The 140893-nt window shown below is 42.0% G+C and overlaps 4 protein-coding genes across 8 annotated transcripts; 2 read left to right on the top strand and 2 right to left on the bottom strand.

The window, feature by feature from the left end:
- Positions 1-4918: 4918 nt before the first annotated feature.
- ADM (adrenomedullin) lies at positions 4919-9064 on the top strand. The gene is made up of 4 exons (XM_029582944.1): positions 4919-5056; positions 5606-5719; positions 5910-6047; positions 6320-9064. The coding sequence occupies exons 2-4, from the start codon at positions 5619-5621 to the stop codon at positions 6678-6680; spliced, it is 600 nt and encodes a 199-aa protein (XP_029438804.1). The 5' UTR covers positions 4919-5056; positions 5606-5618; the 3' UTR covers positions 6681-9064.
- Positions 9065-36758: 27694 nt separating this feature from the next.
- AMPD3 (adenosine monophosphate deaminase 3) lies at positions 36759-97897 on the top strand. 3 transcript variants are annotated; one of them, XM_029582662.1, is made up of 16 exons: positions 36759-36984; positions 39494-39719; positions 42758-42856; positions 47768-47975; positions 62556-62721; positions 66488-66707; positions 68157-68286; positions 73000-73194; positions 73655-73786; positions 75582-75745; positions 77966-78092; positions 81313-81476; positions 88371-88491; positions 89765-89938; positions 91908-92018; positions 93077-97897. In XM_029582662.1, the coding sequence occupies exons 1-16, from the start codon at positions 36963-36965 to the stop codon at positions 93251-93253; spliced, it is 2436 nt and encodes an 811-aa protein (XP_029438522.1). In that variant the 5' UTR covers positions 36759-36962; the 3' UTR covers positions 93254-97897. The 3 variants fall into 3 exon arrangements, with proteins under 3 accessions (XP_029438522.1, XP_029438523.1, XP_029438524.1); XM_029582663.1 differs by lacking the exon at positions 42758-42856 and having other exon boundaries at positions 36761-36984; XM_029582664.1 differs by lacking the exon at positions 36759-36984 and having other exon boundaries at positions 39582-39719; positions 42718-42856.
- RNF141 (ring finger protein 141) lies at positions 83316-123744 on the bottom strand. Of its 3 annotated transcripts, XM_029582668.1 has the most exons (7): positions 118659-118827; positions 116486-116693; positions 112000-112108; positions 109939-110120; positions 103567-103674; positions 101963-102116; positions 83316-83711 (listed from the first exon to the last, which is right to left on the bottom strand). In XM_029582668.1, the coding sequence occupies exons 2-6, from the start codon at positions 116626-116628 to the stop codon at positions 101966-101968; spliced, it is 693 nt and encodes a 230-aa protein (XP_029438528.1). In that variant the 5' UTR covers positions 116629-116693; positions 118659-118827; the 3' UTR covers positions 83316-83711; positions 101963-101965. The 3 variants fall into 3 exon arrangements, with proteins under 3 accessions (XP_029438528.1, XP_029438529.1, XP_029438527.1); XM_029582669.1 differs by lacking the exons at positions 83316-83711; positions 118659-118827 and adding an exon at positions 123553-123744 and having other exon boundaries at positions 99389-102116; XM_029582667.1 differs by lacking the exon at positions 83316-83711 and having other exon boundaries at positions 99389-102116; positions 118659-118825.
- A 1875-nt stretch (positions 123745-125619) lies between these two features.
- On the bottom strand, positions 125620-140195 carry LYVE1 (lymphatic vessel endothelial hyaluronan receptor 1). Its single transcript, XM_029582666.1, has 6 exons — positions 139813-140195; positions 134702-134870; positions 134480-134619; positions 129867-130136; positions 128905-128983; positions 125620-126964 (listed from the first exon to the last, which is right to left on the bottom strand). The coding sequence occupies exons 1-6, from the start codon at positions 139895-139897 to the stop codon at positions 126787-126789; spliced, it is 921 nt and encodes a 306-aa protein (XP_029438526.1). The 5' UTR covers positions 139898-140195; the 3' UTR covers positions 125620-126786.
- Positions 140196-140893: the final 698 nt, after the last annotated feature.

Here is a 140893-nt window from a genome sequence, read left to right as displayed (position 1 = left end):
AAAGTTGATCCTGATAAGTAGCTCACATATCAGTATTTGACTACTGTCATGTGTGTGCCCAAAATGAATGATAAGCCCTCAAAACACCTATTAATCCTTTCAATTCTGTTTTACCAATGAGACCAAATAGTGTTCAGCACATAAGGATAATATTAAGGCTGTTGGTTTATTTTCAGTATAGCTGAAAGACCAATAAATCAATATTCAAGGAAACTAGGAATAGTAATGTATGTTTTCTTGTATGTTGCATGGCCATGTTTTATATTGGTACTTTTTAAATGCTATTTAACAGAGGGGAGCATGTGTCCTGTTTATAAACAGATGCTAAATGTTTAAAGAATTCAAAAGATTATAGCGTGACCTTACAAATCATTCTTTATGCTACTTTTGTTTTGAAGAAGCACACTTATGCTCTGATAGGATTGGGTCAGATGTACCAAAGGGTGTTTTTTCCCATCTTCTATCTAGGGGAAAAATGCTTAGAGTCAGATGTACCAAGAATTTTTCTCATAAACACATAGGACTTGATTCATCATTGTCTTTGTAGATGGGGAAAAAAAAGATGTAATGAATCAGGCCCAAACTTAGAAAAACCCGTGTACATCTGGCCTTTAATTAGTTTAGTCCCAGAAAACAGAATGGAAGATGGTCTATGAGAGCCACTAAGCAGGTAAAAAAAACATAGACCAAAATGTCTTCGTTCTTAGAATAAATTTATTGAGAAGATCAAGCTGAAATCAGACTGGGACCGACTTCTGCTAAAACCGAAAAAGTGATTCTCAAGTACTAACCCTGGAGATGAGGAAATTTATGTTTTAATAGAGGTGCAGATGTGCAAGACAATAATAGAGATATATTCATTGAGAAATCAACAGAGTTGGACAAAGTGAGCCAGTTTGCACACACATAATCAATTTCATACATAAAGCCCCTGATGCACCCATACCATAGGCGGAACTCGGCCAGAGTCAGGCGTTTTAGATTATTGTTTTTTGTGTTTCTCAACTTGATCTCCTCAATAAATTTATTCTAAGAACTAAGTCGACTGGTCTACATTTTATTTACGTCTTTAGTTGGTTTATGCATAATGTATGATTTCCAATTAAAATCCTTCTCATCAATTTCTTTCATAAAATTTATCACCAGAGAAACCTGAGTTACACCTGGAAGTGAATCAAATGAGTATCACATCACAAAAGATTCAGGGGGTCTATGCATTAAAATATATGCTAAAAGGAGAGTATGAAGTCAGATGGTGCCATTTTGGATCTTGACAGCAGCAGGGTAGGAGGAATTCATGCTCTCTCCTGCCCCCATTTTCTGATTCATGACTTTGGAAGGAATGAGGGGCAGGCATCTGTCAGGGGGGGGGGGGGGAGGACAACTGGGAGTGCTGGGGCAGGGAGACCTCTTGATGTTCAAGTTGGAGGGAGTAACAGTACATGGAGGCCCCAAGAAATGGAGGTGGATGGGTGGGGGCCTGGACTTGAGGCCTCTTGGTTCTTGCGTCAAGGATTGGGAGGATGGCGTTAACGGAGAGGGCCTATATGATGGAAGAGAACCTTCCCTTGGTGTCGCCTATTCCAAACAGGTATTACATTTCAACCTTTAGCAAGCATATACAAAATCACGTGAAGGACAGCATACCGCACTGTTTAGCATGGACCTGCTAAATCCTAAATTGCATCTGCCATAGGTAATTTTTATGTGCATTTGTGCTTATCTCAGCATGTACCCAGTAAAAGATCTTCTGTTTGTATGCTAGGGCCTTAGTGCAAAGTGTGCTATGTAGTGTGCATGTTAAGCTTTAATGCTGAAGCCCCTAAATCCATAAAATTCTGTGAACAAAAGTAAGGTCTTACAGGACTTTTTGTAGTTTAGGGACTATGATCTGCTTCTGTTTTCATTTTTAGAAAGATATCAACTCAGAACAAGTGAAGGAAGTGAAAAAACCATGCTTATGCATGGATACTCTAGCATTTTTTTCCAACTAACCCAACAGAAACCTACCTCACCCTTATTGATCAAAGTTATTTTCAGTAGGGTAGATGTCAGACCAATGTTCCACTTTTCCTACCTTCCCCACCCAAGTTATCATGCTCTCTGACAGATGTACAGATTGAATCAGTGCTATCAGTCCTGGCTGAAAAGTGCCTGAAAAGCAACAATCTGAATTCTAAAATTTAAAACTAATGAAGAAAAACCAGAAACATTCAATGAAACATTCTAAATATGAAGCATTTAATACAGCAGTGGAAGGGGCTTAGAAGCTGGTGTAACACTTTGAAGAAAGCACAAGGAAAACCTGCTCCTTGGCAATGCATAGCCCACCCTCCATTATGCTTTGGAAAGGACTGGATTATAGCTGTTCCTTTATGTTTATTTATTTTATTTAGAGAATCTGTAAATGGGCATAAAATCTGACCTCTAAGCATGAGATGAAATTTGCTGTCTAAGCTGTCTTTACATAGGGCATAATGTATACAATGGGTGAGGCTGCAGCCAATATGTAAGGTACAGGGAATCATGAACCTTGCAATTGAGCATAGGGACTCCAGGGAAGACGCTGGGTACTCATCAGTTAATATCCATATCCATGCGTTCAGCAGATGGGCGAGGGTAGAGTTTGTCTGCCGGCGGTTGGCTTGCAGGTAGTCCACGGATACGAGAGCCAGGGGTGAGATGTTTAGTGCAGGTAGTCCACGGATACGAGAGCCAGGGGTGAGATGTTTAGTGCATCCTGCAGTCATGCAATATGCAGGGGGGTCTGGCTTTGAGATTAATGAAACGGGAGCTTGATACCTAGGTCTGGGAGAGTCCTGAAGCAACAGGGTTCCGTCAAGGATCAGGAAAGACTGTATAGCCATCGTGATGAAATCCAACTTTCTAACCTAAGCGGTGGGAGGGAGTCTCCCCTCAAATACCTCCAAGATGGCTTGACAGCTTCCTGATGTGGAACAGTTTGGCATATATGCTCTCTATCAATTAAACATGCTTTCTAAAATCTGCTGATGTTAGTCCTTGGCTGATCAGTACCCTCTGCAGGGACAGCGTTAACGTGGCCAAAACTCAGAGGCAACGAGAACTTTACTTTACAGCTTAAACCAAGGATTTACCAGCATAAACCTTTCATTGCTTATTTTTCGAATCTGAAATTCCCGACTGCTCCTGCCTAGTGCAAAATTGTAGCACCTCATTGCCTTCCTCGTGCCCCTCGCTTCGGACAATAGATCTGGGTGGACATGGACTGTATGATCCGCCTTCAAATTCTGGTCATTCTTAAAAAAAAAAAAAAAATTCCAGCGGGATAATGACGTCGAGGGATGCAATAAAGAGGCCACCTCCAACAGGTATCATTGCTCTTCCGAGAGATGCAGAGAAGCTCTCAGTGCGCGCAGAGGGTTAGATTTGAACGGGCAAAATCAGTGCTGGAGCTCGACGTCATTCACAGTCATACCAGCAATAAAGAAATGTAAAAAATAAATAAATCTATAAAAGTACAGTTCTGAATAAAAGGATCAACCTAATCATTATTGGCCTTCACGAAGCAGACCACAATTGTTCATGTGCTTGTAAGGAATAATCCGCGTCTATTGCTAGTTTATAGAAATGCTGCTTCAGCTGAGCATCACCCTTGCTGACGAAATTGTGATTGAGTTTTAGTCTACGACGGTTTTCCGGTTCACTTTATTGCTAGGATATTTGAGGAAAAAAAGTTCACCTTTAGTAAGTGCATGGATGCCCTAAGGATTACAAATAAATAAAGAGAGGTAGTCATTTGAATTATAAGAATATAGAAAGGTAAAAAAAAAAATATTTCCCACAAGGTTGAAAAGTATCCTATACATTTGGGATATTTTTTTATGCCTCTCACAATCTCTGCAGGTTGTACAGCTACAATGGCTGGGAGACGTTATCTCCCTTCCCAAAGAGCTTACAAGGTGGGTCGTGCACTTTTCTTATTCCTGTCTCCCGATCTCTGCTTCAGGAGAAATAGCTGAAACTCGTTTTTCAGTTCTCCACAATAATTTTAACCCGTCGACTTCAATTCAATTTTCATTTCTCTCAGGACTGTTCTCTGATTTGCCTACCATTTCGGTTCTGGTAAACGAAGGCAGTTTGCTGTTTGAAATTCTGGGAGTTTCCACTGCATGGTATCTGCTTCCTGAAGTTGACCGTGCAGTTTATGGAAAGAGCGCATCGATTAAAACAAAAGGACGAATGCAGTTTTTGCTGAGGTGTCCATATTCGACTTTTTTTTTCGAAATCCTTTTAAAGGAGAACATAGTCGTTTTGTGTTCAACTGTCTTCCAATGTGTAGTTTTAACAAGTTTCCTATAAGCAATTAGCACCGATGACAGTTTTATACTTACAGATTTATGATCGAGAAAGAATTCTAATCATTGATCCACTCATTACACGTTAATGGCTGTTTAAGGCCAATGTGTACTTATCCCCTACTGATAACATTAAAGCAAGCATATTGCTGCCTAGCAAAATCGTCCAGGTACATAACTTATCAAATGTTAAAAACCGTTTCCGCTTTCATAATGAACTTTTTTTGTGTGTGTGTCAGTGCTCCCATTTAAGAAAAAAAAAAAAAAAAAGGATCTCTTCCATTCATCCTCTTCTACATTTTAAAGTCTAAGCGAGTATTTTCAGACCTCCACCTCCTTTTTCTGCACTGTTGTTTAAGGTGCTGGTTTGTGGGCTTGTTGACCAGACTTGACGAGTAGCCCTTAAGGTGACTAACCGTGTAAAAATGTCTTTGGGGGGTCCTCGGGCAGGAGGTGCAAGCCAGCAGAAAGAGGGCTCGCCAGGAGCGCGCGAGTGGCACGCAGCGCAAGCCCCGCCCCCTCCGCCGGGCTGTTCCATAAAAGGCTGCACCGCGACTCCGCACACCCAGTGGTGGTTTTTTTTTTCCAGGGCTCCAGGAGGGAGTTATTTTTTTTTCCGCGCTCTGTCGGACGCGCGCTAGCACTTGTTGGACTATTTGTGATCGCGGGATTGATCATTTAGAAGGATCTTTGTCTCTGTGGATTATCGGCATTTTCAGGTATGGTTTTTTTGTTTTTTTTTTTGCACAATTAGGCGGGAGTAAACTTGCCATAAAAAAAAAAAGTTGGAAGGAATTTTTGTGACTTTCAATTAATTGATAGTGCTTGCGCTTTTGCTTGACTTTAATAGCACATGCTACTAATTATACAGTATGTAAATTAAAAGAGAGTAACTCTTCCATGCAGCATAAAATCACTAAAATCTCAAAGCAATGACAAATATGTAGATACCCCTATGTATTTCAGATTTCTAGTGCAGGTAAACATGACACGGAATATATTGTCATAAAATAGTTAAGTCCTCTCTTCCCATTTGAGTCAGAGATTTGGCACTGCTGTAGCCCTGGACTGTTTCAGTTAGCAAACAGATGACACGTGAACTCGAGAGTAGTGTTTGGTTTTTTTTTAACCTGATCTGTTAGAAATTGCTGAGTAAATATGAGGAAGAGAGCGCAGAGACTGTGTTGCGGTTCTTGGGCTTCGGGAGTGCGGAGCAAAGTCTTCCCTGCCAAAGCGTCTCCTTATTTTCTCCTGCCTTTCTCCACTAGGATCACTGCCGACATGAAACTGGTTCCAGTAACTCTGCTTTATCTCAGCTCTGTGACCTTCCTGGGAGCCAATGCTGTGAGACTGGACTTGGCTTCAGAACTGAAGACAAAAAAGTGAGTAGGAATCCTCCTCTGCCGGCGCGTTAATAAATACCAGCGCGCGCGCGCGTTAGAATCGTGCGTTGTGGTAGTCTAGTACGATCCCTAGCCTGTGCGGGTTTTTCCCCTCTCCTGCGTTTTGATGTGCGCGGCTAAAGTGTGTGAAGCGCCTGTGTTGAAAGTGCCACTTTTTGCGTGTTTTCAGGTGGAGTGCCAGGGCGCTGGGCAGAGTAAGGCGAGAAGTAAGGACGCCGAGCAAAGCTAACGCCGGAGTCCATGCAAGTGCGAGATCCTCTTTCGTCAGCATAGAAGACGCCAAGGATCCATTGAGTCCCCGTTCCAGGTAATTTTAGAATTAAAGTAGACGGAGCCTGCAGATGTTTGAGACATGGAAAGCATTCAGCAGCACTGGAGGGATTTCACGATGCAGGGGGGAGAGGAGGTGGTGCAAGGGTTGCATGGCTTGCATTATAAATATGTTGAGGGAGAATGAAGTGCAGTGAGGCAGAAGTGGGGGGGGGGGGGGGGGGGGGAAAGGTAGTTTTAGAAGATCCAGTAAAATGAGCCACCTGGTGTTTCTTGCCTGCTAATGTCTCTCGCCTCCTTCTCTTGCAGCAGCCCCGGTGCTCACCTGCGGGTAAGAAGGCAGCCTCCCAGCCCCGAAAACGTGGTGAAAGTGGGCTGCAGGCTCGGGACGTGCACGCTGCAGAATCTCGCCCACCAGCTCCACCAGTACAACGACAAGGACAAGGACTCCACAGCCCCGGCCAAGAAGATGGGCTCGAAGGGCTACGGCAGGAGACGGCGCTCGCTGCCGGCACGCAGGCTCCTCTTTCGAGTTACCAGGGGCAAGCTGAGGCCGCTGTGGCTCCCCGGCGGCAGCTGGACAGCGGTGAAGAGACAGGAGCGGCAACGGAGGAACGCCGTGGCCCCCAGCCCCAGGGCACAGCCTGTCCCCGCCTTCCTGAGGACGTAAGCCAGGGCTTCCCAAACCTTTAGCCAAATGTGACTCTATCTTAGCACTTGAAAATTCACACGACTCCAGAGGACATTGTTGAACTGCACCCCTGCTAGTTTTCAATCACTCCACTCTCCCTCTCCAGTCAGTCCTTTCTCTCAAAACTTGCACCTCTTCCATCTCCTAGCTCATCCTGTCTCACCCCTTTTTATATCTCCCAGCTGATCCTCTCTCATCCCCCCTCTCTCATCTTCCAGTCTCTGCTCTCATATTCCTCACCATTGATTCCCTTTCACCCTGTAACTCCCCTTGCCTCTGGCATGGCGTCCTATTCCTTTTAGCAGCACGAGCCAGGAGCCCTCTTTTATAAGCTCTGCTGCTGGCATTTTGTGGGGTGCTGGCTGATAACATCACATGTCGTCTAGCTCTATAAGCACGTCCTCTGCTTTCAGCCAGCGCCTCGTCTCCTGTTATGCTCTTGCCTGCAGTGTGTGGTGCCTTGGCGTGGTCCTGTCTCCGTCCAGCCTTGGCGTGGTCCTGTCTCTTGCTCCGTCTTGCCTTGTGCTGTTCCTGCCATGCTTCGCCTTGCTTTACCCCTCCTCTCAGCCTTTCCTCGGAGTATTCTTCTGTTACTGACCTGGCTTGACCTCTGCCTGGACATCGACGCTGCTTTCGGCTACCTTTCTGGCCCATTGCCTGGTACACCCTCTAGCCTAAGTTCTGATAGCCCTCACAATCCAAGGGCTGAACTGGCAGAGGAGGGTTTGGTATAGGTGAAGACTGATTCCTTGGGTCTTGCCTGTGGGGGTGACTGCTACCATTTTGTCGAGGCCTGACCCGTGCTGCACAGGTCAGATTGTGACATCTTGGTAGTAGACAGGGGCTCACTTTCCCTAGTTTGTGACACCCTCAACTACTCTCTTAAATACTCCAGTTGATCTTCTATCATTGCCCCTGCTCATTCTCCACACCTAATGTCTCCCCAGCTGCTCCAACCCTCCAACCCCCTCCCTTAAAACAGCCCCACTTTTGGTTATGGTCAGCAGCATCATTTTTCTTTAGATCCTGGGCCAAAAGTGGATGACAAGTGGTGGGAAGAGGGGCCAGGCTGCTGACAGGAGCAACCTTTATCTCTTGGGTAGGTTCAGTAGTGGGTGTGGAGAGAGAAGCAGTGGCAGTCTCCCTGTGCACACTCAGTACACTCCCTACCCTGACTGAAATCTGAACGCGGCAGCGTATTAGTAATGAAAGTTGGCATCGGGCCTGTGCATTAGTACAAGTTCATAGACCCTGCAGTGGTCCTGATCTCTCCTCGTACAGGGCTTCCTATAACCACAGAAAGCCCTGCAAGGGCAGGGCCACCACAGGACACCCCATGCCGACTTTTACGACTAATGCTGGTGCCTGAAGAGTGCTGCCCTTCGTGACACCCCCCCCCCCCAGCTAAATGTTCTCTGACCCCATTTGGGGTCCCAACCCTCAGTTTGGGAAGCCCTGACTTAAGAGCTGGAGCCAGGGAGGATTGTGTGGGGGGAAACCCTCCGAGACGAGGGGGACGCCTCTACACCCCCTCCCCAGCCGGTAGCTGGCATCCAGCCCGATTTGTGTGGGGAGCTTCCGGGGAGGGGTGCTGCTCTCCTGGCTCCAGGGCACTGCAGGCTATTGCACGCTTCCCATGGTGGCGGTGGGCCAAGGACTTGATTGGGTCGGGATCCTAACGACTAGAAGGAGCTACTGCTGGCCTCTGGGCTAGCAGCACATCCCCCCCCCCCCCACCACCCCCCTCTCTCTGTCCGTACATCAGGGTCTGCGGGAACTGTGAACTACTCACCGAAACTGGCCACGGGAGCCAGATCGGGGCTATGGACGGATCCGCCATCGGCCAGCGAGAACCCAGTGCTTTTGAAGCTGATTAATGAAAAGCTGAAGCTTGGTGCAGGATTTCGGGGGACTCCAATCGCTTCACCAGTCCTGGTTGGTTGAGCGTGGACTGAGTTAGGGGCGGACTCCTCTGGATTACCTGCACAAGGGATCCGACAGACTCTCTAGCTGGTCCATTAAGGATTGTCTTATACTTGAATGTAAATCTCCTAAAAGCAAAGTGCAATCTATATGTTTTACCATGGTATGTGTATATAATGAGGTAAATAACAATATTTAAATTCTGTTTTGTTTCTCGTCTCCTGTAACTATACTTTTGAAATCAGAATTATTTTTGTACGTGGTGTATAAGGGCATTTTAGCTTTGTATCCTATTTTAATGTTGTGGATGCCGCCTGTCTCAAAAGGGGTATCTATCCATCTCTCTCTCTCTTTTTTACATTCCAGATGTGTGAAAGAAAATGTATGTATTATCTATTTTGTTCAAATGGGTAACGGGACATAATAAAAATCGATGATTACTTGCAATTTGCTATTTTTGGCACAATTTAAGTGACTCATTTTTCATCCATGTTTGCAATCCATGCTGACCTGACGTCATTTGTCCTAGCAGGGCGGCACAAAGGTAAATACAATTCAGGTAATTTGTCAGCATCCGCACTGAAAATACAAACAAGCCAAGAAAAAGCTCCCATACTGCAAATAGAGAAAAAAAAAACAAAACCCAAAGCGAGCTCCTTACCAATTCACTGAGATCATCACATCAAGCAACCTATTTTGGAAAATTGCAAAGGAATTTTCCACATGCTATAAACAGGCTGCAAAGTGTCAAAAGTTGGACTTACCAGGCAAGCTTACTTTACCCTACAATTAATCAAAGAAACAACTGCAGCCTTCAGCATTACACAAGAAAGCAAAAGATTTATTGGCTGCACTTCCCCCTCCCCCCTCCCAAATAATGTCAGTTTCCAAGGCTGTTTATGTGAAGGATTTCCTGGGCCACGGTTTAGGTTAAAGTTAGACGCCAACCGGATCAATGCGGTCGGACTTTGCCGTTAAATCTGATTTTTTTTTCTCACTGAAAAAAACATCCAAACCACAGAGCACAAAAAATACAGCTGAGGTTTCTACGCCCCCTAGTGCTCGCACTTATTATTGCTTTAATTAACCAGTACACGGGCTAAATTCTTTTGGTGTTATAAAACTTGTTCTCTTGTGCCAAAAAACCACAACTGACTTCATTACTAATGGAAAATAAGAACTTTATTTTATATTTACATCAGCATCTTAAGAGATAGAAGAAGAAAATAAAACGTCTCTGTATTCAGATGGGGCTAAAGCTTGTTCCAACATTTACAGTCCTTCCGGAGAAGACTGTGGGTACGTTTATTTACTCCCCCCTGAATCAATGACAATGCTAAAGAATACTACAGTGATATTAAATTAGTCTGTCTGATATAAATAACCAAAGCATTTTGTATAGTTAATTTTTTTAAATAAATAATAATTGATATAGCTATTATGCTATATTTAATTGCACTGATATGTTCTCCTGATGCATGGGAACTCTTATTTCATTAACTAGATACTTTGTAAATAGTAGGTTTGGACAGTTTTCTGGAGGACAGGTCCATGAACAATTATTAGCCAGGTAGTCCTGGTGATCGCCATTGGATGGGCATGAAGGGAATGGATCTCCCCATTGGCATCTGCCAGGTACTTCCCAGTGGCCAGGACAGGCCACTGTCAGGGACAGGATGCTGGGCTCCAGGGATCATTGGCCTGACCCAGCATGGCACTTCGTATGTTCTTCTGATTTTCCCAGCCATTTGCGCACATCCCACAAGGTAGAGACTTACCCACACAGGTTTTGATTTTCAAACGTAGGTGTCTAAGTTTACCCACACAAGTTACGCTCTGTGATGAGCAGGTGGGATTTTCTGCAAGCTATCGTTTGTGCATTTAAGGCTACTTGCAGGTGAGTTTTCAAAGTGAATGTGTGCGCATAAGCTGGCTTTGAAAATTTAGGGTCAAGTCTGCATGTCACTGGTACAACACAGAAGTTACTGCAAAGCACACAATTATAAAATTATGCAATCCACCTTTTAAAAAAAAAGGTAGAACATCAAAGACCTTCATGGGCAGTCTCCTTAAACTAGACTTTATCCTGTGAATTCTGGAGACCACACATTAAGTTGAGGTACTGACACCTTGCACCTTCATCCTGCATGTATAGCCTTCAGCATCACCCTCAGCTTGTACAATGCAAGTACAAATTAAAAAAAAAATATATATATACATATATATATATAAAATCCTAGATCTCCCTCAGGAGCAACAACAACAGCAGCCATGCCAGATGGGTGGCTGAAACAATATTCTTCTTGTGGTTTATAAGGAGGCGGATCAGGGAATATTTTTAATTTCTCAAGATACCCATAGCTCCTGCTGAAATGATCTATGTAAAAGAGATGTCATTTACTTGCATGCTTAAAAAATCTGTATAATTTCATGACTATATTTAAGAACTTAATTTGTGTGCCAGAAACAAGAACAATGGCAAAGAAGGGAATAATAATGAATATTTTGGCTCGTAAGTGCAGCTTTCTGGCTGATTCCATACCCTAGAGGCACTAGGTCATAATTAAAGCCAATAATGGCAACTCCAGACAACTATTCAAATATTTTCCTTATGCTGTCAATACACCATTTTTATATTTTATAACATCACACTCGGACACGCACAAACAGTGCTAGAAACGCAGCTGTTGATAGACTGAAAAAAAACAAAAAACTTGCACATATGCATTTCAGGATGATCCTTTCATCGGTCTTTGGTTGCTGGGATTCTTCCCATCTAAATGTCAAACAAAGGTTAATAATCTTAAGTGAGATAAGTGTTCCAACAAAACATTCCACATGCAAAGAGCTGAATTGGCAGTCCCACAAGGATGCTGACATAGCAGTTTATGGGGCAAATGATTTTATTTAATCAGTTACTACATATTCACAATAAAACGTGAAAGCTACAGCTCAAATTCATTTCTAGTTCGTATTCCTAATGACCTTTTGACACTGGTACCCATCCTCAGAACAGTCACAAGTCCTATAAGAACTCTATTACAATTAGGAGCTACCATGTAAGGGTTTTTTGTTTGATCTTGGGGATAGTATCCACAGAAGCTGATAGCTGATTAGGTGCTGCTCTGTTCCAGGCTATTTAGCATAACTTAGCCAAGTGCATAGGCTCATTGGGACCTAATTCATTACACAGTTTCCCCATAGAACCAGGAGAAAAACCTTAGTGACAAGTGATAATATGTAGCTCACTTGGAGAAATAAGAAGATGTCTTCATTTTGAACGTTTACATTGCCTATCATGTCAACACTGTAAAAACTTTAATCATCAATTTGTCAGTTCAGGACTTGAAACGTTTGACTCAAGTCTTTGTGGCAGACTATAGCAGGGGCGGCCAGCTCTGGTCCTCATGACCGCCACAATGAATATGCATGAGATAGATTTGCATGCACTGCCTCCACTGTATGCAAACCAATTTCATGCATATTCATTGTGGATATCCTAAAAACCTGGCCTGTTTGTGGCTCTCAGGAACTGGAATTTTCTACCCTTGCAATATAGAATAGAGCAAATAAGTTGTGAAGGTTTTATTTAAAAGAAAATTCAAGGCATCTGTGCCATTCTTACAAAGAATTTGTTGACCTATGAGGTAAGACCCAAGTACTTAAATATGTACTCTTGAGAAAAGGGAGAGAAAGGATACGATTGAATCTAACTCCTTCATGCTTTAAAGTACAAGATGCAAAAACATTTTTTTTGGGAAAAAGATTCTAGAACAGTGGTTCTGGGGACTCCCTGCCAATTGGGTTTTCAGGATATCTGCAATGAATATGCATAAAATAGATTTGCAGACGCTTTCTCCATTGCACACACATTTATCTTATGCATATTCATTGCAGATATCCTGACAACCTGACATGCTGGAGGTTACCCAGGACAGGCTTGGGACCCACTGATCTAGAACGCAGTTTGAGCCTGGAGGGCAACGGGTTCAGAGGTGACCTGGGGATGCACTTCTTCACATAAAGGGCAGTGGATGCATGGAACAGCCTCCCTTTAGTGGCAGGTCAGGTGCAAAAATTGTATCAGAATTTTAAAAAGCAGGTGATGTATCAGTTCAGAAGATTCTTAACTGGAAAAGTAATTTCAAAAGTGAAAATTAAATAGTATTATGGTAGGTAAAAAAAAGTTAGCTGACTAGATAGGCCTTGCGGCCTTTAAGTACCATCAATTTCTAGACTTCAATTGGCATGTCTTATGATGATGGTGTCTGCTTGGCCATGCAAGCTATTAAAACACATTAGGTGGTTGTAACTGTCATAGTCATATACTCTTGTCCATCAATAAAGTCACAGGAGAACTGAACCTGATTGCAAGGCTGTTGAAAGAGCATGACAAGAAGTTCTATGTATATCTAACAAAGCCTAATTTCTGGCACATGCACAGGTGTCCACATACATAATGGATCTGAAAAAAATACCCCTATCAGGATCCTCATGGACTCCTTGACATGCTTTCAAATTTGGATAGGACACTGACTACAAAGGTTATTGGGGAGGAAGACACATGAACAAACACAGACTGACATGGTGATCTCATATGCCTTCTGAAAGTAGAAAAATAAATCACGGTAAGCTCGCAATTCAATAGTGTAATGAGTGACAAAGATGTGTAGCTGACTGGTAGATGTGAAACACAATTGGTAGGCATGTCTTCTTCAGAGCAAAATCAAGAGGAGCTTATTCTTATGTTATAAGATTTTATTTACTTTTCTGTTATTCTATATTTGTAACCAGCTCTGATGCTTTTGTGAAGGGCACGATAATCATCTTTTAGTAATAAATACATTTTTTTTTCTGTGTTGAAACCATGATCGCAGTGATGGATACCGGCAGTTTAGAATTTCATGGTCAATGGTTTTTCAGCTTTGTTATTATATGTGTATTCCTGATTTGCTGTTTGAATTCATACTTCTCATTGCAAAGGGAGCTAGGTTTCTTCCATTTGAACATAGTTGTGTCTTGTCTTCCAAAGATGGCTACTTTTCATCATCTGATCCAGCTGGCTCCCCCTCACTCAGGGTATAGACATTGCAAAACATTTGGTAGAAAAGTGAGGGGTATGTGAGCAATAAGCCTCGACAGGATTGTCTGGTGAAATAGATTGTACTACATACATATCCAGGGTAGAAGGAGGTGAAATCAAGCACAGTAACATTTGTATTCTGTGCAAGACTTAATTTTGTAAGTGCTCATTCAGTTTATATTAGCTTACAAATGTTCACTGAAATGAATAGAACTATTTAGGTATCTAATAATTTTATCAACAATTATCCCAGTGTCACTTCAGGAATATATGAGATTTCAACCGTAAAATACTTTTTTTTTTAGACTCTGTCTAGATTGTTGCAAGCTATAAGTTACCCAGTGCCTCATTTACAAATGATATCCAGATCTCCATATGATTTCAAAACTGGCAATCAAAAGCAGCGTATACAGAACTCTAATGGCTAATTGTTGAGTTCTAGTGTATGAGGGTCAATAAGCATTATTTGTTGTACATTGCAAAATGGTTACAATTTAGATTTGATATGAAATGCTTCAGACCTAATATTTAGATATGCTACACCAAAAGTGTATTTTTTTTTCTGTGGATGTGGTTTAATTTTAAAACTCTGCTGCCATCTACTGCTTTCTTAAAATACTCATTTATAAAAATAGAAGAGAGAGCAAACCGTGTATCTGAATGGATTTGGACGGCTTTAAAAATGGCCTCATTCTTATCATATGCAGGTAATTTTCAATAAGGTAGAAGCCTCTCCAGTTTTACTCCGACCGATCCACTGGCAGTTCCTCGTCCGGGTGGACAGCTGAACAGACGGATTTAACTACCGTATTAGCTCAGAGTTACAGAGCCTAGAGCTGATCTCTGGATGATCAAGTGCTGGCACAAAGAATATAACACTGTGGAGATAAGCTATTGGGACAGATTTAAGATCTGGTTAAAAGTGAGCGTAGGAACCCTTACAAAAAAACCTGTTTTCTTGCATAATTTTGAAACTGCACATCTATTGGCCAAGAATAGCATCCCTTGCGACTACAGCTAGGGGGAAAATTCCACAGGCAAAACTGTGCAAATCGAATGCTTGTACAGAAATGTAGAGCATTTGCTTGAAAGTGCAAAATGTAAGAATAAGGAAAACATCCTACATTTGTTGCACACGTTTTTTTTTTCTTTGCATCATGTCCTCAGTGATTTTTTTCCCCTTTTCTGAAGTTGCAGGAAATTAATTCCTTGGTTCCGAGAGGTGCTATTTCAGATCAGTATAATCAAAGGGACTTGTAGGCTTTCTGTACTTTTTTTTTCTCTTCTTTTGACCAAAATGTAAATGTTTAGTATTTCAAATCTCTGAACTATTTCCTCCTCTTTGGATTTTAAATTATCTCAGGTCAAAAAACACCAAAGAAGTCAAATCAGAATTTGCAACTAACCCCAGCACTGGGATCCAGCAGAGGAAAACCCATTTGTGAAGAGTTTCAAGACCCAGTTGTGCTGTGTATAACACACTAACACAGTCCCTTGCTGGGGGTTTCAGGAAGTTGGGCCAAAGACATGGGTCTTAGAGGGAAGGCCGGGCTGAAAAGCAGTCTTAGCTGTTTTATGGGGATAGACTTAAAGATCTAAACATGTATGCACTAGAGTAAAAGTGAGATAGGGAGATATGATAGAGCCATTTAAATATCCCCAAAGTTTCCATGCACAGCTTCTTTCAATAAAAAGGAGGCTTTAGAACAAGGAGTCATGGGATGAGGGTGAAAGGGGTTAGGAAATATTTCTTTACAGAGAGGGTGGTGGATGTGTGAATCAGCCTCCCACTTGGGGTGGTGGAGACAAAAACAGGACCTGAAATTCAAGAAAGCCTGGGAGAAGTACAAGGGATCGCTAAGGAAGTGGTGAGAAATGTAAAGGTAAATTAGTTGGTTGGATGGGCAGACCACATGGTCTTTTTGTGCCATCATATTTCTTGTTTAAGGTAGCATGGCTATTGGTTCTTTGCTTCAAATGTTTGGTGCATAACAACTGCAGCAGTCAGCAGAGGAGAAGAAAGAAAAGCCATTTCGGCAGGTTGGAGTGCCCTTGAGAGTATGTAAGGGAGAGAAGTATTCAGGGCCCTGTCTATTCAAGCATTTGAAGACAAAGCAAAGAGTTTTCAATTGTGTCCTTTCTATTTTCCTTCCCCAGAGAGCTTACAATCTAAATTTAGAGGTGACGGAGATTGAAGTGACTTGCCCAAGGTCACAAGGAGCATCAGTGGGAGACGTGAGACTTGAACGCTGACTTCCTGCTTCTGAGCCTGTTGCACCAAGCTCTAGGCTATTCTTCATCATTCCATGGATCTATGGGTGCACCTTTTTGTAACAAGGCTGGCAAACCAAAACTAGGCATGTGTTTGCAGGCTTATTTGTCAGACACAGATGTGCTGAAGTTGCATGTGCACATCTATCTGTATGCTTCTACAAATCAAACTTACCATGGTTGATGTTTTCTCTGTGAGAATTTCTGCTTGCCTATTGTACTCTAAATATATTTTTTTAGGGCAATTGGCTACTTGTTCCATGTTTCATCCTGATTCTTTTGGCCAAGCATCAGAGATGGTACCATTTCTCTTATTGTGATTTCATTTCCTTTGCAAGGCACAATTTTCTTTAAAATAAAAAAAAAAGAGGTACCAGATCTGGACCAGTGGCAGCTTTCATCTTCCATTCCAGCTCTAATGGGGAAAGCGAAGCAAATTCAAACAGGTCCCAGGTTGGTGCCCTGGTGTGACCTGGCAGAAAATCACTACTGCCCTTTGATCTCTATCCTACCAAAACACTTGGGCCATTTTGAAGACACCAGCAAACTTCTTTGTTCAGCCTTTGTTATATATTTATCACCAAAAGTCTGCTTATTCCACTCTCCTGTAGAGTTAACCCTTCTTGTGGCAGAAATTCCTTTAGTACGATGTCAGCATAGAAACATTACCATCGCAAATAAGACGCTCGTATATGCTGAGATGCTGAGAGATAATTTAGTTTAGTTATATTGCAGTAGGAACATAAATAATGGAATGATGGCCCTAAATACATAATTGCATCACTGTAGAGGCAACAGTCACAGTCCCTAGGAGGACAGTGTTCTAGGTAACCTCCCTAGTGGTTGAATGATTTCAGGGTCCCAGAAGGAGTCCTGGTGTATGGACTCCTTCTGGGACCCTGAAGGAGTCCTGGTGTATGGAATCTCCGTCGCTGTGATGACTGGGTTAAGAGGGGTTGGAGACAGATATAAAAGAAGGGGAAAAAAATCTCTGGGATCGGATCCTGGCCCCAATACTATTTGAGCCAAAAGTCCAGAAGCAGAAGTAAATTGCTGGGTCAAACCTCACCCCTCTCTCAAATGTGATCTGCTAGAGCTGTAAGACAGGGCATGAATCAGCCCAAATGAAACCTCTTAACCCAATGGATTGCAAAGGTAGTCCAGCTTCTGCTGCACAATAGCACTAGTCTAGCAACGCCTGACCTGCTCCCATATTTAATTTTTGTGACAGCTCCACGATAAGCAAGAATGGGCACGGCAATCTCTTACAGCTGGAAATGCTGTCTTCTTGGCCAGTAGCATGCAGGTTTCTAATCATTAACATCACTCTTTCAGCACTCGGGGAAGTAAGCGTTCCAAAGCTCCTTTTCAGTAACACATGTCCAGCCAGAATGATTGCAGACATCTGACATACAGTGCTGAAGGGCATTTGTATTGCTCGAGTCCATGCTAATGAGCTTCATCTTAATGGATAGGATCATTTAGGCATCTTCTCGCACAGGATGCATCTGAGAAATGTGTGCAGAGTTGCAGTAGCCACGTGGGTCCTAGAGCAACATAGATTCCTTGCAGGATGTGATGCTTGCACAGTTAAACTAACATCAGACTTATCCCAGAATGATGGTCCACCGGAGCTTTTGACACTACCTTAAGTTCCTTCTTTGGAGGATGTTGCCACTTGCAGAGGACCCAGTGTGCAAGAGGGAGATTATTTACACCAAGAATTGGCAATTTTGGTCCTCGAGTTCCATAAACAGGTCTGGTTTTCAGGATATCCAGAATGAAGATGTCTGAAATAGATTTTCATGCAATGAAGGCACAGATAAGGTGAATCTCTGGTGCATTGCTGTAGACTTTGTGTGCAGAGAGGTTTTGATCCTATGTTTGCAAATAAGTTGTTTTTAGATCTACAGCAAGGATTGACATGGATGATCTTTCTGCCAACAGAGATGTTTGCCCTATGATTGAGCAATATGAAGCATTATATGGACAAAGATCTATAAATTGAATTGTATTCACAATTCTTGTATTCACAGATTAGTTTTAGGAACCATTCCATACCTCTACCAGGTGACATCTTGCTTTCACCAACAAACCTTGTTCTTTCTGATGAGGTACACTGGTTATCCAGATTTTCTTAAAAATGTGTGTTTTTTAAGTAATGTATAATGTGGTGACTGTTGACCACTGATGCAGACATTATTGCCGAAAAATGGCCATCGGGTCTTAAGTTTTAATATGTGGGCCTTACATTTTAATATATGCATATTACTTATTTAATAAAGTAGTATATTTTTACCTCTCTTTTGGATATTTATTTCTTTTAAAAAAAACTGATATTCTGCTGATCCATAAATCTCAGCAAATTCCAAAATACCACACATAGGCAAAAATAACAATACAATCTATACAAATCAATCAGAACAAACAAAGACATTAAAAATACATTAAAAATGTATTAATCAAAGTATATATATATATATATATATATATATATAAAACTGTTTAAATGTTTATTTATTATTCTTTGCACAGTGTACCTATTTATTTTTGTTCATTACTACTAGCATATACCCTTGCATTAGTTTGCACTTTGTGCCACTTTCTGTGTGCCAGGCTTGAATTTGTGTGACTGCATGTCTCCCCCCATCCAATGGGTGTTTAAATAATAGACACAAGCAAAGTGTGAGCTATCTTACCCTGGAGATGGTGCCTCCTTGCTGATGTTGGCAGCACCTCCTTTGTGAGGAATGATTCCTACAAATGCTTACCGCTGCTGGCGGTGGGGAGGAGGAACTAGCTAGTATCATTACTTGCATACTGTCACATAAAGCAGATACTCCCAGTAACCCAGTAATAGAAGTCAGCTCATGAATGGTTTTGTTGGAGAGATGGGAGATTTCAGTTCATGAAAAGGACTGGCTGAAATGGTCTGGCTTAAGCCACCTGGGTTCTCTAATCTAGATTCACTGTCAGTAAGAAGCTGTTAGTTGCACAGCTGCTCTATTATTCTATATGATCATTATCAAAGGCCACATATGCAACAGGCAGAAGGGATAATGAGAAACATGATTTAAATTCAGTAGGTGGCACCAGAGAGCTTTAAGCTATTATCTGCAGAATATGATATGACAGGAGCCCTTTGTAACATCCTTCGTGATGCATGGAGAGTGGAGATTAGAAGTTAAATGATCAACTGTGAGACACCATGGATTCTCTTCCAAATTATAAAGGAAAGACTAAAGAGTTTGGGGGCTATTCAGCATGGAGAAGAGATGGCTGAGACAGAGTAAGATATGATAGAGGTCTATACAATCATGAGTGGAATAGAAGGGATAAATGTGAATTGGTTATTTACTCTTTCAAAAAAACTCAGACTAGGGGACACATCATGAAATTAGTAAGTAGCACATTTAAAACATATTGGAGAAAATTCTTTTTCACTCAATGCTCAGTTAAGCTCTGGAATTCATTGCTGAAAGATGTGGTAAATGTAAGTATCCATTGTTGGATTTTTCTCCAACCTGCAAGTGGCGCCATGAGCTGTTTTGGACTATCTATCCAGACCTCCCAACCCAGTGCCCCTCACTTCCCCCTGGTGATCATCTTGTTTCCTGTATAGACTTGTATTTATACTGAGGAAGTTTCATAAGACAGTTGCCAGAGTTTGCTCCTACATTTTGGTCCTTGTACTCTGGTTCTTTTCCTGTGTGAGAGATTTCTTCACCTCCAGGTTCTATGTACAGTGTTCCTGCCAAATGGCCCAGTCAGCAGTTTGCAAGATGGCCCCGCAAGCCAGCTCACTCACCCCTGATGCAGCACAGCTCCTCTGTGGCCGAGACGCCATTTCCTGTGACTGGGCCTGCTTTGCGCGGTTCACACATCAGCACTGCAGCTGGACGCCGTCATCTTCCAACTCCTCTGGACCATTCCCTTAGGTGCACGCATGAGGTACGCAGTTACATTTAAAGAGGGCCTTTGGTGGGAAAGGCATCAAGGCACCCTATTTAAGCACAGCCTGTGCTCCCTGCCATTGCCTCAGCAATGGATCTCCTGCCTAGTAGCAGTGCGTGTTGCCTCAGCATTCCAGTGTTCCTGATTCCTTGCCTCTCCAGTCTTGCCATGTCCAGCCTTGTCTCATTCAGCCTTGTCTCTACAACCTCGCCTCGTTCAGCCTTGTCTTCCTTAGCCTTCCTTGTCCAGCCTTGTCCTGTCCATCTTGTCCTGTGTCTCTCCTGTGTGTCTTCATCCACCCTTGGCCTAATTCTCTGAATCTCGACTTCTTGCTTGGATTTGACCACGATTCCCTGCCGCCTGGATCTGATTTCATGCCTGGATCTGACCATTCGTGTTAGCTGCCTGCTCCGACCTTGTCCTGTCTCCAATTCAATTAGTCTGTTGCCTGCCCTGATCCCTGTACGCCTTTGGACTCTGACCTTCTTTACCACCCTAGGGACCTACCTAAGTCCTGCCAGCCACCAGAACCCAAGGGCTCAAGCTGCAGAGAAGATGGCTGGTTTAGGTGAAGCTCCAGACTGTCCCACTACAGGGCGCATTTGCCAGCTGCCAAAATAGACCTCATAGGTTTGCCTATGATGCTGTGTCAACTACGCCACAGCTCAAAAGGCTACGCCTCCGCTACCCATCACACCTAATCTCTGTCCTTCCTGGATACCTGGTTTGCTCCAGCTCCTCGCTCTGTTCTAGACCTCTTGCTCCGTGTCTTCACTGGAGGCTTCCCCTAATTCTCATGCCTCACCAGCCACCAGCATCAAAGGTCTCAATCTGAAGGCAATGTGGCTGGCATAGGCAGAAGACTTATTACCGTCAGTGACCTGTATTTGGCTTTCCTGATGCTAGGCTGTTCATTCCTAGGGCAACTCACAGACAACAACCATCACAGTAAAGGCAGTTAGCATAGCTGGATTTAAAAAAAATTTTGGACAAGTTCTTGAAGTAAAAATCAATAAACTCTTATTAACAAGATAGACTTATCCTTGGGCATAATCAGCATAGGATCTAGCTACTGTTTGGGATCCTGTCAGGTATTTGTGAATTGGATTGGTCACTGTTGGAAACAGGATACTGGGTTAAATGGACCCTTGTTCTGACCCAGTATTGCAATTCTTATGTTCTTATTCACATTACTATTACAAATTAGCATGCCGATCTCACTTTTGGTTTGTTACTATCATTCATAATCCTAATAATGAAATATAATTATATTCTCAAATCTGACCTGTGTTCTTCCTTTGATATATTTCTTGGCATCCAAGCTTAAGTTGTATGATGTTACTAAATTGTCTGGATGGTATTACAGCCTTTTAAAATTGTTTTTTTAACTAAATTTGCAGATGCCACTTGTAAACACGCAGCCATCACTACTCCATGGAAAGAAAAAAATTATTAAACCATTATGCCATCCTATTCCATGATGAATTCTTCAGGTATAGCATGCATTACCATTAGGAGTTATGCAAACATTTTTGTTCTGTGTGTTACAAATGACTGGTGCTCCCAAGTGGCAGAGCCACGAGTCAGTGACTTAGTCATGTAGAAGTGAATCAAAAACATTTATGTAACCTTTGCTCACTGTAAAATATAAATATTATGGCACAAGGGAAACTGAGAGAGGATTCAAAATAAACCAATCATCCATTTCCAAATGGATTGGAAAGGTAAATATATACCAGAAGTTAATGAATTAACTGAGCTCTGGTAGTTGGCCATGAAATAATTATTTATTTAGTTCAATTTCTAGTCCACTAAGTCTCTAACAGCATTCTTAGAGGATTATGACAATAATCCCATGCCTACTCAGTTTATCCTCTATGGGTTTCTCCAGGTGGCTTGATCTAAGATAGTTCTTACAGGAGGGGTTCATAAAGAGGTGGGAATTCCATGACTGGTCATTTTTTTAACTCCCACTTTCCCACTTGCTACAAATTTACATTTTATTGGAGACAGTGCTGCTTTAAAATGAGACTTGATTCTTCATATCTCATTTTTATTCCTGGTAGTATTGTAGCAGTTCTTGATAGACACTTTCATCCAATGAGACTTAGGGTCACTGGTTGAAATCTGTCCTAGGCTGGTAGACCTTGAAAGTTATTACTACCTCTATGCCATTTCATAATCTATGGTCAAGGAGTTGGTGGACTCAATCCATGACAGTTAAACCTTCATTAAAATTTGGCACAAATTGGCCCCAATGTCGGCAGTCTTTGTGGCAGTGGAAGACTTAATCCTTCAGCTACCCCTATGAATTTAGACAGCTGATTGCTTCTCTCCAATTCTGTGGCAGGCCAGGGGACTCCCTCCAAAGTTGTGATTTGTGGTTGACCTGGTAAAGATCCTTCATCTATGATGATTTGGCTAACTGTCTCAATATAATAATGCGGCCGTTGAAGCTACTTCTTGTAGGCAGTTGCTTATTTTGCCTATTGAGAAGTTCAACCTTGGTTAGGAGACCAAATGTTGCTCAGGCCTAGAAACTGATTTACCCTCTTACTCTCTGAGATGGGTTCTCCAGAGCACATCAGAGACACACTGGTAGGATACTTTGGGGAAGCTTGCATTGCCACTACCTGTACTGCACTTGCTTTGTGGATAAATAGATGTCTTCCTTTCTAGTGCTGTCTGTCTGAAATTGTTCATGAATATGATGCATGTAAGAGATCATGTGTTTTCCACAGCAGGTCCAAAACTTTGGAATACCTTACCTGAAATGTTACATTTGATACCAGATAGAAAGAAATTTAAATGTAAGCTAAAAACATGGCTATTCAAAAATGCATACAACCTAACTTAAAAACATCAGAATAAGGAGATCTACAATAACAAGAAGAACAAGAGATATTAATTGATGCATGAAGAACAAATTTAGCGAGAGATTGTAAGAATCTCAATACAACATACTGACTAATATGTGAAATGTATTTTATTTTAGTTTCTGTACTTCACATCTTGCGTCCTAGATCTTTAGTTAATATGTATTGGAACATTTCATTTGATAGATGTTAATGCCTGTTTATGAATACTACCTCTGTAACCCATCATTATTTGCTGATTTATAGCTATGAATGTTATTTTTGTAAACCATTGTGATCTTTACAATCTTTACATGGAACGACGGTATATAAAATGTCTAATAAATAAATAACTAAATAAATAAATACACTTGAAAAATTAAAAATAAGTAAAACAATTTAAAAAAAATGGCTACAATAATACAATGGATAGAAAAAGAATGAAGAAGGAACTAGATATGTCCTTGTCCTTAGATTTTACATATTCCATTTAGAGCCTCCCACTTCTTTTCTGCCAGTTGTCCACCTCCCCCTCCCTGTACATTGTAACTTTCCATCTCTCTAGTTGAAATGTAAACCGATATGATGTGTACTTTAATGTCGGTATAGAAAAGTTGTTAAATAAATAAATAAATAAAACAAAGTGAAGTTTTCAGTGTAGACATCTTTTTACAAATGACCACATAAACTCGCTGGACAAAGATTAGACCCTTCCTTTTGTGGACCAGCCAGATAAATTCTTCTTCATTTGTAGGGAGGAAAGCTTTATTGCCTCTCAGGAATGGATGTATAGGGCTGAGCGGGGGCATCTCATACTGATGTCCATACTTTTACTGGAAAAAGTTATTTGATTGATTGTGATATGTTGATGGTCAATAGCAGAGGTTTTATAGCAGGGCCTTCACAGATCCAAATATGATGCCTCTTAGGGTCCGAAATCCTAACCAATATAGAAGTTAGATGCGTTCTTCCTGATGAATAGGTAGTAAAACCTGCTTGGGATAATTTTGTGTCCTAGGAAAGAACACCTTGCTCTTTCTTCTCTGCTGTGGGGAAGGTTACTGAGACAAAGGTGTTTTCTTCCTTCTAATTAATGCTTCCCTAAGGCGTAACTGCAGCAGCTTGAGCAGCAAAGACTTGCTGTTTTGGATGGATTCACATGGAGTGTGAGTCTGATGTCAGGAATGTGAAATATACCTGTGGGAGTTTCTTTAAAAAACAAAACAAATAAACACTATAAAGTTATAACACTACTCATAAACTATGTAGCCAGTTGAACAATTATAATTCTCAGCAGAAAGAGTCCTTTTTGCATGTATATTCACTACTTCACACAAATGCAAAAAGACTTCTTTTAATGACTTAAAATTGTATTTATATTTTGGATTTGTAGACTGCCCTTTCAGTCAAATTGCTCAAGATGGCATTGAGTAACATAAGCATTCAAATAATACAAAATAAATATAGAAATCCAGACTATGTGCTGTAGTCCATGACCTGTTCAGCACATATCTGCCTTCAGAGGCTAGTTGGAAACATGCTGGGCTGCACAGAGAGAGGAATAACCAGCAGGATAATCCTCGAGTACAGGTCCTTGGTGAGGCCTCACCTGGAGTACTGTGTTCAGTTCTGGAGACCGTATCTCAAAAAGGATAAGGACAGGACAGAGGTGATCCAGAGAAGGGCGACCAAAATGGTGTGGTGTCTGTATCTGAACACTGTTGAGGAGAGGCTGAAGGATCTATAATATGTACACCCTGGAAGAGAGGAGGTGCAGGGGAGATAGGATACAGACCTTCAGATGCCTGAAAGCTTTAATGATGCACAAACATGAAGCCTTTTCTGGTGGAAAGGAAACTGCAAAACTAGGGGTCACTATATGAAAATCCAAGGGGGAGGACTCAGAACCAAGATCAGCAAATATTTCTCCACAGAGAGGGTGGCGGATGCCTGGAATGTCCTCCCAAAAGAGAAGGTGAAGATGAGAACAGTAATGGAGTTTAAGAGGGCATGGGATAATCACTGCAGATCCCTAGATCCTAGAGGCTGGAAATGAAGAAAGGGGGTAACCTATGTTAACTTTGTGTGTAACATTTCTGCCTGAGGATACCCTGCTCAGGAGCGGCAGTTACTACGCTTAGCCAAAGGCTTGGGGGTAACCTGCACAGAGCGGCAGACTAAATGGGGCACTTTGTCTTTATTTGCCATCATTTACTATGTTCCTATGTTACGATAGGTTTAAAAAAAAATCACAAGTACCAACTTTACCTCTGAAATATTGTACAGCAAACAATGGGAGCAGGTTTTAGTTTTCAAGAGATGAAATGGAAATGAAATATACTTGTGCTGAATGGGTCAAGATTGCAAGCCAAGAATAAAAACAGAAAGAGATCATTTCTATTAAAACCTCATTGCATTCCATTGCTTTAGTCTGTCCTGCCTGTGGAATTTATCTTTCTGGCAGAAGAGTTGTGAGATCATTTTTTCTGAAAATACTTTGAAGTTAAGGGTTGAAGGCTGGGTAACAGACTGCACCTGGTATGGCACGCTGAAAGAAATAATGCAGTATTATTATATTGGATGGAAGATGTCTCACTGCGACAATGAATAACTGTATCATAGATTCTCAGTAATTTCCTGCCACAATAATAGAGAATGTTTCAAGATTCACAAGGGCGACATGATCCCTGGTATTATATGGCTTATCCTGGTCTGATGGACTCCAATAATAAATTCCGTCCAGCTATCTCATAACATGAATTAAAAAATTTCACTCTACTTCAAATAAAACCCTTTTTAAAAAGCATTTTGGTTGAACTTCATTGAAGATTCTAGTCTTGAATTTATATGGAAAGCACCTATTTTGCACCTCCTGGGCTGGTATTTTGTCTTGTCACAGATCTCAGTTCTTCTAGGTTACAGCTGAAAACAAGGTGTTTATCTTTGTATGATTTGATTCAGCTAATAAATATAAAAAACAAATTGAAATAAAGCTATGTTAAGTAGGAGCAGACTAGGTCAAGCTACATATTTACCACCTTGATCTTCTGTATCAAAAGAGCCTCTCCAATTACCAGATAAAAACAAAATAAATTCACAGAATGAGTGATGATTATTGTGTCATTGATGACCCACTCAAACTGTTGGTGCCTAAGAACAGGATGATTCAAATAGTGAATCAACATACAGTTCACATTCTTTCATCCTGGCTGGAAACAAGAGGTCAAGATATGACGCTCAAAGGGGGTAGACTCAGGAAAACATTTGTTCACTAAGAGGGTGGTGGGTGCATGGTTTGACTTTCGATGGAGGTGATAGAGGCAAAATTACTAACAGTGAAGAGAAAGAGAGAGATCAAGTGTGGTCCATGGCACTGCAGAAGGACGCAAATTAGGAAGATTAGATGGATCTCATGGTTGTTATCTGGTGTCATATTCTATGCTTCTATTTTAGTACCCAATAGCAAATTAATAACAAATGACTTCACTGTTTCCATATAAAAAATGTAGAAGATATAATTACCAATATTATCAAAATTGAAAAAAGTGCCTCCCCACAGCCTTCCAACTACCCTCCCACCCTACAACTTAATGGCACCAAAGACAGGTGCCTACGTGAGGTCACTCCAGATGGTTGGAGTCATTTTTAAAGACCCAGGCACCAGGATCAGAGTAAGCTGACTTTGCTTCGGCCCTTAGTACCTTTTTACCCAGACCAGCAAGGGTGAGGGGGGGTAAATGGAGGCCGGGAAGGGAGGTATCTAATCCCAGACCTTGTTTTTGAGGGATAATTGAAAATGCCAGCTGGATTACTCTTAGATTGAATTTGCTGTGCCTAACTTTTATTAGCTGTGAGATGCTTTTATCATCACAGATCGGTCTTTCAGAGCAAATGTTCAACGGAGGCCTTGTCAAGCTGTCTACACTCTGGATGCTGATGGCTTTTCAGCATTTTTTTTGCAATGATGGGATCAGTAATAGAATCCCAGTATCATAACTAACCCCTAGATTCATCAAAATGCTATGAATATAGCAAAAATGTTGCCTGCAATAAAAAAATGGGTGTGGTTAGGCTAGAGAGCGAGCAATTTAATAGGGAGAATGGGACTCTCTGTATATCTGGCACTGTAGATGGGCACATTCAATTCAGGGTGGGTTCGGGGGGGGGGGGGGGGGGTTGGTGTTACATTCACAGTCAGAGGAATTAACTGCAAATCTGAAATCACTGAAGAATTTCTATCATTCGAATTGATGAGTCTCTAGAGACTCTTGTTGTACCTTTCCTTTTTTTTTTTTAAAGGAAGTCTTTTCCCCATTCTGTGCCTATGGAAAAAATGATGGAATTAAAAACCCCCATTTTTTTGGAGGCAGTGTCTTTAGTTAGCTTTGTTTCGCCATTTGTCATAACTTCCTAACTCATTTTTATGTCTACGACTATCTGATTTCTTCCTTGGCTTCTTTTTTTCTTCCTTCCCTTCACTACCCGTTTTCAGTTTATTTTCTTTACACTCCCCCCCTTCTTGTCTCCTTCTCTATCACATGCAGTCCAAGCCTCCGGTGCTCTCCTGGTCTCTGATATTATTTGGCATCGTCGCCAGCGCTGCCTTCCTTTACCTCTTGCTCCCTTCTGTCTATTCTTTTCGTGTTCCGAAGGGTTGTCATGCCACATTATGAAAATAGACCTGCTTGTATTGCATTCGTCGGTCATGTGCTACAAACCAGAGCACCTGACGTCTAGAAAACAAAATATCATATTTCAAATGTGATACTGACAGCCAGCAAGCTGCCTCACATGAAACCCAGATAATGTTCAGAATGTTCCTTCCACTTCGCATATTCTTTGTAGCTCTTGGGTAACACCGCATTATTACTTAAAGAGAGCCGAGACAATTTAAGCACTGTTCCTGATCACTCGGGATCTGGAATGACACCAGCGTGCAATAAGCCGACTGGTGTGGGAATGATCTAAAAGGCTCTGTTGAGGCTTGTGTGGTTTCCATCTGCAGTGGGGGGAGACCACAAACCATGTGGGTGAGGGAAACCGTCAAATGGCTGGTTTTTCCCAAAGGCAGGGCTTGACAACTCGTTTTAAAGATGAATTATTACAAATTTGACAGCAATCATGGGGGCTGATAGATGGCAGTAGGAACACAGCTAGGAAGCCCGAGATTGTGTCACTTTTTCGGGGGGGGGGGGGGGGGGGAATGGGCTCAATGAAATCGCTCAATGGTGAGACCGCACCTTGAATACTGTGTGCAATTCTGGTCGCCGCATCTCAAAAAAGATATAGTTGCGATGGAGAAGGTACAGAGAAGGGCTACCAAAATGATAAGGGGAATGGAACAGCTCCCCTATGAGGAAAGACTAAAGAGGTTAGGACTTTTCAGCTTGGAGAAGAGACAACTGAGGGGGGATATGATAGAGGTGTTTAAAATCATGAGAGGTCTAGAATGGGTAGATGTGAATCGGTTATCTACTCTTTCGGATAGTAGAAAGACTAGGGGGCACTCCATGAAGTTAGCATGGGGCACATTTAAAACTAATCGGAGAAAGTTCTTTTTTACTCAACGCACAATTAAACTCTGGAATTTGTTGCCAGAGGACGTGGTTAGCGCAGTTAGTATAGCTGTGTTTAAAAAAGGATTGGATAAGTTCTTGGAGGAGAAGTCCATTACCTGCTATTAAGTTCACTTAGAGAATAGCCACTGCCATTAGCAATGGTAACATGGGATAGACTTAGTTTTGGGGTACTTGCCAGGTTCTTGTGACCTGGATTGGCCACCGTTGGAAACAGGATGCTGGGCTTGATGGACCCTTGGTCTGACCCAGTATGGCATTTTCTTATGTTCTTAAAAGAAACGCGGACTGTAATAATAACAATGGGAAGAGCTCCTGTCAAAAAAAAAAGAGGCTGACTTGAACCCACACTGCTGGATTTTGCCAGAGCTCCTGTCTGCCACCTCTCTTTGGCCAGTCTGTCAGCCAGAGATGCCAAGGCCTGCATGTGTGAAGCAGGGTTATTGCGCTCATGTCACATAACAAAACAGGAAAGCAATTTGTGTCAAGTTCATGAAATATTCACGGAACCACGCAGTGAAGTGGAAGGTTCAGCTCATTCCCTTAGTGCTTCACAAATTTACTGTCAGTCCCCCAGCGGCCTGAAAACGCAGCTGAGGCATTACAAGCTCAACCCTGAGTTGCAAGAAAATAGTTGATGCGTTTCGAGGAAAGTCTTAAACATGACATATTTCTTCTTCTTCAAGTTGAGCAGACCCACCACTGTTCTACGGGGAGACAGAGAAACTTCTAGCATCATGATCCTAGGCATCTGAAACTATGCCGAGGGTCCTGGAGCACGGTCAGATCATGTCACCCCACCCCCCCCCACCCCCCCAAAAAAAAAAGAAAAGAAAATCTCTTCCTTCCAGGTGCAGGGAAGCAGATACAAAGCGACACTGGCAGAATGGAAATTTGTGAACTTATTTGCTGTACTGCTGCGGGAAATATGGAATTGAAGAAAGGGCGACAATAGTGTGTCAAGTGCAACAAAGCTGATATGATTATTCTGTAGCAGTCAAAGGCAACCTTGAGCTGCCTGTCGTGACTCTCTTTGAGCCAAAGTAGGGAATGATCCTCCTATGCTTAATGGCAGTGAGAAGATGGACTGCTCCGCCTCGTAGTCAGTGACTACCTCGGGACTGATAAGAGACTTAGCATACTGGTATGAAAAATTAAGCTGAGCCCTTCCCCCACACCACCACTTACCATTATGAGGCTGGATTGTTGCTTTCTCAATAGAGATGGCAGATTTCTGCTGTGTTGCTATCTGTCTTGTGTGTGGCTGATTGACTTAGCTAAAAAGAAAAAAAAAATCTCAACAGACAGTGTTTTATTTCTGCTGTTTATTGTTTTGCGTGTTGCTGGAATCTTACACTTGCTATTTAGGTGGAATTATAATTGCTACTTATTATTTTAATTTCCAAGTCTGTTATTTAAGAGAGGAACCCAGAGCACTAGTATCTGCTAGATATTTGGGGGTGGTTTGAAACTATTGCACAGCTAGAGGTATCTATAATCTGGCTAGAGGCAGAATTTCAAAGCACATGGTGACCTGGCTGAGAGGCTGAGCATTTTACCTGAGTCCTGCTTCAGCTAAGTTTAAAGTCTAAATTAATCCAACTTTCTTCTATATTTTTCCCAAGATATAGTGCTTTTCTCACTGTTGTTTGAATCTCAGGGGAATATCACCTGGAGTACTGTGTTCAGTTCTGGAGACTGTATCTCAAAAGAGACAGAGACAGGATGGAGGCCGTCCAGAGAGAGGCAACCAAAATGGTGGTGGGTCTCCATCAAATGACTTATGAGGAGAGGTTGAAGGTCCTCAATATGTATATCCTGGAGGAGAGGAGATGCAGGAGAGATATGATACAGACCTTCAGATACCTGAAAGGTTTTAATGATGCACAATCAACAACAAACCTTTTCCATTGGAATGAAATCAGTAGAACTAGAGGTCACAAAATTAAACTCCAGGGAGGATGACTCAAAACCAACATCAAGAAATATTTCTTCATGGAGAGGGTAGTGGATGCCTGGAATGCCCTTCCAGAAGAGGTGGCGAAGACAATTTATTTATTTATTTATTTATTTATTTAATGTTTTTTAAAGGCCGACATTTGTTGGGAACATCACATCAGTTTACATGGAACATGAATGCAGCGTAAAAGGCTTTACAGGGAACTAAAATTGAAACATTTTAGAACTAATTTAGAACAGTGACTGTGAGAAACAGTGTCTAATTATTTACAGTACAGTGTCTGAATATTTACAGTAACAAAAGGTATAGCAATAGAGGGGAATGCATATCTATGATAAGGATTGGGTTTGGAGATGAAGTATGGTATAAAAGGTCAGGAGAGGTCAAGGTGGGATATGAAAAGGCAGTTCTCCAAATGGAGTAATATGGTGAAGACATGGGATATTTCGAAGGGCGGAGTTGGGTATAAAGGATGTAGGGTATAGATAAGGATGTCTTGAGAGAGGAGGGTAGGAGAGAGAAATTCAGGTATATGCCTGCTTGAATAGCCAGGTCTTTAGTTTCTGTTTAAATTTTTTTGGGCAGTGTTCTTGGCACAGGTTGGTAGGCATGGTATTCCATAGTGCAGGTACTGCAATAGAAAGTGCACGATCTTTGGTGGTGGTAAGATGCGTGAGTTTGGGTGACGGAGTGTGTAGTGTTGCCACATATTGATTTCTGGTGGGTCTTGTGGGGGTGCGAAATAGTAAGGAATCGTTGAACCATTGCATATTTTGATTATGTAGGGATTTATGTATGATGTGAGGGTCTTGTATAGGATACGGGATGAGATTGGGAGCCAGAGTAGTTCCTTGAGGACAGGGGTGATATGTTCGTTTTTGCGGGTGCTGGTGAGAATTCAGGCAGCAGTATTTTGTAGCATTTGGAGGGGGTAGGTCATGTTTTTGGGAAGGCCTAGAAGGATGGCATTGCAGTAGTCAATTTTCGAAAAGATGGTAGATTGGAGTACTGTACAGAAATTGTTGAGGTGTAGGAGGGGTTTTAATTTTTTTAGGGTGTGAAGTTTGAAAAAGCTTTCTTTTAGTGTGGAGTTAATAATTTTTTTTAGGTTAACTTGTTTGTCTAGTGTAACGCCTAGGTCACATACATGTTGTGAAAAGGAAATTGTGTGGGGGGGGGCATGTAGAGGGGGGGGCATGTAGAGGGGGGGGGGAATTGATAGTGACGTTTTGTGGAGATATGGTCATGAGTTCTGTCTTGGCTGTGTTGAGAGCAAGGTTGATGTTAGTGAGTAGGTTGTTGATTGAGAGGAGGGCAGTTTCCCAGGTATTAATGGCTTTAGGTAAGGTGTCGGTCACAGGTATGAGGATTTGTACATCTTCCGCATATATGAAGTGCAGAAGACGAAGCTGAGAGAGGAGATGGCAGAGGGGTATTAGGTTTATGTTGAATAAGGTGGATGACAAAGAGGAGCCTTGTGGGACACCTCGTGTTAGTTTGATTGCTTTAGACTCACTGTTTCCTATTTTAACTTTGTATTGCCTAATAGTGAAACAATTCAAAGGGGCATGTGATAAACACTGTGGATCCCTAAAGGCTAGAGGATGGAAATGAAGAAAAGAGTATATGGGGGTAACTTGCTGGTATGGCAGTTACTACCCTTAACCAATAAGCCTTCATACTGTTGATGCAACTCCAACATTGCTCTCTGCTTCAACAGCAGGGAGAGAAAAGGAAACATAGAAACATATAGAAACATAGAAACATAGAAGTGACGGCAGAAGAAGATCAAACGGCCCATCCAGTCTGCCCAGCAAGCTTTCACACCTATTTGTTTTCATACTTATCTGTTACTCTGACCGCTGAGGTCAGGGCCCTTATTGGTAACTTTTTGGTTCCAATTCCCTTCCACCCCCACCATCTATGCAGACAGCAGTGCTGGAGCTGCATCTAAGTGAAGTATCTAGCTAATTGGTTTGGGGTATTAACCGCCGTAATAAGCAAGCTACTCTCGTTTGTTTACCCTGCCTTTGCAATTCAGTCCTTGTTGGTTGTCTGAATATAAATCCTCTTTACTTCATTCCCCCCTGTCGTTGAAGCAGTGAGCTGCGCTGGATATGTATTCCAAGTAAAGTATCATGCTTAATTGATTCGGGGTAGTAACCACCGTAACAAGCAAGCTACACCCATGCTTATTTGTTTACCCAGACTATGTAATTCATTCCTTGTTGGTTGATGCTGAATATAAATCATCTTTTCTTCATTCTGAATTAGATTCAGACAGCAACTAAGGGCATTGAATTTTACAGTTTGGGAAAACAAATAAGCATGGGGGTAACTTGCTGATGGGATTGTTACTACCTTTATCCAATAAGCCTGAAATTTTTGATGCAACTCCAACATTGCTCTCTGCTTCAACAGCAAGAAGTGATGGGGAATTGAACCCAAATAGCAACCAACAAGGTCCCTGATTTTGATGATTTGGGAAACTAAGTATGGGGTAACTTGTATGGCGTGGCAGATACTATCATAAACTTGTTGGGCAGGTTTGGTCCTTTTCTGCCATTATTTCTATGTTTCTATGTAACTGTAAATGAAAACCAATGGTTACTTTAGTTACTATTTGGAAATTGTGAGGTATAAGCTAGTTTAAAGTCTTCACACAAACCAAACTTTTTGGTATCTTCCTAGAAACAAGAAACTGATGAACCAAAGTAAAATCTAAATTGGAAGATTTGACATTTTATCTTATGAGATGCTGCTTGGTGGCTCATGGTTGGGGAACACACTTTCAGTTTTTGATAATATGAATAAAAAAATAGATATATGAACTATCCAAGATTTCTTCTCTGCCATGCTATGGTAGTTACAACTGCCAAAGGAGCCTCACATGCTCACGTTATCATCAGTGAGCTCAGGCCAGAGTCCCATGTGTCATAATGAATGTAAAATTCTCTTCTGTAGCCCTAATTCCCACAATCGCAGTGGAAAACAAATTAGTCGGGTGACTAGCCTTGCCCGCATCTCCACTGCAGCTAGTGTTGTGTCCCATGTGTTCAGGCCTATGTCTCTCCTAGATTGAAGCACAGTGCGTGGTAAATTAGTCAGGCTGTCACTCCCAGCAGCATCACTAGCGCCAGGCTCTGCCTCACGTGGCGAAATCATGGCTGTGGAATCTCCTTCCTCATTCCTCAAAGCAGTAAGTGAAGTTGGCTCTCCGCTTACCGAAATTCAGGGAAGCAAATCCATATGGGACAGCATGGAGCTCTCCACTTCATGGTGATGCAGCAGCACACCTTGTGAATTTTAACACTGACACACACAAAAAAACAAACCCAACAACCCCACAAGATCACATGATGTGTCAGAGAATATTAATGTAGGATATTATGAAATGGTTTTAATCCGTGCATTCCACTACCATAACATTAACAAGCGTGCATATACGAAGTTTATCTAGTGAAGGAATACACTTTAAAATAAAGATCATTTAAAAAAAAAATATATATTTTTTGGCAAAATATGCTCTTTGCTTCTGCTTGCTCTGCATTGCCGGCAATACTGCAAGCTGAGCGCTGGTGCAGTTCTGCACTTGATTAGCTCTGCTTTTCTGATAGGTTGGAGAGGAAGTGACAGTGGAGTCTGTAGGGGGGAGGAGAAGAGGAGATCAGAAAAGATATGTTTGCTGTAATGGCAGCATTGTGGAGAGCAACAGTAGGGCTACTCGGTTGAACTTTTCACCCATAGGGAAAGCATATTTTGGCAGAATATGGATTTACTATTTAAATACGTTTCAGGCAATTGTATTTACTAAAAATCATTTTACAAGCTCATAAAAAAGTGGAGGTGAACAGCTGCTCTCTGAAAATGTTTCTGATTCCCCCCTATTGCTGAAATTCTTACTTAATTACTCCTCCCTACCCAGTAATGCTGTAAATGTTAGAGAGTTTTAATTATGATGGGTAAAAAAACCACATTATGTCCTGCTGCACAACAGCTTTGTATAATGCAAATAAATAGCAATGAATCCATGGGAAACAGTCAGCTAAATTTAGCCTCTGATCTTTGCTGTGTAATGCTTGGTCCGCTGCACTATGAAATCGGTGTGCAACCTCAAGCAAAGACTGCTGATGCCTCGTCTTGCCCCCCCACTCCCGACCAATCAGAAAGAAAGATGTATTTTGGTCATTTCACCCACATTTCAGAAGCATAACTTTCCTAGTAAAAGACCTGCACACTTCTTCCTTGATGAGGATCAAGAAACTGCATTACCCTGAACTGTGGTTTGTGTGGGACGTTCCCTTTAATGGACCCATTACAGATTTAAAAGCATCTTGTCACCTGATCCTTCAGTTTGCTTTGCTCTGCAGGAAAGGAAAATCAATAATATAAATATATTAAGAAGCTTCTGAATACATTAACCTAAAATGTCCTTTCTGGAGAAGGCGCCAGGGGGGGGAGGCCACGTGAATTTGCAAGATGGGAGGAGTTGTTGCAAATGATCCCCAGATCTTTCCTGTGATTTGGCATAACATGACGATAAACCAATTCAAATCTCTCAGGATGTCTCACATTGAAAATGTCCTGAAGATTCCTAGAAGCCTCTTGCAAGTCAACGTAATACTTAATTCCGTTCATAAAGATGCAGAGCATGCAAATCGCATTAAGGACATGCAAAACCTTAAAGGAGATGGGACTGGATCCCTTTCAGGCTGATATTACAGATTCCGTGCAAAAGAGGCTTTCCATTCTTTTAAGTTGAATGCACACCCAATTTATGGGTGTGCATTGAACAGGGTTTTGGGTTTTGGGTTTTTTTTGTTCATTTTATTTGAAATAAAACAACAAACAAAAATAATAATAATAAAAAAATGAAAAAGAAAAAGAAAAAGACAACATTTGCTTTGTTTTTGTTCATTGTAAACCGGTCTGATTTGTAATTTTTACAAGAAGGTCGGTATATAAAAATCCAAAATAAATAAATAAATAAACATGTAGGGTCCACCCCACCCTTTCACCTCTGCTGCTGCTGCTGCCAAAAAAAAAAATCTTCTTCCTGATTTGCCTGCAGTGGCCCCAACATCACTAACCCCCCCCCCCCCTCCCCTCCCCAGGCACTTACCCCATCTGTGGGTCCTGCTCTGCCAGGTCTTATCCTGCCCTGAGACTGGCGCCAGGTGGTTATGTGACTGCACAACATAGGTGGTGGCACTGGCTGGCAGGGCAGTAATGACTGGGGAGCGCTCCTGCCCCTTGCACCCGTGGAGAGGGTAAGTGCCTGGGCCAGGTCCAGATGTTTGGGGTGGGCAAGAGCAGAGGGGATTTTTAGGCACTGAATTTTGCAAACAAAATGAAAACAAATGAAATGTCATGTGCTTTTCACTTTCAAACTGACCTGAGATCGCATCCCTGCCTGCATGAACAAGGGTCAGACATGCACCTTCTTTTCTTTTGTACAGTTTATTTACTTTTAGCCTTCTTGAAATGATTGGGCCACCCATGTTGGCAGTTTTGTGAGCCGCCTGGCCCCTTGGATGGTGCGGCAAGTACCATTTTCGTGTTAAGAGAGGTGAATAAAAGAAATACTTCCCACAGGGAGAGAAGGCTTGGGAGCTGCTGTGGGTCCTGTCCGCCCCCGATTTTCAGGATATGTCGGGGGGGGGGGCACGTGAGGATACTGACAGGGCTGGGCTTATTCGTCCAGATCCACGCGTAGGCCCACACCATGGACACTCGCACGCGTGCATCCTGAGTGGGAGAGGAGGCTGGGAATGAATGGGGCCCTTTCCCCGCATAAAGCAGTGGATGTCCAGCAGAGGGCCGGACACCTGAGCCCGGAGAGCTCCTCTGCCGCCCTCGCGGTCTGACCTGCCGCAGGGAGCCCACAGCTCCACTCTCTGCGGCCCCAAAGAGAAGAGGGCGAGCTGCCCAGCACCCCCAGATCGCCTTCTCAGCCACCCCCAGATGGGATTTCTTTTTGGAATTCCAGATTTTAAAAAAACACAAAAGTGTAATAAACGCGCGTGGGAAGGGGGAGGCGCCCGCTGCGGGCTCGCTGGATGTGCGGTCCTGGGCAGGCCCCCCCACCAGGACTGGGCCGGGGGGTGACCTTGCCCGTCGTCGTCCCCCCCGCCCTTGCCAAGGTCACCACCCGGCAGGGGAAGGCTCGGCTTAGGAGCCACATCCTAGGAATGATCTCCATCTCCCCCTTTCCCGCCGCGGGACCCCCGCCCGTGACGTCACGCGGGAAAAGGGGGACATTTAAAGGGGAAACCGGGGGCCGGCGCCTTCTCCCCCGCCCCGGCACCTGCTTTCGTCGGCGTCATCCTGTCCCTCCATCCCTCCCTCTCCACTGCCCTGGCCACCGCGGTGCAGCTGCCGCTCTTCCGGCTCTTTTTTTTTTTCTTTCCCTCCCTCTCTTTAATTGGACGATGACTTGTTCCCGATTCAGAAGGTGTGGAGGATAAAAAAAAAAGGAAAGGGACAAAAACTCCGCCAGCCAGCGTGGGATCGGCGTCCTGAAATAGAAAGGGGTGCGGTGCTGCTGGGAGCAGGCGAGGAAGGGAAAAGCCCAGGGCTGAGCTCCCGCAGCGCCACTCGCGAGGAGGACCTGGCCGGCGCCGCACGCAAGGCAGAGCCATGGCGTTCACGGGGGCCGTAGGTAAGGAGGCAGCCCTGAGGGCCGCCTGACCCAGGGGTTATCGATCGATTGGTCTGCAGAATTTCTAAATCGCCTATGATAAAAGGGGGGGGGGGGAAGCCGCCGTCGTTTAGGGAGCGCTAAATGACGCCATCGCTGTCTGATCGGGGGGAGAAGAAATATTGCATCCGGAGGCTCCGAGAGTCCCATCCCGCTGGGGCGGGCAGGGCGCTCGTGCCCCCCTCCCCGGGCCCGCAGTCCGCAGCGCGCGGGGCTGCCAGGGCTGGGGATGCTGCCTCTGGGGCACGGGAGCCGCAGTCCGTGCCCCAGCGCCACGCCCCGGGGACGCAGGGTCTCCGGCTGCGACTACTGGCGGAGGATGTGAGCCGGGAGGGCAGTGCTGGGAAGGAAGGGCTTAATCGTGGTTACCTGATGCCAGCTCCAGTCTCAAATCCTCCTTATCCCAGCCCGCAAGTCTGTTCTACAGACCCTTTAAAGCTTGGACTTTGAAGGCTCATCACCAAGGTTTTTATTGCTTGAGAGGAAAAGTCGGAATGTCTTGAATGCAGCTCCTTCTTCCCTCATTTCATATTTGGTCCATCAGATTGACTTCTACATAAAACTAGAAATAATTGCTGGCTAGATTAAGGGCCTGCTTTAGCTCCTTGTACAAAAATGTTGTTTAATTTACACACAAGTTATTTGAATTAGCAGGAGAGCACATCTGACCAGATGTTTCTTGAAGGGTTTTGCCTGTAGGGAAAATGCTTAGTCCCAGTTTGTGGAGAGAGATGGTTTCTGTTGTGCAGCTGGAACCCTTATTTAGCACCTTGTGCTTGAGGAATGTTGATATCCTACAAGCCAATGGCTTGGGCATTCAGAAAGCTGTACAGGCATATTACATGTAATAATATTTTTCAAAGTAGTAGAAGTCCATCCAAAACATAAGTATTACATGTCTACATTAAATCCCCCAGGAAACTGATAGAAATATGATCAATACAATGATGTAAGGTTCTAGCAACTATATTTATTCTGCCAGCTGTGCATTTAGTTGTTATCTATATTGTCTGAAAATAGTTTGTATTATATTTCAGTTTATTTTTGATGGCTTTTCTAAACATAGATCTACTGGGTGCAAATAAATCAACACCATGTAGCATTCAGCAGCTCAGATATTCTCCAGGGTAGACATGTCACACGTTCTAGCTGTCCTCAGCGTTACTGTAAGAAGACACGGTTGCATTTATTAAGGACCTGAAGTGTCGTTCAAGACTGCTTCCCTTTGCACTGGTCGATAAATGGTTTACTCTGTCCCCATGGAGTATTCAAAAAGATAACTGTGATAGTATTGCAGTTTAATTCCAAATATGATAACCTGAAACCTTTTATTAATTTTACTTCCAAAGTAATGAGAATTTTCTACTTTTTCCTAACATTTGTTCACCTGGAAGAAATGAATGATAAATAGGAATACAAGAGTAAAGAGATTTGTGCCATACACTAACACATGTTTACTGCTGCGGTCTACCCTACTACCACTACTTAGCATTTCTGTACTGCTATGAGGCATACACAGCACTGTACAGATACATAAGAGAGAGCATTTGCTCCCTGGAGCTAACAATCTAGTTGAGCTACACAAACAAGGCAAATTCTTTTCTAGTGATCACTTAACTATTACAGTAAACTGTACCACTACTTCCCATCCATCTCTCATCAGGGAGTCAGTGTATGTGATTGCCTCTATTTTCCCGCCTTTCTTCTTGTTTATTCAGCAGTGCCCATTTGGGTGTTGGTGATCTTGACAGTAACATGGAAGGGTAGAGGAAGAGTCAGATGTGCCATAATAAAATTTCAGGAAATTCCCTGTAATTTTTATTAAATCTAGATTTTTTTTTCCCCATGTTTGGTGTTCCATTGGCTGAAATTTGCCCAGCAGTTCCATCTCCTCAGTTGCAGAATGAGTGTGGGAAACTTACTCTGAGCAGCAAACTCCCATTACTTTGTAAATTGGTTCCATATTTATTAACCTGGTTTCAGCAAAAATTCTCAAGGAGAAATGGAATTCAGCTTGCACTTCTTTATTTTAAACTTTTTTTTAATTTTTTTAAATTTCTGGATGAAAATTTTAAAAAAGGGGAAACAAAGGTGAATGCAGAACAATGGATCACCTTTATCACAAAACATGAAACAAACTTAGCCAACAAAATCCATGGTGGTGTTCTGTTGCTTTGTACCACGGCAAATAAGCATGAAGAGCAAGTAGCTCACATCTGTATTGGACACACATGACAGCTGCTATCATGATGGCCATAGAAGTCTTGACCTACAGCTCACAACTTGGACCCCATTTTTACCTATGAAATTATAAGGTGTAGTATAACAAGGGACTGCCCCATTTCCCTGCTGAATACTGGTCCATAAAGATCTCCAAATGGAAACCCAGTTTCCTATCTCTGATGCGGAGAGGCAATTATTTGTGTTACTCTTCCTAATCTATTTTTAAATGTTTTACTTTTCTTCATAGGCGAGATGCCAAGACAGTTTCCAAGGTCTAATATCTCCAAAGTGGATGAACAGGTGCGGCTTTTAGCCGAGAAAGTGTTTGCCAAGGTTCTTAGGGAAGAAGACAGCAAAGATGCCTTCTCGTTGTTCAGCGTGCCCGAGGACTGTCCCATTGGCCAGAAGGAGGCGAAAGAGAGGGAGCTAGAGAAGGAGATGGCAGAACAGAAGTCGGCAGAGACCGCTAAAAGGTTTGCTCGATGCACGCTGCTCTGAACCCCCTAAGCCTTTTGGTTGCTTAACCTGATGCCCCTGAGAAAAGTTTAACGTGCATGGCAAGGATTCCCTGATTTTCTTCCATTTTGAGTAAAACTGTGTGAACTGCTTCTTGCTTGGCTAAAAGCAATGTGTAAGGGCTAAGAAAGATCTGAAGATGTCTCGTCATTAGGGGGAAAATATTCCCATTTTAATAAACTGGCCCTATTGGCTATCTAAATTACTGTACACCAGACATCTTAATGAATGTTCAAATGCATAGAGCTTGCAATTCACAGAAATGCAGAGGCTCATAAGTTGTTTTTTTGTTTTAAACTCATGCCCAGGAAAGTGAGAACTGTTAGGACCTGGTGGCAAAATTAGGTCCAATCCACACAGGCTATTTCAGATTGTTGACATGTTCTGTGGGGGATCATAGGTTCAGTGTCTTTCGACGCAAACGCTCAGTTTATCTTTTGATCTTAGTGCCAAAATGCATTAGAGAAATTGATAGTAATAGCTTTGTTTTTGTCTTGCTTAATGTCACCAGAAAATGGAAGTGTTCTAATATCTATTCCACGGTTTCCCAAACTTTTCAAGCCCAAGACACACCTAAATTAATTAATAAAGATGTGTGGCAGGGCAAGCAATGGAGACATGGAGATGTGCCCACCAGAGACTCATGTGCTCAATCTTTATGCAAGTACAGGAGAAGAGAAAAAGTCCATATTGGGCAGGCAGCTGACTTGGTACCTGATTCACTAAGGATTTTTCCCATAAGACACAAAATGGGAGCAAAGCCTTAATGATTCCGGCCCCTGGTTAGTTAACTTGACTGCCGCACGTGAAAGGAAGATCGTCACTGCGGCGCCCAACTCCCAGTTAAACTGTGAGATCTGCCGAGCGCAGCTTATTACATTGGCCAGTGAGTCTGGGGGATAAGACAGAGGCTGGAAGGTCTCAAAAGAGAAGCCCTAGGAAGGGGACGGCGAGGAGGCGTTCTGTTATAATGTGCGTACTGCAGAAAGGAGGGCCAGGCTCTCCATGCTGCCCTTAATTCCCACTCTCCAGGGCTCCGGCTTTATAGGTAGGAAGACGAGGTCTGCACGATTACGTGTGTTATCAGAAAGGAGTCTTTACGAGTTTAAGCACCAGTGCTGCAAAGGAGCAGAGCCCGATGCTGGCCTGGCTCAAAGGTCCATCAAGCCCAGGTTGGGTCATAAGTTACCCTGCAGAACCCAAAGAGTAGATAAACACACAAGCAGCCCAGTTCTGGAAAGTGCTGCCCAAGGGCAGGTGTTAATTTCTGAGTAGCCCGAAAAAGTGTACAGAAATACTTCTTTTCTGTTAACCCGACTTAATATCCTAGCAATATTAATTAATTAATATCCTAGCAATATTAAGTCAGTAGAACCAAAAATGTTGAAGAAAAAAATGCCAGCAAGTTAGGAAAACGGATGCTCAATTTTACCGGCATCCGTTTTCCTAACCCATGGCTGTCAGTGGGTTTGGAAAACCAGTGCTTGTAAAATTGAGCATCAGTTTATTTATCAGGCTTTTATATTCCGCTTTTCGGCACTTCAAAGCGGATTACATTCAGGTACTATGTTGGTTTCCTGAACCCGCTGACAGCCACCTCTCCTGGGTTTCCACTGCCAAGAAGGTGCTAGGGACATGCGCTATTGTCCCTAGCACCTCCTTTTTAGCGTGACCCACCCCTCCATTTTTAAATCCGGGAGAGGTGGCTGGGCGCCTTTTGGGAGAGCCAACCTTACTGAATCGTCCTGAAGGCGTGGTGATAGAGCACTGGGATGAGCAGGCGTGTGTATAATATCACCTAGTTAGAATCTTTCTGTGTGCCCAGGGGTGCAGGCTAGAGTTTGCCGATCCACTTATGGAGTAATCTCCATTGACAGAACTAGTGGTGATACAGCTAGGGAAAAGAAATGTCAGAGAGCCAGGATTGTGCATATAGCTGCAACTGCTGACTGGTTCTATGAATCACAGGTTTCAAGGTGAGAAGTGTGTTCCTTAACTGTGCTCATCCCACCTGCATCATAGCTGTGGAGTAAGAATGCTGAATTGTGTTCACACTCTGCTTCTGGAATTTGATACTGTTAAAGAAGTTTCTTCATCCATTAATGAATTTTTACATGTGGGTTATTTCCACAAAGAGGAAGTGACCCAATGATTCATCATGAAACTTGGAGACTTTCAGGATTCCTCTCTGCCATTGACTCGGTGTGACAATGGCCAAGTCCTTTTTTTTTTTAATCTCCCTGTGACTGAGCTCCGATCCCCGACTGTCACTGTGACCTTGGGCAAACATTTTATCCCCCTGTGCTTCTGGGATCCAGTTCAAAATGAAGTGTTTGCCTTAATCTTTCTTAGGAAATTTAAAAATAAAATTCAAAGCAGTCATTGGTGGGATTTGTCTTATTATAGAGGACATAGATCACAGAAACAACAGCTGTGTTGAAAGATGTTTATTGGACTAGATGCTAGTTAAGAGGGAGAACCTTTGAAAAGTTTTATAATGCATTTAGTTAATGCAAAGTGAAGCACAGCTCAAGCCTTGGTTTGCATGGTGCTGATCCTTCCTTAGGGCTAACTCACTGAACAGGCACAGAGATTTAGGAGCAGAATTGCTTCCTGTTGATTTGGCACGGAAACCTATAGTTCTCTGTAGCTGGCTATTTGTTTGAGATTTCTGTTAGTTGGAGCACACCTGAGCAAGCAGTGGCTGGCTCTTGTTCATGGCATCATCCTAAGCATGCAAAAAAGTCCCGTGAGTTTCAGTGGCGTCGAAGCTTTCTGCTTTCTAGAAGTTTTGGTTGGCGTGCACAGCATTATTCTGCAAGGTGTAGCTGCTGAATATTGTAGTCCGAGCATGTTTTGTTGGCTTGCTTGCTGCATGTGCAGTAGCCATGCATGGAGATTTTTTTTTTATTTTTTTTTTATCCTCGCTAATTGGATTATTTCAAATCTTCCAAGCCATTGTGCGAGATTTATTGGATTGCCTCCCTCCGTTCAGTATAGACCCTATTTGTGGCACAGACCTTCCTTTGAGGATTTGGGGTCCCTGGACTCTATTTGAAATGCCCAAGATGACACATGAACACATTTGTGTAAGGTACTGAATGTTTTTGTGTTCGTTTTTATGATGCTTAAAACTGTGACAGTAACACTATGTGACGTTGCCATCTCTCACAGTGATGTTTGGCTGGTTTCTCTAATCCTGCTTTGCAAATTTCGTTGGGTTCTGTCTTGAACATGACATGCTACAGCAATCCTAGTGCTAAATGTAGTTGGGCTTTTTCTTTATTTCTCTGGAATGTAGGACTTTTTTTTAATGAAAAATGTCTTGATTAATAAGCAGCTCTGAGAGAGGTTGACCTATATATGACATGCAATCACTTATTCTTAAAGCTGTGGGCTCAGCCCTGAGCCACTGATATCATTGTCATCCGCCTTACAGCCCTCACTAGACTCTGGTTATCGCGTTACTGAAATTTATTCTTACATCAGCACCTGGGAAGCCTTCTCCTTTTATCCCCCCAATAGAAGCCGTGTTGGTTACATCACAAATAGCAATATTAGTAAGAGAGATGACCACCTCATTCAGTGTCTTCGCTCTCGGCATGCTCCCCATAAGAAGACCTTTTTGGTAAATCGCATTGGAGCTGTTGGTATCCTTCTGTGAGTTTTCGCCTTCTTTCCCAAAAATGTTTACTTCCTAAACCTAAAAAATAAGCCAAGTGAAATAAAAGGCAAAATGGTTTTGCAAATGTTTGCAATACAATTCTTCCTTGCACAAAATCGGATGAAGATGGTGTGGTCGTAATTTTTTTGAAGTAGCATATGGGGGGACAAACTTGTTACTGAACTAAAATTTGTCATATGCTGCTTTAGAAACAGCTTTTGTTGTTTTTTATTTGTTAAAACTTTAGTAGAAAGAAGGGCCTGATTTTCAGTAAAGCATTTCTCCAAGTCTGTGTTCATAAGAAAAAAGCTTGGTGGAACCAGGCCCTAAGATAGTCCCTGTTCCTAGAGACAATGGGCCTATTCATTAAACTGCTATACATTTCACACCTCATTATGAAATATAGTTAAAGCATAAGATGCAATAAAAATCTGATGATCATGGAAACATGACTGTAAAATAAAAACCAAGCGACCCATCCGAATCAACTACTCAGCTCTACAATCCCTACCGCTCCCTCAGAGTTCTCCTGTGCTTGTCCCATACAATCTTGAATTCAGAAACTGTCTCCACCACCTCCACGGAGAGGCTGTTCCATGTATCCACCAACCTAATAAATATTTTTCTCAGATTACTTCTGATTCTACCTCCCTTATCCTATGAGTCTCTAGAGCTTGTATTCCATTGACAGAGGTCTGTCTCCTATGCATTTATTCCCTGGAGGTATTTAAATGTCTGTATCATACCTCTCCTTTCCTCCAGGTATAGATGTTTAGATCCTTAAGTCTGTCTCCTTATGCTTTACATCGCTGATCATTTGAATAACCACCCTGTGGACCATATGGTTTATATCCTTTTGCAGGTGTTTTCCCAGAATTGTACATAATATTCCAAATGAGGTCTCATCAGGCACTTAAATTAGGGGCATACCTGCTGACCTTTTCTCTCCCTAGGCACCCAAGCATCTTTTCTGGCTTTTGCCCTCACCTTATTCACCTGTTTGGCCATGTCAGGAACACCACCAGATCCTGCTCTTCTTTGGTGCTTAGAAGAATTTCACTCCCTTATGTTCAGAAGCACAGTGGCTAATGGAGTTTTGTGCCCCAAATGCAGGATTTCACACTTTGTTTGGGGTTGAAGCACAGCTTCCAAACCCTTGACCAGTCTTCCAGGTTTTTCAAGCCCTCTTTCATCCTTCCAACCTGTTACAGATTGTGTATCATCAGCAAGCAAGCATCTATTCCGTCAAGTCCCTCTACAATATTACTTATAAAGATGATGAGAAGAACAGGCCATACACCAAGCCCTGAGGAACTGCACTGGCCACTGTACCTCAGGGTGGCTTCCACGGACCAGCCCTTTACATTTTGTCGCTCAACCAGTTCCTCACCCCCCCCCCTCCATTTTCTGTGCTGTTTCCATAGTGATTACCATTTCGCTGTGCAGAACGGCTTCAAGTCTTACTGAAGTCCAGATAGGTAACATCTGCTGTGATCTGCTATTTTTTATTTATTTATTTTTGCCACCTCGTTAAAGACTCTATTCAGTTATATCTGAGAGGATCTTCCCGTTTGTGAAGCCGTGTTGTGGTCAAGGTGCTGCTCTATTTCTTCAGCAGTTCTTCCACAGCTTTGCCCTTTTTTTTTTTTAAGTTAGACTGACAGGTCTTTAGTTGCCGGCCCCCACCTCATGCCTCTCTTGTGGGGCGGGACCACATCTGCTCTCCTCCAGTCTCCTGGAGCTTCCTCTCTTTCCAAAGGCAAATTAACAGAGATGTGAGGGGCGCAGTCGGACTCTTTAAATGTTCTGAACTGTGCACCACTGGAGCCCCATGCACTTATCTACTCTGACTTGTGCAAGGACTTTGTGGTCATTTTGCAATCATTTGAGCCCTCTTTTCTTGCCTTAGGTACACTGTAAATACTGAGCAAAATAACCTGTTCATATTTCTTTCTCCTGCTCACTAGTTGCTAACTTCATTTTCTCCTTTTATTTTACCTGTTCCCCATTATTTTTTGTTTTTCCCTTATATTTCTAAAGAAGTTTCTTTTGCCTCATATTATTGACTGGGCAATTTTGTCCTCTGTTTGTGCCTTTGCTGTCTACGTCCCTTTGCGTATCCTGACAGTTCTGCTTGTCCTCATGTGCCTATGTTACGTGTTTTCTAATGTTCTCTCTCTGCTCTTGGTATTCCTGCTGCTTTCTTTGAAAACCATATGGATCTCTTTCCTTTTCATAACCCTGCTTGCCATAGAGATTTGTTGTCTCCTGAATGCTCCTTTCCTTCTGTTGCCGCTCTCGGATCTTCTGTACCCTTCAGGTCCTGGATACCTGATAGGGTCTTCCTCAGCACAATCATTCATCTTGAAGGCAGCCCTAGCACGATTCAGCTCAGTCCTGAGTCTAATATTGAACCACGTGGTATGATCATGAGACCCTCAGTTTTCTCTCCCCTGGTCTGAAAATCCAGCTGGTACTCCCTAGCCTAAACGTCCATGGTCTTGGGCCTCTCTTACACCTCATCTTCAAATCTTGTTCCTGTTGCTGGCTTTCCTGCTTCCTTTTTGTCTCCTTCTCTGATTCCTGCTGTTTCTGAAGCATTGTCTTTCTCTCTCCTGGGTCTCCTGAAATGAGGAACCTGCTCCAGACTCCAAAGCATTCCACTGTGCGTGAGTGGAAATGAGTATTACCTATTTGCATTATAGAGGACTTTGCTCAGGCTGATTTGCCTACCTAGAGCTGTCATTAAAATTTTAATGCGGTGCCCTTTTTTGTACAGCTTATCACAGTTTATTGCTTAGCACCTGAATACTCCAGTTTTTTGAAAAACAAAATAATAACCATGCTATTTAAATATTTTGATGAAAGAGGACATAATAAAACCATATTTGCATGGTCATTTACATGTTCACTTCTAGAACAAATGACCTTTCAGGGCAGTAAAAAGAGTCTTCATGTGCAATATTTGTTTACGGTAACATTTTATCATGTGAAAAGACATATATATATATTCTCACAATAAAACTTTTATCACAATTTAACGAATAGACCCCTACAGCTTGTGAGGTAGAAGGCATGAACAGACCATAACTATCGACATTTGGAAGATTTAGTGGGAAGAGCGGGATCTCGTAATTTCTTATTGACATACACAGGCTTGAAGATTTTTAGGGGAGAGAGTGAAAAAAGATACATTCTAGAACAAAAGAGACCAGATTTCATGCCTCCCTCTGCGCCCCCCCCCCGAGAGTCAGTTAGCAATTGCCATGTTCTGGATTTCAGACCAGTGGAAAGGTCTTACAGTGCAGATTGTAATGCAGAGTGGTAGCGTGCTGTGGTTTACCAACCCCTCTCTACTGCCGCCCCTGTAACCACGACTAACCCGAGAATAGCTCGTGTGTGGCAGACTCTGTGATTGGTCTCTGGTGGGTATGTAAAGAAGATAACCTAGTGACTGGAAAACTAATTCTGTCCGCTTTCTTATCCCATACCTGCTCGTGAGCTCACCGGTCTGATAAGGTGGCCACTGGGGGACTATGTCAGATTCAGAACGAAGATTACGGTAATCTCATCTGAACAGTCCCCTGCTGCTAACAGAGAAAAATAATAAATAGAGCATGGAAGTGGTAGAGTAGGGACACGAAACCCAAGCCTCTCCTTGTCACAAAGTGTAGAGGAAATTTTACTACTTTTTTGGAGGGGGGGGTGTTAATCTTTACTGAATTTTTCTGAATCCCCCCAGTTTACATAATCTGTCAGGCAGTAGCTTCTTAATACATAAGAGCTGTTTTGTGTTTATATAAAATAACTTGCTTAGAACAAGAAAATGCATTGAGTAAATAACGTTTTTTTTTTCTCTGTTGTACGGTTGTTCATTTCACTGACTTGTTCCCCCACCCCCCCCCCCCAAAAAAAAGTGTGATTTGTGATTTTTCCTAATCTGAATGTTGCTTGATTTGTTTAATAACAAATCAATGTTCCCTGTAAGTTGTGTGCGTGCGCATTATCCTGTGCATATTCATTGTGGATTTTCCAAAAAACAAGTTGACTGTGGGTTTCCCATGCTGTGTCTGGGAAGCCCTGCCTTGGTGAATCGGGATAAGATGTCAGTGTTCCTCTATAAGTGAATATGCAGCAGGCCTGACATTCGTTCATATGAAGGAGAATGTGCTTGATCCTTTTACCATCCTCCATGTCACTGGTTACACAGTGCAAGCTAATCACATTATTCATCTATGGAGTTACTTCCCTAGAGTACACCAAATAGACGTTCGCCTCTCTTATTCCTTTCCGTGCTTTAGATTCTGATTTTGCTTTTCCTTTTAACACAATGGATCATAGGAAGAAAAGTTTCAAGATGATTCGGTCCCAGTCCCTTTCACTGCAGATTCAAGATTGGAAGGTTCCAACCATCACCCCGGTTGTGTCTCCAGTGACTCCAGTTCAGCCAGCAATTGCTACCCTTCCAGGCATTGTGCAGATCTCACAGGAACCATGCGAAGTCCCAGAATTTCAACGAGTCACCATTAGTGGAGATTACTGTGCAGGGGTAAGAAATATATCTATCTTTTTTTTTTTTTTTTTTTTTTTCCAACATCATAAAAATATTTGCATTGTATGTAGAACATTATTTTCAAAAGATTTCCACTAGGCACAGTATAAGAAGCCCTTTTGAATGGATGATGGTAGCATGGAAAGCAGGTACTGTAAGGGCAGTAAAGTACTTTAGTTTACTCTATCTTGTACGTATGCTACATATAATTTCAAACCATGTTGACAGACATTTGCATGAACGATATGACATCACATTGTATAGGGCTGTATTGTAATTACTTAATCTTATTGTCAATGGCTATCACAATGGTGTTAGAAAATTTTCTCTTGATGTCCAGCCAGATGATGCTGGGCTCTGCCATGCAGAAGAACCAGGGTTCAATTTCCAGCCCAGATCTTCCATCCCCCCTGGATCAGGAGGGGCTGGCGTTGCAGTAGAAGCATCACTCGCAGTCCCTGGGGGAAGGGATGGCGTCATGGCCATCATGCGATGGTGACACCCCATGTCCGGATATAGGGTTCCAAATGGAGCTTCGGTGCACGGCAGCCTGGCCAAGGATTGTCACTGTCACAATAAATAGGGGGTGGGGAATCCCTGGGTAGTTGCAAGCGAAGGTTCATGGTGCCAGCTCTGCTTCCGATAGAGCTGAAAGCCCAAAAAAAAAAAAAAGCAAAAGGAAGCTGCCAGGTTGAAAGAAAAGAGGCTTCTTCTTTTGTGTCAACCAATAGCAGAGCTGCTATTACAAGGACTTGCTGCATCACCATCTAGCAGCATTACGGGCATGGAAATATTGAGGACAGCGCAGAGCCATCAATCTGTGCCACTCAGTGCCGTGTCCTGTCTTGCAGTTCTGAAAGGTGAAAAGCCTACGGCGCCTGCAAGCAGCGCTGCTTTAAGAAGGGCTCGCCTCTTCCAACAAACGATTGCCGCATCACGGCAGGCGGAAAATGGAAATGCTAAACTAGCAGCAATGGAACAGCTTTCTATTTCTAACCACTTAAGCTGTCTTGTCTGTATTTGACTTTCTCATGAAAAATCCGATTTTATTTATTCCTTATTTTTTTTTTCTTTCGTTGTTGATGCCAGAGAAGCCAGCAGTTGACCTGACTGACACCAATGCCACAGTTACTTTAGTTCCCAGTAAAAATGCAGAGAGAGCGGCTTCCTTATCGCAGCTTTTTACTGGATGAGGCAGGGGAGGTTCCAGAAAAGAGAAAGCTAAGGCACGACTGCGGTTTTTTTTTTTTTTTTTCTTCCCAAAATGTGCCTATTTCTCTGCGAGTCGTTTTTTCGTTAATCCGCAACGGGTTAGCAAATTGATTTCCAGCGCTGTTCCAGTTTGTGGCTTATGCCTGAGCATTGAATTCCTGCGTGCGTTTCCGATCTTTCAAACCAGCAGCCCCCTGGCAGAACCCGTGTAAGAGCCCTGCCTGATTGCTTTCTGCAGACTGACATCCCCAGGACAATGGACCCTGCAGGGGATGTTTTCTCTTTGAAGGATCACTGCATTTCCAGGATACACGGGGAGGACATTTCCAAATACGATGTTCTGTGGTCCAGAGCCAGTAAGGGATTCCTCCATTTTTGTGTCTACGGAAAAAGTTGCTTAGCGCTTCTGACCTCCCCCCCCTCCCCCCCCCCCGCGTGAGAACTCTGCCTCAAGCAGGCTTTTACGCATCTGTCGGGGGGGGGGGGAGGTCAAACTATTGAGCCCTCGGAAAAGCACAGGTGTCAAATGAGACAACCAATCAAACCTGGCTTGATTTTATCCAGGGGATCCTCCTGTAAGGAGAGTGTCGCGGGGCTGACGAGTTCGTCCGCTTAAATCTGAATAAAGGCCACAAAGAATACCATTTCGTTGGCCCGCCGATACCTTTCTGACGAGCTACGCTCCTCGCATTGGGTGAAGGGAAAGGAGATTATAAGTACATCATAGGTTACAGTACAGTGGGGGTGAAAAGTACAAATGCAGAGTGTGCAAAGAGCATTTACTGCTCCGTGACATCTTTTACTTTTTTTATCTTTTGAAATGGGTTTAAGAATGGAATTGTCCATAGGAAACTTTGAGTTTCCACCACAGTAATTTTATAGGCATATTGCCTGTTGGCGGGAATCGGCTGCTTGACGTGAGGGATGAGGTGGCAGCCCCCCTGCCCCCCCAAGGCACAGTACAGGTCAAATCATTAAGAGGGGGAAGGAGGGTAGGGTCTCTTTATAGTTTGGTCCTTTCGGGGATTTGAAATGCTGCGGAAGCAGGGGCCAGAGCTCCCAGAGGAATAAGCAGAGTATCTGGGATAACTCAGGATTTCCAGGAAGCTGGCGACCCCCCCCCCCCCCCCCCCCACCACCACTTGTCTCCCCTGTTTCCCCAGCATTTGCCCCTGAAGAAGTGGGGGATGGGTGAATGACAGGGATCTGTGTGTGGCAAATTCCCTGCCGGCCCAGTGCAAGGGTATCGGGTGCTCCAGGTGAACCTTAGAGCCTTGCATCCCCCTCCTTCCCAACCCTCACCACACACAATTAAAAAAAAAAAAGTTAGCATTTATAATAACCAATTTTACATGAAGACATTCAAAGTATAGTTTTCCGTGATAAAAATATCACAACATGCATATTATTTTTACATGTGCTACTGTGGTGCACATGAGAGGTCTAGAACGGGTAGATGTGAATCGGTTATTTACTCTTTCGGATAGTAGAAAGACTAGGGGGCACTCCATGAAGTTAGCATGGGGCACATTTAAAACTAATCGGAGAAAGTTCTTTTTTACTCAACGCACAATTAAACTCTGGAATTTGTTGCCAGAGGATGTGGTTAGTGCAGTTAGTATAGCTGTGTTTAAAAAAGGATTGGATAAGTTCTTGGAGGAGAAGTCCATTACCTGCTATTAAGTTCACTTAGAGAATAGCCACTGCCATTAGCATTGGTTACATGGAATAGACTTAGTTTTTGGGTAATTGCCAGGTTCTTATGGCCTGGATTAGCCACTGTTGGCAACAGGATGCTGGGCTTGATGGACCCTTGTTCTGACCCAGTATGGCATGTTCTTATGTTCTTGTCTGGAAAGCTCTAGAAGAAAGCAAAATAAACCCTTGGCATGCATATGGTATTAGGCCTACGGTAATGCATGTTGGATGTGGGCTTTGCCTCCAGAAAGCCATAAGGAAACTAAATTACAATTACAGTAGTCTACCTCCCATACTAAGAAATAACACTAACTGCCATTACTGAAACAGTAAAAACCTTTACTACGAAAAGGCAACACTGCAGATATTACAGCAGGTCCTAAAAAAAAAAAAATAGGAAAACAGAAAAAGCCAACCTGCTATAGATCCTAAAATAAAAACTTCACACTAGCAGGAGACTTTACCTCAATTACACATGCAGCCCACATTCAGACCCTCACCAAATACAGAATAGAGACCACCATTCAATATAAACAAACATGTAGACAAACACCGAACTGAAAACTGCAACAAGCCACGCGATATGCAGTGCAACAATGGAAAAACAGAAATGCCATTCCTCAAAACAATAAAATCAAGAAGTATGAAACAATCATTTTTATTTATTTAACAGTTTTATATACCAACAGTCGTTGTGAACATCCCATCATAATAGTAAAACCTTACTAATAAAAAGAAGAAATATTTTAAAAAGCTGATGAATAGCACAATAACCAGTAATTAAAATTTCATATAAAAATTATACAATTTTTCCCAAACATTAATAAAATATTTCTAAATAGCAGACACATGAAATAATACCCAATAATTAAGCCTAGTAAGAATTAAAAAAAAAAATCCATATCTGGGAACTTTTGATTTCCAGTTATCCTGGGATTTCTGTGGATTGGTGGCAGGAAGGGTGGGGGGGGGGGGGGCGCTTTCTTTTCTTTCTCACACACACACACACGTTTGTTCACACTCATATACACAGATGCTCTCTCACACACACAGGTTCTCACTCTCCACGCATGAATGCTTTCACACACACACACACACATTCATATATATATACGCATACCCGCTCCCTCTACCTCACTCACACGCCTTCAAGGCTGTCGGCAGATGAGTTCAGCAGTCACCTGTAGCAGAGGGTCGCTTTTTGTTTTTCGACCGCCAGCAGGTTGGGCTCTGCTGGTGGCACATGAGGCCTTTGCTTGTTCTTCAGCAGCTGGAGCGTTAGCTTCCATAGTGGCCACTGGGCTTCTGCTTATTTTTTCAGCTGTCGGCAGGTTGAGTTCTGCCGGTGGCTACTGAGCCTCTTCTTTTCTTTGCCGCCGGGCAGATTGGGTTCCACCGGTCAGCGGCGTACCGAGGGTCTCCGGCGGCCAATGCATTTGTGTGCCTCTCCAGCACTCCCCCTATCCTTCTTGTACTAATGCTTAAGGTCACAGAAAATCAGTGGCGTCTCTAGTCAGAAGAATCTTTTGGGGGGAGCCAAAATGACATTTCCTCATCAGACCCACCTCCATAGCCTGGCCCCCTGCTTTGAAATTGGCTATAAAAAAAACGTCTTAAAGTTCAACGGGTCTTCTGTGTAATTTTAAAAACCCTTCTTAAAACTTTGATAGCCTCATTTAACTAATTCTGCATGGCTGTGAGAGGGAAGTCTGGAATTTATACAGGAAGGGACATAAATCCTGCACCTCCAGTTCTGTAAAACACTGAGCATTTGCAGAAATTACCCCAACTACAGAGTTTGGATGTTTCCCTTACAGCTCATCATACAAAAAAAATATTTTCAAATTCTGGTATCGCCTCACAGTAATAGCAGCACAAGACACCTTCCACTGCCAGGCACATTGTGAACACGAACCTTGCAAAAAAGACTCAAAATCTATACAGCAAACCTATCATAACGTAACAGTAGTAACAAGGACTCAAACAAGAGTCCTACCTATGAAAAAAGCACAGGTGAATATTACATTGGGTCCCAGAATACCAATACACCACCTACCGGGGAAACAAAAGAAAAACCCGATTTTGCTATAGATCCTTACACGCTAGCATAATCTCTCATCATGGTCACACACAGAGCAGAGACAGACCCTCACCAAATACAGAATAAAGGATCACAAATTAGACAAAAACTGAAATGGAAACCCCAAGAAGCCAGACTCTATGTGTAACCATGGAAAAATAGAACCACCAATCCTCCATAAAACAATAAAATCAAGAAACATAAAGCATCAGTTATAATAGTAAAACCATAGTACAAAAAAGAATATTTTAAAACTACTGACCAGCCTACGGGAGATGCAATTTAAGTTTCTGCGCAGGGCTTACTTACCTCCAGCGGGGTTATTTATAGTCTGATCATTGTTTTTGGGGCTGGGCAAGATTTGCAGATATCTGGCCTGCCAAGAGAGAGAATCTGTGGTGCTTACACCAGAAGGTGCCCTTTTTTTGATGCTGCCTCCTCTTTTTTTCAAGTGCGAGAACGGGATAAGTGCCTTCTCCTTCGGAAGACTTGCGCAAAGAAGGGCATACAGTTACCCTGGCAGGCTTCCAACCCCCCCCAGCTTTGGGCTATGGTGAAACAAACTGCACACCCTTATGCAAATGCAGAATGAAACCACCACCCGGTCATTTAATTGCAAAAAGGACTTTATTAACATTTGGGGTGTGTACCTAAAACCTCTGTCTCCTAGGGCCAGAAGTCCTCTTATTAATTCTCCCTGATTGTGTTGATGTGTTCTATGCCATTGTTTGCCTTTATACCTCAACTGGTCTTCTGTTTACCTTGTGGCTGGGGGGGGAATGTAAAATGGAAATTGCTGATTATGGCTGTATTTCTCTTCTGTAGTTTGACATACTTCAGAGTCAGGTATGTTAAATGGTTTGTCTTGACTTTCTAATAAAGTCTTACATAAAACTACTGTCAAATAGAAGTTATTCTATTTATTAAAATTGTATACAATTTTTTTTAATTTCCTAAGCTCCAATAAAATATTTCAAAACAGCGCACACATCAAATAACACCCAATAATTAAACTAATAAGGATTTAAAAAAACAAAACAAAAAACCCCCCCCTGCTGTCCATACTGGGAACTCTTGATTTCCAGACACACACACTCACTTGTCCATTCTGTCTCATATGCACACATACATTTATTTGTTTATTTTTTATTTAGCCATTTTATATACCGTCGTTCCAAGTCCCACACTTGGTCTGAGGGTGTGATATTGAAGTTACCTAGGTCAAGTGTCTTGGGGAGCATTGTTGGAGGATTTCTTCTTAACAGAATGATTTCAGGTTTTTTTTTTGTTTTTTTTTAAGTATTTAGAGAGTTTGCGATTGGATAGTTCATGTTGAATGGTCTTCCTGTCTGATGCCAGCGTCTGTGCTGTATTTTCAACAGAAATGGTGCATGGTTTGTAGAACTGAATGTCATCAGCATATAGATAGATTCCTAGATTGGACAGTAATTTACAGAGTGGAAGCATGAGGATGTTGCAGATAGTGCCGAACACTAGGGGACACCAGCGTCGATCGGGAAGGTGTCAGGCATACATACTCTAATACGCACCCACAACCTTTCTTTCTTTCTTTCTTTCGCTCCCTCACAAACACACACCCAGGCAAGCCCCCAGTCATTCTCACACACCAGGCAGGCACCAAATCACACACATGCAGGTGCCTATCTTCACACAAGACAGACCCCAGGAAGGCACCCATTCATTCTCCTACAGCCTCAGGCAGACCCCCATGCATTCCCACACATGCAGACTCCCCTTCTCTTTCTTTTGCCAGCAACCTCGGAGCCTCTCTTGTTCCTCTGCTGCTGCCGGGTGGCTATTTGGGGAGTCGCCGCTTGCTGCTACTGGCACTGAAGCCCGTTCTGCTGCCTCCTCTGTGCAGGTCTCACAGTGTTAAAAAAAAAAATTTGCAGGCTTCCAGTTCCTCCATGCTGATCCATATATTGTGAGATTGGCATAGAGAAAGTGCTACTCTTGCACATTCCAAAGAAAACGTATGCTAATCATTACATTTTTTTTTTTTTTTTTTACCTTTGCTGTCTGATCTTAGTTTTCTAATTAGTTGGTCACAGGCTTTTTTTTTTTCTACCTTCCCTTTCTTGGTTTCTTTGTCAATTCCTTTTACAGGGTCTTTTTTTTTTTCTTTCTGTTTCTTCTCTCTCCATCTGTCTTTTCTTCCATCAGACCACACTCAGGTTCTTTTTCTCACATGTTTCTCTCTCTCTCACATACACACACACACAGGCTCTCATTCTCACACGCTATCTCTCTCATACATATTTACGCACAGGCTCTCACTCCCACACACAGTCTCTCAAATCACTCTCATACACACACTCTACAGGGCCTCAGCCTCTCTCTCTCTCTCACCTCTGTGGTGGCCCTGATCTTTTCGGGCTGCCGCGAGGTGGGATCCACAGCGGCCCTGCTGCCAGGCCTCCTCTTCTCGGGCTGCCACGAGGTGGGATCCACAGTGGCCCTGTTGCTGGGCCCCTGCTACACTACAAACGCTGTTCCGCTTCTGTGGGTGGTTGCTCCTCCTTCTTCCTGCCCACGTGGCTCCAGCAACATTTTTCTTCCGGGTCCAGGCAGGCAGGAAGGAGGAGCACCTGGAGGTTTGGACATGAACTTTTTTTTCTTCGGGCCGTGCTGGGATGAGCTTCACCACGGCCCCACCGATCTTCCTGATGTGTGCAGCCGGCACACAGCATAGCAGTAGTTCCCTGTTCAGCCACCGGTGGAATGAGACCCACCGGCAACTGCATGGGCCTCCCTGTGGGCCATCAGCGCCCCCCCTCCCTCAGTATGTCACTGCCACTGGCAGCCCACAGGTCCTTTGTTTTGATAGCAGGGTGAGGTGGCTGCTAGAGGAGTTTGGGGGAGGGGCAGATTTTGCCGCCTGACGTGGCCACCTCACCCTGCCTCATTACAGAACTGCCCTTGAGCTGGAGGTAGCCACAGAAGTTGGGGAAAGAAAGGCAGTTATGCTTCAACAGGAGAAAATGTTTCCTGGGAAATAATATTGAAAGAACATACAGCTTTATTCTGCTGCGGTTATGCAGGAATCTTTTCTTGGAAAGATAACACTTTAAAAAAAAAAAATTTGCACTAAAACCGGCAACAACCTCCGTTCCAGAGGCACATCACAATAACACTATTTACCCAAGGTCACACAAGGAGTCGGTGGGGACTCCTGCGCTCATGTTCCAAGACTTCATTTCTAGTGCTCTGACCTCCGTTCCTCCCCCAGATGGAATGCATTTTATTGCCCGTTACCATGGGAATACTGAAGTGCATTTTAATCAACAGGTTTTTGCCTCTGAAGTGGTCTTCACGATGGTCAAACGAATTTTCGATGCATCACTAGCATTTTGACAGTTACTAATGATTCATCATAAAAATTCCATTGAAATGCACTGGTCTGGATTATTTTCTGCTAGGAAGAACAAAAAAGCAAAAACTATCATTTAAAAAATTACTTGGGGGCTGTGCCTCCAGATGCAGGATAGTTAGCTGATTAATGATGCCGTCTGCTGAATGTGAAAGGCACTGTAGTTTTTTGTTTATTTTATAGTTTTCTCCCCTAAGCTGTTGCAGCCTTAACAATTAGAAGATAAAATTTGCTTTTCTGGATTAGACCCAGGGTCCATCAAGCCCAGTTTCCTGTTTCCAGCGGTGGCCAATCCAGGTAACAAGTACCTGGCAGGATCCCCCCAAAAAAAATAGATCTCATGCTGCTTATGTCAGGGATAAGCAGTGGATTTCCACAAGTCCTTCTTAATGGTTTATGGACCTCTTCTTCCAAGAACTTATCTAAACCTTTTAAACCCAGCCACACCAACAGCTTTTACCACCTCTTCCGGCCATGAATTCCAGAGTTTAATTATGCGTTGAGTAACAAAGTATTTTTCTCCTATTTGTCTTAAATAAGTTTCCTAGTAACTTATTTCATTTATTTATTTTAAACATTTATAATCTGCCTACCTACGATTCTAGGCGGCAATTGCATGTCCACTAGTCTTTGTACTTTTTGAAAGCGTAAACAACCGATTTTTGATTTATTCCTTTAACGCCACTCATTTTATAGACCTCTGTCATATCTTCCCTCCAAGCTAAAGAGCCCTAAGCTCTTTAGCCTTTCCTCATAGGGGGATTGTTCCTTCCTCGTTATCATTTTGGTCGCCCTTCTCTGTACCTTTTCTAACTCTGTCTCTTTTGTGAAGGACTCAAATAGTTTAGTGATTATTAACAATGATGTCTTCAGTTTCCTTGCTTTGAGGCTCTGTGCTGAGCTGCTGTCTATGCCTTCTATTGGTGTGTTTCTGCACTGGAGTATAGCTTTACATGCGTCTCTGCCATCCCTTTCTGCCTTCTTGCACAGGTATTTGACTTTCTTCATAGCTGATTCAGCTTTGCCGTTAGCTTGTGAGAGCCATGGTCATGCAGTGACATGCTCAAACTCCCAGCTGGCAGCAAACTGTTTAAAATGCACGTTGAGCTTGATGATCTGAAATTGCTCGTACTGGTTATTTATGCATTTTTTACATTTTGCAACTTCAAAAATACATCTGTTCAGTGCGGATTGACCATAACATACAAATTGTATCTTGCAGCACTTGACTGTGGCCTCTGCAGACAGGTTTGGCAGCAGTTCAGTTTCTCAGCAGTCTAAATAGCGATCAGCAGGCATTCTTTGCCAGTATAATTAAGTCCATGTTGACAATCTGCCAAGGCCACATTGGTATGTCATGTGACATCATAGTTTCCTTCTGCTGCTGTGCACATATTCATTGCAGATAGAATAATTGTTGACAGTCTTTGATCTCACCTTGCACATTAGGCCAGCATAAGGTATTGCGTTCTGCATGTAACATGCCTCCTCCATAGATGTGGCTTGAATGTATATGTGCTGGCATCTCTGATTGCAGCGATTTGGGTATAAAGAACCTTGGTCATTTGTATAGACTGCATTTTGTATGCTGATTTAATCTGTAGCCCCCTTCCCGGTCAACTCTTGGACACGGAGGCACACAGAGAGGGCAACTGATCACACAAGGCCCCATGACCTCCTGGGGTTCCCACACGGGGGGTGTCAGAGTTTTTTTTTCAAAGCCCTTAGGGATTTTCTTTGTTTATGCTGGGGCTCTTCCTACTCACCAGTACAGTCACGCCACACAAAAAAAAAAATTGCTCTGCACTCCCAGGCTATTGTTCAAAAGTAAAGTTCTTTACTGCAACAGAAGGCATGGAAAAAGAAGGTCCAAAGAAATTCTGGCATTCCTCCGACCACAGTACAAATAAAAAATCTCTCTTCCCACCCACCACTTCTATCCCCACAGATAAGCTCTTAGGGGAAGATGCCCTCCCAGTATCTGTAGAGAATTGCAGTTCTTTACTCGTCTGTTTCTCTTCCTCTTTCTAGAGTCTCTGGCTGATTTGAGTTTGATCAGTCTTTTGACTCTGTGGACTTTCCTAGGTAGGATGCCACCTCTCTGGCATCTCCCAGTTCACTCTTTCCTCAGCTTCCAGGGAAATCGCTTTGAGGAGCCCCGACATCCTTCCCATCCCCGGAGTCCTATGATTTCATTCTTCCTGTAATTCTTCTTAGATAAGGCCGGGCCAACCTATCGCTAGGTCCCAGCCACCTCCATTGAGCAGGATCACTTCTCATCTCCTGAATCTTCTCTGTAAAGAGAGAGGCCCACTGGCAGCACTCTGTGAAGAGAGAGTCCCAATACTCCAGATTTTGGAATCCCTCTCCTTAGTACTGCCTCTGCATCACATGGGTGGAGGGGTTTTATATTCACATTGGGGAGTGGTATTCCTCATGATCACACTGACACTACTCTGACATCACATGAGGTCAAGGTCTAGTGAGGCCTTTTTACTCTGAGGGCACTCAGAACAGCTGAAGCTTCTGATAGCCTTTTCCTTTACAAAAAGTACTTTTTTTTTTTTTTTTTTTTTTTTTAGAGGCACCTCCCTGCACATCCTTGAATGACCTATATTCCCTTATGGTAATTGGTACTTTCTCCTCCTTTTCTGGCCAACTGTTCAGGACCACAGACTTCAGTGACTCCATGGTCTCATCTCCTGCAGCGTGCTGTATGATCTGCTGCAGTCTCTTGTCCGTAACATTAAGATAATCCGCTTGCTTGATTTGTGCAATGTTCGTTATGTTCCTCTTGCACCCAACAAACCCGGAGATGCTCTGGACCACTGATGCTGTTCTGCTGTAGTTCTGCTAAGTGGATCACTAATACACATCTCAGGGCCTGGCTTGTAAAGCTGCAATGTAAACAGCATTCTCTGAAGACGCTTGACAGCACACCTTAAGGGCAGCTTGAAGATTGCTATCAGCAGCTTATGGTTAGTTTCTGCTGTAATTATATTGCGGAGGGACATAAAGGTAATGGCGGAAACATTGGCAGGCAAAGACTGCTCAAACAATCCTTTTAAATTCACATAAAGTTCCGTTCAGCTGAGGTAAGTTGCCCCAGAAGAAAAGAACAATCTCTGACCCTCTTGCATCAAACCAGATCCAAGCTCTTTTTTTTTTTTTACTAGCATCGCTCTGTATCAAAACAGGCTTGGTGACATTGTAGAACCTCAACACAAAGTGCATCTACATCCAAGCACTTTATTTCCTTCACTGCTTTAGAAGCCTGTGCCAAATGGCATCCTTGTCCTGAAAACTTCTCAAGGGCTCACATACCTCTGATAGGCGTGGCATGAATTTTTTTGCTAGGTAAATCACAAACCCAATGGAACTCTTGTCTGTAGGCTCTACATGGCATGTACAGCTCTAACTTGATCCAGGTCAGCTTTCAGTTCCTGTGAAGACAGGATGTGACCATGGAAGCAGACTTCCTTCACCCAGAATTGCAATTTCTTCACACTAAGCCTTGCTTTACCTGCCTGCATTGATCCACCATGAGCTTGTCATGACAGTGTTCTGCTTCTTTTATCAGTGTCACCATAGCCATGATGATGTCATCTGCTATTGGCTCAATACCACTGAGCCTTGCTGATGCTGCTCCCACTGATACATCCCTGGTGCTACCAAGACTCCAAATGGTAGTTTGAACCATCTCTCTTATTTTTTTGCTCCAGGGGTCCAGAATGTTGTCATGAGACTGCTTTCCTCATCTAGCTTACATTGCAGGAAGGCATCCTGTGCCTCAGCGAGTGTAAAAACTCAATCCTTAGGCAGCTTCAAGCATTGGCATGATGCAATGAGATCTCCTCAGTGCTAGGTGTAGAAAATTTGGGTCACTGCTGATTTTTCAGTTTCTCCAGCTTCCTTATTACCACCATATTGCTTATCCAATCAGTCAGTTTGGTCAAAGGTGCAAAATGACCATTAGCTTCATGCCTGTGCAGCTGTGATTATACCTCTGGCTTTATGGCTACTGGTACATTTCATGGACCACATTGGACTGGTGAAATTCTGATATAAAGCTCAAATTGGACCACTTCTGGACTAGTGGAATCTGTTACATAAACACATCATCATGTTCATTGATCAGCTGTTGTCTCAACGATCTGATGCATTGATGCTGTTGTATGCAGTTTAGCTTAACAGGAATGATGAATTGTATTAACCCAAGATGTTCACATATGAAACTGGACAGCAGCTGTTTCTGATTGGCTTTCACGATCTCAAACTCAAGCTCATGGGTAGATTCAAATGCAGTGAAGCATACATGAAAGTCCCCAAAACATCTAGTTCTCTTGAATATAGCTTCAATTTAGTGCTGCTTGGTTGTATTTGTGCCCTCGGTGCCAACATCCTTCTTGTCTTTCAGACACATGACATTACATATTGCCCCAGAGTCCAGCTGACAGGATTGTATTATTTAATCTTGAGAATTGCAAACCATTTATGTCCTGTTTTTTTCATATAGTGCCTGATATCACATCTGTACTGAGCAAGTCTGCATCATCTGACTCTATCTCCTCCCAACTCACTGTATTTTGCCTGTTACTTGATAAGACGCACGCTCACAAAATGATTGACTACCACATGACGTATATGTTTTTCTATATGTTGGACATTGTTCTTTCCCTCGCTTATGTACATTGCCACAATACCTACATGTTGCAGATGGGTTACCTTGCTGGCATTTATCACAGTAGACATCTATGCTTCATCAATGCTTATTTGTTGGATTAACGCTGTCAACCTTCCATTGTATTCTAAGTCAGTAAACTCTGCAGTGCGACATATTATAATAGCTGTATTCAAATTTAAGTCTCATTCTCTCAGACAGTGACCTGTGCGCTCATTGGTTATGCCAAAGACTAGTTTATCTTGCATCAGTTCATCATTCAGTGGGCCATACTGACATGTCTCTGCTTTCTCTCTCAAGTGTGATAAAGTTCTCAATGGATTCATCTTAACCTTGTTTGCAGCAGCCAGCTATGAATCATTCATATATTTGTTTTGCAAGCCTGAAATAGGCTACCAATGCATCAAGAATGGATTCTGTATCCTTTCTGTTCCAAGGCTCAAATTTTGATTTATAAATGTGGTGGGACTCAATGCTCATTACTCTCCTTAGTGTCTCATTTAAGCCTGTGACTTCAAATACAGCCCTGAAACTTTCCCAGTTGCTACTTAGTCAGCACTAACCTTCATGGGTGGGGTGAGGGGGAGGGCAGAATGCTGATAGCTGCCATGATGCAGAAATGTTCTTGGGTTTCAGAATTCAAAGGAGGGCACAAGCAGCCCTAAGCCAATCAATATTAGGGCAAGCCTTGACTTCTGAGCCCTTTGTACTCCAGGAGCTTTCTAATTCAGCTGAAGAGAAGAAATGCAGGTTACATAAGAACAGATGTCTTGCTATACTGGGTCTGACCGAGGGTCCCATGCTACAAATGCCAGCAACAAGCAGTGGCTGTTCCCTATTGATTAATAGCAGTTTATGAACTTCTTATCCAAACCTGTTGCCTTAACCACATCCTCTGGCAACAAATTCTAGAGCTTGATAAGAACATAAGATAAGCTTGATTGTGCATTGAGTGAGAGAATTTTCTCCGATTTGTTTTAAATGTGCTACTTGTTAACTTCATGGAGTACCCCCTAGTGCTTGTATAATCCAAAAGAGTAAATAACAGACTCACATTTACCCCTTCAATTCCTTTCATGATTTTGTAGACCTCTATCATATCCCCCCTCAGCCGTCTCTTCTCCAAACTGAACAGCCCTAACCTCTTTAGCCTTTCCTCATAGGGGAGCCATTTCATCCCCTTTATCATTTTGGTCGTCCTTCTCTGTACCTTCTCCAGTGCAACTATATCTTTTTTTTGAGATGCTTATGGCATGCATAGAAATATATTTCATATATAGAAATAAACATAACTGAAAGTTGCTTGTGAACGTGTGCCATGTTGTATTACCCAGCAAGCAACACACAAGGTTAAAGTAACACCAGAGACAAGAAGTAGAAAACAGTGAAATATAGGATGATACCACCTTGTGGCTAATTGTTATAAGTTAACATATGTAGCACACATGGCATAACTCTTTTTTTTTTTTATTTTCCCTTCCCAACTGTTGATAATAAAAGGATCTTTTCTTGTAGGTCACGGTAGATGACTATGAACAGGCCGCTAAAGGTCTTGCGAAAGCTCTGCTCATTCGAGAGAAGTATGCTCGGCTGGCCTACCATCGCTTTCCCAGAACAACGGCAAAGTATCTGTATTCCATGCACGATGAGAAGTGGAAGCTGGAGGACGAAGTATTTCCAGGTTGGTGACTGGGGCCGGTGAACCCATGACTGTGGTCGTGATTACTAGGCATTATATTCAGAAGCATTATTTAAAAAGTAATTAACAGAAGGTTCTGTTTTCCAGACCCTTCCAACGCTCTGGCGTTTTGTTCAGTAGCAAATAAAGCTCCAGAATAGACTTTTTTATTGAAGATGGAGATGGATGTGGTTCAAATCTGGATGTGTGATTACCAGGAGTGAATGGTGCCATCCTTCCCAAAGATAGTCTGAAGAAGTTGCAGGGTGGTTTGTTTTTTATTTCCTTGGACTAGCTTTTGAGAGTATAGCTTTGGAAAGCGAGCCACAATTGAATTAGGTTTGTCCAGTGATAAGATGCCACCTAGTGTTATTTGTGGACCTTTATTTATTTTTTACTTACTTATTGTATGTGAACCAGCACTGCAAACACATTTGCTTTTCTCAAGAATAGTTAGGAAATACTGAGCATACTGGTGGCTTGAAATGCCAGGGAAACTGTGTTCCCTTTCAGTTACTTGCACTATGGTGACCCTCTGACAGCTGGACGCTGCTTTGCCTACTCTGATCAGAAATTCATGCAGATATCATATGGATTTTTGCATAAAGTGTGAAGATAGTCGGAGCCACTGGAGAGTGAAACCAGGGAGGAGGGGTTTTAAAAATAGGGCATTTGGCCGCAAGGAAATTGGCATGACCTTTTTTACATTTTGACAATGTTTAACATTAGAAATGAACTATATCTGCACAAGGAGATCTAGAAATAAAACCAAAAGAGGAAATGACAGAGTCCAGACATGAAAGTGCTTCTAGGGTAGTATTAGCAGCTGAGAGATCTATTTTAGAGAGTTTTGACACCTCCATTGTTTGAGGATAGGCTCATATTTAGTACAAAGCGTTGGAACAAGAGTGGTGAGGGAGTGGTAACATCCATATAGATGAATAATGTTGACATAGCCACATTTGTTTTTCTGATAAGGTCTGGGCACAGTTAGTGGTTTTAGAGTTGATATCACATGGACCAATCAGCAGTATATTTACAATATTGGTCTGGATAGAACATTTTTTTTTTTTTTTTGGCGGGGAGAGGGGGTGGCATTTTGTGTGTTAAAAAATTCACCTCATCTCGTATTCTTGGCCAGAATACTGCCGACGCTGCTCAGCAGAGCCCATCCCGCTGGGCCAAACTTGCGTGCAGCATCTCTGCTCTTCACTTGCTGAGGGCAGACCAGCAGTAACTGCTGCATCTCCTCTGCCTCAGCCCAACCACTGCGATCAGCCTGGTGACAGCTCCCTTCTTCCCAGGGCTGCCTCCAATGGGCCAGAGCAGAAACAGCTGGAGACTGATTTAAGGGCAGGGCTGAGGAGGGATAAAGATGGTAGGGAGACGAGAGGCTGGAGGGGTGAAAGGCTTGTAGAGAGAAAAGGGAAGGATCTCAAGCTGCCACAGTCTTTGGCAGGTGTTATTAGCTGTAAGCCCTCATAGCAGGGGGATCTATTGATGTCTAACTACCTGTGATCATAGTCAGGCCGATACACCAGGGTGCACTGTTTTACCCGCGGTTGGACGCGCGAATTAGACGCGCGTCTACTATCCCTTATACGATACGGGGTTTAATGCATCCAAAATGCGCGTCCAAACCCCCCTGAAACTAATAGCGCTCTTAACATGCAAATGCATGTTGATGAGGCTATCAGCAATTCGCACGGGATACAGAAATTTAAAATGTGTGCCCGATCCGCACGTTTTATGCTTAGAAATTTAGCACCTGCCTAAGGGCAGGCGTTAATTTCTCAGCAACCCAAAAAAAGTGCACAGACAAGCAGAAAAATACTGGTTTTCTGTACATCACCACTTAATATCACCACGATATTAAAGACTGAGGAACCAAAAGATTAAAAATAAATAAATACAAATTTAAAAAATGTGCTGGTGGGTCAGGTTAGGAAAAGGGACGCTCAATTTTATGAGCATCCATTTTCCAAACCCACTGTCATCCATCTCTCCTGGGCTTTCGCTGTTAAGGAGACATTAGGGGCGCGCTATTGTACCCAGTGCCTCCTTTTTAGCGCAACTCTCATTTAAATATGGTATCGCGTGCCCAGGAGAGGTGGCTGGACGCACGTTAGGAAAGCAGGCGCTCAACGCAGAGTGCTTTGTTTTCACGTGCACTTTTCTGTATCGGCCTCGGTTTAATCCACAAGTTTAGATTGTCAGAAAAGTTATGAAATTTTGTATGACTGGCGTGGAGAAGAGGATAGTCATCACTTGTTTAATGAACATTGTGCCTTTTGCATTGGGTTACTTATCATATGCAAGAATGTCATTTGAGACCAACATAACCTTTGTACTCGGAAGAAAATACTGGAATATTAATACTATTTTTTTTCTTTAAGCAAATCTTATCTGTATATAAACTGAAATTTGCTTTCATTTTCCTAAACCTGCCCATCAGAATGCCATCTGACAACCTATCCTTTTGACTTCTTATCTATATTTATTTTATATGTATTTATCACATTGTCAACATTACTGTTGATCTGGTCTTGTCAAATTCCTGGGATATATTGCACCAATCCTGCATCCAGTTTTGTGGAGGATTAAATATAACATTGCAATGATTATCCACAAACTGTTAAATAATGATGTTTCTCCAAGTGTGTATGCCACCCTCCACATTTATAATCTACCCCATACCGTGCATTCTGCAAATCAGACTGGATGGACCATTTGATCTTTATCTGCTGTTATTGCTATGTTATGATGTTACCTTACAGAGACTAGAGAGAAGGCATTTTCTGTAGCCAGTCCCATCCACTGGAATGCCCTACCAGAAAATTTGTGTTTACAATCCTGCAGTAAAACCTTTGGGAAAATAGTTACTCTTTTATTTAAGCAAGCTTTTCAATTAGAGGGGTAATATTTTTCCCTGGCTTTTATGTCTATCTTTCAGGGTCTGAGGTGCCTGGTTTAAGATATTGTGTTAATTTTCATTTGATTTTTCTGTATGTTCATTCATTGTGTGTAATTTTATGTTCGCCACTTTGAATGAAGGATAAGGCAGGTTATAAATATTTTAAATAAATAAATAACATATAATTGAAACATCATATACACATGATAAAACATGTAGCAAATCTTCAGCAGTCAAAATTCACAAACTCATCTGTAAGGGTGCTTTGAGAGGGTTCTCTGCAAAGACAGACCAGTTGGTAATATGATGATAACATCATATTAAGATTGAGTTGATCAGACTTTTGGAAATAGCCATGGCTGTATTAATGTTAAAATGTTAAGGGTTAGCCTGAATCCTAAAGTATGTTAAAGGTCAGCATTAAGTTTTGCTTCTGAATTCAACTTACAAGAAATCATATGACATACAAGAATGCAATATTATTTGCATATAAGATAAGAGATTTAACCAGTTAGAAAATGTTAAGCTTACAAAGACACTAACCAATTGATGGGTAAGTTTGGGGGGGTGACATATATAACCTACTGTAAAATCTAAAGACCTCTGCATTTGCTGGGTGATCTGCAGTTTTCCTTAAGATAAAGATTTTTCTTTGCTAGCTGCTATTAAGTGCTTAATTTCAACATCCATAACATACCCTAATTTATGTCTAACTCTTACTGACTCTACTGTCTAGTTGTTTGTGAAGCATGGCTTGCACTGTAAAAGAAACTCTAGGTATAATGGCGATCTCTCCTCCCTGGTAATTTTTAATCCACATGTTTCATTTTACCTCTTCCTATCACGTGTTTATAGATCTGCATCCACCCCCAAGAGAGGGAGAAGACCCTTACAATCTTGAAAATGCTTGCAAGAACCTGGACTATGTGGTGAAGATGAAGGGGGGTATTCCCTACATTTATGGTAACGTACAAAAGATGGAGAACGAAGAGCCTCGAAGTATGCCCTATCCAGATTTGGAGACCTACACCCTGGATCTCAGTCACATTCTTGCTCTCATCACTGATGGCCCAACGTATGTCTGTCTGGTTTTTCTAAAGTGCACCAATTTGACTGTTTTCTCCCCTGCTAAAATGACTTCAGTTTTCATTCTTTAGCACCATTCTGTCTTATAAAAGCACAAGAATATGCCGGTATTATGAATGTGATCTGTTTCAATCTCTTATAGCATCATAAGGACCTCCTAATTTCTAAGGACTGACTATGCTTCAAAAAATGTAAATAAGTCCTTTGAAGGCATTTTTCAAAAGATTTTACCTTGGTAACTGAGCAGTATCCAGGTAAAATTGGAGGCTGAAAATTTGTTCATGCTTTGATTTTTATTTTCACACAACATGTGCGCACACAGATGTGTATGAACGTACATACCTGTTCAGGCGCCGTACACCTTGGAAATCAGACTGACTTGGACAGAACGTTGCTGTCAGTAAATGCTTCCAAACCTGCCTCAGTTCCCTAGTTAGATGTTATTTATAGAGTTTGCAGCATTCATTAGTGCCAATTGATAGCTTTAGCAGTCACAAAGTGCTCTAGCCTTTCACACATTTATTGACTCAAGCTTTGCCAAATATGCAGCTACACTAAGATTGGTTTGAAAGAGATTTCAGCAGTTCTTATTTTATGAAGCAAAGACTGGTCTATGCTGTATAAAAACATTTTTCTGAGTCAGCCTTGTAATTGCGTGGCAGGACTATGCACTGTCATGTGGAAGGTCCACGGATCGATCCTCCAAGGTGGGTGCTCTGCACCCTTGTTTGGCCGTGGCTAGGGATGCAATGGAAGAAGAGGTAGTCCTAGTCATTGTTGAAGGTGACACCTAGTGGCTGGATTTAGAGCCCGTGATACAGGATTCCTGATGGAGCTCTGTTGCATTGGCTCCCAGCCTCAGGAACAGCGGGAGGGTGGGTGGAAATCCACAGGTAGTTGTGAATAAAGGCTCATGGCACCAGAATCCAGCATGGGTACTGACTTAACAGGAAGGAAAAAGAGAGAGGAGGAGCTAGTGGTCAAAAATAAATTTCTGCTAATCGTGACAGATTGTATTCTCGGAATAATATTTCTGCACTTCTTGCTTCACTGAGATGCTGTGAAATTTAGCAAATTGCAAGACAAAGGGAGGAGGCATACGGAATTATTTTGATCTCCAGTCTTTCTACTTACTTTGAGAAATCCCATAGAAATTGTATAGTCGTGTGTTTTTTTTTTTGTTTGTTTTTTTAATAGTACTTTTCCCCTCCATTTTCTCATACCATTACTACATTATCCATGTTAAACGTTTTCTTATCTTTCATAGTGAATCGTGAAGGACCATGCTAATACCAGAAGTTGGATATGACTTTAGGTCATATGAGATAAAAGTTTATTAAATACGTAGCTGAAGTTCAGTATTTAATAATAAAAAAAAAAACCCATATTCATCACAAAGTAGCTTTCTAACACATTTTATAATATGCATTTTCTACAGGAAAACGTATTGCCATCGAAGACTCAACTTTCTAGGATCAAAGTTCAATCTTCATGAGATGTTAAATGAAATGTCAGAACTGAAAGAGCTGAAAAGTGTACCGCACCGGGATTTCTACAACGTTAGAAAGGTACCATATGTGTGAAAAGATTCCTTCGCCTGCATCTTTTGGGGTGGAGGTTTCTGCTGGAAGAGTGATCTTAGTACAGAACCCTTTTAGGAGGATGTTCTGTAACTTTAGAGGCGGTTTCCACTTTGGAATTTTGCATGCCATGGGAATAGCGTGGTCTTGAGATATTGCGGGTGTGTTGTACCAGTAATGGAAAAAAGAAACATTGAGGCCCCCCAAATCCTCGCTGATCAAAATAAGAAAGGAAGCACAGATGTGTATGAAAAATGAAGTCATGAGGTTGGACATGACCTTCTGTGACTTAGTGTTATTTTTGATTGTTTATCCAATAATGGGCCTAATTTTCTAAGCATTTTTCCCATAGACACAGAATGGGAGAAAAGCCTTACTAAATCAGGTCCAATGGATCCAAAGGTGGATTAAAATCAACCCCAGTAATGGTTTTAGTAGGCTCATCACCCATGATGTGAGAAGTAAGCTGTTGAAAAAGACACGAGTTGTCAGTACTGGGAGCCTATAATTTAAAAAAGTGAACTTTTTGCCTCCAGTAACAACCAATGCAGAAACCCATCTTCCCTCTATGTCCATGACCTGATTCACAATGTGGGCGTCTAGTCATTTATGAAATGGAAGTGCTACACCACGCTTCTTTTTGATTGCCATACACTCGATGCATAATTAAGCTCTGGAATTCATTACCAGAGGATGTGATTAAGGCAGTTAGTGTAGCTGGGTTTAAAAAAGGTTTGGACAAGTTTCTGGAGGAGAAAACAATATAGTATGGCAATATAAAGCTGTTATCAAAACGATTTATCCTATTCTATGTTGATAGAAAATTGGGCCCATGAGGTAAAGTATAGCAGAGAATCTTGTCCTTCCCTCAACATTGGCAGGGATTGTGCAGTAGCAACTTCAAAAAAATATCTGCTAACTGCATAAAGAGGGGGATTTTCTGTTCTAGAAATAACTCTGTCTCACTACAGTGCCACCCTCCTGTTGGCCAATCAGATTCCGGACATGCATTATGCTGACCCTCTTGGGGCCCCAGTTAAAACAGCCAAAATGCGACCTGAGCTGTACAGCGTGGGCAGAGGATAAACAAACCATGAACAACATTTCAGGGCAAGGAAACCAGAGTTGAGGAATGTGTCTCGCTCTGCAACACTGAACCAGCAAAGGCCAACACCAATGGCAATGAGGAGTCTCTCCCCAGGGCACTGCAGAAGTGAATGTGTCGGAAAAATACCGCAGGCCCTTCAGAATCAGAGCTACCACCTCCGAGAGGCTGCAAATTATCAACACACGTCCCCAAGTGTCCAATGGCATTTATAAAATGTAGACTTCTTTTTTTTTTTTTAAGTTTTTTATGTTTATAAACCTTTTGAGGAAGAATCCAGATAACAAAATGGGAAGATCATTTCTGTCACAGCCCATCTGACAATCAGTATAACAGCATATTTGGCATAAATTTCCTCTCTCTTTCTTTTTTAATTTTATTTATTTAACACTTTTTTTAATATACTGACATTAGTGTGCAACATCATACCGGTTTACGTCCGAACTGACAGGTGGAAAGTACATAAAATGGGAACGGGGGGTAGTGAACCGGGAGGTGAGGAAAAAGCCGGAAACAGAGCAAAAGATATAGTGCAACTAACAAGTGATATACTGCAAATAACAAGAAATAGTAAACAATCCCCAGTCGTACATTACCTTGAACCCCTCTTCTCTGCCTCACCACCATAGCCTGCCTCCTTCTAAAACAGCAAGTCTAATTCTCAAAGTTCTTCAAATCTCCAATGAATTCAACAATTCATTACATACTCTATCGCTCCGAGTCAGGATAAATGGCTCCCAAATTGTAAGGAATTATTTTTAAAATGACCTTTCCTATGGTTGTTAAACAGTAGGCAACTGGAAGAGATCCAAGTCTTCTCCATGGTCCCCTGGCCTCCTCTCTAACTTTCTCAAGGCATTCCTAGCCCTTTTTAAAACCTTTCTACGGGTTTCCTTAATCCTAGCCTTCCTGAGGGTTTTCCAAACTGTTTTAAGGGAATGCCAATTCTTGTGTATCCTGAAGGAATACTAATCTTTTGACAATTGTGCGAGGAAAAACTCATCCTTTGTTTACAACCACAAAATTATTGCCTATGACTTTGTCTCTCAATTTATTCCATGACTGGTGGTTGATTTTAGTGCAGTTACTCCTTTACTTGTAGAAATGTATTTAGAATTCTCTTCCTCTTGAAGGGTCTTGTTTACTAAACGTATTTCCCTTAGGTACAAATTAAGAGAAAACTCCACCATACATAGGGTCCAAGATATATAAGACTTATAGTCTATAAGAAAATGCTGCTATAAAGAGTCTTTCTTTTTGTTTTTCAATTTATACTTTATTCAATTTTTAAATTCAAAACAATGAATAAAATTTTCAAACTTAAAGCAATAAATTGTGTACAATCTCAGGCAAACTTGTACACAAAAAACTAGAAACAGTCAAAAAGAAATCATAATTGACACATTTATCCAATAAATGGGGATCTTATTCAAAAAGAAAACCTCTTATGATACATTTAACTGGAGAGAGAGGGAGACATTTTCTATATTACGGACCTGTTTCTGCTGCTTCGACCTGATTTACCTTTGCTAATTCTTTATCGCCCAAAAACCTTTCTAGATGTTGTGGTATACTAAGAATAAACTTCTTACCTTGATAATTAGCTAAACATCTACATGGGAACCTTAAATAAAAGGTTGCACCCGATTCAATAGTCTTACTTTTCAAAACCAGGAACTGTTTCCTGCGCACCTGAGTGGCCCTTGAAACATCTGGGAAAATACAAATTCTTTGACCACAAAATAACAAATCCCGATTTATTTATTTATTTATTTATTTTTGAGAAATTTTTCAAAAATGAATTCTTTATCCTTTTCTAAGGAGAAAGATACAAAAAGGGTTGCTCTTGTTTATGATATCTATAGATTCCTCTAAAAAGGTTGATATTCCTGGGGTTTGCAGTTCACCCTGATCCCCAGGAGTATCTTTCAATTGAAGAGGAAAATAATGAATCTTAGAGAGAGTTGGAATCTCATTATCTTTATATGCTTAAATTTTCCTTAAGATACTTTACAAACATCTCATAGGGTGATAAAAGTCTTATATAAGGAAAATTGACAAATCGTAAGTTTTTAACTTTCAATCTCATTATGCACTTAGTTTCAACATTTTGAGCATTTTGAATTTTCAATGATAAGTTATTAACCCTAGATTCTAAATGGGTTAATTTTTTTCCCCGATCTTTAATCAACAATCTATTTCCACCAATCTTTGCAGAAAAGGATGAATTAATCTGAGTTACATTAGTATCCAGTTTTAGCAGCATTCTCCACAAGTCACCCAGGGTAACATTAGAAGCGTCTACGGCAGCTGCCTGTATGCCTCCAATGTTTACAGAAGGGCTTCCATTTACTCCTTCCTGTTGGTGAAACGTCAAAGGTTGTGGGGCTGCAAATTCCACAAATGACTCAGAAACATTTCCAAAACTCACTTTTGCTGCCTCATTTTCAATGGTATTGCCTTCCTCTGTATGTCCTGAGGGCTGTGTAGGAGTTGGGCCTGTGCCAGGACTCTGAGACATCCAACATGTCTCTAACGCAGTCCTCTCTTGGCGGGTTGAGCCTATTTAAAGGAGCATCCATCGGACCAAACCTTGAAGTAGCTGGAGAGGAGGTGGTGATTTTGGCCTTTCTCTTGCACCCCATAAACTCCAAAACAATATTTCTGTATAAAAATATGGCAGTCAAAGCCAGTCTAAGCCGCGCGCGCGCCCCTTTGGAGCACGCGGCTTAGGCGTCGCGGCAGCGGTGCGCCGCTTCACCCGGGGTTTTAAAGCCCCAGCCTCCAACCGATAGTCTTACCGCGGGAGCCCTTAGCTGAAACAGCTGATGTCAATCAGGGCTTACCGCGGGTGCTTGGAGGGCTGTGACTGAGCTCCTCTCTCTCTCCCTTCAAGGCCCCCTATAAAGAGTCTTTCTCAAGCAGAGTGATAGCGGGAAAGGAGAACGGTATTGCACAATGAGGGCTACCTATGTCTTTTTGAAGTACCATAATGTGAATGTACACGGCACAGGAGGCGATGGAGTTCATTTATAGGAGGAGTAGCAATGGAGAAGTGTCAGACTGGTGACAGCTGATGAGTGAGCAATGGAGCTGGGAATCCAACAGCAACCTCCGGGACTTGGGGGCATATTCATGACAGCCATCCCTTGTCCCCAAACAGGCGAGAGGTTACTAAATTGGAAAGCCATATATGTTTGGTAAATCCACCAATAAAGCCTTTTTGTTCTACGTTAAATGTTTGTTGCAGTAATGCTTGTTTTCAGTAAGGGCAGAGGGATATGTTATATCCCATTCAACTGTTTTTTAGAGATCCAGGAATTAGGAGAGAGACTGGAAAAACTGGTAGTAATTTGGCCAAAATGAAGGCATTTACCATGAGCTGGCCTTTCTGACAGAACAATGTATAAAAGGCTGTTGTGTTAACAGACCACGCAGAGAGATTTTCCCACCCTTCCTAGATATGGCCCCGTTATCCTTTTAGGAGCTAATTACTCTCACCCACAGCTTCGGTCTGCGTGAGGGTAATGGTACCAGACAGTGGTTAAGTGACTGGAACTGTGGTGGTAATTCCCGGATGTGGCTTCTCGTTGCAGGTCGATACTCACATCCATGCTGCTGCTTGCATGAATCAGAAGCACTTGCTGCGATTCATTAAGCACACCTACCGGACTGAATCGGACAGGATTGTTGCGGAGAAAGATGGAAAGAAGATGACGCTGAAGGAACTCTTTGATAGTCTTCACATGGACCCCTATGACTTGACTGTAGACTCCTTAGATGTTCATGCTGTAAGTCTGCTCCTTTGGTGTATACAAAGCAGTAATCGCCAAGTAACGTCATTTGATGCTACTATGCAACTGTTTTGTCTTCAGTTGCCAAACAGACTTGGGACCTTTTAATTAAAAAAGGACTTTTCCCATTCTGTGCTTATGGAAAAAAGCTTTACTGAATATCATTTTTACTATTGCATTGTCGTAACTTTTTAAAGCAACTTAAGCAGGGGCAATGTTAAAAATGTAGATTATAGGTCAGTTATACTAAAGGTTGGGTTTTGTTTTTTTTCCCCAATATTGTGTCTTTGGGAAAAATGTTTAATTTATTAGCCCATCTGTAACTCAAAAATAACTTGTGTTAGCAAGTAAAAGACATTGAATGGAATGTACACAGTTTGGGCAGTGATACGGTTAAAATAAATCTAATGCATCATAACTATGGCAGAAGCAATACTGTAGCTTGTCTCCTCTCCAGGGTCGTCAGACCTTTCATCGATTTGACAAGTTTAATGCGAAATACAATCCAGTTGGCGCCAGTGAACTGAGGGACCTATACTTAAAAACTGAGAACTATCTCGGTGGTGAATACTTTGCCCGCATTGTCAAGGTAACTACTATTGTGGCTTTCCATGGATGCTCTTGCTCTTTGTGAAATCAATAATTACCATTATTAAAAGGTCTTCTCTCCTTATTCTCATAGCACTGTGCAATACAACCTCTTGAAGAAAATTATTTTGTAAAAGTGATTTCTGATTTTTGAATGGCTTATTCCTAGTCCGTGCTGTATTCTGGTTGCTGGATTTCAGCTGAATGCAACTGTCAGGGCATTGGATTTCCCTGGAAGGGCCCGTCATAGCCTCAGTCCTTCCCTGACGCCAGGGTAGTAGTAGTTCTCTTTTCTTCAGCTCCCCTGAGTTCTTGATTCTGAGCTAGTTACAGATGGTATGGAAACCAGGCAGAACATAAATTGCTGTAACAAATAAATAAGAAGTTCCTCCCAAGCTCTCCCCCCTCCTTTCTTCCAGGGTCCTCCCCTACTATTTTTCTTTGAAATGTTTGACTTCCCCCCTCCCCCTGTAGGTGTGGCCTTGGCCTGTCCCATTCATGCCACCAAGATCTCTGGCATCAGCCCTTCCAACAATCTCCTCTTCATGAGAATTAATTGTAATAACACTCAAAGAGTCAACAATATGTATTCATCAGCTGTTGGGTTGCCTCCACCTCTGTTAGCTTTTTAATCTGGGTTACTGTTTGTACAAAGGTAAAAAATGTACCTTTGACCTGTGCAATGAAAAGAAGCGTTTTACACACTCACTCACTGCGCAGTGTCTCCTTGCCTGAAACTCTCTTGTGAGGTGTGGGGAGAAGACAGAAAAGAGTATATTTGTCACACATTAAAAACTCCAAGCATGATGCAACAATTTTGCAAAATAAGCCTTTTTCTTGTGCAGCAGTAGAGCATAAAAATGTTTTACGACATGGATCCAATGCATCTGTACAATCAGGTTCTGGTTTTACACAGTGATAAACTAGTGTCTGTGAGGCAAAATGATCTTTAGAAAGTGTGCAGGAGAAGGGCTGACCTATTCTATCCATGAAGCCAATATGTGGCCTCACATGTTGGTGACATTCACTGGAACAGGCATTCCTGCTAATCTGATTATTGTATTTATTTACATTTGTTACTTGCACCATCTACTAAGAGCTCAAAGCGAGGTACAGACAGCACACCACATACCAACAGAACAATATACAATATACAGAAAATACAAAGTCAGCAAAATCAATTTCAAATAACAGTAATAAAAATCTAACTTAATAAAACATCCATTCAATAAATGCACAAACAGCAGAACAAAATCAGCACAATAAATCTCCACTTAACACTAAACTATTGATAACTATAGCCATCAAAATCACTGTCATGTCTCAAAGCAATATCATTCTAAAAGAAATCGTTACACACATGATCCACAGGGACTGCCAGCAATCAATACAATGAACAAATATCATAGGCCAGGGGTAGGCAATGTTAGTCATGGGATGCCACAGATAGGTCTGGTTTTCAGGATATCCACAATGAAGATGCATGAGGTATATTTGTATGCTCTGCCTCCATTGTATGCAAATATCTCATGCATATTCATTGTGAATACCCTGAAAACCAGACCAGCTTGCGGCACTCCAGGACCGGTGTTGCCTACCTCTATCATAGGCGAAGGACTTAAGGCGTGAAAGAAGAGCCAAGTCCTCAATGTCTTTTATGAGGAGCTGAGAAGCACAGAATGAACGGATTAAACCATTTCTGAGGAATGCTGCTGAGATCTGTGGCCACACTAGTCCTACAAAATCCCCCCAAGGTCTTTATGATACAAGTTTAATTAGCTGTCTTGTTCTAACAGGAAGTAGCCCGAGAGTTAGAAGATAGCAAATACCAGTATACAGAACCTCGGCTGTCCATATATGGACGTTCTGCCGAAGAATGGAACATTCTGGCAAACTGGTTCATCAAGAACAAGGTCTACTCTCCCAACATGCGCTGGATAATCCAGGTTCCCAGAATTTAGTAAGTAAACCCAAGTTGTTAATACTGTTTAATTGATTACCGCTCTGTAAACAGTGTGCTTTCAGTGTTGGTCTGTTTTCTCTCTTGTTCCACTGCATGTCATTGCACATCTTGCTGCCTTGTGTGGTGGTGACAGTACAGCAGGGTTCTTCAGAGCTTCTTTCACGGTGCTTGTGATTTTTGTTTGATCATTACTGTGCTTCCTTCATCTTCCTTTCCCCTCTCTCTGTCCTTTCATTCTTTCTTTCTTTCTTCCTTCCTTTCCACGTCCTGCCCCCATCCCCCGGTAGCTCAGAGAAGGTTAGAGTGCAAACAGCTGAAGTAAAGCAGATCCACGTGTATGCGGAAGAAATATGTCCCTGTTTTGAAAAGCATCCAAGGTGGTGTAAGAATTGCTTCCTAATTCAGGAGTCTGCACATGGTAAAGGAAAAGTGTCACCAGCTCCATGCATCTAAATACTTCAGAAAACTGACAAAAGGATAGTTCCGGTTTCATGAAACCAACAGGAAAAAGTGGTTTGCAGCCATTTGAAGTCTTCCCTGGTGTGCACAAGAGATTCAGTTCCACCAAATCCATGAACAAAATGGAGTACCACTGCCTAATCATGAAAAGGGGTGGCTTCTGAAAGCAGGACTTTGGCACAGTTATTAAAAGCATGAGCTAGGATGACACAGATGGTATTTTTCAGGGGCAAAACGCACGTCAGGTCTCTCTGCATGTCCTTTAGCCCACATCGGGGGGGAGGGATTAGCACCCACACACATGCTTTGTGAATTTTTAAAAGTGTGCACATAATTTCTGTGGGGGCAAAAAACTACCTGTGCACATCAGCAGGTATAAATGCGTGGGCAGTTTTTCTGGGATAATTTTCCAAGGGAAGGAACGTGGGGGGTTTTTGCACCAATGCGAGCAGTGATAAAATTAGCCTCCTTGTGGCTAATTTTGAACAGGGCAGGTAATCTTTGAAAATCTGTGGGCACCTTTGTGCCTGCTTTTTAACTGCGGGCGGGGACCACAGGGAAAGTACACCTCAGAATTTGAAAATTTTGCATGTGCACTTTTTCTTTTCTACCTGCCCCTTTTTTAAATTTTTTTTTTTTTTTAAATCGCAGCTAAATCTAGCCACTTTGAAAACTGTCCTTGTTGCCCTGCTTTAAAAGGCTAAGTACCTTTTTGGAGGAAAATTTAAACCAGCTCATTGCATAAAGTATCTCCCTACGTAGTTGCCAAGGCTGCATGAGCCCTTCACAGGGGGAGAGAGTCTCGTTCCCCTAATCCTACAGGCAGCCTTGCAGAATACAATTGAGACAAACAAGATGGTGAACAGGAGGGGGGCAATTTTCAAACTGTCCGCACTGTGGCAAAGACTCTGCGTGCACCAGACCTCGTGGACTTGCTCTCTGAAAACTGCTGTGAGCGCAGGTGCACTCGCGGCCACGTGCACCTGCTTTTTGTGCAGGCAGAATCTGCTTGGAAGAGATTTGTCCACTTGTTTGGAAATGCCGTCTACGTGTGCACTTCTTCTCCCCCGACCTGAACATGCCCACAAGAAAACCTTCTCTTTGTGCAGCTAAAAGTCCATGCATTGTGGCCGAATGCCCAGACTTTTAACCACATTGAGGGATGGCAGTTTTTGGAGAGCTGATTTAATGCAAGTAAACTATTTTTTTTAACACTACAGAAATCACTTAGAAAATTGCACTCATGGATGGTTATTTCATAGCCATGGGCAGGGCTGAAGCCTACATGTAACCTGTACACACAGACATTATTAAACTTTGAAAATGCTTGGGGAATTGACCCAGTGTGCACGGTGTAAAATTACAGCTCCTCTTTGGAGAGGGTGACGGATGCAGGTTAAAACTGAAAAGTGTGCTTGCAAGTTCCAGTTCTGCTCTACCTCTGTCCCGGGATGCCCCTGTGTAGTTTGTGTAACAGTGTGCGCATAGCCCGGTTACGGGCACACTTCTATGCCCAGAGCCATTTATGTGCCTAAAACCAGGATTTCTGCACGTAAATAGCTTTGAAAATCAACTCCTAAGTGGGCAAAGCTGAGAACAGACCTTACTTGTATTCCTGGGGACCTCATAATTAATTTTTGCACTAGTGAGAAACCTGGTGTAGAGGGCTGCCCAGGTTCTGACTCTGCTTTAACACAGATGACAGAAAAATCAGCCAGATCATTTAAAAAATGATAGCTCTTTATTTGTGTCTTTCAGTGATATATTTAGGTCAAAAAAGATTCTGCCTAGTTTTGGGAAAATGTTAGAGAACATCTTCTTACCTCTATTTGAGGCAACAATTAACCCCTCAGATCATAAAGAGCTACATCTTTTCCTGAAATATGTAAGTATTGATGGACTTCATTTCTCTTCTGCCTGGGTGGTGGGTTGGAGGAAACGCTTTACTGAAGAGGCTCGGGAGAAAGTGATTGGGAAATCTGGTGGCTATTATTAGACCGTGGCTCATACCAGCTGGTGTTGACAAGAGAATGACAGAGTGTGTAGTCCGATGGCCCTGAATGGTATTCCCTTCCTGCCTGGGGAACGAGCCAGAGTCAGCAATCAAACTGCAGACTGGGGCTGCTCTGTGCTACCTCAGTCTGGTTTCCGGTCCACTTGTTGCACTGCCATTTGTTTTTCAGTTTGCACAGCCACTAGATCTTCTTCTTTTTAAATACCTTTATTACAAATTGAAACTGTCTGTCCTCTGCTATTTTATATTTAAACAAAAATGCTCATATTGTATACATGTTAGCAGACACAAAATGCGCCTGAATTAACACAAGTTTGGCGCTGCCGCTCACAAGTTCCAAACTTGCGATAACTTCAAACCTCTCTTAGTTCTATTTAAGGCAGCCAAAGCTTGCGAGAAACAAATCCTTACTAGAACAAGGATGTTATCTGACTTCCAGGAAGCATTGATTGTGGAAAGAAAGTGCCTAGTTTTTTGATGACTATGAGATTAGCATCTATGCTCTAATCCATTCATATGCATACATGAAACAGCTGGGCTCTGTACATACCCCTCAACATATTCCAATAAGGATGGGGCACTGGCAGCTGCTGCTGTTATGTTGTACAGATGTTCTTTTTAACTCTTAGACACTCTGCAAGGACTCAGTCCTTTGTACTTTTTTCACATACTTCAAATACACTGCATGTAGAATCGGCAAAGTTTGACAAGGCAATCCCTACAGTCTCTAAAGTTTCCTGGGATTGTAATGCAAAAATCCATTTGCAAATTTCATTAGTTGCTCATTCTGGCTGATCTGTATCTGACTAATTAGTGATGACAGCAAACAATCTGTCGGATCTGTTTCATCAGCCAAAAACCCCAATAGACTTTACCTCATAGCATCCCTTCCCCTGCTCTGAGATCATGGAGGAAGGCACATTTTAGTGCTTTTCCTTCTATGCCAGACATTGGCTGTCCTGATGATTTCACAGTCAGTTTGGTTTTTCAGGATATCCACGAGGAATATGCATGTGGTATTTGTGTATATTGGGGGCCCAGTCTATGCAAACTTATCTCCTGCATATTCATCGTGGATTTCTTGAAAACCCAAATGGCTGTGAGGTCACCAGGACAAATGTTGGGAGCCCCGTGCTCTGCACTGTCCAGCCAAAGCCGTGGGTGCAATTAATGAGATTTGCCTTTCTTATGACGATGTCTGGTGGCCAGTTAAGTAGCAGTAGGATAAGGGACAGGAGAGAAAAGTGGAAAAACCACTGGTGCAAAGCTTTATAGGCGAGTATAAATATCAAGAGCAGTAATAACACAAGGACCCCCCAATCTCAGGGTTACAGCAGCAGAATTGCAAAGAAAATCATAAAAATGTCATTTCTGGGTTCATTTCAGAGTCTGGGTTTTCAAATCTGAATACTGACATTTTTTTCTATCTTGCAATTCACTAAAAAATGAAGCAAACCCCTGAAGCTGACAATGTCCCCTGCTAAAGACTCCTATTATGGCCATAGCTTAAAGTCTTTCCCTCTCATTCCTGCTGTTCAGTTTGTTTTTGTCAATGATCAGTGACGGATTTAGGATTTTTGCCACCCCCTAGGCACAGGCCCAGTGTGCCTGTTGGCAAATCCAGGCCTGCTCATGATGCGTGTTTAAATGCCAGCTGTTGTCCATGCTGAATGGTTTCTCTTTGTTTGCCAGTTCTTGTCACTGCAGGCGTGCGGAGTCTCTTAAACAGTGTTCAAGCAGTGCTGGCTTTCCTGCTCTGTTTTCTCCTGCATTGAATCAGAAGCACAGCTTTTTCTTTTTTTTTTCTCTGTGTACTGCGGTTTTGTCTGCCTGTTGCTGTTTCATGTTTGCTGTTCTGATCTGATTGCATAGTTGAGATTAACCAGACGGCCTTTTGCGGGCATGCAGACGAGAACTGATCTGCAGTCTCCAGGTTCCCTGTGGCACATAGGGGTAAAGGCTGACTTCATAAGGCTTTTATGCTTTTCCAAAAGCTGCCTTGCCATCTTAAAAGGCCTCTCTGCAATGCTTTTTTTTTTTTTTTTTTACTGGCGGTAATTTCCATCATAAACAACCTTTCTGAGCACCTCACACCCTAGCTGTAAACGCTGTCTCTTGTCGGTGCTTTGGATAGCTACTCAGCACCTTACCCATGCAGGCAGTTAACTTGCTCTGCCCTACTCATACCGACTCTGGGAAGAGCTAATTCTGGGAATGAGGTTTCAGCAGCACTAATTCATTGGCATTGCCCCAAAGTGATTCTTCTGATTCTTAGGGGAGGCACTTCTGAGAATGTCACACCACAAGTAGCCAGGATTAAGGAAGGGGTAATGGGCACTTAATGGCCTCCTTATAAGAGAGAGTCTTGCATGAAAGCAAAAAGAATGTAAGACGCTGTATCTGGTTTTCTTGGAAGGCAAGACCTGTGGGTCTACAGGGTGACAGTGATCCAAATTATATTTCAGGATCAGAAAAGAAGAAAGGTGAAAAGATGCACCCCTGAACTGGGGTTTGTCGAGGAAAGCAGGGTGGGCATGCACTGAGAGAGAAGAGGCCAGTGGCTGGCACACGAATGGTGCTGAAGGGTTCAGGCTTATATCAGGGCTTCCTTATTCTCCTACCTCTTCCCTCAACCAGAAAAGGGGACTTGCAGTAACGCCACTGAGGGGTGGGAAGAGGAGGAAACTGAGGACATGAAAAAGTCATTTTATTGTAAATAGTATTAAATCTGCAGGGTAAGTGGAAAGAGAGAGTACGGCAAGAGATGAAGACTGTGGGGGCCCATCTGGTCTGGCTCCTCTTCCTGCTGTAGAACCTCAGGTTCTGCCTTCACGTCCACACAATTAAGACTCCTCTGTGCTTATCCCGGGTTTCCTTGAACTCTGTTATAGAGCTGCTGGCACTGCTGCAGAGCTTGCATTCTTCTGCAATATTTTACCTTCGTTCCTATCTGCTGTACATTAGGCAGAACAAGCACCCTACGGAGCAGAGGGCCAGCTTTCAAGACTTTTCTCCCATGGTGTGCCTATGGGTAAACCCTCAGCGAATCAGGTACAGAGTTTGGTTAATGAGAACACTCTTCTGTTTCAGGGTGACAGGATTTGACAGTGTCGATGACGAATCCAAACACAGTGATCACATGTTTTGCAATAAGAGTCCGTGCCCTGATGTCTGGACATCTGAGCAGAACCCCCCATACAGTTACTATCTCTACTATATGTATGCAAACATCATGCTACTCAACAATCTTCGGAAGTAAGTAGCAAATCGAACCCTTGGGCGTTGTGTTCCTATCGTTACCATGGGGAATGCGAGCAGGGGCTGAATGGAGTCTAATCTTCAGACAAGCAATATGTGCACTGGGCATTAGATAGACCTTTAGTCCATTTTTAGCTTGGGACACTGTGAGGAGCAGATTCTGGGTAGCACATCAATTCACATGTTGCACAATGTGTAATCTTTTATGTTTGCAGCGGGCTCTAAAGTATCCAATTACATGCTTGTGCCATGGACCAACGGGTGAGATACCACCTTTCAAGGGACAGAGATTTGATAAACTCCAGAAACAAACTGCCTGTAAAGTGTCTTCTCCTCCTGGAGATAAAAATCGTCTGACTCCACAAACTCAGTAATGGTGTGTGGAAATCATAGCTCCTTGGCTTGCATTTCCCTTACTCAGTCTGCCTGCAGCGACATACTTCTTGTGCTCATGCCTTTTAACATGCAGGCAGCAAGGAAAGTTACCACCACTCTCTTGTATTACTCTGCCTATGGTCCATGGCGGCTTGTGCTGCAGGAAACCCGACTCTTAGGGCCAGATGGTTAGGGGAAGTCTTTAAATTATGCACAGTATTACTTTAGAAATGCCATAATCTGACACTAGCAAAAATACGCTACTAATGTATATTCCTTGCATGATTTGATTGCTGAATGCAGTGACATAATTTTGACTGATAAACCAGTACTTCGTCCGTGTATCAACAAAACCATTTTTATTTATTTTTTATTTATTATTTTTATATACCGACATTCGATCTCAATCGAGATATCACACCGGTTTTTTACATTCAGGTACTGTAGGTATAACCATAATGCAAGGCTCCAGTCTGCAGCCAAATCCCAGCCCAAAAGCATCTTGTCCCAGGATAAGATCCAACCATTGGGGTAGATTTTATAATTTTGCGCGAGCGCGAACAAAAGTACGCTGGATTTTATAAGATAGGTGCGTAGCCGTGCGTATCTTATAAAATCTAGGGTTGTCGCACGCAAGGGGGTGCACATTTGTGCAACCTGTGCGCGCCGAGCCCAGCGCGCGCTGCCTGTTCCCTCCACCCACCCCCCCCAGCCCTATCTAAACCCCCCCTTACCTTTGTTAAGTACATAAGAAAATGCCATACTGGGTCAGACCAAGGGTCCATCAAGCCCAGCATCCTGTTTCCAACAGTGGCCAATCCAGGCCATAAGAACCTGGCAAGTACCCAAAAACTAAGTCTATTCCATGTAACCATTGCTAATGGCAGTGGCTATTCTCTAAGTGAACTTAATAGCAGGTAATGGACTTCTCCTCCAAGAACTTATCCAATCCTTTTTTAAACACAGCTATACTAACTGCACGAACCACATCCTCTGGCAACAAATTCCAGAGTTTAATTTGGCAGATTTACGCCTGCTGAAAGCAGACGTAAATCTGCACGCGCCAGCGGGCTGCTGGCGCACCATCACCTGACCCGGGGGCTGGTCCGGAGGCCTCGACCACGCCCCCAGGCCGGCACCACGCCCCCAGGCCCGCCCCCGAAACGCCGCATCACGCCCCCGACACACCCCTTTTATGAAGCCCCGGGACTTACGCGCATCCCGGGGCTCTGTGCGCGCCTGCGGCCTATGCAAAATAGGCTGCAGGCGCGCGTAAATCCGGCTGGATTTACGTGCGCAGGGCATTTAAAATCCAGCCCATTGGTTTTATTTTCAAATTATAAGTCTAATAAGGCACTGGAGCTTATGTATTAGTGAAATGTCAGCTTTTCATGAGTGCATATTTATATTTATTAACCACAACTATACAAAGTTTAAAAAAAAAAAAGCAATAAAGAAAATCTACAAATTACAAACTTCCACAATTAAAAACAAATAACATATAATGAAAACGCCTTATTGCTTAATCATAAGTCTAAATGTTGACTTTGATTCTTGCCATCTGAGTGGCTGTACCCCAGGACTGGGGAAAACTTGTTCCACTGAATTCACTGTCTGAATATTCCTACCCTCCTGTTTGAGGACCACTATGAAAAGCCCTTTAAATTCCTCACTCCCCAAAGAAATACATTTTAGCTTGGAATGACTTCTTCTCAGGCTTTTGTCATCTCTGTGGGGAATTGCCTGCCAATCACTGGTCTCTGCCTGGGGGGCTTTTGCTTCAACAGTTGGCATTTGAAGAACATACACAAATATCCTGTTTAGAGTTTTTTTTCACATTCCCAAGTGCACTTTCATCTAGAAAAAAAAAATGAAAGAAAACATAGGCAAACTAAGCGAAATGAGGAGAAAACTTTGGCAGCTTAAGAACATAAGAAATGCCATGGTGGGTCAAAGCAAGGCCATTGAGCCCAGCAGCCTGTCTCCAACAGTGGCCAATCTGGGTCACATGTACCCAGCGGATCCCAAAAAGTAGATCTATTTCTTGTTACTCACTCCCAGAGATAGCAGTGGCTTTCTGTAGTCAACCTGACTAACAATGTTTTATGGACTTCTCATAAGAGCATAAGAACTTGCTACACTGGGTCAGACCAAGGATGCATCAAGCTCAGCATCCTGTTTCCAACAGTGGCCAATCCAGAATACAAGTACCTGACAAATACCCAAACAGTAAACAAATCCAATGCTACTGATGCATTAATAAGCAGTGGTTATTCCCTAGGTCAATTTGATTAATAGCAATTTATGGACTTTTCCACCAGGAACTTACCCAACCCTTTTTTAAACTCAGCTATGCTAAATGCCTTAACCACGTTCTCTGGCAATGAATTCCAGAGCTTAATTGCATGTTGAGTGGAAAAGAATTCCTCTGATTTTGTTTTAAATGTGCTACTTGCTGACTTTATGGAGTGACTAACATTGTTTAAATACAGCATGGATTATTCTTCCCTATATGCAGCATCTTACACTTGTCCACATTAAATATCATCTGCCACTTGGATGCCCAATCTTCCAGTCTTGCAAGGTCCTCCTGCAATTTATCAAAATCCACTTGTGATTTAATTACTCTGAATGAATAATTGTCATCTGCAAATTTGATCACCTCACTCCTTGTTCCTCTTTCCAGATCATTTATAAATTGTATTAAAAAGCACCAGTCCCAGTGCAGATCGCTGAGGCACTCCTGTTTTATCTTTTTCCACTGATAACTGACCATTTAATCCTACTCTTTCTGTTTTGTTTTGTTTTTTTGACCAGTTTGCAATCCAGAAAAGGCCATTGTCTCCTATCCCATTACTTTTTAAATTTTCCTAGAAGCCTCTCATGGGGGACTTTATCAAACGCCTTCTGAAAATACAAATCCACTATATCTACCGGTTCACCTCTATCCACATGTTTATTAAACCCTTCAAAAAAAGTAGCAGATTCATGAGGCAAATTTTTTCCTTTTGGGTAAATCCATGCTGGCTGTGTTCTATTAAACCATGTCTTTTAATGTGTTCTGTGATGTTCTTCTTTAGAATAGTTTCCATGATTCTCCAAACTTCTTTTAAACCCCACTATGCTAGTTACCTTAACCACATCCTGTAGTAACAGATTCCACAGCTTGATTGTGCGCTGAGTGAAAAAAATACTTTCCACGATATGTTTTAAATCATTCATTTCATAGAGCATCCCCTTGTTTTAATATTATTTGAAAGGATAACATATTTTCTTTGTGATCCATGGTGCGACCACATCTTGAGTATTGTGTGCAGAATTAGAAAAGGTACAGAGAAGGGCAACCAAAATGCTTCAGGGGTTGGAACTGCTCCTATATGATGAGAGGTTATACAGGTTAGAGCCCTTCAGTTTGAAAAAGACATGGCTGAAAGGGGATGGAGCAAGTATATCAAGGATGGATATTTTTCCATTTTATTCTCCATTCCTTTTTGAATCACTCAACATTTTATTTGCATTTTTTGACCATGAATATGTTAAATAGCACAGGCACTGGTACGGATTCCTGTGGTACTCCACTAATGATTTTTCTCCGTTTGGAAAACTGATTAAGTCTTACCCTCTGTTTCCTGTCTTTTAACCATTTATCAATCCACAGTAGAACATTGCTTTCTATCCCAGGACTTTATAATTTCCTGAGGAGACTTTCATTGGGACTTTGTCAAATGTCTTTTAAAAGTCCAAATATACAGAGGGTGTAATTTTCAAATGGAGTTGCGTGTGTAAATGTAACATACTATTGTAACAATTTTCAAAAGCCATTTACCTGTGTAAAGTGCACTTACATGGGTAAATTCTATGGACACTTCTATGGCATATATTGTAGCAATTTTCAAAAGTCCACTTACATGGGTAAAGTACATTTACACATGTAAAACCCATTTTTAAGTGTTTAAATTCTTTTGAAAATCAGGCCCTATATCAACTGGCTGACCTTTATCTGTTTGTTTATACCTTCGAAAAAAATCTAAAAGATTGGCAAGGCATGACTTCCCTTACTAAATAAACACTACCAACCGCAAAGATGCACAGAGTAAGCCAAAAATTCATAACACAAACAAAGGCGAAGTCAAAAATGCATCTTACCAAATCTCTTAACTGAATATATGGGGTATCAGCGAGCCATGTCGCATGCGATTACATCGCTGCTGGATTACTCAAACATTTTACCCCAATCAAACAAGATTTATTTTTTGTGTATTTTTAGAAAGCAAGTAAAAACTATCTTTAGCAATAACCACAAATCATAAATACAACATGGAGTTTGAAACTGTTACACAAGCCCTGAATGCCCAGCTGCAAGTCCTGCAAGAGGATTCAAACAAGTACTCGGCTTCCTTGGGACGGAGTATAGAAACCCTGTCAGCTCGTTATATCCCAGCATAGCCTTCTTATTTCTGATACCTAGTATGGGAAGGTGCTTTCTGGCTTGGTGATTCCCCCATCTTCGACCCTAGCATCTGTTAATACAAGAAAGGGACCGTTCCAGTTCAGGGTAGGAAAGGAAAATAGGAATAGTGATTCACTTCTCTGGGAGCAGGTGCTGGAGCTGGGGAAGGGATGTAAAGAAGTGTATACTGGGGGCCCCCTTAAAAGGCCAGGACCAGGCATTTAGCCTGACCCAGCTTAGGACACAGCCCAGAAGGGAATTCTGTCCCAGGGCATTTCCCTGAGCAGGCCTAGGAGGGGGAATAGTCCTGGGAATGAGGACAAGACTGTCTATTGCTGTGACTTTTGATTTAGAACTGCTGAGATAAGCAGAACTTTCTTCATGTTTTCTGTTGTTCTGTAAACAATAAAACTGATGATTTGTGACGAAAAGGTTGGGAGTCCAGATTCCTCTGTCCTCCGCTACCACATTAAAGCCAAAACTTGCTTGCATGTTATCACACCTGTGAATATAATTCACACTCTGGTATCAGTGTTCCATTTGTTTTATCTTCTTTCCACTGTGTCTCTGAGATGCCTATATCATCATCTATATCCTCTTATAATGCCATATATTCAGACTCTCCAGTCTTACTGTACAGGCTTCTGGCATTGGCCTACAGATATTTCTAAAGTATGCTCTATCTTTGTATTCTTATTTCTATTTGTATTCACAACCTGCTGATTAGTAGAAAATACAGGGTAGCGTAGAGTCATTTACATCTCTGTGCACTTTTATCTACATTCATTTGGCTAAGTCAGCCTTAACTACAACTTCACTACTGAGATATTCTAATTTCCCCATTTTGCAAGTATCCTTGTAAGACACCTCCCTCTGAACTAGGTGCTCCTGGAGACAGAGCAGCTTTTAATGTTAGAGTCCACCCTGGCAGGGGGGGAGCCCATCCCTTCAGAACAGGCTTCCCTTCCCTAGCATCTTCCCCAGTCCCTAAGAAATCTAAAGTCCTCTTCCCTGATCCATCATCTCCTCCACGTATTAAGACACTCGGGGTCCTGTGCATGGAATGGGAAGAGTTTCTGAGAATGCAATCCTGGAGGTTCTGGATTTCAATTCAGTACCTAAAAGCCTATATTTGGGCTCCAGCATTTTCACTGAATAAGGCCCTTGCTTAAGTAACTTTCAGTTATAATATCTACGATACTGCTGCCATATCTCTTCTGGCACATACGAACCATCCTGTTGTGCTGTCTTTGGTGCTACTTGGCCTAAGAATGGGATATTAAATAAACGAAAATTTCCAGGGAGGTAAAAAAGTTTTACAGTAGTTATGTATTGTAAAGAACATTTTTATCTTAACATTATTACACCATTTTAAAGGATAATCTAAAGCTCATGTACTTATGTTTTTAGACACCACACAGGCCCCTTCTTAAGATGTAACCAATCTGTTAAGAGTTTTTTCTCCTGAGTAATATAGGTACTAGAACAACATACTATAAAATTACAAAAGATCATTTTAATTAGCTTGCAAGTGATGCAGCCAGGTCAGGTTATCAAAGTGACATCAGAGATTCTCTTCCTATTTAACAGAAGAGTGAATGGGTTTGATATTTGACAGAAGACAAGTATTGTTCAGAGGTATTCTCCTTATATTTAGTATTTAAAAAATGTGAAAAGCATGATTAATTTTAATGTGGGCTTCTGACCATCACAGGAGCTGTCCAAACCATGGTGCTGAACTGCAGTAAAACACATTGTAAATAAACCCAGAGTTTTATTGGTCATCACTCTTTTTTGTTTGATTCCTGGGGTTTTTTAAAAAAACATGTTCTGCTACTATACTTGCTTAAGACCGCATTTCTGAAGGCACCAAAAAAAAAGTGGAAATAATTGTCTTAAGTGTTAAAGAAAATGCAGTATGGCTATTACTCTAATTTATCTAAAAAAATTGACTTGCAGACATGTATCACTGCAATTTTTCATGACCTTAGAATAGATCTGAAGTGCTGGGCAAGCCCTGGTCTGGCCGAGATTTCTCACCTCTGGATTTCCTTCCTCTTCTACAGGGAGAGAGGGATGAGTACCTTCCAGTTCCGACCACACTGCGGGGAAGCCGGCTCCATCACGCACTTGGTGTCTGCCTTCTTGACAGCCGATAACATCTCACATGGGCTAAACCTGAAGAAGGTATGGCTCCTCTCACCACATGCAGAGATCATTTTGTCTTTTAGTTGCAGTAGATGAGCATGTTTACCTGATATCTCCCTGTTTTTGACATTAGGTTTTTTTACCCTAGCTTTCAGAGGTAGTTGCAAGGAAGGTGCATTTTATAGATGATGAATTTCCAAATTACATAAACATCAGTGCCAAGGCAAAGCATCTGTCTTCTGTCTCCCTACAAATTCTTTTGGCAAGAACAAAGATATTAACTGTTGAACTCATGGACTTCAGTTTTCAAAATGGTTTTTTTTCCAGTTCTATGTGAAACATTTTTGAAAATATGGTCTGAAACATGTCTGCTTATTCTCTTAACCAAAAAGCCTTTTCAAATTAAGGGGTAAGACACTAACCAACATTAAGTTTGGAAGAATTATATAAAATATCTGGAGCAATGTATGCTGGTTGCCATGCTAGTCCACTTGACATGCAGAAATACAGGTCAAAAAACAAGCTACAGAGACCTTTTGATTGGACTAACACAATACATCCATGACTAACGTTTGAGAGCTGTGCTCACTGACCTGATATAGGGAGCATACTTCTTGAAGCTGGTCACAGGTATTGCTTGAAACTTATTTCTGTAAAATAGTGAAATCAATTGGGCACTAGATATGGTTCAAGTAGAGATCAAACTCCTGCCAGTGATTGTTGTTTCAGTCCTCTGTGGGTCCATGCCTGATGTGTTCATGCCACTGGTTCACTGATGAAAAGAACACTATGACATTGCTGTTGGCAGCAAAATGACATTCAATTTTTTCTAAGCCAGCCACTGCATTCTTTTGTGACATGACTTCTGGAACTGATGCTCTGTAAACTTTTTTTTTTTTTTCCACACATGCACCTTGAATCTGAATGAGATTCACTTATGTTGAGCTAAATGTCAGATCACAGAACTTGCACAGTATTGTGCCAGTCATCTAGAAAATCTGGTACAACATGTGAGCAATGACTTATACCACCTGCAGACTAGATGTGGAGCGTGGCATGTAAAGAAGCAAAGCAGAAGTAAAATGGCAAATCTGTCTCTCTGGTTTTATACACTTCCTCCTTTTTCCCGTGTCGTCAGGGAGTCTGACAGACAGCACTGTGTCTTCAAACAAGCCCCCTCCCTTACATATGTGGCAGCTCTTTTGGTGCACTTATCTCCACTGTTAGCATGCTGAATGTTTGCTAGAGGTGTGGGCCTGTTTTGAATTTAGAGCCTGTGCACGTAATGATTGTTTTCCCTCTTCGTTGGCAGAGTCCAGTTCTCCAGTACCTTTATTACCTCGCTCAGATCCCCATTGCGATGTCTCCACTGAGCAACAACAGTCTCTTCCTGGAGTACTCCAAAAACCCACTGCGAGAGTTTCTGCACAAGGGACTGGTAGTCTCCCTCTCCACCGACGACCCCATGCAGTTCCACTACACTAAGGTCGGTATGGAGGGGCCAGACTGGGCTGCAAAGATTTACCAATATTTAAAGGACCATGGGCTGATGCTAAGGAAGACTAATTTGCCAGTGAATTTCACAGATTGACAGGCACACAAAATGTATGGGTGGGGGTCATGTCTCGCCTCAGCAGTAGTCATTCACATTGTCCTGGTCTGTGCTTCATTTACCATTTAAAATAAAAAAAAAAAGTATTGTGTGATGAAAATCTGGTGCAGCCACGACCTGGCTCAGACCTTTCTAGGCTTCCATTTTAATGAAAGGAAAATCTCATTTAGCAGTAGCAATACTGTTGTTTTATCAGAGCTCACTGTGATTGCTTTTCCTTTGTACTGTATATCACTGGAATCAGTAGTAAAAGACCTGGTCTGTAGTAGTGGTCCCTCTAAATATGCCCACCCTGCTCCAGTTATTCATTTTTTTTTCTCTTTATTGAATCTTTCCACTTTGTTTTAAGAAATACAAGTGCTTACATCATTTAACAATCATTAAATTTTCTAGAAAATGTATTTTTTTTAATGAGATATTACTTATCTTGCACTTCTTAACATTATAGAGGAAAATTAGGGGGGGTGAATAAGAAATAAAAAGGAGCACTCTATACCATATCTAGAATATAGAAAGAAATGTATGGTCCTCCAAACTGTTCCCACATACTTATTTCAATTAGAACCACTTCCACTTAAATTAATGACCGGTACATGCCTTCTGGCATTCAGAAATCCCCTTAACTGCACAACATCAAAGAAAATAAGTATTCCCCAACATTTTCCCAATACATTTACATGGGTACTTAGCCAGGAAACCTGCACCTAAAGCTATTACTTCAGGCTTTAATTCCAGAAATGCCTCCTGCTCCTGTTATTCTAACTGAGGCCTTGTTCCTCTTTGTATTACATATACGTTTTGTTACAGAAGACTAACTCTGCGGCAGCAAACCTCCTTTTATAATAAATTGATGGTCCCCAAGCCCGTATCTCATAAAGAGAGACTAGTGGGATCAGGCACTGGACTACAGAGTTAGGAACCTGGAAATTAAAGGAATGCAAATATTAGACTTGTTTTTGGGCCTGCTGGCAGAGACTGGGATTTGGTGCCTTGAGCCTCCATTTGCACCTCGAAACTTTTTCCTTTTTTTTTTTTTTTTAAATATCCCCTCTCATCTCATCTAACCCAGTTCTTGCAGTGAATGGTCCCTGGCTGGGATATAAGAACATAAAATATGCCCTACTGGGTCCAGCAAGCCCAGCATCCTGTTTCCAACAGTGGCCAATCCAGATTGCAAGTACCCAAACATTAAATAGAGCCCATGCTGCTAATAGCCACTGCTATTACCTATTGATTAGAAGCAGCTTATGGACTTATCCAACACTTTTTTTTTTTTTTAACCCAGCTACATTAACTGCCTTAACCACATCCTCTAGCAACGAATTCCAAAGCTTAATTGTGCATTGAGTGAAAGAAGCCACGGACCAGAGCTCCGTCCAGATCCCTTCTGCAGTCCCCCTCACTCCCCACGGGACTGTGAATGCTGTCTCCACAGCATCACTAGTCTCAGCCCGCCCAGGGAGCAGAAGATCTGAGTTGGAAATCAAACCCAGGTCTTCTGTTTGGTAGGTAAAGATGTGAAAAAATATTAACTGTGGGCTTGATCCATCCAAATTCATTTTTGCCCCAGAAGGGTGAAGTGTGGGAAATATTTGGCTTTTGCCAAGCAGCAAATCACAGTGGAAGCTATTCGTAAGTTATTCAGCTAAAAAAAAAAAGTCATCCTGGCTTGATAAAAGAAATTCTAGGCATGTAGATGGAAGTGTCACAATATATATTCCACTAACAGACATGCCCACAAACATCTAGTCAGCTCCTCAGCATGCATGCCTGTTTATTCACCTTGGGAGGCCATCGAGGTGATATTAAACGCTTGTTCTGGTCTGTTTCTGGGTGTATACAGGAAGCACTCATGGAGGAGTACGCTATAGCCGCGCAAGTGTGGAAGCTCAGCACATGCGACCTGTGTGAAATTGCAAGAAACAGTGTGCTGCAAAGCGGATTATCAGATAAGGTAAATTGTACTCCAAAGCTGACAGAACGCCAATTCCCAGCCAGAACAGAAAGAGACAATGAAAGGCTGGTAGGTTACATACAACGGTGACATCGTATCTCTTGCTGACAAGACGGTGCTTTCTGTTACAAAACATTTGCAAATGTTCAGTCACTGAAGTACTTGATGTGAAGAAATAAGGAAGTGTGGGTGGATGTGATTTCATTATATGCTTGGGGGTAGGAGGATTGGGTGTTCTTTTTTGTTACAATGGAGAATTCTGGGGTTCACAAAGGGCTCACCTTGTTTCCCCCCCCCCCCCTCCCTTCATGCTTGCCAAACTGATCCGCACAAGACAGAGGGCCTTCAGCTGCTCTGCTCCCAAGATCTGGAACCAGGTTACCTCCCTTTCAGAAGAAAGGCTAGGGAATGGTTGTTCCACCTGACCTTCCCTGTTTGTTAAAATAACTAAGTTCTGCCACCCCTGAGCTCCTTATGCCTTGGAGGGCAAATAGAACTATTCTTCACAACTCTGGCTCTGATATTGTACTCAGCAGCCCACTCTAGGATATCGTAATCTCAGTCTGTTAAGAACTAAGTTCTGCCAACCCTTCAAAACTTTGCCTTAGCGAGCAACTAGAGCTCTCCTTCGATTCTGATGCTGAATTTGTACATGCCAGTCCATTATAAGATATTGTAATCCGCTTTGAGACCAGACTTGGGGGGGGAAAAAGCGGAATATCAAACGTCTGGAAATTTAATAATGATATGGCTATATCCCTGTTGTCACATGGGTGAAGACACCAAATCTTTTTCCAATTCATTTCATAGGATGGTTCCTTAACATTAGGAATACTCAGTTGCAATCTACGAGGTTAGGAAAGTTTCCCTTAAATTGAAATATAAAACTGTGTTAAATAATTTTAACACTTTTTTTATTTGAAGCTCCTGCAGTTCTAGCCGCAGTAACTGAGTTAAACACATTTTGGATAGAACATTACCCTCCAGCCTCCTTACGTTGCTCCAGAAATGATGATGATAAAGAAGTTGACATCTGCATGCAATGTCTTTTTCTACAGGAAAAGAAACACTTCTTGGGTATCAACTACTTGAAAGAAGGCCCTGACGGGAATGATATCCGCCGAACAAACGTAGCCCAGATTCGCATGGCCTTCCGCTACGAGACTCTATGCAACGAGCTCAGCTTCCTGGCTGATGCCATGCAATCCGATGAGATGACTGCTCTCTCTGTATGAGCACCAGGTTCCAGAAATAAGGACCTCTCGCGGCTGGATGTTGGCTTCTGCTTTCTGCTTAATAGCGTTTTGTGCCTGACCACGATCACAACACAACTGGGAGGAGCGCACAACCACTGGGAGCACCACGAATTCCCCCTCGGTTATGTTGGAAGGACCATGCTGTCTCGGATCAGAGGGACTCTGTGTGAGCAGGTGTCTGATCATGCTGGTTGTGCCTCAAATCGCCACTGTGCTAATCTAGCTTTAACATGCGCTGGTGAGCTACGTGCTGCTTAGGATGATCCTTTTGGATGCTAGAAGGATCATTTTGTTTAAGGATGTCGGTCCCTAACTGACTCTGGCAAAACCCCTAATGCACTTCTCCGGTGCGGTAACTGAATGTGCAAATGGAATGGTTCTGCCGCATCTCTATCTGCTCAGTTTAAAAACAGCCTCACAAAGTAAAAAAAAAAAAGGAATCAGTTTTACAAGATATCATCTCCAGAGGACTGTTTTATCATCCATTCTTCTCGCATGCACAGTCTAACATGCAAAATTCTGGCCCTGAAAAGAAAAATAAATTGGATTTCCTCATTCCAAACCCTCAATCTGCTTTTATGGCAAGTGAAGCCACCCAAGAGCAGGTGCACTTTAATTCAGCATTCGCAAAGGATCAGATCAGACAAAAGCCAATTACTGGGCTCCTTTTCTCTCTGGATAAGTCGTCAGCACAGAGCATACGTTGTATTTATTATCAGAAGTATTATTTGGCAACTGTTCAGTATCTTTTAAATCATAATCACACAATATAACGAAACTACAGTGAAGGAACAACAAGCACACGGTGGAGTCTCAGCAATTTACGATGGAAGCATCTCTAGTGATCAGCATTCAGCTTGAAACTGTAGTGTCCTAATATTAACCTGGTTTAAACTTATAAGTTAGCTATAAAAATGTACCTTGCAATGAGAGAGAGAAGTTATTCATCCCATAACTGCCCTACTTGTCAGACATGTTTGCTACAATCGAGGCATGACTCCGGGTTTAGGGGAGAGAGATTTGCACTCTACTTGATAAGGGAAGTTGTTCACCACTGTGGCGCTGCAGTATTGCAGGTACTAAGGTTCGGTCCCATCAAGCAAGAGATGTAGTCAGTGATTAGGCTATGGGACTGTGTCTCGGGGGAAGGCCTGGGACAGAAAATGATGCCTCCTCTCTACCATTCATTGTCCCTGTGACTTTGGGAAAACTCCCTAAATCCCCCTGAGGGATTAAGACTTGCTCAGGGTGTTTGGCTTTCCAACAAATCATAAAATTCAAAATGTACATGCTTCCTTTAAAAAGAAAAAGCTATAAAACTCCATTACAATCCTCCAGGGAGATGTTGTATGCATTCAATCAGAAATCGCCACGGTTGGAAGTTAGTAACCTTGCACAGTGATCTCTGAGAACACACAGTTTTATTTGTGGAAGGATCTGGCAGTCTTCCTTCAGGCCTCCAGTTCATTTGGAAGGGGGGGCTCAGTTCTGGTGCCATCAGCCTTCCTTTTACAGTTGCCTGGGGGGCTCTCCTTTTCCCAAATCTCCTAGACCAGTCCTCAGCCAGTGGCGAGCTTCTGGAATTCTTCAATCCTAGATCCTAAACTCGGCAATGACTGGGACTCGTTCTCCCCCCCCCCCCCCCCCCCTCATGCTGTGAGCGCTACCTCCACAGCCAGGGGAAGACCCGACCCATGAACTGAACCCAGGTTCCCCACATGAGCGTGTGTAGCACTTAACAGTGAACCACCGCCTTGGCCCCAATTAACTTAACCAAAGTGCTCATGGGATAGACGGGCAGGATGTGTTATACGTGTAATTCAGCTTCACTGCTGCTTGCGGTGTTACCTGCTAGACATAACACAGCAGATTCCTCTTGTACGAACACCCCTGGGACCAGATAAAATGCTCCGGGATTAATCTTTTGGGCTGGAACCCTACGTCGGGCAAGAAACGTCCTTCTAGTCAGGATGTTCAGGTAGCAAGAGCTCTTACAGGTGGACTCCGCTGCCGTTCTGTACTCACTGTGATGATTAATGCTATTCCATATTTAAACCTTAGTAATAGAAAAATGTGCAATACCTTCAATATCTATTTGCAGTACTTGCATCTATTTCAACTAAAGTGCAACTGTGTGGCATTTTAAACTCACACTTTTTTTTAAGCGTTCTCCCATTATTTTGTTTTCAGTGTGTTTGGTTTTATAACCCTTGCCTTATTTAATCCCACCAGTATTGTGTGGTTTTCAGGGAAGAGCTACATTTTTGCACTTGTTTTACCCTTGGCTACAGCAGTGGGGATTTTTGTTATTTATACTGTATATATTTTTTTTTCACATTTCTCCAGGACTTGCTGCACAGACAGCTAGTGTTAACCATCATGTGGAAACTTGATGTTCAGTGCAACTGTTCTTAGTTTGTTTTTATCACCACTTTCACAATGGCTGCTTTACATGCATTAATTGTAGGGATCATGGATTTATCAAAAGCTACTTATTTGAAAAGAAGGATTTTGCTCAGGATCCATTCCCTCTTGCTAGATTTGTAGTTTAAAGTCTGAGAGATTCAACCCTGCTCCAGAGGTACACTTGCCCAGTCTGGGTTATAGACTATCTATAATACATAGATGCAGGAGAGCCATTTTTAGTCTGTACAAAATTATTTCATAAATATGAAAATCAGACTGCTTAGCTGCATCTCCAGGAGAAGACTGAGAATCACGATCCAAGTTTAGGCAGGGTGGCTCCCGATTTTAAGGAACAGGCTAATCCAGTCCTGGTTTTACCCTTTTGCAGGCAGCGACTTGTACTTCTAATTGTCAATATTCTGAAAAACAAACCATGGGTTTTTTGTTAACTGACAGATCCAGTGTTTCTTGCAATGAATACACTTGGAATATCCACTACAGTGCTGGGTGAAGAATTTCACCACTGTTCCTCAATAAAACTTGAGGGTTTTTAACACCACTCTAGGTTTAGTTTTTAGGGTTACCATACCATGCAAATTATTCTTGTTTTTAGATCAACTGTATATAGACACAGCTGATGAATATTCCTTTGCGATGCACTGAAAAATCAAACTTGTTCCCACCCCCTACCCTTCACTGTTTCTTGGGGTGAGGGAAGGACTAAAAGTTTATTCTGACCCAACAGCTGCCTCCTGCTCCTTTAGGCTTCCAGGGCTGGGATCCTGCACTATGAGCCTTCATTCACAACTACCCCCTGGCATTTTTTCCCCCGGTTCTTCTACCCCTTCCCACTGTGCTTCAGTCCATTCATTGCTGTGCAGCTGCAGCCCATGTACCAAGGCTCCTTCTGGAATCCAACCACTAGGTGTCACCATTGCACAATGACAGACACTGTCATAATCTGAGTTCTAATTACATGGACAAGTAGATTGTGGCACAAGGGGTCAAACCGTGCTCATGTTGTTCAGGTTCTGGTACTGGTCAAGAAAGTGACAAAAGGCAGTTGGTCCTCTTTTGTGCTGGGCAGATGTTTTTTTCTCCTAGACACAGTGGTTAGGGCAAGTTATTAAATCAGATAATTAAGATTCCCCTTTTGTTTCCGATTTATATTTTATACCTGAATCAGTATTAGTGTGTTTACAGGTTTTGAAAGCTTCTCCTTCTTAGCCACTCCAAAGTGAATTGGGGTGCTGCTGTGGTAATTCTTATCAGCCCATGCTGTTTAAGGATGTTTTAGATGTAAACCACAGAGGGTGATTGTGCAGTAAACAAATTATACACAAGTAATCCTATGGACGTAGCACACTGCAACGTTTAAAATTATGAATATTGCACAAACTTCTGCAGAATGAACTCAAGGCAGAAGAGGTCTGAAAACTGGGGCACGTGGCCAAACAGAAGTGTGTATCAGTGTAAATGTGTATAAAATGAAACCTTTGGGACAAAGAGGAAGTAGACTCCAAACCTATAAAACTGCTAGTAAGGAATGAAATAGTGCTGATTTTAAAGATTTTTCTTTCCTTTACTGCTCAAGTTGACATTGCCAAACTTTTCAGGTGCTTGGTCACACCTGCTTAGTAGTACTCTTACTGTGGTTCAGTTGATTTATTTCTGTAATTCAAGCTTATTATGGTACTATGTGCCAAAGAGTCTAGCACAGGGGTAGGCAACTCCGGTCCTCAAGAACTGCAAACAAGCTGGGTCCACCATGAAAATGCATCTGAGATTTGCATGCACTGGCTCCACTATTCAGTTCTCTCCTGTGCATGTCCTGAGAACCAGGCCTGTTTGGGTTTTGTCTACCCTGATTCTAGCATTTACTAATCATAGCTGTCTAGATTTGTAGAGTGTTCTTCATCTGTCATCAATCAGGACACTTAGTATTTTGCCATTCAGTTGTTCCTTATCACAGACAAAGCACTGCAGTTTCTTTCTGCAGTGCTTTGTATTTCATGATACTGGGCCAATTCCCTCGCTTTACTTGAAATAGCCAAACAAGTTTTCCCCTCACTGGGTGCTGACCCATGACACAGTGGTTGAATTGTGTTTATTTTGTGCACATCATATAGATTGCTGCAGATGATATGAGCAATTTAATATTGTATAAGTAATTTATTGAGAATGTTAAATTAAATTAAAAAGTACAAAAGAGTACCAGTTCCTGTTGTCTGTCTTCTGTAAATGCAAAAGATATCATGTGGAAGTAGTGTAAGATCATGGTTCCAAAAATCTGTGGAACACACTGGCAGGCATAGTTTTGAAAGGGAAAATACAACATTACCTTGGGTAAGGGGATCTGGGCAGACATTTTCTATATGTGTGTGCTGTGGCTTGGCAAGCTCCTCATCAAGTTGGGCTTCCATAGCTTACCTAGTGATGGTTACTGGGCCTTAATTCACTGCTAAACAGGGTTACCTTCCCACCTAATCCAGCCCATTAAACCTGGCAGAGGCCAAGACTCCAGAGCCATCTCGAATGCAAATCCATGTGTGCCATTCTTGTGTAATGGCTGGGATATCCTCCTGCACAGAGGCTGTAAACATTGTGTCTGTGGCCAAAAATTAATGCTCCAACATGGTGCCTAATTTTTGTTTCTTTGGTACAGAAGTTTGCCCTTGGTCATGACAGTTCATTATGTGAATTTTTATAATAAATACACCCTTAAACATTAAAGTCTTTCCCTACAGGAAATTAGGCAAGAGAGTAAGCTGGTGCTATAGGCAATAACCAAAAGCAAGATGGCTTTAACAACTGTCTCTGTCAACTGATGGCAGGTCTTGAAATATTCAATGATAGGCAAGGCAACTTTAAAAATGCCCGACGACATCAACACGTGCTTTGAGCTCATGGAGACTTCGCATGACCTAAACTGAGCTGGCCTGCTTCCTTATAAAAGGAGATGCTAAGTGTTTGGGGGCAGTGAGAGAACATGAATAGTGTGAGCAAGCACTTGGTGCTCGATCTGTAGCACAAATTTGAATCGCAGGGAACACAATCATAGGTGTATATATACTTTTTTTTTGTGTGTGTGTGATCCAGCAGCTTGTACCTGCTCTACTTCGTGCTTCCAGCTCAACTGGAACCAGGGCTGGGATTTGATTCCATGAACCTTTGTTCACAAGGAAGCAGGATTTGTTTCTCCTGTTTTATATCCCCACCTATAAAGTATGTGACTGTCCAGGGTCTGGGACCATGGCTTCATACAGAATCATGGGTCCTGAATCTGGCCACTAGCTTGTGTCCCGTTCCCCCCCCCCCCCCTAAGGCAAGGACCATGTACACTGCTCAGAATTCTTGTTCACATAGGCAGTATAAAAAATGATAAATTACTCCCTCCCCAGGGGCTGTAGCTACAGCAGTCCCTGAACTTTGTGCATGGTGAGGCAGAGGATTTACCAACTGAGCCGGCTACATGCTAATCTTAAAAGGTTAGTTTCCCTATACAGCATTAGGCTAAGAAACTGATTCATTTAGCTTTCGTAAACCAATCCAATTCAGTTGATCTCCACCACCGATGCACAGGCAAACCACAGGCCAGAAGAATCAAACATCAGACACTGAAAATGCAACCTTCATGTGAGCGTATCAGAGAATCTGCACTCTTGTTGTTGTTTCTTGATCAACAGAAGCAACTTAGACACATTATCCTTACTTGCTTGCCAAGAATGTATTTATTGCACAATCCATAAGTAAAGTTGCATTGAACATTCTCTCTACAATTTAACTATAGTGATATTTTAAGACTTTACATCAACTCTTTCAAGAATCTTCATGCTGTCCTGGCAGATGGGATTGTGGTTCTTCGCTCCCAGCTGCAATTCGACAAACTTGTCCGTGAATGTACTAATTCCTACTCAAAATCAACTGCAGCGGCTTCACCACAGACACTTAATGTTTGATTTTTCCCTTATCCCTCTCCAGTGGAGAGCAGAAGACAAAACCTTCCGTAGCCCAAGTCCAGTTTCTTTCAGTGATGAGAATATGCTACTTGCAGGAGGCCAAACGACAGATGCAGACAGTTAACAAGGCCCATGATACCGTACCTATGCTACACCAATACATTAAACAGCAAAATAAAAATTAAAGCTGAACCCAAATATAAAGCTTTACATTTTCACTCTTTTGCTGTTGACAGATTTAATGGAAGAAGGCTAGGCAGCAACATTGTTCATAATTTATGTGCTCGCTCTCTGACCCCCTTCTCCTGTTTCCTCTGATCTATTTTCCGTGTTTACCTCCTTTCTCTCTGAACATACCATGATTCAGATGTTTGTTCTCCAGCCACAAAGCTCCCACATCCCACAGCTTCCAGTGCTGCGTGTTTTCGCTGAGCATTCCAGTCCATGAGTGCCACACAGTGGTCATGGGTTACTTGCTATGTAATTAACAACCTGCTTCACTCCGAATCCTCCCCCATTTTATCTAGGGGGGAAAAAAAGCTTTAGTAAACGAAGCCCTAAACCTCATTTGGCAAGTCACAGCCAAACTCTTGTGAGGTTCCTCTTTCCCTTAATTAAAAAGCAACTGGGACCATTGCTGTTGGTGGCTATGGCGACATCCAACATGTTTTGGATTTCCTTAAACTGTATTCACTTCAAACTGTCAAGAGTCAGTCTTTTACCTCCTCTAATGCCAGTGGCTTAGGGCAATACAATCCAGGTACAGAGCAGACTGCTAAAGACAGATAATTTCCACGGAAAGGTGGGGGTGGCACCATGGAAAGCATTTGAGATCGTGGAGGTGCCACCGATTATCCACAAAAATCTGTCCGTACGCATTTTAGCCTAAGAGGTATTTCTATCTGAAACGTTAGCTCAGCCGAATAAAGATCCCCACATAGTTTTCCAATGAATGCTACAAACGACGTTTGCTATTTTACTGTTCTAATATTAAGAGGCGTTCATGCCCCTACTGTCTTCTCTCAGCTTCCCAAACTCCACCTTCCAGTGCATGCTAATCACATCAAATTTTCTTTTTATATTAGAAGCCTGTTCTTTGTGTACAAAGAAAACAGCATTTGTGAATAATATTTTTCATTTAAAAAGCATTGCTGCAGCTTTTTGCAATCCGGGGAATATGCTGACACGTAAGACAACATGAATCTCATAACAGTAAAAGGGGTAATTACAGTGCTTTAGCTAAAGGAAGTGTGTAAAATACAAACATTCTAGGTGTCCCTGATCTTTATTAAAAAGAAAGCATAAAACTGGAAGCAGATTGTGCGGTAGGGATTACACATACATTAAAACAATTTACTGAGGCTTTAACCAAATCAAAAGCGTCTTCAGGGCACTAGAACAGACTCTTTCTGCCTGGGAAAATAAAACCTGTTCTGTGCTCTAGAGCAGTCCTGGTTTTCAGAATAGCCACAATTAATATACATAAGCTAGATTTCCATTCATAGGAGCCTCACTGTGTGTGAATATCTCTCATGCACATGTATTACAGATACCCCTGTAAACTAGACTGCTTAGGTTGAGAACCACTGAGAAGCCGGGCTTTGACAGAAAAGATAAGGCCAGCTGAAAACTACAGTAGTAGGAGGTCTGTATTCTGCCATCCTGTGCTAGTTTTAGTATCCAAGAAGCACCTTTACTAAATTCACAGCTTGTTTGCAAGGCCTTCCTTTCCACAGTCCCGGAGAAAACTAGATTCTTTGCAGGCTGTGATACCTTTTATTGAACCAAGCATCATCCACAGATGATGGTGCACAAGTCTTGTGTGAGGAAGGGATCTGTGTGTTCCCAAAAGCTCAGGGACAGCACCATCCTTGGATATTTCTTAGGCTGGGCCAATAAATTCAGTTATCTGTAACTACTAAGGCAAGGGGCACAAGATGCTACCTACTATTGCAGAAGCGACGCTGGAATTTAGCATGATTAAGCCTCACAATTTTTTTACTTTCAGTTTTTCCAAAAAATTAAAAAGATAGCCAGGGTATGCTCTTCTACTGCAAAGTACAATATTTTGTAAATAAAAATTGCACCACACTGCTTTAAAGTGTAAATTACTTGTTCAAAACTTAAATAACCAAGATCTTTACAAAATGTATTTTTTGAAGTGTAAGACAAACATTTGATGCATTTCCATACTTTTGTCTCCATGTACTATTAGAACTGAGAGATCAAACCTGGAGCAGTAGTGTCGACAGTTTATAGTAATCAACCACGCAACCCAAATGAAAGAAAAAAAAGTTATATTAATGATTGAGCTCAGTCCTACTTGCTATGGGCCATGTGGCTGGCCTGCCTCGTCTGCCAGGTTGAGGATATAGCTTGCAACATCATCTTCCGTAGGTGCATCTGACACCACCCAAGAATCCTTTGAACCAGCCACTTGGAGGCGACAGATTGGACAGTTCCTGTTGCGATCACTCCTATGTAAGAGGCAGGCCCCACCCCCACAAATAAAGTTAGTAATCAATTTAAACAATTACAAAAGCAAACAGGAAAAAATCCATTTAGAGCAAAAGGGGGATGGTGACAGCAACAGAGAAACATATAGCCATTAAGTTAACAAGTAAAATAAATTGTGGAAGTGAGTTGTAAAATTTCTTCTGCCCTCAGTCTCTGCTTCTCATAGCCCAGGAAGGGGACCCTCGCAGCCCTGTGCTCACCGTCTCTCTTCCTGGAGCCCAGGGAGGGTGTCATTGAGCCTTAACTGATCCTGGGAGAGGATCCCCAGACCCTTGAAAACTGCTGCCTGCTCTTAGGCACTGGAAGAGGATCCCTGGTCCTAGAAAAAGGGGGTTCCCGCGTCCCATGCAGCAAAGGGAGGAGGACCCAGCTCTCTCTCCGCTCAGGACTCAAGGAGGGGATTCTGGGCCAGAGGAGCCCGACTGCTCCTGTGCAGTGGCCATTGTTACAATAAGCCGCTCTAACATCTACATTACACCGTGTACCACTTATTTTCTTACAAGAACTTTTGGCAAATTTATGGCTTTTGCTCTTTCTAAAGACACTTTAACCATGCAACGTACCCTAATGGAGCAACCGCATAAACAGGGTGGGGTCTATATTTGTTTTCCTGCTCATTTACTCTTTTCTGTTTCTTTCCTGAGTTTGCTTTTTGCCCAAAGCTCTTATTACTCATGTTTTTACGTTTAACACCATAATTTTCCCATCAACAGTGATTTTGAATTTGCAGAAAATGGTACTAACTTTTTGGAGTGCCTTTCCCCCAAAACTAAACTCTCATCACAGTCTATCCAGTCCATTCCAGTTCTCAAACCCATAACAAAACATTTCAAGAACTTTTGACCTTGAACCCTACTCTAAAGGTCAGAGTCAATGTGTTTCCTTTATTTCATCTGGATAAATACTTGACGTCTGATCTTAAAACGAAAAAAAAAAATAAAAAAAAATACTTATTCCTTCTGTGTGTCTATGGAAAATTCTTATTAAGGCTGGAACCTTGATGTGTAAACCTACACCCAAGGTGAATAAACTAAGAGATGGCAAGCATAAAATTGAAATGCTACGACTAAGCTGTACTACTCAGACAAAGAAAGGGTCCCCCCCATGTACGTATAAATTGAAGTATAAAGCAACTTAACTTTCCACTTGACCTTGCGAGGATCTTTTGTTTATATCACTATAAATAACCTGTCTCTAACACAAGTATGTTTTCTCATTCTTTGTGAATAACTGTTATTAATAGTACAATACTTGAGATTTTTTTTTACAATTACCACCTCACAGTAATACTAAAATCCTAAAAGTAGATTCTGATACTTGCCAGATACTGCATAGCCCTCTGCCAGTGCTATGGCAAATAGGTGGGAGTCTTAATTCACAATACAAAGTGAAAACGTTGCCTTATCTTACCACTTGTCAATGCACTTCTGACAGAACGAATGGGCACATGGCAGGATGAGATCAGCTCGCCCATCCATGCAGATACAGCATTCCTCCTCATCGGTCAGCTGCTTAACCCTAGAAGATGCAAGCAGGGGACAGAAGGAAGAGAGGTCACGACTGTAAAGCAGTTTAAATGTTTCACATTGGTTCCAAGCAACAGACAGACTTACAGAAAGGCACACAGCACAAGAAGTATATATTTATCATGATATCACAACAGAAAGAAAACATAGACGAAGGCTACATTCCGATAACTTGCTGAAAGCTACAGAAGAGAGGGATAGTGGTGGGATTCAAATCTGAAAGTTTTGAATGCGTGCTTCCTAGATTATTGATGGAAATAATACGCAACTATCATTGACAAATACCTCAAGAGCCTTCTAACAGAAGATTCTGGTTAAATTCAAACAAAAAAATCAAAGGCCACTATCCCATACTTCATAGCCAGAGACCTTATTTATGCTGCTGGGCCTCAGTGCCGCTCATCCATACAATGGAATTCTGCTGAAATATAGTGTAATTAATACTTATATATCAATCTTTGCATTGGCCATCAGCTTCCTCCTGCTGCCCTGGGCATCCAACTCAAACTCATCCCAATTGGGGCAGTTATCTCCATTCGCAGCTAACTGGGGGGTTTCTGATCTCGCTAACATCTGGCTGAACCAGTGCAGCGACGGTCTCATGCGATCTCTTGCACAAGAAGCACAGGTCACCGTTCTCTCATGCTGAGTTTCAGAATATATCCCAGGTCTTTAAGAACAGCATTGCTGCTGCCTAGACTTCAGGCCAGCTCTTTAAGAGTTGATCGTAAAAAAAAAAAAAAGATGGCAGCAGACTGTCTCTTTGAAACTTTTAATCACTGCACATGAGACTCACTAAGTGGCAAAGGATTGAGGCCTTGGTCTACTCCAGCAGTTCTCATCCGGTGGGCCGTGCACGTCCTAGTCTCCCGCTGCTTTTCCCTCTTCTCCTCACCCCAGCGAGACGCACACAACTCTTCAAACGAGCACCGCTGTTGTTTCTGCCCCCCGGGTTATCCGCACATTCAAGCCCGGAGGGGGAACGACAGCGGTGTTTGTGGAAGCCGACGACAGCACCAAGGCCTTTTCTTCTGCCCGCCCCTGCGGCCCGGAAGAGGAAGTGATGTTCAGCGGGCACACGGGAAGAAGAAAGGGCCGTGCTGCTGCTGCCGCCGCTGCAGAAATGGTGTCTCCCCAAGGTTACCCCCCCCCTGGCCCCGTGGCGGTAAGAAGGCAGCGCTCGCGGTGCAGAGCAGTCAGCTGAGAATGTGGCCGCGGGGATTTCCTGCTCTGCGCGGCTGTTTGGGGAAATCCCTCGATCGGCTGCCCCGGGTCTGCGGCGCTGAAGGACTGTCTTAGAAAGGAGAAAGCGTGAAAACAAACTTCACGTAATTACAGCCCTCACTCCTCTCTAAACGGATTTCTTTTTTTTTTTTGTAGCTTTTAACTGACGCTGGTGTCGTTAGTGCAATTTACAAAAGTGCCCCTAGCGATGCAAACTCCGCGGTTACTTATACCTGCGAGCTTTGCACCAGTTGTCAAAGGGGGAAGTGCAAGCCCCCTGGGGGGGGGGGGGGGGGGGGGAAATGCCTGTAGACATTTGCAGTTGCTTCTCTTCTGCTGGAAATAATGCTTGGGAGTGCAACGTAAGCCTCCTTTCTGAATCAGTCCTTCACCGCCGCAGACCCGGGGCAGCCGATCGAGGGATTTCCCCAAACAGCCGCGCAGAGCAGGAAATCCCCGCGGCCACATTCTCAGCTGACTGCTCTGCACCGCCAGCAGCACAGGCAAACAGCCGAGTGCTGCCTTCTTACCGCTGCGGGGCCGTCGCTCCTGCTGCAGTCCCCAGCTTGTCAGGACTCTGCTGTAATAGCGGCATACCAGCTGCCTCGTGCTGGGGGTCGGGGTGAGAGAGTGGGTCAGAATGTGTAAGTGTGTGAGAGAATGTGTATGATTGTGACTGTGTGTGTAAGTAAGAGAGAGAAAGCATGTGTGAGAGCAAGAGACTGGTCAGGGAAATGACCGGTGTGTGTGGTGAGAGCAAGAGACTGGTCAGGGAAGTGAATGGTGTGTGTGTGAGTGAGAGAATGTGTAGGATTGTGACTGTGTGTGTAAGTAAGAGAGAGAAAGCATGTGTGAGAGCAAGAGGCTGGTCAGGGAAGTGACTGGTGTGTGTGTGTGAGAGAATGTGTATGATTGTGACTGTGTGTGTAAGTAAGAGAGAGAAAGCATGTGTGAGAGCAAGAGACTGGTCAGGGAAATGACCGGTGTGTGTGGTGAGAGCAAGAGGCTGGTCAGGGAAGTGACTGGTGTGTGTGTGTGTGTGTGTGAGAGAATGTGTATGATTGTGACTGTGTGTGTAAGTAAGAGAGAGAAAGCATGTGTGAGAGCAAGAGACTGGTCAGGGAAGTGAATGGTGTGCGTGTGTGAGAGAAGGTGTATGATTGTGACTGTGTGTGTAAGTAAGAGAGAGAAAGCATGTGTGAGAGCAAGAGACTGGTCAGGGAAATGACCGGTGTGTGTGGTGAGAGCAAGAGGCTGGTCAGGGAAGTGACTGGTGTGTGTGTGTGAGAGAATGTGTATGATTGTGACTGTGTGTGTAAGTAAGAGAGAGAAAGCATGTGTGAGAGCAAGAGGCTGGTCAGGGAAGTGACTGGTGTGTGTGTGTGAGAGAGAAAGAGACTGGTCAAGGAGGTGACTTGTGTGTGTGGGAGAGAAAGGTGACTGGTGTGTGAAAGACAAAGTGTGAGAGAGACAGACAGACTAGTCATGGGCCCCTAAGGAAGAGGACTGTGAGCTTCAGCAGCCACTGCTGCTTCTGGTGTGTGCCATTGGCCTACAAGGGAAAGGAGTAAGAGAGTTGCTGGAGAGGATAAGTAAAAGGTGGCTTTTTAAGTTTGTCTTCCTTGATTGACTGCCATGTTAATTATTGGGTGGTATTTTTTTTTTTAGATTTTTATATTTTGGTTTTCACACTTTTTTGGCACTTCAAAGCAGATTACATTCAGGTATTATGTGATGTCTCTGCTGTTTGAAATATTTTATTGGTGTTAGAGAATTTTAAAAAATGTTGTAAGTTTTTACTGATTGGATGTTATTCTATTTATCAGTTGTTTTGAAACATTTATTATATTTATTATTCTAGTTTTAGAATTATTATTGTGTATTACTTGAGAAATTTATAAATAGAAATGGAGACAAAAACTGAACTGGAAACAGCAAGGAGCCAAAATGTGTACACGCAGTGCAACAATGGAAAAACAAAAACATTGCTGATGGTCACTTTATTCTGTATTTGGTCAGGGTCTATCTGTGTTCTGCGTGTGTGACCCAGGTAAGGGTATTCTGCAAGCTTGTAGTTTCTGTGTAGGGATCTTGGCTTCTTCTGTTTTCTTAATAGGAGGTGTATTGGTATTAAGGGCCTGGTTAAATATTTGTAATGTTGCCTTTTCATAGGTTGGGTTGTTACTGTTTGAATGAGTTCCATAATGCAGGTGTAACTTTTCGCTCATTAGTTTGTGTGCATTATTGCAGATCCTGGGACTATGTTAGGTGCTATATTTCTGTTTCCATTTCTCCAGTTTTGTACTGCATGCGGAGTGGCTTTTTTTGATTTCTATTCCAGTTTCTGTCTCTATATTTGTAATTTGCGGTGAAGGCCGATTCTGTGTGTGTGACAGAGGTGAGGTATTTTACTAGTGTGTAGGCATTTGCATCAATACTATTTGTTGTGCTTTCTCAATAGGACATGTTTTGGTGGTAAATGATTGTTTTTTCATAAAGAGGGCTGCTGTTACTGAGATGACACCAGAATAAGCTTTTTTGTATGGTAAATTGAACAGGGAATGTCCTAGTTTTGTTCTGCACCCATTCTTGAGGGGTCAGGGTGGTTCCTGTAGATACAGAGTATGTGTTCACATCTAGCCCCGTGACGATCATGTGTTCAGTGTGTCACACATGTGAGAACCATCTGTCAGGTGTGTCCCGACAGAAAAAAGTTTGAGAACCACTAATCTACTTAGACTGTTATAATGGCAATCATGGACTTCACAATTTAACATTTCAACCATGTGGACATTGCTTATGAAAATGTTATATTTGACTTGTAAGCCACTTTGCATGCCCTTTGGGATTAGAAAGATGGCGTATAAATTAAAAATAAAACCTAAAGTGAACAACAGATTGTGATTTTTTTTTATTTTATAGAAAAACAAGATAATCTACAATAAGAAAAGAACATCTGAAGGTTAAAATTATCTTTATATAAGACATTTAAAAAAACCCAGCCTTTTTAAAATGTCTTTATGATATTAAGAAAACACTTGAAACCATCTCTTTCCAAAAAGCACTTGGGTTCAGAAAATGCAGAAAAAATATTTTCTCAGCCACCGAAGACTAGAATGGATTTTCTTTTTTAAACAAACATTAGGACTGCTGAAGGCAGCATCCTCAAAACCATAAAACTGAGTGTTCCTGCTGTAAGATAAACAGGAAACTGAGAGGGAGAAGAAAGTGCCTCTCCTGAATCCAACTGACCAGGGTGGAAAGGAGGGGGCAGCGAAGAGGAAAGGAAGAGACATCCGTGATGCAAACCGTTTTCCTTTAGGCCTGCAGCAGAAAGTGAGCGCCTGAACAAAACAAACAATTACATCACAAATGTTGAACAAGTACTGGAGTGAGAGAAAATCCAATCTGATCCTTTCAGCAATTTTTTGCAGAAATTCTTTCATTCCTGAAGTTTTACAAGTGGATCAGGCAGGCCAATGTATTTTGCTCTCTCACAGGCCTGAATATCAAACTACAACAGGCACAAACTTTATTCTAGGACTATTAAAGAACTTTACAATAACTGCATCAGTAGATTTCCACAAAAAACTAGAAAAATAATTTAAAGTTGCAAGGAAGCTGTATGAAACTAGAAAACTTAGAAGAAAGCAATAATTGAAAAAGAAAGTCTTTTTTTTTTCTCATTAGGTAATGCCACAGTCTGAATAATCTTGTGCATCAAAATAAGCTTGAGTTTCAATCAGAATGACATTGAGGGGAGTAAGTCTGTGACCCTGCGCATTAATGAGCCGGCACATATGTGCATAAGTTACACCAACTTTTCCAGGTGGATTTGCATGCTTAAGTCCGTTTTGAGCATCATCCCGGCAAAGCCACGCGCCCACCGTTGCTCCCACTACTTGGTGCCTATGGTCCTGCCAAGAGAATGGCCACGCATGCTTTTAAACATCAAAGTATGCGCACCCCGCCCAGACTCCATGCCCCCCTCCCCCTTCAGGACGCGGTTCCCCCCAGGCCCATAACAGCGCACGCATGCAGTGTGGCAGCGGGCAAGTGCCCATGGGGATCGCGGTGTCAGGCAGTTTCTAAAGGGCCACCTGCGGGCAGAGCAAGACTTTACCCGCAGAGGGTCCCTTTGAAAATGACCCTTTCAATGTAGTGTAAATGTTTGACTGAAACAAGAGCACAAACGTCAGACTGCCAAGCCTTCCAGATTTTGCACTGGCACCCATTCAATTTATTAATGAATTTCAGCAAAGGAAACGTTTCCATGGGAAAATGTTCCACCCTGCATCGCTGCTTAGATCAGGTCTGCTCTTTGCAAAGGGCTTCGCCGAACGGTTCCAGTCCCGTCTCACGTCGAGCTGCTGCTCAGACTACACAGACTAAACATCTGCCGACACCATTCAACACATGCAAGCCTCCGTAGGACAACCAAGACTGATAAAACTCTCTCCAAAGAGTACTACAAGCGCTGAACCTGTTGTGCTACTTTCCTCTCAAAAACAGGATGTCAACATTTATGAACCTCGCCGTGAACGTCATGAAAAAGCTTAAAAGTTCGGATTAGCTTGATGCCGCTTCCAGGACAGCAGGTGTGGACTGCCCCATGCCAAAACTTAACAGAAAAGGGAAAGAAAGTTTCAAGAGAACAATAACATACTCGGGTCTGCATAAACAAACACGACACCACGATTCTGCAATGATGGCTGATATCATTTCCTGCTGGGTCCTGATTCAGAAGATATTCTTCAGGCCAGGTTCACGTGCATTCAGCAGCTCCAGCCAATACACTGCAGTGCTTCAGCTGCTATTTCTAGTGAGGTCCAATCCAAGCCCGTGCTGGATCACATACATATGCCCTTTGCTGCAAGATTGGGAGTACCTCACAAATGCACGTGCACAGCACGTACCCGCATCTCTAACAGCAAAGCATTATCTGTGCTTAAGACTTCCATTATCGCCATATTTATTATCTTTCTAGGACATACATTTTCACTCCAGCCCAGAGAAGAGCGAAACGCAGTACCTCCCCATCCAGATGCTGGCTTGGCAAGAGGACATGGACGACAGGTTTTCAGCACCCTCGGGGGCAGCAGTGCCCTGTGCAAGAACTCCTGCTGCTTGGCTGGTGATGTCCTTATAAAGCTGGATAAACTGATACAGATTCATAATCCTGGAGGCCTCCAAAATTCCAGTGCTCTTGTTAATCTAACAACAGAAAAAGGACACTTACCCAGGGTGACAGATTACTTTTCCAAACTTGGAAAACATGGGCACCTTTTAAGCACAGCAATAGCATGCGCAGAAGTGGCTGGCTGGCACCTTAAGAGCTTTCTGAGACCCTCCCACTGTGCAATGACCAGCGACTACAGTGCTTGCTGCCTGGGACAATTTTATCAAACTAGAAAATAAGCATGATATTGAAATGTGAGATTATGATTTAAGACGTTCTTTAATAATTCTGTAGCTAGAAACTTTGGCAAAAAATGCAAACACCTACATTTTTAAATAATAGTTTTCTAAATCACCTCTCAGTATTTTACTTCTTGTTTAACTAAATATATATTTTGTAATATAAAATGCTCATACCTGTAGTAAGGAGGCATGGGCTAAGCAGCATGGAGCCCCGTGTTCAAATCCCACCTCCTCCACTAATACTCCTTGGGACCCTGGGAAGTCACTATTTCCCATTGTCTTGGGTACCCACAGACTGCAGGCTCTTTGGGGCAGGGATTTTATTGTACCTGAATTCTAATAATGCTCCAAGCTACTTTGAGCATCGTTTGGAAAGGTGGACTAACATTTTCATTATTTTCCACTAAAAATAAAAAGGTTTCTCTCTCAGTTAGGACTCTGATACATGAAAAGCCCAAACGTTAAAGATATGCAGAAGCTTTTAAACTCCCATGGACGTGCACGTCACGAGTACTAGAAAGAAAACAGACTCAGGATCAGTCCCTACCCTATCTAAGTCCACATCACTAAACGTCAGGCTAGCACCTAACCTGCTGGTCTTCAGAAAACTACTCCAAACCTGGCTCTTCAACATGGCTTTCAGTCTAGAAACAGAAACATAAGAACCACCATCCAGGTCATAACTCCCTGGCAGGATCCCAAATAGTAGATAGATTCCTTGTTGCTTACACCCAGGGATAAGCAGTGGCTTTCCTAGTTACCTCCAGGAACTTGTCCAGACCTTTTTTTCTTAAATCCAGCTACATTAACTGCCTTTTCTGCATTCTATGGCAATGAACGCCAGGGCTTAAACTGTGCGCTGAGTGAAAACATTTTCTCTGCTACTTAGTAACTTAATGGAGTGTTCCCTAGTCTTTTTATTTTTGAAAGAGTAAACAACTGATTTGCATTTACCCGTTCACTCATGGTTTTATAGCTCTCTTCAGCTTTTCCTTACAGGGATAACCTTCCAGCCCCTTTATCATTTTCGTTGCTCTTCTTTGTGCCTTTCCTAGTTCTACCAGGGACCAGAATTGCACACAGTACTTTAGGTGTGGTTGCATCATGGCCTGATAGAGAACCCACTGATGAAGGATGCACTCTCTGGTTCCTAGAAGACCACTTTGGAAATGTACAAAAACCGCTACAACTCACTTCGAGTATCTATTAGCAAAACTGGTTCTTGTCAATTTAAATAATAAATCCCTGCATCCTTTTTTCCTTTACTGTTACCTATTGTCCCTTAGTTCAGACATTTCTCCTACTCACTCTAAATACAGGATACTCATGTGTTTTTTGTTTTTAACTCCTGTGCTGCTGCTGCTACTACTTATGCCTTATTTCAGAGATTACCTCCAAATATGTTTTAAAATGTAGATGGTTCTTGATGTTGCACATAACATGTTGGAACATGTTTTGAATTTGTTTATTGGAAAAGCATGGAAAAAATAAAATGGTGACGATACAAAAAAGGGGGACATTCAAAACGCTGGACAGCCCACCTTTATTTTCAACCAAGAGGAACTGGCAGTATTAATTTACTTTTCAAATAATATTCCCTAAAATGTTAAACCAAACTACTTTTTAAAAATAAAATGCTAAGATTTGTTTAAAAGTCTTAAGTTCAACCCACCTTAGTACAGACCACTCTGACCACCACCTTCCAAAGAGCTGAAGCGTCAGACCCTGGCTGCACCTCAAACAGGAGATGTTTGTCCTGACCAGAAGCCAATTTTGCAGTTCTGCAACAAAAGGAAAAAGTTGTACCGCTGACAAATGTTTATTTATTTATGGATTTTATATACCGGGAGTTCCTGTATACAATACAAATCACTCCGTTCACAGTTAAATGGTAATAACTACTGCCGTGTGGCAGTTTACATGGAACAAATCAGAACTTGTTCTAATAAGAATGTTAACAAGATGGATCCTGCATGGACAGCACCATGCGCCTTGGGTCAGCCTTTTATCATTTTTTAAATGAAATGTATCTTATTGACACCATCTAAAAGAATTGTACTTTGAATTCACAATAGAAATGAATAATATCATAAAAGATAAAGGCACTAGCTGTCTGCTGGTCATCACATCTTACTGCTCTGCAGAGGTGGCTCCCACTTTGAGGCCCCTGAGCAAGTCTGGGCTGCAGGACAGTCACAATGAATATGCATGAGATGTTTGCATGAATTTGGTCAATTAAGAAGGTTAATTTACATATTTTTGGTTTGTACAGGCCACCTTCAAGGTATACATGGGGACATTCCATGCCATGTGGACCAATTTAGAAAATCATCCATGCTCGACCGCCTTCAAATTGAATAATATTTTGTGTGAATGTTCGCTAGAGCCTCAAACAAAACTATGTAAAAATTTTTCAGCTGGATCTCTATTGGTTCAAGAGCTCGAGGCAACTGATTGAAAGTCACTCAAAGTGCTGTGCTCGCACAATACAAAACAGCCACTTTGTCCGGGCACTGCAGCCAATCCCTGTAAGGGGCCTGAAATTTTGTGGATTATTACAACCTTTGGTGCTAAGTTTCTATGCAAAGTTTGGAACCTAACTAACATGAGCTTGCCACCCTTTTTAAGGGCCAGCAAAGTACATGAAACATTTTACAAAAGAAATATAAGGCCTACTTTGATTCCTCATTGCTCCTGAAGTATACTTCGATTCAGGCCATAACTGGACCAGTTGTCATGGCCCATGATGTACATCTGGGATTTTCACTAGGAGGCTTTGGAGCCAACTGGAAGCAGAGATATAGTTACATAAAGACATGGACACCTTTTTATGCAAAGTTGTGCCATTTTTGGGTGCAAATATCTGTGTGTGGTTTTTGAGTTTTTTCTTTTTAAAGTCATTTGAAAGAGCACAGTTTTGCTACTAAAGTCACCCTGTTTCGTCTTGGACTCAGCCTTGCTTTGGTCAGAATTACAGTTCCAAAGGCAAGCAGCATTTGCATGCGTGAATGCCATATATTAAAAAGAGCCATCATTGGCACCCAACTGTGAAACATGCAAATGAGCTAGCGATGACAAATTTTACAATGCAGCTCAGTTCACTGTGCTTACCATACTTTTAGCTTTTAACATATTTGTTTGACTAATTTATGAAAATATGTCTAGTCAATGCAAAACTTTGATGCTGATTAGTTACCTTGCACTGGTCAGTGGTGACTGAGCCACTGCCAATTCAGCAAAATTGACAACCCAATCACCTAGGGGCCATGCCAGACAAGGTACCAGCCAGAAGTTTCCAAGCTTTTATTGAAGCACAAAACAAGAAAAGGCAAGACACTATATACAAGAATTAATTAAAATGCAGATTTCAAAAAAATTGAGTCTTTTTTCCTTCCTTGCACATACTTTTGAATGTCCCAGCAATGCATGACAAAGTGGCTTGTGAATAAATGTACTGCCTGCCTGATGAAGTTATGGGTGCATCAAGGGTAGCAATAATAGGCCCTTCTGAAACCCAACAGGTGTCTCTACAGGGCAGCCAGTAAAATGACCTGGCAGGAGTTTGGGGGTGCAAGAAGTTGACCAAGACATCATGTTCCTCAACTGAGACTTCACAAATATGGCCAATCCACCAGGAATTACCAGAGATGCAAGCTAAATACTGACCAGGTTGGAAGCTGGAAACTTAAGGGCAGGAAAATATTCCTATTCTAGAACACTTGCAATGAATGAGGTGACGTCATTCGAAATTTTGCTAAGGCAAATTTTAGTTGCATCAGTGGGCTTGAATTGATGATTTTCCCTTGTGGCAGCAACTGTATGACCTGTGCTAAGTCTCTCCTCCTGAACAGGTCTGATTGCTGCAATATCCTCCTTTGGGACAAAGAAAAATTTGATACTAAGGACACTTCATCACAAAAGTCAAATAGATCCTTTGGTGTCAAAATTTAGTTATTGAGGGGGTGTAGTAGACTAGCACGAGCAGCTAAATGTTTTGTGATTCCTCCAATCGCATCACAGGGTGATTTTTCCATGGCTGGTGCCAAAAAAGTTCCATTCAGCTGTAACATGAAAGTCGTTACTATGACTGCAAAGATTAATGAAATTTTTAAAGTTTTTGTATTGAGCAGCAGTCATTATTAAAACAGTGAACATGCTCCAAAACAGGTAAAACACCCTTCAAATGCTCAAGGAGGATTCTCAAAAACTTAAGCACAGTTATTGTGTCGTGGCGCAAGCAGTCACTGATCATGCATATACAGAGACACTGGACATCAGGGGTGCAATAGTAAACAAAAGGGTGGAGTGTTGCCTAACTATTTTCCAGTGAAATCCTTGCACTGCATCCTGAACAATAAAGGAATGATTTTCGATAGTTTCATCAAGATACATAAAACATCAAGATGGGCAGGACTTCTCTGTCAAGGCAGTCATTATACCACAAAGAGCACAATTGTGTCACAGGCCAGGGCATGTTCCCAAAATCTCTGCCACAACACACTGCTAACATGACATTACCACAGTTCCTTGTGAAGGTGATACTTTTGCATGTTCAGGCTTGCATGCAGTAAATAACACAGCACAATAAAATGCCCATTTTGTGGGGTCTTTTATAAAAAAGTATGTCAAAGCAAGATGTGTCATAAGCTACAAGCAGGGTAAGTACAATAAAATTTCACATCTCTAGCTCATTTGCGTGTTACACAGCAGGGCACCAAAGATGCTTCTTTTTAACATAGCGCGCCCATGAATGCAAATAATGCATATTGTTGAGGGCCTTAATTCTGCCCAAAGCAAGATAGGTCCAAAATGAAACAGGGTGACTTTTGTAAAAAAAAAAAACCCCCCAAAAACAAACAAGGTCTTTCAAATGGCATAAAAAAAGAAAAGATTTAAAAACTACACAGTAGCGATATCTGCACCTGAAAATTGGAAACAATTTGCATAAAAAGTGATAGTGTGTCTTTATGTAATTATATCTTTGCTTCCAGCTGCCTGTAAAGCCTCTTAGTGCAAATGTTATACATATATGCCTTGGGCCAGGACTACTGGTCCAGTCAGGGCCTGAATCAAAGTATAGGTCAGGAGTAATGAGGAGTCAAAGTTGGCCTTATATTGTAAACTTTTTCACATACTTTCCTGGCCCATAATAAGGGAGGCAAGCTCATGTTATGTTCCAAACTGTGCACTGGAACTTATCACCAGGGGTTGTATTCATCCACAAAATCCCAAGCCCCTGAGAGGTGGTGTTGGGCTGCAGCACCTGGACAAAATGGCCATGGTACTCAGAGGTGATCTCCCGGTCAGCTGCCTCTAGCTCTTCAACCAATAGAGATCCAGGTGAAAGATGTAGTGTGGTTTTGCTTGAGACCCTAGAGAACATCCGTGCCAAATTTTGTTTGATTTTGCAGGAGGTTGAGTATGGACCCCCTCGTCCACTTTATATGGAATGACCCCATATCCTGCATATTCATAAGACTGTAATCTGTAAGCATTTGTATTCATTGTAAGAATTTGTATTTGTTATTTAGCTATTTACATTGATCTGTTACCACTTGGTCCTGTTCTCTCCTTTACCTCAAGTTCTAAGTTCCTACAAAGTTAGCCTTGTTATTTTATACCCACTTGTTTGATGTAATTTTCCAATATTGGTTCTGTGTAAACCGAAGTGGTATGTACTAGTACATAAACTCCGGTATATAAAAGCCTTTAAATAAATAAATAAATATAGGGTGCTTAAGCAAAGTGTAAAAGACCCAAATTTTCCATCTGAGAGCACTTTCTCAATACAAGTATTCATTTGAAGGTGTGCCCTAAGTTCTGAGGGCTTTGGGAAACGAGATTAAACAGATTTGTCCAAAATGGGCCAACTCCATGGAACAGAGTTAACTGTACATGCTGCAACTTGTTAAACCACAAGTGCATTTTAGCACTTTTACCTTTAGACAATTTTGAAATTAGTTGATAAAATTCAGTACACCCAGGTGTAAAACTCACTCCTGCTCCTATTTTAATTATTCAATGCTTTCCCTTGACTCAAACTCCATGACACATTATTATTAGAGGCCTGCTGGGAGAAGGGTACGAATGACATTTTGGCAAACTACATGCTCTTTCTTGCAGACAATGGGAGAAAAGGAAAACAATTTAAATCTTACACGTCATTAAGTTCAGCTACTCTGCCCAGAAACTCCTCATAAGTAAGGAAGCCACTGTCACGAACCAAAGAGACATGCTTTGCCACCTTCTCTGGCAGTCTGTTTATTGCAGTATGCGTCTGGTTTGAAATCTGTTGTCCCATCGTTTAAAACAAAGATCCAGATCAGTGTCCAAAGAGAAATTCAGTTTCATTCATTTGTGTAGTTTCTGTTAAGCAAAACAATGTTAATGTAGAAATCAATCTGACAAGACTGAAGCCCCAGCCAGCCACAGGAAAAAAAAAAACCCAACTATAGTAGTGGACTTCATGGACATCTGCCATTTTTCTATGTGGTTGTGTTTTACAGTACTGCATAAGAATTCATGCCACTTCCTTTCTGTTCCACTATAATGCTAAATTACAATATGTAGGCTGCTCCTGAGTGGCATTTATAAAACCAAAAATACACTGCTCAGAATAGGAAAAAAGTGAATAATTTCATTATTCATCCTTCACAATGTTTTCTGGTTAATTATACAATTCTGTTACAACTATGCATTATATAGCAAGATGGCAATTATCTACTATTTGTGATGGGTGTGAATAAGAAATGTTAATAAATGCTAACTGCTATGGTAACTATCTACTGTAACTGCACTAGAAGATGATCTATGATTACAACCTTGTTCAGTCAATATTTCCTTCATATTTTGTCCCTATAAGGAACTTTTTTACAGACTGGGGGACATGGGGGGGGGGGATGGGAAGAGCTGTAGACCATCAAGCTTGTTATGACTGATAGCTGAGGGAGAGGCCTCACTTTAGTAAGAATTGAAATGTGGTTTCATGTGGTGAAGTACAACAAATAAAGCTATTTACTTAATAGATCTACATATTGATTATTGGGTAATGTTTTGCTATGTACAATGCATACATAGCCTTGCAAATCAATGAAACGTGTTGGCATAAGTTAAAAGTATTACACTGGTGATAAAAAGATCTGCAAGGAGAGATCTCAATAATCCTTAACAGCAAATACAAGTTTCATTGTAATGTTTTGCAACCATGTTTATTTGGATAAACACAGTTTTCAACAATGACGTGCTTCCTCTCTGGATGTACATGCAGTACTATATGCCAAAATAAACGATATCATTTGGATATCCATCCTTACTTTCACAGTGCTCTCTGCAGCAATTATTCAAAAGACCTTAATCAATAATGAGTTCACATCAGCAGCACAGAATGAAAAAACGTTATTTTTTAGATACAGCCAAATGTTTCGGTGTACCTTCTCAGTCATGTGTTATAGTTTTTTTTCCGATAAACATAAAAGGTCAATAAACAAGTTGTAGATGATGTGCATTAGCACAAGAACATTACAAACTTGGCTTTTCTCTCAAGCCTACGATTGAGCATATCCACAAATCCCTCCTCCAGGTCTATGCCATATAATACCTCTTAGCTCAACAACTAAAGAATTAATTTTCCAATCCATCTAGTCTATTTTGCAGATATCTTATTCATACTGATTCTTTTAAATCGCCTGTATATAACATGTCTATTACTACTGTTGTTTTAATGTTATTTGTTATTAGTATTTATTCAATTTTCTCCAAGTTCATTTTCCTGTTCCATGTAAGACTTGCATGTTAAGTCACTCCAATGTTATATGTAAACCGAAATGATTAGCAACATTGTTGCTAGAATTTCGGTATATAAAAAATGTTAAATAAATAAATAAATAAATAAATAACTAACTAACTAACAGGTTGCACTGTAAAGGAAGTGTTTGTTTTCAAAGCCATAAAATAAAAGGGTGGGGTGTGATGTGATTGCGAGGAGACAAACAGCAGCATTCCCAGTTACAGGACAACACATTTCCGATAATGGGTAGGGAAAGCAATGCAAAGCTTTGTTTCGATACTAAAAGTAAGCGGCTCTACAATTGTTTCTTTAGAAGAACGAAGCCGCTCCCTTACAGCTGCATACGATTCCCATAAATGGGCGGATTTCCGCTAGGCTTTCCTCCTTTCGTTGCTATTATTATTATTATTGGAGTTCATACTGAGCAGAAAAGATGCCCTTGCGTATACACCGGACGGACATTCGCGTCAGCGGCCACATTTCTTTCATTTCGCGGCCAGGATGCGCCGCAGGCCCGGCCCGAGAGAAGGAAAACCGTGACTCACCGAGTGCCGGCCGCAGCTCTGCTACTCACAGCCCCGCACCGCGGCATGGCTCCCGCCGTTCACCTCCCGCGCTTTAGCGCCCACGGCCACGCACGACAAAACCGCCGCCGAAAGCAACACCTGGCCGCCCCAAACCGCCACCCAGTCCGACTGGGGGCTCCCTGGCGCTCCAGGTCCCACGGCATTGACGTCACCCGAGCGCCGTCGCCGGCCAGTGACGTAGGCGTGGGAATGTGGTGGCCGGTTGCTGGGCGACCGGATGTCAATCGAGGCGCCTTCGTCCACCGCGCCAAAAGTGCCTGGAGGTGGGGACCGTGGGGGCGTTATAGAGGGGAGAAGGACTTTTGGCGTTTGGAGAGCTACTAACGTTCGCTTCCTCTGCCGGAAGGAAAAGGGTAAGATAGTGACCTGTCTTTGCCACAAATTCGCTTTTTTTGTTCCATTTTCTATCTATTAAACGTAGCCCCCCCCGCTAACGGTGTTCTGGGGATCGATGGAGCAAGGAGGCACCGGAGGACGGGCGCATAGGGTGCCTACTCCGGACAGGACAGGAGGAGAAGGAAAAGTCTATACTGAAAACTTGCTTGCCGATGTAAAATCACAAAGGGTACATTTTTGAATAGCTCATGTCAAAGTTCTATAAGGTGAAGTTCAGATACGGACACTGGCAAATGTGTACTCATAAGGGGCCTCCAACGGTACCTGCAAACTGCATGCAGACTCCTTACTAGCAGAAAACTGGAGCTCCTGCTGGTACATTTCAGAAACTCCGAAGCTGATGATTTTCTTTAAGCAGCAGCTCTATGGGACTTTTAAGCAGTCTTCCCTCTGACTCCCTACAATTACAATCCTTTTATCCAAAAAAATAAAGAAATCTGACCGACAGATGAGGAGTATGGGACTAACTGCTTTCTTCTTTGAGATTTGTTCTCTGATTCCTTGGAAGATGCCAGGAATCCACTTGTGGACCCCAAGAGAAAACTCCCTGCTCCCAAAGGCCTGGGAACCCCTTGGATCGACCAGCCACCCTGCCAGGACAGGAGACAAACAGGCAGGACCTCTCTTTTGGAAAGAGAGACCCCAGCAAGAATCCAGCGCCAAAAAGCTCTTGAGTCTTGTTAAATCACTCACAGTAGAAAGACATCTCCCACTTGGGAGTATCAGACACACTATTACACTTCTCTCTATGACCTCATCCTCAGTATCAGTGAAGAAACTGAAGTCAACAGTATGGGATGCTTTGGTGACCCCCTGACATAAAAAATATGACATTCCTATTATTATTGAACATTAGCTTTTGTGGTCCCATAAGCTCCTTCTTCAGAAGATCTGGGTACTTCTTTTTCCATCCCCAAAGCATACTCTTCAAAGATGTTCAGACTTTTTAAAGCATGTAAGAATTTTTCAACTTGTGTTCTTTTTTTGGTGGGAGGGTGGGGAGCTGTTGATTTTGCTGTGGACAATTTTTTTTCAGGGACTGAAAATTGTGAATTCTGCAAAGTAGTGGAAATTTGGAGGTTATGCCAAATCCCTATGGTCAGAGATTCCAAATGGTGGTGTGTACATGGGAGGGTGTGGAGCCTCCTTAACATTTGTATATTATTAAAAATAAATTCAGATAATTTCAAAAAAATCACTGCAATCCTCATCCCTGATCCTTCACATGATCCTGTCTTACTTTTCCCTCACTGCCTGGGTCTCTCAACCCCTTCCCCACCCTGATCTTTCATCTGCCACCCCTACTCATAGGTTCCTTGTGCCCCCTTCCATTCACACATTCATTCCTTTCTTTCTCCATTCCCCCTAGCTCCTTTCTCTCTTTCTCCCTCCAGTGAAGAGAGCAGTGGTTCTTATCTATATCTCCCTTCTTGTCTTCTGGCTTTAATTTAAAGTCTGAATGTGTGGTGTTGGGTGGGGGAGAGGGAATTTTAGGGGAAGATCATGCTCAGGGGGTGGTTATGGGGAGAATTGCACCTGGGGAGGAATGGAGGAAGAGGATCATGCCAGAGCAGGATGAAGAGTGTTATTGTATACATTTTTTGGATTAAAAGATGAGAATAGGGGGCTGTCTTGGTGACTAAATGACAGTGCTGGGCACAGCCAAATGGACCTGAGTTTGATTCCTAGCTCAGGTCTTCTGCTCTCTCGGTTGGCAGAGGCTGGGGATGCTAAGAAGGCAACACTCACGGCCCCTGAAAAGGGAGGTAGTTATTGTGCAATAGCAGTTCCTACTGGCCAGATTCAGGGCCCATGATTTGTATCTTGCCACAGTAGTTAAATTTTATTATTGGGGATCACGTGATTGATTGTCAATTTTAGAACAGCCATTTACACACAAACACAACCTGGTTTTATGCATGTAAATGGATTTCAAAATTGCCCCTAAATCCTTTAATGCAAAGGTCTCCTGGATAGGGGAAGGGGCCCATGAAGAGTGTTTTAGCAGCCTCCTTTCTTCAAAAGTTTGTTTTTTGTTTCCCAATGGCTAGAATTAGTGACAGGTTTATTATAACTCACAGACAGGATCATAGTGCACAGGCAAAAACTTGAGCTACACTACACCATGGCATTCTACATGGACAAGCAGGACTATAAGCCACACAAATGGGTGACCTTAGCTGACACTGATATGGAAAATGTTCTTTCGGATCTTAGAAAGAACAAGAAGGTCTTTCTGAGCATGCTTGGGGATTCCAGTGCAGCTGCACAAGTCTTTGAGCTCAAAAATTCACTTTATTTCATATATATATTAGGCACTGCTTATATTTATATTTATTGCTATGTTAAATAGTTATACTTCTTATATAAAATATTATATTTCTTTATTTATTACCAGTTAAAATATTATTACTTTATTTAGCACTATGTTAAATTGTCAACCAGTTATACTGTTCCATATGTTATACGGTTCCATGTAAAGCTCCGCTCTTTGTTGAGCAGTTCTTCGTTGTATGTAAACCGGAGTGATTTGTAGTCCCTACAAGAACTTCGGTACATAAAAATTAAAAATAAATAAATAAATAAATAAATAAATGAATGAATGAATGAATGAATGAATGATTGCAGGGTTCCAGGAGGAGCCCAGGTGCATGTTCCCCAGCCGAGCACTGTTGTTGTGATAAGTGGACTAAAAAAATTAATTGGGAAGGGCTATAAAAACAGGAGAAAAATTCCCTGGGTATTTGTGAATGAAGGCTCATGGTCCCAGATTCTTGACTAAGCTGGAAGCCAACCTGGACCTGGACCCAACTGCTGCTTTTTTCTTTTGCAGAGTAGTAACTAAGCAGTGTACATTCAATTTCTGAGTCAGGTCTTCTGATCTGCAGGCTGGCTGGGGATGCTGCAGATGCAGCATTTACAGTTTCTGGGAGGATGGAGTCCCATTCAGCAAACAATAGCAATACCTAGTGTCCAGATTTAGGGACTATGATTGTAGGGTTCTGGGAAGAGCCCAGTGCATGGCTCAAAGCTGAGGACTGTTGCTGCATGTTGCCAGAACTGGGCTGAGTGAGTTGGAAGGGGCTATAAAGTAGGAAAAATATACCCAGATGTTACTGGGTCTTCACTCAGTGCCGCAGCCATTCCCTACAGGTTGAGTCCAAAGGTGTCGTGATTCCGCCTGCTACGCAGCCTCCCAGCCAGCAGAGGTCTTCAGCGAGCCTCGCTCATAGCTTCCCTAGCCACTTCTTCACTGATCACCTGACATGTCAGCACGAGCCCTACTTAACTCAGCCTGTCCATTCCCTCAGTACCTCTTCATCGAGGCACTTTGGCTCCTTGACTTGGCCTTCCTAGTCTTGCTATCCTATCTTGTGGCCTTCGTGGCCTTCTGCCTTGCCTTGTGGCCTACCCTGGCCCCATGCTTTGCCTTGCGGCCTACTTTGACCTCTTGCCTTACTCTGCGGCCTTCCAGGCCTTGCTCTGTGGCTTTTCAGGCCTACCTGCCATGCTCAGTGCCTTCTTGGGCTTTCCTGTTCTATCTTGTGACTTTCGAACCTTCTAGGTTCACCTCGTCAGCCTCGTGCCCTGTTTGGGTTTTCTTGTTTCGTGTTGCCTGTTCTGGTCCAGTCCTTTAGTCCTGTCCTTGTCTTGCCCTGCCCTGCCCAGTCCATTGAATGCTATCCCAAGTCTTGCCCTTGCCTCTGGTCCAAGCCTGCCCTTGATTCTGGCCTGGCCTCCTGGCCTGCCCATGTCCAGCTCCCACCTGTGCTTTGTTCCAGCTCCCAGCCTGGCACAGGTAAGTCTGCGGCAGGGGTGCATCTTAACATTTAGCTGGAAATTCAAAGGAGCGGGAGAAAATTGTGCCTCCTCCACCACCAAAAAACTGATAAGCAATAGAATATATAGGGTCAATCTATATTAATGAATTGGATAACAGGTACTTTTTGTAGTTCTTTTTAAATGAGTAAAAATCCTTCAAGCTATTTTGACTCTATAGTGACATTTCAGAGATTATTTACTTGTACATAGTGGTAGAAATGGGCTCTGTGATATTTACTACTTTCTTAAAATTGAGGAAGTCCAGGTAGATAGTTTGGGAGATGTTTATTGCTATAGTTAAATACAAATCTTGAATGCAAGTTCAGAAGTAAGCAGTAACCTCTGAAGTGCTTGGAGTTTCTGGCAGAAGGCTTAGTGAGCACCTCCCATTTTTCAAGGTCAGCAACCATCTGTGGAATGCATGGGCAGTAGGAAACCTACAATAGTTGTCAATTTTGTCGGACTGAAACAAATCAAGATATCCTAGTAAACAACTTGCGGCTGGAAGTTCACAGATTTATGAGCCTTCCTGTACACTTAACCTTGTATATAAAGATAAACCTGAATGAACAATGAGAACTATCTTTTAATCTGGCCTCCCAAAACCCTTATAATAAGTTTTTAAAATATTTACCTCCTGTCAAATTCACCTTCTTTTCATAAGTAGGCAAATGTTACCAGAATCCTTTGGAATCTAGAATATCAGCGAAACTCTGGTTTTGTAGTATTTCACTTCTTCATCCCATTCAAGATCTCGCAGGTCTTGTTAGAACCTTTGTACCTTTCTCAGAAAGATTCATCTACACTTTACTCTTAGTCTCCCCAACATGTCCCGTTCTCTTCCTGTCATGGGATATTTATGCAAGCGTGTCTTATATCTGAGGCTTCTGGAACTATGGAAGCGGCACTGCCATCATGAATTCATAGTGTAGTCCCCGAATTCCAAATTCCGTATATCAGGCTCATCTTTACTTAGCAACAGTGTTTCTGGAATCTTAGAGAAACAACTGCTAAAACAATACAAATCTAATCTTATCTTACACTTTTATCACCAATTTAAAAAAAAAACAAACCAAGTTTAACCTTCATCCCTAGTACAATGGTATGGCTGTAGACATGGAGTCTGATGATTTTTTTTTAGAGTACTATACGAATCTTTATATGACCATGCTTTTAGGATGACCATTGTTTGAGATGAAAAAGCTAAAATACCTAAAGCTTTACAAAATGCTGGAGAAACCACACAAATCTGCATGGACAATAGGAAATCAAGGCTACTGCGGTTAAGAGGGGAGCTATTAAGCCGCCCTCTAAAGCAATATAAAGTCAGTGGTATACTAGAAAGAAGAGCTGCTTTGGGCAGTCCTGTAAGATAGAAAAAGTAGGGTTTCCCCTACAATTAGAGCATATAATTTCCTAATTAATCCACTAACAAGTATGGGACCATAAATAGTTTTGCTTGAGTTACTTTGAAAAATTGTGCAGTCATTTAGTTCAGAAAATTGAATCTCCATTAACCTTGCTCAAGAAAACACTTAAAGCAATGTACAGAGGATCTTTTGTTTCAGACCAAAATAAACATACCATTTTGCTTCTGTGCAGTAATGAGGTAATTACTGGTTGTGATGAGAAGAGGTTGCCACCTATTAAAGGAATGAATCCACCCTTGAAACAGGACAGAACAGAGAGAAAGATAAAACCATCTTCATTTTTAAATACTGGGGACACATATTGGACATACTTTCCCGGAAAGTTTAGAGTTAGCATTGCTGAAATAGAATTCTTATCCTACTTTTAATGCACTTTTTCATGTTTGCCTTTTTGGTGGCACACCCATTTGAGTTCACTGAAAACAATGACTGAGAATATGTAGCACTGAATAATACTTTTTCCCTTGCTAGCATGGCATCCAGATATGAGCCTTGTTGATTAGAATTTCCATGTCTGCCATCACAGGTCTCCTGTTTCATTTATAAAATGTGATATTTTAAATAAAGTACTTCAGGCATAAAATTTAGCAATGCCTTTTCATCAAGGGTAGGCACGGCCTTCTGAAAACATTAGTTCAATCTATTTTGCTATTCCCAGTTTTTCTAGGTAGTTAATAAAGTCATTCATGATGACCCTTTTAAAGGTGAATCCTTCAAGACTGCTTTGAGTCATTGTAAAACCCAAGCATTTTTATTGGCATTTGGTGAAACTATTACTGGAGCACTGTAAAATACTTCTTTGTACTTGATGCAATTGAAAATGTGAGATTTCTTAAAATGCTGGAATATGGAAAGGAGAGGAGTAAAGAAGTAATTGCGTAGGGCAGAGAAGATACCTAATGACTGGATACCAGCTGAAAATAGAAGAGAAACACATTAAACAAAGTGACAAGACCTGAAGGTGCTAAGTAGAGGCAAAGAAGAAGAGTCCATGCAAGTAAAACATGAAGAAAACGTAATCCCCACTGAACTAGGACTTTTAGTTAGTACTGTGCTGCTAATTCATTCCTTGTGTCCTGTCAAGACTTCGGGCATTTCATATTATTCACTTTGCTATTCATTCATTTTTGAATTGTTAAAGTATGACATTTTTAAATGCATTCCCTTAGGTCAGGTTTTTTTTTTTTACAGGCCAGGATCCTCTGTGCATATTCTGTGCCTTCTTGAAGTCCATTAAGACACGGAAATGAAAAACAAACACGAGGAAAGAATTGATTTGCTTGATTTTTATTTTTCATTTGAAGCTGTAAACTTTCCATGCCCCACATATAAACTCACATTTCCTAAAAGCTAACGTAAATATAATACATTACAGTGTCTTTCAGTGTGCTTAATTCCTCCTGTTTTATTCTGTCAAAGCCAAACAAGTGCAAAATATTATGCACTGTAGGAAATTTGTGTGGGACAGAGCTGAGCTGGCAATTTGAGAAAAAATTCCACAAGCAACATCTCCAGATGTTCGTCTACTTACGTGACTCAGAAACTTGGCAAAATAGAAGCCACTGCGATAAACCTATTTGATCTGTCATAAAGTTCTCATTTACAGTGTTTGGAAACGTTTTATATGTTTTTTTTATCAGTGACTGAGTGAAATTATACAGATTTTTGTTAGCTGTAATGTCAATAAATACAGGCTAAAGTTCTGATAAACTCATGATACACTGTTTACTGAATATGCAGGACAATATTTATTTCTTTGAATTGTGTTACTCAGTATTATATACTCAATATAAATACATTCCTTACACAGAAATGTTTGTAGTATCTTAGTAACTTGAAGCAAGTCAAAACCAGAAAGCCACCTCTGGAGGAATAGAAATGGACCTTTTACTTTTATCGAGACAGCTATTTTGATAATAACTGTAGGCAGATAATCACAATTGTCCTCAGTTCTCTTCTTATACACTAATGCTCCAGTTAAAAATTGAATAGCAAGGGTATTAATCTTCTGTTCTTTCTCTTAAGTCAGAATTTCTCAGAGCTGAGCATGAGTACAGAAATCAGGATACAAGGGAAGCCCTTGCTGCTGCTATATTCTTGCTAGAAGGAGCATCATCATCATCATCATCAATCATTAATTTCTGGAGTATTTCAAGCCCATGTTCTTAGCATCCTTCTCCTATGTGTGCAGCAGGTTTCTTTTTCCTTTTTCCCCCTCCAGATAATATGTTATTTGCATGGGAGAACTGAGCGCGTTTGAAAGTTTGGTAACTGAATTGTGAAATTCCCATTTTGTAGGTTACGGGTTCTTGCTAACAAGACTGCCAGAACAATTTAATGTTCGGAAAATACTATTGCATCAAGCCGTAGCATTTTTGCAAGGACAAAGGCATTCAGCCATATGGGCATGCTTGTTTCCTCTTGGCACAGCAGTCTCCTTAAACTGCTGCTTCCACACATTGGACCGTTTCGGGTTTGCTTTCCAAATTTTCTACTGCTTTGCCATTTTTCTGTTCTGTAGCGGCAGCATTATCACCTGTGGTGGTTTTCTTCAGTAGCTTGGTCTCAACATTCTCCTTCTGCTTTTTGCTTGAAACTGGAACCGTTTTCATGTACCTTGAATGCAAATAGAGCAGACAAATTAGTTCTTTTCCTTGAAGAGAGGTTTCTACAAACATGACTCTGCGAAAGTACTTCTGGGGGACTGAGTCATTAGCTCCGATGATCTCTGGGTGTGGTGACGCATGTGCTTACATGCCACTCTGAAAGAATACACTTCAATAGGTCTGGAATAAAGACAAATCGAATGGACACTAAGGGATCAATTTTCAAAAGGTTTATACACAGAATGTAGGGCGTTAGGCACCTAAATCAGCCCCTTTGACAACTGACTAGGGCTGAAAGCCTAAATGTAGGTACCTGTTTTCACTAGGCACCTACATTTAGGTTCCTGTAAGTGACTTATCCAGCGGCTTCTGGTTTTCAGTGGACCTCTAGATAGCTGGATAAGTCCTACTTAACCAGCTATCGAGCGCTGAATGTGCTTTCAAATATCTGGCCCAATGTGGGATGACATTTAGCACATCTGTTTTTACTCACATCATAGCAGAAGCCTCCAAAAAAATGGTCTGGAGTGAAAGGGGAGTGGTACAAACAGGAATGTGTGGTGAGAAGCCTACAATAGCAGTGACCAACTCCGCAGTTAATCAGAAAGCCAGGGCCGGTACTTCCATTAGGCAAACTAGGTTAGCCACCTAAAGGGCCAAAGTTTTTAAGGGGCAGCAAAATCCTGCCAACAGGAGACCCAGAGGTGCCAGCGCTAATACTGCCCAAAAATAGGGAGAACTGTTCTAAAGCCTCTGCTGTCAGTAGGAGGGAGCGCTGTGCACAGACAGCAGGACTGATGACAAATAGCTTCATCCATGTGACTGGGTCCTTTAAATTGCTTTCCCAGTGCTTGGAACCAATACTTTAAAATGAGATATTTAGAATTACCCATAGTGGCAGAGTAACAGCAAAATGCAAAGCTCATTTGGCATTAAACCAATATTCAGAGGGATCGTAAGTAAGAGCTAGCTAGATCATAACCTTTGAAAAGTGGGCTAACGGAGCACCCTAAATTTCAATAGGGAGCTAAATTTAGGTGGTCAAGTTTTATCCAGGTCTGAGACTGGGAATTGGGGGGGGGGGGGGGGAGAAGGTTAGGTGGCTAGCACAGATTTTCAGTGCTAGCCGCCCAATTTCATCAGACACATTTGGGTGCAATAGCAGGTTAAATTTGGCCAACCCTCCTTCCCAACTCTTAAAACAGAAATGTCTCAAGCAGCCCCACCCTCCCTCCTTGCTCTTTAAATTGAAGGAAAATACCCCTCTGCCCCTCATGTATCCCAATTCCTTCCCTCTCTTGTTTTGGATAAGAGGGAGGGGAAGGGGATTCCCCTGATGAGGACCAGCTCTTTAATTCTAGAGGAAAGGGGTCCTGCTGGTGGGGCTGTTTCCTTCCTTTTCAAGGGTGGGGTGGGCAGAAGGGGGGGTCACAGTGCCACGGGACTACTTTTCTTCAATTTAAAGAGCTGGGGAGGGAAGGAAGAGATTGAGCTGTGTAGTGCTTTCTTTCAATTTAAAGAGCCTGATGAGGTTTTTTTTCTTATTTAAAAAGAGGACTTAGCTGGTTAGTGCCTGATTTTCAGCACTAAATCTGGCTAGATTTTGGTAAATGTATCATTGAAAACCTAGCTGGCTAGATTGAACTGAAAATTTCCTAAATATAACCAGAGAAAATTAGCCTGTTATCTTGTCCACTTATGAGTCTTTGAATATCTACCTCTTGGTTTTTTTGTGCCATTATCCTCACAGAAAATATATCCCAGGCCTTCTCTTTTCTCGTCTGTTTGCAATATTAGACTTATGTGATTAAAAAAAGATCTGAGGTAGATGTCACAGAACAGCTCCACTCAGCCTCTCTGCATGTTTCCTTCTTAGAAAGTAACTTCTATCACTGGTATTTCACTTTGAGAAGAGAGAAACGGGAAGTAGAATAAAGGAAAGCAGCTTACTTCTTCACGTAGCAAACAGCAAGAGCAACGGCTACTGCAAAGAATAGCAATGCCAGCACCAGGAGAGCAGTAGGTAGGCCTGAAATTAAACAACATAGCACTTTTTATCTAATAAGAAGAGAGGATGGAAAAGTCTTGGGTTGCACTTATGTGTACAAATATAAACAATTCCATTTTTGTTTTCATAGTTAAAACTGGGGTTGACTTTTTTGACTAGTATTCTCTGTTTATTGCTTGTAGAATGTTCTATGGATGAATGATTTCTCATTGCTGGACAGTAAACTTCCCAAGAAATTAGCTTCTATCTGTATAATTAGCATAATGAGCTGCAAGTGTAATGCAATGATAATACAGTGCTTAATGCAGGAATAATGAGCTGTTGTGTTGTATGTATCTGATTATCCACAAATAATATGATGTCAACTACCACAATATTAACTTTATTCGGTAAAATAAAGGCTTGCATAACAACGAAATATATTTGGCCACATTCAAACATTGGCTCCTGGTAGGGTAGCCAGTAGTGTGACTGAAAAATAAGGGCAGTTTCCATATTAAATATAAATGGATAGGCAATAAAAAAAAAAAAAATCGAACTTGGCAATGTCCTTTACAAAAAGGCATGGTTGCCAACCCAGCTTCTGGCATGTTGGTCTCCTTGAGGAGCTGTATGAGTGAGAGAGGCCAGAATTGATTAGATAATCCAAGTTTGACTTTCCAGTGTGGAAAGCCTCTCGGTGGACAAGGTACCCCTGAAGCTAGTGTTGGAACTGTCCCATTTTTTATTTTTTAGACGAACAAAACAAGCATTCCCTTGCTTCAAGCAATAGTAGAGGATGCTGAGCTGAGCTGCCTTTTATTGCACCCATAGGTAAAATCTCTCAATGTGGCAAGGGTGCAAGTTAAAGCAAATGTTTAAAATTTCATTTAATTAAATCCAACTCCATACGTAGCACTTTTACCTCCAAATATGACGTTGTCACTTATAAGTGTAGCTTTAGCTTTAGGAACCTCGGTCCATTTTGTCGGCAAAGATTCGGTAGTAAACTGTATAGTAAATGTTTTGCTGGTAATAGGTTTAGTTGCTGAAGTGTTTAAAATATGGAGCATTGTAGAACTGACATGCGATGCTGTCTCAATTGTTTCAGCCTGTGTGGTCATTGCTGATTTAGTCAGTGCATTTGTGGTATCTGTTGTAGTTATGTCTGGCTTGCAAGAATTTATCCATATATCTGGGGGGGAAAAAGCACAAGTTTTCACATATTATAGTAATGTAAGACTTTCTTATTCAAGGGTTGAAATAGGAAAAAGATGAGGGTTTACTCTCTCTCCCCGTTTCCTCTTCCAAAAAACAGAGACTGTCTTACTTTCCCACAAAGAGCCACTTGAATTTCCCACCTGGTTCTCATCTGAAGGGCTTTCAATCCCGATTAAACTACAGCCTGCAATATTAGGGATTTTGGTAGATTCTTCCTTGTCTTTTCGTCCCCTTATTACCTCCTTGATTCAATCCTCATACTATAAGCTTTGTCTTTTGAGGCTGTTAAAAGCAATCCTCTCTCCTTCTGACTTTCGCATAGTAACTCAGTCTATTGCAGCAATCATAAAAAGACATCAAGTAAAACTAATACATCCTAAAATATTACCGGTAATATAAAGCCTAAGTTAAAACAGAAGACAAATATCACAAGGAATATGCCTGCTTAAATGAGAAGGTTTCTAACATAGATTTAAAAGCTTTTACGCAGTCTGTCTGCCGCAGTGCTTCCAGAATGTCAGTGCTGCCTCTGAGAAAGCACATTGTCTCTGCTAACCTAGCTTGTTTAGCCTGAGGGTATGTCAAGTAGCCCTGTCTGTGTGATCTCAAGGCCTGTGATGAACAATAGAGCCAAACCAAAGTGTTTGACCAAAGGCCATTGGTTGATGTGATCAATTTGTGGACCAGTACCCCAGTCATATACATCACTCTTTGAGTAAATGGAAGCCAGTGTAGTTCAATCAGGACCGGCGTAATATGTTCGTTATGGCGCTTTGCAGAGATCATTCTAGCTGTAGCATTCAAAAGAAGCTGTACTGGCTTCAAAGTCCAGGGCTGAACCACAGTCTTATTTGTTTTTTATTCTGTCACTTCATAAAAAATTAAGCTTGAAGTGGATAAGAATGAATATGAAATTACAATACCTAGAGGGGGGGCAATTTTCAAAACTGTAGGTTGGTTCAAAGTCCGCAGGCACTTTTACTTGTGGATTTTGTACCAATTCTGAAAGGGAAAGTATATGTAGAAATTTTGCATTTGCTTTTGTTATGGATAGTTTCTGGCAAAACCAATGAGTTAGAAACTGGTTGAGTGGGAAGCGACAAGGGCAGTGGTAGTAAATTAAGTTCCCTGTGGCATACCATTAGTAATGTCCCTCTCCTCAGAGTGATCAGTTCTTGGACCACTTCTTTTTAACATTTTCATAAATGATATTGCAGAAGGTCTATTGGGAAAGGTTTGTCTTTTTGTGGATAATACCAAAAACTGCAGTAGGGTAGACACCCATAGAGGCATGGAAATCATGAGGAGGGATCTAGAAAAGCTTGACTAATGGTCTAGAGTTTGGCAGCTATGATTTAATGCTAAAAAAATGCAGGTTGTGCATTTGGGTTGCCAAAATCTAAGGCAGTAGTATTGTATAGAGGGTGAAATTCTTCTATGAAGGAAATAGAGTAGGATCTGAAGTGATCATCTCTGATGATCTTATGGAGGCCAAACAGGTGGATAAGGCAATGGCAAAAGCCAGAAAGATGCTTGGGTATAAAGGGAAAGGAATGGCCAACAGAAAAAAGTGATATTACCCCTGTATACTTCCTTAGTGAGACCTCATTTGGAATATTGGGTACAATTCTGGAGACCTTACTTTCAAAAATATATAAACTGGATAGAGTTGGTCTAGATGATTGCTATTGAAATGGTCAATGGTCTTCATTACTATTATAATCGAGTACATACATGCCTCAACTACCATTACTGTCCCTGATTACCGAGTCTACAATTGGTTGGTCCATGTTTCGGGCCACAGGGCTGTCCTAAAGTTAGCCGGTTAGACATAACCAGCTAACTGTAAGATAGCCAAGCATATTCAGTGGTGCAACTGTGCCACTGAATATATCCGGCTAGTTAGCCGGATAGCTGAGCCACACAGCAGGTGAAAACGGACCCCATGGTCTTTGTCTGCTTCTATATGCTATGTAGTTTTGAAAATGCCAAACGTTGTCTTCTCTAGGCTAACCCTGCCCTGGGAATGCCTCTAAAAGAATGTAGGGAGAAGTATGATCATAGAACAACATACACACTTTTAACTGCATGCAGAGTGGGTGGTTTTTCAAATACAATGCATCAGATCCTTACACAAAATAAATAATAAACTTAAACTAGCCATTTACTGAGGCATATACAACAAACAAATATATCTCAAATTAAAAGTGGAGTCACCAGTTCAAAATTGAGTGAAAAAAGGTTTTGGGCAACAATGATAGGGAAAAACTCCACTATTGCTATGGTTAGATGCTCATTAATTTATTCCTATTTTATTTATATATGATATTTATTTAAAATATTTATATCCTGCCCATTTGTGCTAAATTTTACAATAAAACCAGACACAATGTAGAATTGATTTCCCATAGTACTCTTCATGACATTGGAAATCATTAGAGACATTTCCTATCTGAATTCCTTCTTATTCTTTCAGGGGTTGGATCGCCATAATTTCTTTTTGGTCTTTAAAAGAAACATACTGGAGAAAGCCTAAACAACTATTGTAAAATTGGATATTCGGAAAATGTTGAGCAAAAAATGAAAATATCTGTTATGGTGCAGAAAGAGTTGCTGTAGATTTTTTATTAATGTCTGCAAGCATTGATTTTAGCCAAGTACATACGTGACTTTTGGAAGTCCTCAGAATATGGAGGTTCATTTATTTAAGTTTTGTTCTAGTGTTTTCCCCATGGAAAATAATGGGATATTTTTATTGATAAATTTAATGCAATTTTTTCACTTAAGCAAAAGATGGCACAAATGTTGACTAAATGAGCATCATTTACTTGAGGCTGTCATAAGTACCCATTACTTCCAACAGGGGCAAGACTGCTTCAAGGAGTTGCATACATTTTAAGATTCCTTAGCTATCATTACATAGTAACATAGTAATGATGGCAGAAAAAGACCAGATGGTCCACCCAGTCTGCCCAGCAAGTTTCGTATGGTAGTAACTGCCACTCTGTGCAGGTTAGCCCTCATATTTCTGTTGAGGGTAGCTGGACAAGCTGGATGAGGCAAGGCTGGATGAGCTAGATGAGGCAGGCTGGGTGAGGTAGGCAGCACACACTGCTAGGTAAGAAACTTGATGCAGAGGCAAAGAAGAGCAGCATTGCTGGGCCTCCATACCTAGCCACGTGATATCATCATAATGCGCCTGCAGCCTGGCTTCCTGCCGCTGGGATTCTATAAGGTGCCTTGCTGGGAAACCAGGGGAGCAGCCCTGTTAGCGTCATGGTGGCATTTCTGGGCCTGTGGCGGTGCTTCATTATCTCCTCCGGTTCTCCTCTTAGGCTGTCAATGACTATCACTGTCCTGGACTATTCCTTGAACTTTGGTTTCCACACATTCCTAGGTATCTACCTTATTTCAGATTTTGGTATCATCTATAAAAAGTCACACTTTTCCCAATAGTGCTTCCACTCTATCACTTATGAAAATGTTGACGAAAGCCAATTCGATCCCTGTGGCATATCACTAGTAACATTCCTTTCCTCAACGTGAACTCCATTTATCACTACCCTTTGTAGCATCTCACTCGACCAGTTTCTAACCCAGTCAGTTACTTAGGGCTCATACCAAAGGCATTCAGTTTATTTATGTGACAGTATGCCAATGGCCTTTTCAGAAAAATACGCATGTGTACATTGGAAACATAGTAACAGGCACAAAACGTGGGAAAACTAGCATACGTCTTACACTAGTGAGCAGCAGTCCCAGCAATCAAGGCTTCAAAGCTTGTTATCTCCAACCACACATATGAAAGATACATGAATGGATAGCAGCCATGGTTGAAGCTTTAATGATAGGCACTACTGCACTCAAGTTTCAAACTTGTGCTAATTCATCCCCTTTTTGTGTCTTTCATGACACATTTAAGGATCCTTTGTATTTATTCCATGTTTTCTTGAACTCTTTCTATTTTTTGCTCCGCCATCTCCACTGTTCCATTCATCTACTACCCATTTTATAAAAAAAATGTTTTCTAGTTACTCCTAAATCTATCTTCATTAAGCCCTTTATCATGACCCCCTGTTCTAGAAATTCCTTTCTACTGAAAAGATCTGTTTGTGACCTTATGGACCAGAATCATCCATCTCTGGTTTACTGTCGTAAAACGTACTGTAAACTCCATCTACGCTGGCTTTTCTTCATGTTGTCCAGCAAATCTGTAGAAAAACCATCTGACACCACAACTCAGAATTTGCATCTTCCTATTTTTCTGTGGAGTTCCAAAAGAATGAGATAAAATAAATACAACACACAACTGCTTACCTGAGGAGTTGAAACAATAAGCATGAAACAGCTTTGAGGGTGGAGCATTCCATGGCACTACTCCGGTTTTATTCTGACCACATTTTGGGTTAGGTTGAAGCCGAGAAATTACACTCACAAGGTCCGACACCCATCCATAACTGCAGGAAACACAGTAACTGTAGTGATGGCCAATATGGTCATAAGTGCTAGCAAATTTACAAATGAGTAAGATTCATGTACCTGCATGTTTCGTAGCCATCTTGATGGGCTTTGCTGACTTGCATTGTGCTTGCCAAGTTTAAGCCTACTAGTTTGCAGACAGCTTCTGCTGTTGAAAAGTTGAAAAGGTATGTTGTGTTCACTCTAAGCAGACTTACACCGTTAGTTCTGCATTCAGGAATTTCCAAATCTACAAGTTGAGCATGTGTGATCAGTTACCACGATGCAGGGTGCATTTTGCATATTCAACATATAATACTCACCATCTCTCAGACACAACTTTTAATAGGGTTTCTCTTGTATTCAAAATAAATCCTAATACTATGTGCCCCTCATCAAAACGTTGTGCTTGAAAATGGCCATCATGCTCAGCTTCAGTGGTAGTTATACAGTTGGGTGGGATAAAGTGACAGTAAAAAACATAACCATTTTCTCACAGACTACAGAGATACCATGTCTGTAACTGTATGTGAAATTTTTAGCATGTAGTTGGGAATGCATGCACTAATGTGATGTTGAGTCCCTTTTCAGTGGCATCTGTTAAAAGACTGAGCACATTATCTATTTTTTTTAAGTGCGACAAATGCACAGACCAGCAGTTCCTAAGGAATTAAATGCTATATACAAAGTTGCCAAATCTGTTACCGGAACAAGTCTTAGCATTGTTCAATTGAGGAAGTGAACTCTTGATTTCTGATTTGGTTCATTGCCTTAGATAAGAGTTTCCAAGCCTTATCAGGATGGGGGAGACACCCTTTAAGGTTCAAAAGTTTTTAGATTCTCCCTCTCCCTCCCCCAGCCACTCCTCACTAGTCTGTCTCTGTCCTTCCTGCCAGGCCACTCCTCCCCAGTCCTTTCTCTAATCATCCCTATGTCTCTCTCACATCAGCCTTTCCTCACCAGTCTTTTTCTAACCTCCCCCCCCCCCAACCCTGCTCCTGCCCAGCCTCTTCCCACCTTCCCAGTTTATTCTCACATGCTCTTCTCCCCCCAGCCACTCCACCAGTCTCTCTCTCTCCTCTACCCCTCCCCACCAGTATCACTTTCTCCCCCAGCTCCGCTCCATCCCCAGTCTCTCTCTCATGCTGTCCCAAGCCCCCCCCCCCCAGCTGCCAATTTACCAGTCTTTCTCCCCAGCCCAGTCCCCTCATCACCACTCTATCTCTGCACACTAGTCCCACTCCTCTCACCTTACTGATGTAGCTGCCGCTAATTTCCCGGCCAGTGTGGGCGGCTGTTGCAACTTCCCCCCTCAGGCCTGTGTAAGCCTGATGCCTCTTCTGCGGCTAATGGACCAGCCCACATGGGCTTGCTGCTCTCATGCCCCTCCTGATGTTACAGGCCCGTGTGGTGCTGTTGCTGCCGCTGCCTTCTGCTCCTTCCTCCCTCCCCACTGATGTCAATTTCTCCAAGAGCCTCCTGGACTTAAGACTTTTCTTTCCCATGGACCCCCTTTGATGGCCTTCAGAACCCCAGGGTCCATGGAGCACAGGTTAGGAGCTGCTGCCTTAGATACAGAAAAACTCGGCTGTTTTGATTTTGATATTAGAAGCACTTAAAGCATGTGGTTACTTGAAATATACTCAGATCTGTTAGTTATTCGATATATATTCTGCTTTTCAGACACTTCAAAGCGGATTACATTCAGGTACTGTAGGTATTTCCCTATCCCCAGAGGGCTCACACTCTAATGGCCTGATTCACTAATGGTTTTTCCCATAGATTCAAAATGGGAGAAAAGCCTTAATGAATCTGGCCCTAAGCTGAAGTGATTTGCTCAAGATCACAAGGAAGGAAGAGGGATTTGAAACCTGGTTTCTCTGGTTTGCAGCCCACTGCTCTAACTATTAGGCTATTCCTTCTCTATGTCAGATACTTGGACTAAGGTGCTTAGACTAGATTTATATGTCTGTTGATTCGCCAGTATTCAAGACATTTCTCCGTACACTGCAGTGCATAATTTAATTTAATTAGGATTTAGGGTGCAATTTTTTAACAGCCTGCATAATAAATACAGCAAATCCGTGCATGAGTTACCTCAATTTTCCAAACAAGCTTTTGCAAACAGTATTTAACGTTTTAAAATGTTCATTGAATCCAAGTAAGATGTAAGACTTTAGGGAGAAAATGAAGCAAATTTGTCTGTGAATGTTCTCAAATTGTTCTTGTCGGGCTTCACTATCTTCTGCATTCACTCCTAGTTTATTAATGATACCGTTTCTAATTATCCTTTACCATTGCTACCTTTAATTATGAATAATTATTAAAGATACTTTTTCTACCCTTTGCCATTGCTGCAGCACCTTTGGAAATAGAAACCAGCTATTTTGACACACAGCATTAGGCGTGTATTATTATTAACTGGGGTTTGCGGAGCTGAGCTGCAAGACATGAAAGTTATACAGCATATTAAACCAATCAGTCTCTGTACTAATGGAGGAAGGCAATATTTAAAATATTCTGAAGATTCTGAAATGTATTCTAAAATAGTGAGATTTGGGAGTGGGCGGAAACTTCCAAAAGGACTTGCACGCATAAACCCTTTTTGAGAGCTGCCCGCAGTGGGGTGGCTTGTGCTCGTCAAACTGTGAGCAAGAGCGATTTTCAGGGGCAGAGCACAGAGGAGTTTCCCGGGAGTGGAGTTTGGGGGGCGGGGAAGGAACTGGTGTGCGTGCTTCTGATGTTGGAACGTTGCGCACAATACCGCAGAGATCCGTGCGCTCCTGAGCAGCCGTAACTGTGTGCGTGTATGTCGATGCTGGTTTGGCAAATTTTCAAAATGGATTTATGCCCATTTATCTGCTTTGAAAATGCTGGCTAAATTACCAGCAGGCTTTAGCCTATATGGTCTGTTTTGAAAATTACCTTTCCTCTACCCTCTTGGTAAGGCTTTCTCTTATAGAAACTCTTAAGGAGCCGCATTTCTTGCTGCTTTACTCAGTGTTTCCTCTTCCTCAATTATTGCCACTTATAATCCACTTGGTTCAGCCCTGGATTAACCATTAAGCAAAATAAGCACATGCATAGAGCACCAAGGGAAAGAGGCATCACAAAGTGTTGAAGATTTGCATTTTTTCTGTTGCCCCTAGTTATAAGTAAATACGAGTAATTTGCTTAGGTTGCATACTGCTGTTTAAAAAGTTTATATTTAATATAGTTGCGGGGTCTGGCCTGGAAGAAAACTGAATTTTTAATCTTTTATTTCACCTTCAGCACTTATTGAGTCTCAAGGTCTTGTCAATTAAGCAATGGAAGGGCTGAGGGGGGCACCATTGTTGGACTGTGATTAGGGCATCAGTCGGCCTTAATCCGGCCTGACTTGGTTTAGTTTTTTTTTCCCTTTCATGGCCTCCCCTGCAGCCTGTTATTTGATTTTTATCTGTGTCTCTTCTCTGTCTGGATTGAATTGTAAGCCAGAGGTCGTCGTCATAAGCCATTTTGTGCGATATTTACTTAAGACCCATTTGCAAACTGCTAGCTGGCTTAGGTTTCTATTATCATCTCTACTGTTTTTCTTTCCTGTTTCCACAAAGGTCACTACCATACTTGGTTTAATTTCAATCTATTTGTCCGAGGTATAAAGCTGGCTGTCAAGAAACAGACTGTTGTTGAATTTATTGAAGACAGAGCTTGCATATCTAGGCAGTCCTTCTTTTATGCCCTTTCCAAAAAATGTGACATTTCAGGGCTGTACTAGTCCCACTGTTAAGCATGCAAGACGTTTCAGCGTGATATTTGATTCTGATTTATCTTTCAAAGCTCATGTGAACATGGTGGCACAGAAGCCTTTTGATTTTTGATCTGTCCTACAGGTTTGGTGATATCTGGGATTCACTACTGCAACTCAATGTACCTGGGCCTACACCTCCCTACATCTTAAAGGCCCTTCCAGTAATCCAAACTTCTGCCGCTATATTTCATACAGGGGCTTCTAAACTGGATCACATCTCCCCAGTACTGAATCGGTTACACTTTAAGATCCTGACATGAATACTCAAGGCTCTAAGTAACAAAGCTGTGTACTGAAAAGTTATCATCCCACAAGGCCAAGGTTTCCTCGATGTTCCCAGTCACCAGATTATCAGGCTTCTCTCGGGTACAGGTCCAGGGCTATGGAACTGTCTCCCAGTTGCATTGAGGGAGGAAGGTTGTTATAAAACGTTTAGGAAACAACTGAAGGCTCATTTGTTTAGGGATGCTTATTATACAGCTTGATGAGCAACTTCTGACTGGTTTGATTTTTTTGTTTTTGTTTTATTTCACTATTTCATGACATCAACTAGTTAGACTTGTATTTGCTCAGCCTTTGTATTTGTTTCATTTCTTGTCAATGTTTCATTGTAAGCCGCATTGGTCTTTGGATATAGCGACCTACACATTTTAAAAGTAAAGTAAATACTGCCCATAATATGTTTCTGTACAGTGCTGCATGTGGGCTATAATGAATAATAAGATTGATGGAATTGTTTTTTTGTATTATCTTATACAGGGTTTCCGTATGAGCCATTCATTTGGTTAATTCTGGAAGTACTGAATGTCCTCTTATAAAAGGAATGGGCAAGTGTTCAGCTGTGATAGAAAAGCTTATTTAGCCAAGAGCTGCACTCGGGGAAAACTCAGGCAGTTCTAATGCAGCAAATGGCAATTCAGAGAGTATTTTGTCTCACTTTTGCTGAAAGCCCTTTTACTTCTGTAATTAATGCTCTCGCTCTTCTGCATAGGTACATGCTGAAAAATGTCACCTGTGATGAAATCTTGACTGCTTTTAAAATAACACTACGTTCCAGGGGTAGGAAACATGTTTCCCATAGACACAAAAAGGAATAACCTTTGGTATATCTGGCCCTAAATGTTAAATAATATAGAAAGTTTCAAAACATTTAGACAAACCAGAAATACTTCAGAGCTAAACATAGTCACATATTTCTACTGCACATTTTACTATTAAATATCCATTAAAGGCCCCTTGCCCTTTTCTGAGAATAAAAGTCCCAAAACAAGAGGATTAGGCTGAAAGGTATTTTTATTGCCCACTGTTTCAAAGCAAAACAGCCCTGAAGTAGAGAGCAAACTGAAAACAGTCGTTTTGAATCGCTTCCACCAGTGCTGAAACATTTCATAACATCACATACCTTTTTCACTGAAGAAGCTTTGAGCCACACAGATCATATTCCCAAGTAAAAGCAAAACAAAAGGAGCTGTGAGCTTAGAGCCCATTCTGGTTAGGACGCTTGCCAGTCTTTTAAAATTGCCCAAAGCGATGATGATGATGGCACTGCAAGTTGCGAGGGCTGCAGAAAGTAAGCCGCACTTCTGGAGGGCGACGGGTCTGTCGCAGCCCCACTCTGCAATTCGAATGTGTGAATCAAGTCAGTCCCTCAGTTCATAAGCCATGCACCGAGACTGCACACCCAGGGTCAGTGGGTGGGAAATGCATGACGCACCGAGGACTCCTGCCTCAGTGCATGGACGGATGTTTGGAAAATTCGACTAATGCTGACTCCAACAGCACGGAAATAAGGAAGGAAGAGAACGCAGGACTGAACTTTTATATCCTAATACACAGTTGGAAAGAAGTTGGGAATGGGTTTTTTTTTCTCCCCAATTGTAATTAAATGCACTTCATTAATGGCTTGAATTTGGTGAATTTATTCACCAAAATGGAATGTCCAAAACAATCATAATATAGATGTACAGTGTTAATCTACAAATGAATCTTTTCAGATTTGCACAGACCTAGCCAGAAAAATGATAGGAAATTTTCCATACCACTACCTACTTCGGTATCTAATCTCTTGCTGCAGGACACTTGAGACTTTCTCACTTATACGTTATAATTTTTATGCTCAATAAGACCTGTCAACTTAATTGTTTAAGTCTTTTTTTTTTTTCTCCTTTATCTTTTGGTCATCAATGTTACAACGTTATTGTTAAATTTTGAACTTATGTACACTGTTCCAAGTTTCATAACCTTGTTCTATGTAATGCCTTTTGGCAATTTTCATGTTCTGTTTCAATGTAAACCGATGTGATCTTTATTTCATATAGGAACACCGGTATATAAAAATCTAAAAATAAATAAATAAATAATCTAAATCAGGAGTTGCTATCGTTTCAGACATAATCAGTATAGATTTTATATTTAATAAAAGGTAACATATACTGGCACCCTGTGAAACCTGCAGCGCCCGCAGGAGAATGGAAGAGGAAGGC

Source organism: Rhinatrema bivittatum, chromosome 17 (assembly GCF_901001135.1).
Source record: "Rhinatrema bivittatum chromosome 17, aRhiBiv1.1, whole genome shotgun sequence".
Classification (NCBI taxonomy): domain Eukaryota; kingdom Metazoa; phylum Chordata; class Amphibia; order Gymnophiona; family Rhinatrematidae; genus Rhinatrema; species Rhinatrema bivittatum.
This window is presented reverse-complemented; position numbering and strand designations above follow the sequence as displayed.

Excerpts from the sequence above, each read along its gene's own strand:
- ADM (XM_029582944.1), top strand. The coding sequence starts at position 5,619 with ATGAAACTGGTTCCAGTAACTCTGCTTTATCTCAGCTCTGTGACCTTC. Across the intron at positions 5,720-5,909 it reads TCAGAACTGAAGACAAAAAA|GTGGAGTGCCAGGGCGCTGG; the intron begins GTGAGTAGGAAT and ends GCGTGTTTTCAG. Across the intron at positions 6,048-6,319 it reads CCATTGAGTCCCCGTTCCAG|CAGCCCCGGTGCTCACCTGC; the intron begins GTAATTTTAGAA and ends CTTCTCTTGCAG.
- AMPD3 (XM_029582662.1), top strand. The coding sequence starts at position 36,963 with ATGGCGTTCACGGGGGCCGTAG. Across the intron at positions 62,722-66,487 it reads GGAGGACGAAGTATTTCCAG|ATCTGCATCCACCCCCAAGA; the intron begins GTTGGTGACTGG and ends ACGTGTTTATAG. Across the intron at positions 81,477-88,370 it reads CTACTCAACAATCTTCGGAA|GGAGAGAGGGATGAGTACCT; the intron begins GTAAGTAGCAAA and ends CCTCTTCTACAG.
- RNF141 (XM_029582669.1), bottom strand. The coding sequence starts at position 116,628 with ATGGGACAACAGATTTCAAACCAGACGCATACTGCAATAAACAGACTG. Across the intron at positions 112,109-116,485 it reads GTAGCTGAACTTAATGACGT|AACTGCAAAATTGGCTTCTG; the intron begins GTAAGATTTAAA and ends CTTTTGTTGCAG. Across the intron at positions 103,675-109,938 it reads GCCAGCATCTGGATGGGGAG|GGTTAAGCAGCTGACCGATG; the intron begins GTACTGCGTTTC and ends TGCATCTTCTAG.
- LYVE1 (XM_029582666.1), bottom strand. The coding sequence starts at position 139,897 with ATGGGCTCTAAGCTCACAGCTCCTTTTGTTTTGCTTTTACTTGGGAAT. Across the intron at positions 134,871-139,812 it reads AAGCTTCTTCAGTGAAAAAG|ATTTGGAAATTCCTGAATGC; the intron begins GTATGTGATGTT and ends CTCAACTTGTAG. Across the intron at positions 134,620-134,701 it reads GATGGCTACGAAACATGCAG|TTATGGATGGGTGTCGGACC; the intron begins GTACATGAATCT and ends TGTTTCCTGCAG.